Source organism: Bufo gargarizans, chromosome 1, assembly GCF_014858855.1.
Source record: "Bufo gargarizans isolate SCDJY-AF-19 chromosome 1, ASM1485885v1, whole genome shotgun sequence".
Taxonomy (NCBI): Eukaryota; Metazoa; Chordata; class Amphibia; order Anura; family Bufonidae; genus Bufo; species Bufo gargarizans.
The window spans coordinates 237087813-237231991 of record NC_058080.1 but is presented as its reverse complement, the minus strand read 5'-3'; positions in this window follow the sequence as shown (position 1 = coordinate 237231991).

Here is a 144179-nt window from a genome sequence, read left to right as displayed (position 1 = left end):
GCCAAATCATCACCTGTCTACCACCATACTGTGTATTATAGCCAAACATCTCCACTTTGGACATGTCTGTCCAAAGAACATTGTTCCAGAAGTCTTGTGGTTTGTTTATATGCAACTCTGTAAACTGAAAAGGGTTGTACAGATTTTTTAAGTGATGGCTTATCCTCATGATAGGCCATCAATAGCTGATCAGCGGGGGTCCAACACCCCGCACCCCCGTCGATCAACTGTTGTCGGTAGCTCTGTCACTGAAAGTCCCCCTATTAGCTGTTCTGTGTAGCTCCGTTGCTGGAAGTTGGCACCAACTCTACAGAGCACTGAGATGTTTGTAGTGGACAGTGCTTGTCACTGCAGTGCTTCTCCCATTGGAGCAGAATACCAAAAATAATACAGATATGAACTAAGCCTTCCCATTACTGTAAGCCACATAGACTTAAATTGTTTTGTACCTGCACGGCATAGAGTCTCCTCTTGTTAATCCACTCCTGGTTTTAGCTTAATAAACTGCTTCAAACAACCTAGACGTGAAAATGCAGCCTTAGGCCTCCTTCACATGTCAGTGAATCGCTGGCTCTACTTCTTCACCTCTCCCTCTCGCTGTTGGAGGTCCTCAGGGTTCAGGCCTAGGCTCTCTCCTTTTCTCTCTTTGCAGCCCCAATTGGACAAACCATCAGCAGATTTGGTTTCTAGTACTATCTCTATGCTGATGACACACAACTATACACAGAGGTCACAGAGGGTTCGGACGCGACCGGGCCCAGTGGGGGGAGGGGGCCCCCTGCACTCACATGTAATGGGAGCACTCTGACAGGGCCCGGCATGAACTACAGTGAGAATGCCAAGCCCCATCAGAGTGCTCTTCAAACATGAGGGGGCACAGGAGGCAGGGTGAGCGCAAAGGCAAGGAAGGGGGGGGGGGGCACAATCACCCAGCAGTTCTTGTCACTGCTGGGCTGTTCGTTTTCAGAGTTAAGCAAGGAGACCTCTCCACTGCCTGCTTCACATTTCTTCTAAGCTCCGGCGCTCCCCCTGCTGGCCGCAGATTGCGCTGCTAGCTGTGGGAGGAGCACTGAAGGCCCAGGAATTGGCCTCCAGCACAGCCAGCAGCGCGATGTGAGTGTGGGAGTGCTTTATCAGGGAAGAGGGTAAGTATGTGTGTTTTTTTTCCCATAAAGCTGCAGACTGGAGGCAAAAGAGGGGCAACAGTTAGAGTGAGGGGGCACAAAAGTGGGCATCTTTACTGAGGGGGTGGCCTAATCTGGAATAACTACAATTAGGGGTCACCTAATTTGGAATAAATACCTTGATGGGGCACATATGTGGGCATAACTACTGTGAGGGGGCACATATCTGGCATAACTGCTTAGAGGGGCCACATATCTGGCATAACTACTGTGAGGGGGCACATATCTGGCATAACTACTGTGAGGGGGCACAAAAGTGGGCATAACTACTGTTACAGGAACAAAGTTGGGCATGACTAATGTGAGGGGCCACAAGGAGGACATAACTATTTTGGAGGGACCACAAGGTGGACTTAAGTACTGTGAGGGGCCACAAGGTGAGCATTAGTACTGTGAGGGGCCACAATGTGGGCAATAGTATCATGTGGAAGCACTTAGGGGAAATGTCCTAGATTACCCTGCTATACATTGGCATGGCTCAGTCTTACAGGCCAGCACAGCACCCCCTGCTGGTGATTTCACAGGGGTAGTCACCATCCTTTCCTTATGTGATTATTATTTTTTTCTCTATCACCACAGGGACCTTGTTCTGGATCCAGTGGACATCACACTGATGCCAGCGACACCCTGGATGAGGTAGGACCAGATTTTATTAGGACTGGGTGAGTGTAGCCATGCATTGGGCTTAGGGCTCCTTAACACGAGCGGATCCTATGCAGGTAATCCGCTGAGTGAAAGACAGCCAAGCCCCATTCCGGACAGCAGAGACACAGAGCATTAACATGATTGATAATGCTCTTTGCCTCTCTGTGATCTTTTAATTACAAAATCACGGTGACAACTTAGTGTAAAGAAAATCTGCCGCCTCTTTGTAAAAATGGGGGGGGGGGGGGGGGGGCGATCCAAAGTTTGCACCGGGGCCCATGACACTCTAGTTACGCCACTGACTATCCCCTGACATACCCCTGCTGTATTGCAGAACACCAGTGACTGTCTCTCTGTCGTCTCTAACATTATGTCCTCTCTCTATCTGAAACTAAATCTTTCAAAAACTGAACTTCTTGTGTTCTATCCACCATCTACTAACCTACCCAAGCCAGATATCTCCCTCTCAGTGTGCGACACCAGCATCACTCCTAGGCAGCACGCCCGCTCTCTCAGTGTGACGTTTGACACTGATCTTTCTTTCACCCCCTATATTCAATCTCTCTTCCACTTATGTCGCCTGCACCTTAAAAACATCTCTAGAATTTACCCCTTTCTCACTATGGAAACAGCAAAAACTCTCATTGTTGCCCTGATCCATTCCCACCTCAATTACTGCAACTCACTATAAATTGGCCTCCCCCTAACCAGACTTTCCCCTCTCCAATCTATTCTTAATGCAGCAGCCAGGATCACCTATCTGTAGGGTTGAGCGAACCCGAACTGTAAAGTTCGGGTTCGTACCGAACTTTAGTATTTTTGGACCCCGGACCCGAACCCGAACATTTCAGTAAAAGTTTGAGTTCGGTGTTCGGCGATTTCTTGGTGCTTTTTGAAAGGCTGCAGAGCAGCCAATCAACAAGCGTTTAACTCTGTGTTCTTAGAAGCCATCACGTTACTAGTGTAGAGAGAGGATGTTGCTGCTGTGAGGGAGAGAATAGGAAATAAACTTTAATCAGAACAGCAATTGAACTCAGCGATCTACATAGATTTAGTTATGTGGGTGCAGTGCACAATCCTTTTACCCTGCCCTGAGCCCAGTAACAGAGAAAAATAACTTTTATCCATCAGCTAGGTGGGCGGCGGCAGCCATTTTATGCAAGCTCAGTGCAGCAGCACTGCATATGTGCTTTTGTGACATTGAAATCCAAGCTTGAAATACTGCAATAATAATCTGGGTTTAAAAAAACACCAATTTTTGGCAATATCCTACATCTGGTGCATTTGCAGCATTAGTTAGTGTGCAATTTAAGCTAGAAATACAGCTATAAATTTTTGGGTTTTAACAAACGCACTTTTTGGGCAAAGTACTCAATTTTACAGCCCTTGCTTCATCTGTACGTGTGAAATTCAAGCGTTATATACTGCTGTCATATTCTGTTAGTAAATAAAACACCCATTTTGGGCAAAGTACTTAATATTGCAGTCTTTGCTGCATCTGTTATTGTTAAAGCAAGCTTGAAAAATACTTCAATAATTTTCTGGCTTTTAACCTCTTCAGGACATAGGGCGTACAGGTACGCCCTTATGTCCTGGCACTTAAGGACACAGGGCTTACCTGTACGCCCTGTGTATTTCCGATCACCGCCACGCAGACACTTCGGCTAAATGCCCGGGGGGGTCCCGTGACCCCCCCCATGTCGCCGATCGCAATTCAATGTTGCGGTGGTGGCATGTGGCGGTGCCATCGGGTCCCCATGCGGCTGTGGGGGGGACCCGATGGCAGGGAAGGCAGCACGATGTCTAAGGAAGGCATCGCGCTGCCTTCCGGTGACAAGCCTGTGACAAGCCCCCTGGATCTCACAGGCCCCAGAATCTGTAAGAGTAATACACAGTATTACTCATACAGCCAATGCATTGGAATGCATTGCAAAGGATTAGACCCCCAAAAGTTCAAGTCCCAAAGTGGGACAAAAAAAAAAAATGTTTCCCCCCCAAATATTAAAAGTTTCAAGTAAAAATAAACAAAAATGTCATTTTCCCCAAATAAAGTAAAAAAATAAAAAAATAGGGGGGGGGGAGTATACATATTAGGTATCGCCGCGTTCGTATCAGCCGGCTCTATAAACATATCACATGACCTAACCCCTCAAATGAACACCGTAAAAAATAATAAATAAAAACTGTGCTAAAGAAATAATTTTTTTGTCACCTTAAATCACAAAAAGTACAACAGCAAGTGATCAAAAAGGAGTTTGCCCACTAAAATAGTGCCAATCTAACCGTCACTTAATCCCTCAAAAAATGAGCCTCTACCTCAGACAATCGCCCAAAAAAAAAAAAACTATGGCTCAGAATATGCAGACACTAAAACATTGTTTCAAAAATGATATTATTGTGTAAAACTTACATAAATAAAAAAAGTATACATATTAGGTATCGCCGCGTCCGTATCGACCGGCTCTATAAATATATCTCATGACCTAACCCCTCAGATGAACACTGTAAAAAATTTCAAATAAAAACTGTGCTAAATAAACAATTTTTTGTCACCTTACATCACAAAAAGTGTAATAGCAAGCGATCAAAAAGTCACACACCCCCCAAAAAAGTGCCAATAAAACCGTCATCTCATCCCGCAAAAATCATACCCTACTAAAGGTAATCGCCCAAAAACTGAAAAAATTATGGCTCTCAGACTATGGAAATCCTAAAACATGATTTTTTTTGCTTCAAAAAAGAAATCATTGTGTAAAACTTACATAAATAAAAAAAGTATACATATTAGGTATTGCCGCGTCCGTGACAACCTGGTCTATAAAAATATCACATGATCTAACCTGTCAGATAAATGTTGTAAATAACAAAAAATAAAAACGGTGCCAAAACAGCTATTTCTTGTTCTCACAAAAAGTGTAATATAGAGCAACCAAAAATCATTGTACCCTAAACTAGTGCCAAAAAAACTTCCACCCTATCCCATAGTTTCTAAAATGGGGTCACTTTTTGGGGGTTTCTACAGTCCAGCAAAATCTGCCTTTGAAAAACCGTATGGCTTTCTTTTCCTTCTGCGCCCTGCCGTGTGCCCATACAGCAGTTTACGACCACATATGGGGTGTTTCTGTAAACTACAGAATCAGGGCCATAAATAATGAGTTTTGTTTGGCTGTTAACCCTTGGTTTGTAAAAGTAAAAAAAATATTAAAATGGAAAATCTGCCAAAAAAGTGAAATTTTCAAATTGTATCTCTATTTTCCATTAATTCTTGTGGAACACCTTAAGGGTTAACGACGTTTGTAAAATCAGTTTTGAATACATTGAGGGGTGTAGTTTCTTAGATGGGGTCACTTTTATGGAGTTTTTACTCTAGGGATGCATCAGGGGGGCTTCAAATGGGACATGGTGTAAAAAAAAACTGTCCAGCAAAACCTGCCTTCCAGAAACCGTATGGCATTGCTTTCCTTCTGCGCCCTGCCGTGTGCCCGTACAGCGGTTTACCACCACATATGGGGTGTTTCTGTAAACTACAGAATCAGGGCCATAAATATTGACTTTTGTTTGACTGTTAAACCTTGCTTTGTAACTGGAAAAAAATTATTAAAATGGAAAATCTGCCAAAAAAGTGACATTTTCTAATTGTATCTCTATTTTCCATTAATTCTTGTGGAACACCTAAAGGGTTAACAACGTTTGTAAAATCAGTTTTGAATACCTTGAGGGGTGTAGTTTCTTAGATGGGGTCACTTTTATGGAGTTTCTACTCTAGGGGTGCATCAGGGGGGCTTCAAATGGGACATGGTGTCAGAAAAACCAGTCCAGCAAAACCTGCCTTCCAGAAACCGTATAGCATTGCTTTCCTTCTGCCCCCTGCCGTGTGCCCGTACAGCGGTTTACCACCACATATGGGGTGTTTTTGTAAACTACAGAATCAGGGCCATAAATATTGAGTCTGGTTTGGCTGTTAACCCTTGCTTTGTAACTGAAAAAAAATATTAAAGCGGAAAATCTGCCAAAAAAGTGAAATTTTGAAATTATATTTCTATATTCCATTAATTCTTGTGGAACACCTAAAGGGTTAACAAAGTTTGTAAAATCAGTTTTGAATATATTGAGGGGTGCAGTTTCTAGAATGGGGTCATTTTTGGGTGGTTTCTATTATATAAGCCTCACAAAGTGACTTCAGACCTGAACTGGTCCCTAAAAATTGGGTTTTTGAAAATTTCTGAAAAATTTCAAGATTTGCTTCCAAACTTCTAAGCCTTGTAACATCCCCAAAATATAAAATATCATTCCCAAAATGATGCAAACATGAAGTAGACATATGGGGAATGTAAAACAATAACTATGTTTGGAGGTATTACTATGTATTATAGAAGTAGAGAAATTGAAACTTGGAAATTAGCAATTTTTTTCACATTTTTGGTAAAATTGGTATTTTTTTATAAATAAAAAAGATTTTTTTTAACTTCATTTTACCACTGTCATGAAGTACAATATGTAAAGAAAAAACAATCTCAGAATGGCCTGGATAAGTCAAAGCGTTTTAAAGTTATCAGCACTTAAAATGACACTGGTCAGATTTGCAAAAAATGGCCTGGTCCTGAAGGTGAAATAAGTCTGTGTCCCTAAGGGGTTAAAAAACACAAATTTTTTGCAATACCCTCTATCTGGGGCCTCTGCCACATTAGTCAGTGTGCAATTTAAGCTAGAAATACAGCTATCATTTTCTGGGTTTTAAAAAACACCCTTTTTGGGCAGAATACTCAATTTTACAGCCCTTGTTGCATCTGTACGTGTGAAATTCAAGAGTTATATACTGCTGTCATATTCTGTTATTAAAAAAACACCCATTTTGGGCAAAGTACTTAATATTGCAGTCTTTGCTGCATCTGTTATTGTTAAAGCAAGCTTGAAAAATACTTCAATAATTTTCTGGCTTTTAACCTCTTCAGGACATAGGGCGTACAGGTACGCCCTTATGTCCTGGCACTTAAGGACACAGGGCCTACCTGTACGCCCTGTGTACAGGTAGGTAGTGTCTGTAGTGTAGTGTCTGCTCAAATCATTGAGCAGACACTTCGGCTAAATGCCCGGGGTGTCCCTAAGGGGTTAAAAAACACCCATTTTTTTGCAATACCCTCTATCTGGGGCCTCTGACACATTAGTCAGTGTGCAATTTAAAGGGAACCTGTCACCAGTTTTATGGTGTCCTAACTAAGGGCAACATATATAAGTGACTGATTCGCTTATCAAAATGCTGGGTCACTTTCTTTAATTGACCCAGTCAATCTGCCCACATCTTGTATTGAAAAGCTCCAGCTGATAATGATGAGTCATGAATATTCATGAGCTCCTGACTCTCCCCGCCCACCTGCTGCTGAGTGACAGTTTGTTTCCATAGGAATCAGCAGCAGGTGGGCAGGGGAGTGGCTATAGCTCTGAATTAAATATACGCTGGACTCGATGACCTCACGCCGGACTCGAAACAGCTCATTAGCATGCGATATGTGACATCTTTGTGTGTATATTATGAGGTAACCATCTGTCACACCAGTAAGTGAATACATCTAAGGTACTTTTTAGTAGTTAATGATTGTATATAATTAGTTAGATTATAATCAAATATCCACATGACAGGTTCCCTTTAAGCTAGAAATACAGCTATCATTTTCTGGGTTTTACAAAAATTTTACAGCCCTTGTTGCATCTGTACATGTGAAATTCAAGCGTTATATACTGCTGTCATATTCTGTTATTAAAAAAACACGCATTTTGGGCAAAGTACTTAATATTGCAGCCTTTGCTGCATCTGTTATTGTTAAAAACAAGCTTAAAATACTTCAATAATTTTCTGGCTTTTAAAAAAACAACACAAATTTTTTGCAATAAACTCCATTTTGGGCCTCTGCCGCATTAGTTAGTGTGCAATTTAAGCTAGAAATACAGCTATAATTTTATGGGTCTTAAAAAAACACCCATTTAGGGCAAAATACTTAATTTGCAGCCTTGTCTGCATCTGTCAGTGTGAGCTACACGCTTTAGATACTGCTGTATAATTCTGGTAATAAAAATACACCCATTTAGGGCAAAATACTTAATTTGCAGCCTTGTCTGCATCTGTACGTGTGAAATTCAAGCGTTATATCCTGCTGTCATATTCTGGTATTAAAAAAACACCCATTTAACGCAAAAAAACTTAATTTTGCAGCCTTTGCTGCATATGTCATTGTGAGATACACCCTTTAGATACTGTGGTTCTATTCTGCTATTAATAAAACACCCATTTTGGGCAAAAATCTTTAATTGTGGCCTAGTTTGCATCTGTACGTGTGAGATACACCCTTTACATACTGTGGTTCTATTCTGCTATTAATAAAACACTCATTTAAGGAAAAAATCTTTAATTGCGCCTAGTCTGCATCTGAACGTGTGAGATACACCCTTTACATACTGTTGTACTATAAATTTGAGAAATATGAGGAGAGCGTCAAATAAGGGACGTGGTCCAGGTCGTGGTGCTGCTGGTGGAGCTCTTGTTGCAGGGAGAGGAAGTGGTCAATCTGTGCCAGCTACATGCACAAGTGAAACCCCTTCCTCAGGTGCGAGTAGGCGACAGAAGCTGCAGCGGTATTTGTTCAGGCCTAATGCGGCTCTACAAACAAGTAAAGGCAATAGTAGATTGGGTTGCTGACAGTGACTCCAGTTCCTTTGCATTGTCTCCCACCCAGTCTCCTGCTGAAAGATCAGAGTTGGCACCTGCAGCTGATGTCCATCAGTCTTTCACCTCATCCCCTTGCAAATCAGCCCAAGTCATGCAGCAATCTGAGCCCCAAGTCATGCAGCAGTCTCTTCTGCTTTTTAATAACTCTGTTAGCAGGGTTTCCCAGGGCCATACACCTATTCCTTCCCCAGAAGTGGAAGAGATTGAGTGCACTGATGTCCAACCACTTATGTTTCAAGATGAGTACATAGGAGGACCATCGCCGCATGTCTCGGATGATGACGAAACACAGGTGCCAACTGCTGGAGCTTTTTAAAGTGTGCAGAACGACAAGGAGGGCATGGGTGAAGACAGGGTGGAAGATGATGTGGAGGACGATGAGGTCCTCGACCTCACATGGAATCAAGGTCATGCGAGCAACCTGTGTATTTTGGAGGAAGAGGCGGTGGTCGCACAGAGCCACCAGCACAGCAGAAGAGGGAGCAGGGTGCAAAATCTGTCCCCTATATAGTATGTCTGCTACTGCCCACCGCAGCAAGAGACTAAGCACACGAAAGGCAGCTCCAAGGAGTTCCCTGGCGTGGCAGTTCTTCAGAAAATGTGCTGACGACAAGACACGAGTGGTTTGCACGCTGTGCAATCAGAGCCTGAAGCGAGTCGTAAACGTTTTCAACCTGAGCACAACCTGCATGACCAGGCATCTAAGTGCAAAGCACGAGCTGCAGTGAAGTAGACACCTCAAAAAACAAGAAAGGTCTCTGGCTCCTCCTGCTTCCTCTTCTGCTGCAGTCTCGGCCTCTTCATCCACCTCTGGAGTGATAGTGCCACCTGCCACCCCGGAAATAGAGGATCTGCCAGCAACACCACCATCTGGGTCACCAAGCATCTCCACAATGTCCCACTGAAGCGTTCAGCTCCCCATCTCCCAAACGTTGGAGGGGAAGAGGAAGTACCCCCTTACCCACCCGCGATCCCTGGCCCTGAATGCTAGCATTTCAAAATTACTGGCCTTTGAAATGCTGTCATTCCGTCTGGTGGAGACAGAGAGTTTTAAAGGCCTTATGGCGGTGGCTGTCCACAGTACGTCGTGCCTAGTTGCCACTACTTTTCCAGGCGAGCCATCCTTTTCCTGCACAGCCAAATGGGGGACAAAATCAGGTGTGCACTGCGCAATGCCATCTGTGGCAAGGTGCACCTCACTACGGATACGTGGACCAGTAAGCATGGTCAAGGACGTTGTGTCTCCATAGCAGCACACTGGGTAAATACAGTGGCGGCTGTGCCTTAGGCGGATAGCAGTTTGGCACATGTCCTTCCACCACCGAGGATTGCAGGGTGCTTCAGTTGGCCTCCTGTTGCTTCCTCCTCCTACTCCGCTTCCTCATCCTGTACTGGCTCCTCATCCGGTCAGCATAACACATTCACCACCAACTTCAGCACAGCCAGAGGTAAACAACAGCAGGCAGTTTTAAAACTTATCTGTTTGGTGGACAAACCCCACACCGCACAGGAGCTGTGGATGGGCCTTGAACAACTGACCGATGAGTGGTTGGTGCCAGTGAGCCTCAAACCCGGCCTGGTGGTGTGCGATAATGGGCAAAATCTCGTAGCAGCTCTGGGACTAGCCGGTTTGACGCACATCCCTTGCCTGGCGCATGTGCTCAATTTGGTGATGCCGAGATTCCTTAAAAATTACCCCGATATGTCAGAGCTGCTGCTTAAAGTGCGGGCCATCTGTGCGCGCTTTCGAAGTTCTCAACCTGCTGCTGCTCGCCTGCCAGCACTGCGGTATAACTTCGGCCTTCCCACTCACCACCTCATATGCGACATTCCCACAAGGTGGAACTCCACCTTGCACATGCTGGTCAGACTGTGTGAGCAGCAGCAGGCGATAGTGGAGTTTCAGCTACAGCACGCACGGGTTTCTTTGCGGAACAGCACCACTTCACCACCAATGACTGGGCCACCAACATGGCCAGTGCCGTTAATGCAGTTCTCAGCGTTACTATCCCACTTCTATGCCTCCTTGAAAATACGCTGCTGGCGATGATGGAAGAGGATGTGGCACAGGAGGAGGAGGAAGAGGGATCATTTTGTAGGGTTTCCGGCTAGTCATTCACAAGTGGCTCCGAGGGTGGGTTCCTGCACCCACAAACGCCAGGTACACAATTGTCCAGCCAGTGCACAGTTCTGGAGGATGACTAGGTGGAGGATGAGGAGGAGTAGATGGAGGAGGAGGAACCTTGTTCACAGCAGGGTGGCACCCAGACCACCTCATGGCCATCACTGGTGCATGGCTGGGGGGATACAGAGGACACAGACAATACACCTCACACAGAGGACAGCTTTTCGTTGCCTCTGGGCAGCCTGGCACACATGAGCGATTACATGCTTCAGTGTCTCCGCAATGACCGCCGAGTTGCCCACATTCTAAGTTGTGCTGATTGCTGGGTGGCCACTCTGCTGGATCCCCATTACAAGGACAACGTACCGTCCTTAATTCCCTCACTGGAGCATGATCGTAAGATGCGCGAGTACCAGCGCATGCTGGTAGACGTGCTGCTGGTGGCAATCCCACCTGACAGCGGGGGCACAGTGGAAGCCGAAGGCGAAGGCAGAGAAGGTGGAAGAGGTCGCCAACGCAGCTGGGGCACCGCCAGCACCTCAGAAGGCAGGGTTAGCATGGCCGAAATGTGGAAAAGCTTTGTCAGCATGCCACAACAACCAGCACCACCAGCTGATATGGAACGTCTTAGCTGAAGGCAGCATTTCAGCAACATGGTGGAGCAGTATGTGTGCACACGCCTACACGTGCTGACTGATGGGTTTTCCCCCTTCAACTTATGGTTCTCCAAATTGGACACATGGCCTGAGCTTGCCCTGTCCTGCAGCCAGTGTATTATCTGAACGTGTCACGACCCTTGGCTAGGTTGTGACTCTGTGTCTGCACGTGCGATTGCCTTTGGCAACGTGGTTTGCATGTAAGGCACTTTTTCTTGGATGTGGTGTTTCCCCATTTTGGTATGCACAGGGTTAAGGTGTGTCTGCTAGGTGTGGTGGGTGTGACCTAAGGCCTCCTTATATGTTGGTGTGGTGGAGCTTGAGGTCAGTTTAATTTTGTTGTCAGTCTGTGTAGGAGCTCTGCTCCCTGGTTGAATGTCTTGGTCTTTGTGAGCCACCCTTATTTATTATATTAATTCAATTTCTTTGTCTGTGTGTCCCCTCTGGTGTGTTTCTGTTTTCCCTCCCCCTCCTGGTGTACGTTGTTATGGTGTGGGCCTTGTTTGGAGGTTTGTGTTGTGATGTGTTTGCTCCAGAAGGGGCTTGATTTCCCGGAGGGGTTTGAGCAAAATGCAAGACCTGGTGCATCTGGTAGCCGCAGGGAGGTCCGTGTTGTCGTCTGTGCCATCCATCCATCTCGGCTGCGGCAGGTAAGTGTTTATAGCATTTGTTGTGTTGCTGTGCTATTTACCTGCCGTACTGTTTTTTCCTAAAGTCTTGCACCCTGCCAGCTACTGGACCTCTGGAGACACCATTCATCCGTCGTGTTGTATGAATGGGTGGTCTCTGCCCTGTCTTCAGTCTTAGGGCATAGCAGGGATACCTAGGGACCTAGGTTGGTGAGCATAAGCCCCCTTACCTTCTGAGTTGTCTCATGCACTAGGAGTCTAGGGAGATTTTAGCATTGTGTTAGGTCTTGACCTCCTCCCTGTCCCCTGCTATCTGGCGTAACTGCCACTGACATTGTTCGGTGGGAGGTTTCCCCTACTCCCCACCGTGACAGAACGTGTGTTTAACACGGCAGGGGGCATTATCACAGACAAGCGCAGCCGCCTGTCCACAGCCAATGTGGACAAGCTTACGTTCATTAAAATGAACCAGGCATGGATCCCACAGGACTTGTCCATACCTTGTGCAGAATAGACATGCATACTGGCCCTAACCTGCCATTGTTATACTACAGCGCAATTGCTAATTCTTGTATTTTGGATATTTCAAACTCTTTTGGAGTGTAACCTAATAAAATAAAATACAAATAAACCAAAAAACTGTGTTGGCTACCTCGTCCTCCTCCACCACTGCTTCCAACTACACTGCTACATCCACCGCCTCCTCAAACTCCTACTCCATATGGACCTACACCTCATAAATCAATTTTTTTTTATTTGTATGTATTTTATTTGATGTCATTTCACTAATTTGTCTGTTACATTTTCTGGTAAAATTCACAAATTTTTGGGTGTGATGTACTACTGCTCTACCTAGTAGACAGGTAAAAAAAAATCACAAATTTGTCGGTTACATTTTCGGGTGAAATTCACAAATTTTTGGCTGTGATATACCACTGCTATACCTAGTAGATGTCACGGATGGTGTTGCAGAAAACAAGAAGTAACAAATAAAGATCCGACTGACTTGATCCCAAACTAAGGAACAAAAGGGTGAGCCCTATTAAATCCCTATAGCTCTCCCTGACTGCTCAGCCCATGCAAAGATCTCTGTGATAGAAAGTTGCATGTCCATGTACCCAGACTGGGTGACACCTGAAAACCCTATAATAGTGAGAGGACATGACCACCGACTTCATGCACCTAATACAGAGGGAGTCAGGGTCACCTAGAATCAAGCCAACAGGAAAACACAAATAAAGGGATAGACTTATCTGAGAAACCAGCAGTAGCAAACTTCTAGCAGTGAGCACAATCCAGGAAGTAGTATAAACCGCAAAGTGAGGCAGTATGGGAGGGGATATAAAGGGAGGCAATCACTGCTAATAAATGACAGCTGGAAGTGGGAGTAGAGCTGTCAAAGCAAAACCAAAACAAAAGAACATCATGCAGGAGGTACTGAAGAACATCTGTCAGAACTTCTCAGAGACCTGGCGGTGACAGTAGACTGGTAAAAAAAATTCACAAATTTGTCTGTTAAATTTTAGGGTAAAATTCACCAAATTCTGGGTTTGATATACCACTTAGTGTACTTAGTAGACTTAGTAGACGGGTAAAAAAAAAACACTAATTTGTCTGTTACATTTTTGCGTGAAATTAACCACTTTTTGTCTGTGATAGACCCCTGCTCTACCTAGTAGACAGGTTAATAAATTTCGCTAATTTTTCTGTTACATTCTTGGGTTGACATTTTACAATTTTTGACGTGGATAAACCCCTGCTCTGCATAGGTGACAGGGACAATTAAAAAAAATATATATCTGTTTCATTGGTGGGTGACATTAACCCATTTCTGGCAATTAAAAATCCCTACTCTGCATAGGTGACAGGGACTTAAATTTCTAAAATTTGTCTTTAATTTCCCTTTTATTCGATCCTTCTACTTTAAGAACTTTTCCCATATTTCCGCTCGATTAAAATAAAATTGAATCCATTTATCTCCTTTGGATGTGATCTCTCTATCTCACGCTCCCTCTCCGGCGTGGAACCCTGATTCGCGATAACCGTGATCAACATGGTAGGCTCAGAAAAGAACATCGAAAGTTGATAGAGAAGATATCCAAATGGATGGTGGACATCACGGGGGCACCTCTGCATAGATGACAGGTACATAAATTTTAAAAAATCGTCTGTTACATTGTCAGGTGACATTTTACCAATTTTGCCGGATATAAACCCCTGTTCTGCATAGGTGACAGGGAATAAAATTTCTGAAATTCTTCTTTAATTGATGCGCGCCACCTCCTTTCATTCAATGCTTAAACTTTAACAAGTTGTCCCACATTTGCGCTTAATAGTTTGTCCCATATTTATCATATTTAATTTGAAACAATTAACCTCCTTTGGATGTGGTCTCTCTTTCTCACGCTCCCTCTCCGGCGTGGAACCGTGATCTACATGGTAGGCTCCGGAAAGAACATCGAAAGTTGATAGAGAAGATATCCAAATGGATGGTGGACATCACATGGATTGCGATCAGGCAGAAGTTATCTAGAGTCCACAAAGAGGCAGCAGGGCCTCTCCTGGCTAAAGTTTCCTAATCCAAAATACTGCAGTGACATTCCCTGTAATTTTTAATCATTCAAATAACAGGGCATCTTAAGAGTCCTGCATTGTTATTTATCGTCACTACCTCCCCGAGTCGGGAGTAGGTAATTGCAGCGCGCCCCCTCCTTAACTTGGAAGCTTATGCTTCAATACTTTGTCCCTAATCGAGATCCGCTCAATTACATTTAAATTCATCCATTGACCTCCCTTGGATGTGGTATCCCTTTCTCAGGTTCCCTCTCTGGCATGGAACCCTGATTCCCCACCACCCGTGATCACCATGGTAGGCGCATAAAAGAACATTGAAAGTTGATAGAGAAGATATCCAATTGGATCGTGGACATCACGAGGACGTGCGACATGGTGGAGCAGTATGTGTGCACACGCCTACACGTACTGACTGATGGGTCTGCCTCCTTTAACTTCTGGGTCTCCAAATTGGGCACATGGCCTGAGCTTACCCTTTACGCCTTGGAGGTGCTGGCCTGCCCTGCAGCCAGTGTATTGTCTGAACGTGTGTTTAGCACGACTGGAGGGGTTATCACAGGTTATATTTCCCAATGTTTTGGGTGTACCCTAATAAAAAAAAAAAAAAAATGTAGAACCAAAAAGCAGTGTAGACTACCTCCTCCTCCTCCACCGCCGCTTCCACCTACACTGCCACATCCACCGCTTCCTCAACCACCTCCTCCATATGGACCTTGTCCTCCTAGATCAAGATTATATTTTTTTATTTTTACATATTTTATGTTATTCAAAGTCATTTCCCTATCCACATTTATTTGCAGAGCACTTGCCATGCTCTTAACCACATTTTGATGCAATTTGCAGCCCTCTAGCCCTTTCCATGACATTTTTACAGCCATTTTAGTGCTCAAAAGTTCGGGTCCCCATTGACTTCAATGGGGTTCAGGTTCTGGATCAAGTTCAGGTCAAGTTCGGGTCCCGAACTCTAACTTTTTTGTGAAATTCGACCAAACCCGTCGAACCCGAACATCCAGGTGTCCGCTCAACTCTACCTATCTGTCCAATCGCTACTCCTATGCTTCCAGTCTTTGCCAGTCATTGCACTGGTTGCATGTACAATATAGAATCCAATTTAAACTGCTCGTCCTCATTTACAAAGCTCTCCACAGTGCTGCACCCCTCTACATCTCTTCCCTCATCTCTGTCTATCATCCTACCTGTGCTATTCGTTCAGCCAATGACTTACGACTGACTTCCACCATAATCCAAACCTCTCACTCCCAGCTCCAAGACTTCTCCCGAGCCGCACCAGTTCTCTGGAATGCCCGACCCCAAGAAATCAGGTTTAATCACAACATACACAGTTTTAGGTGCTCCCTAAAAACACATCTTTTGAGGGTGACCTATCACATCCCCTGATCTAACTCCTTTCCACATAGCCCATTTATCCTTACCTGAACCTGATCCTCCATCAAACTCCTCCACCGCACCCAGAAGCACTTCATATATTGGCTGCTGACCAGCTCATGCAGCTTTATATCTACTCCCCTATTCTCCTAAAATGGCTGGACTATCGTACAAAACAAGCACTTTTTGTATCACTCCTATCTCCTCATAGATTATAAGATCTTGCGAGCAGGGCCCTCATTCCTCTTGTTGTAATTATTGACTTGTCTGTTGCTATGTTATTTATGACTGTTTATACATGAACCCCTGAACTGAAAATCGTTGCAGAATGTTTTGCCGCTATAGAAATAAAGATTATTATTATTATTATCAATGGACCACTTATTGACTTTAATGTGTACATTCACACATCAGTGGTTTTTCACGGATCGTGGCTCCGTGTTGACACCATGGAAGCATGCCCTATTTTGTCCATGATTACGCATCCCTCATAACCTATTATAGTTTTTTAGGACCGTGAAAATCATGAACACAACACAGATGTCATCTAAGTTTGGTCCATGGTTTTTACAGATCATTGCTAGGAGATGCTTTAATCACTTTCCAACCTCCCATTGACTATAAATAATCCTGGGCGGTCGGGTTTATCTCTGAATGGACGTTGTGGAACGTCCTTTCAGAGATGGCAGCTTTACACTAATCGTGCAGCTGCTGAGCAAGGGGCCCACTGTCAGTGACAGCAGGGCACCCCAGAGAGAAGGCAGGGACCATTCCTGGGTGTCCCTGCGTTCTAGATCGCTGTATACACAGCGCTCAACGAGAGCTGTGTATATAGCTGAGGAAGCGATGTGCCGCTTCCTATCCCGGCCCAGTGATCATGTTTGTAGGAGACCACGATCAGCCCTGCACTAAGGCTGTGCAGCACTGTATTATGCTGTACAAACTGGGGCTGGGGCTACTATGTAAGTTAAATGTCCCCCAGAGGTCTTGAATGACCTTATGGGGGACACAAAGTGCAAAATTAAAAATGTTAAAAATAAAAAATAAAGTGTTTTGAAAAAAAAGGTTCACATTTAAAAAAAAAAAAATATTTTCCCCCAAATCCATTATTTTAAAAATGTTAAATAGAAGAAAAAAAGACAAAATTTTTTTTTTTTGTATCATCGCATCATCAACAACCAGCTCTACAATAATATCATATGTATCAACAGAAGAGAGCTGGTACTGTTTAATACCCAATAAAATAAATCTTTATTTTGACATAAAAACATAGACAAAAATACATATATGTAGAGACCATGCATATCATATGATCTACCCCATCAGGTGAATGCCGTAAAAAATAAAAATAAATAAACATTGCGCCAAAACAGATTTTTTTGTGAGCTCCCCTCCCCAAAAACATGTTTTTACCCCAAAATGGTAGCAATAAAAATGTCACCTCATCCCGCAAAAAAATAGCCCCCACACAAGACTATAGCCAGAAAATTAAAAAAATAATATGGCTCTATAAAAATTGCAACACAAAAAATGCTCTTATTGTGTAAAATGTAAAAAAATTAAATAAAAAAATAGACATATTGGCTCTACAAAAAAATTACATTTTCTACCCCATCAAGTGAATGGTGTAAAATAAATAAATAAAATATTATGCCAAAACTGTTTTTTTTGTCACCTCACCTCACAAAAAAACATAATATCAATCAATCAAAAAGTCGTATGTACCCCAAAATAGTAGCAATAAAAACGTCACCTCGTCCCACAAAATAAAAAGCCCTCACACAAGACTATAGCCTGAAAAATGAAAAACAAAATGGCTCTAAGAAAATGGAAACACAAACATAATTTTTTTCCCTAAAAATGTTTCTGTTTAAAATGTAAAAATAAAAAAATAGATATATTTGATATCGTTGCGTCCGTATTGACCAGATCTATAAAAATTAGACATTATCTGCCCCATCAAGTAAACGGTGTAAAAAAAAATTAAAAATTACATCAAACAGCTTTTTTTGTGACTTCACCTCCCAAAAATGATATAAAAAGCAACCAGAAAGCCAAATGTACCCCAAAATGGTGCCAATAAAAACTACAGCTTGTCTTGCACAAAATAATCCCTCATGCAGCTCATTCAACAAATAAAAACAGTTATTGCTCTTAAATACCATGACAGAAAATTCCATGTTAGAAAATCCAGATGCCGCTCCTTCCCTTCTGAGCCCTGGGGTATTCCCAAATAACAGTTTACAACCACAATTGGGGTGTTAATGTATCCAGGAGAAGGTGGGTAGCAAATTGGGGTGGATATTCTCCTGTCATCTTTTGTGAAAAAGAAAGTTTGGGTCTAAAGCACCATTTTCTTGTAAAAAAAATATAATTTTTTATTTTTCAAACCCAAGTATTAAAAATTCTATGAAACAGCTGTTGAGTGAAGTGCTCGCTACACACCTTAAAAATTCCTTGGGTGGTGTAGTTTACAAAATGTGGTCACTTTTTGGGGGTTTTCACTGTGGGGTTACCTCAGGGCCTCTTCAAATGCAACATGCTGCCCAAAGACAATTCCAGCAAAATCATATGGCATTCCTTGCCTTCTGTGCCCTGTCGTGTGCCCAACAGCGATATACGACCACATATGGGGTGTTTCTGCAAACTGCAGATTGAAGGTAATAAATATTGATGTTTGTTTTGTTGTTAAAAATCTGCAAAAAAAATATGACATTTTGAAATTTCACCTCTATATTGCTTTAATTCCTGTGGAATACCTAAAAGGTTAACAACATTTTTAAAACCAGTTTGAGGGTGTCATTTCTAAAATGGGGTCATTTATGGGTTGGTTATATTATGTAAGCCCCACAAAGTGACTTCAGAATTGAACTGGTCCTTAAAAAAGTTGACTTTGGAAATTTTCTTAAAAATTTCTGAAATTGCTTCTAAAATTCTAGACCTTCTAATGTCCTAAAAAAAAAAATTACATTACTAAAATGATGTCAGCATATAGTAGACATATGGGGAATGTTAATTAATAAATATTTTATGAGGCATCACTCTCTGTCTTAAAAGCAGAGAGATTCAAATTTAGAAAACAGTAAATTTTTTCACATTTTCGTTAACTTTGGGATTTTTTTATAAATAAAGGTAAAACATATTGACTTAAGTTTACCATTAACATGAAGTACAATGTGTCACGAGAAAACAGTCTCTGAATGGCTTGGATAAGTAAAAGCGTTCCAAAGTTATTACCACATAAAGTGACACATGTCAGATTAGCAAAATTAGGCCTGGTCAGGAAGGGGGTAAATTGCCCGGTCTGGAAGTGGTTTAAAACTAATTTGAAGCCTAGCAGTGTTTGTGGAATACGAATGACACACAGGTAGGGATGAGCGAACTCGAACTGTATAGTTCGGGTTCGTACCGAATTTTGGGGTGTCCGTGACACGGACCCGAACCCGGACATTTTCGTAAAAGTCCGGGTTCGGGTTCGGTGTTCGTCGCTTTCTTCGCGCTTTTGTGACGCTTTCTTGGCGCTTTTTGAAAGGCTGCAAAGCAGCCAATCAACAAGCGTCATACTACTTGCCCCAAGAGGCCATCACAGCCATGCCTACTATTGGCATGGCTGTGATTGGCCAGAGCACCATGTGACCCAGCCTCTATTTAAGCTGGAGTCACATAGCGCCGCCCGTCACTCTGCTCTGATTAGCGTAGGGAGAGGTTGCGGCTGCGACAGTAGGGCGAGATTAGGCAGATTAACTCCTCCAAAGGACTTGATTAACTGATCGATCTGCAGCTGTGGATCATTGAGCTGCTGATCCTCAATTGCTCACTGTTTTTAGGCTGCACAGACCGTTTGTCAGTCTCATTTTTCTGGGGTGATCGGCGGCCATTTTGTGTCTTGTGGTGCGCCAGCACAAGCTGCGACCAAGTGCATTTAACCCTCAATGGTGTGGTTGTTTTTTGGCTAAAGCCTACATCAGGGTGAAGCTGTCACACCAAGTGCATTTAACCAGCAATAGTCTGTTCATTTTTTGGCCATATACAAAATCAGGGGCAAGCTGCGCCTGTCACCAAGTGCATTTAACCCTCAATGGTGTGGTTGTTTTTTGGCTAAAGCCTACATCAGGGTGAAGCTGTCACACCAAGTGCATTTAACCAGCAATAGTCTGTTCATTTTTTGGCCATATACAAAATCAGGGGCAAGCTGCGCCTGTCACCAAGTGCATTTAACCCTCAATGGTGTGGTTGTTTTTTGGCTAAAGCCTACATCAGGGTGAAGCTGTCACACCAAGTGCATTTAACCAGCAATAGTCTGTTCATTTTTTGGCCATATACAAAATCAGGGGCAAGCTGCGCCTGTCACCAAGTGCATTTAACCCTCAATGGTGTGGTTGTTTTTTGGCTAAAGCCTACATCAGGGTGAAGCTGTCACACCAAGTGCATTTAACCAGCAATAGTCTGTTCATTTTTTGGCCATATCCCAGTCTAATTCTGTCACTAAATCCATACCGGTCACCCAGCGCCTAAATACTAGGCCTCAAATTTATATCCAGCTAAATCTGTCCCTAGTGCTGTAGCTGGGCGAGTTATTTAGTGTCCGTTCAAGCACATTTCTTGTTCTGGGTTGAAATACAATTCCCAATTTAGCAATTTCATAATTTAGTGGTTCCTGCTATATCAGAGCTCTTTGAAATCTATCCCAAAAAGGGTATATAATATTGAAGGTGCACATAGGGTCATTCAGAGTAACTTCACACACACCCGCTACTGTGTATTTCCAAGTCTAATTCTGTCACTAAATCCATACCGGTGACCCAGCGCCTAAATACTAGGCCTCAAATTTAATTCCCTCTAAATCTCTCGTTACCCACCGCTGTACTGTTGTTGCTGGGCAAGATATTTAGTGTCCGTCAAAGCACATTTTTTGTTCTGGGTTGAAGTACAATTCCCAATTTAGCAATTTCATAATTTAGTGGTTTCTGCTATATCAGAGCTATTTGAAATCTATCCCAAAAAGGGTATATAATATTGAAGGTGCACATAGGGTCATTCAGAATAACTTCACACACACCCGCTACTGTGTATTTCCAAGTCTAATTCTGTCACTAAACCCATACCTGTCACCCAGCGCCTAAATACTAGGCCTCAAATTTAAATCCCTCTAAATCTCTCGTTACCGTTGTCCTGTTGTAGCTGGGAAAGTTATTTAGTGCCCGTCAAAGCACATTTTTTGTTCTGGGTTGAAGTACAATTCCCAATTTAGCAATTTCATAATTTAGTGGTTCCTGCTATATCAGAGCTATTTGAAATCTATCCCAAAAAGGGTATATAATATTGAAGGTGCACATAGGGTCATTCAGAATAACTTCACACACACCCGCTACTGTGTATTTCCAAGTCTAATTCTGTCACTAAATCCATACCGGTGACCCAGCGCCTAAATACTAGGCCTCAAATTTAATTCCCTCTAAATCTCTCGTTACCCACCGCTGTACTGTTGTTGCTGGGCAAGATATTTAGTGTCCGTCAAAGCACATTTTTTGTTCTGGGTTGAAGTACAATTCCCAATTTAGCAATTTCATAATTTAGTGGTTTCTGCTATATCAGAGCTATTTGAAATCTATCCCTAAAAGGGTATATAATATTGAAGGTGCACATAGGGTCATTCAGAATAACTTCACACACACCCGCTACTGTGTATTTCCAAGTCTAATTCTGTCACTAAACCCATACCTGTCACCCAGCGCCTAAATACTAGGCCTCAAATTTATATCCAGCTAAATCTGTCCCTAGTGCTGTAGCTGGGCGAGTTATTTAGTGTCCGTTCAAGCACATTTCTTGTTCTGGGTTGAAATACAATTCTCAATTTAGCAATTTCATAATTTAGTGGTTCCTGCTATATCAGAGCTCTTTGAAATCTATCCCAAAAAGGGTATATAATATTGAAGGTGCACATAGGGTCATTCAGAGTAACTTCACACACACCCGCTACTGTGTATTTCCAAGTCTAATTCTGTCACTAAATCCATACCGGTGACCCAGCGCCTAAATACTAGGCCTCAAATTTAATTCCCTCTAAATCTCTCGTTACCCACCGCTGTACTGTTGTTGCTGGGCAAGATATTTAGTGTCCGTCAAAGCACATTTTTTGTTCTGGGTTGAAGTACAATTCCCAATTTAGCAATTTCATAATTTAGTGGTTTCTGCTATATCAGAGCTATTTGAAATCTATCCCAAAAAGGGTATATAATATTGAAGGTGCACATAGGGTCATTCAGAATAACTTCACACACACCCGCTACTGTGTATTTCCAAGTCTAATTCTGTCACTAAACCCATACCTGTCACCCAGCGCCTAAATACTAGGCCTCAAATTTAAATCCCTCTAAATCTCTCGTTACCGTTGTCCTGTTGTAGCTGGGAAAGTTATTTAGTGCCCGTCAAAGCACATTTTTTGTTCTGGGTTGAAGTACAATTCCCAATTTAGCAATTTCATAATTTAGTGGTTCCTGCTATATCAGAGCTATTTGAAATCTATCCCAAAAAGGGTATATAATATTGAAGGTGCACATAGGGTCATTCAGAATAACTTCACACACACCCGCTACTGTGTATTTCCAAGTCTAATTCTGTCACTAAATCCATACCGGTGACCCAGCGCCTAAATACTAGGCCTCAAATTTAATTCCCTCTAAATCTCTCGTTACCCACCGCTGTACTGTTGTTGCTGGGCAAGATATTTAGTGTCCGTCAAAGCACATTTTTTGTTCTGGGTTGAAGTACAATTCCCAATTTAGCAATTTCATAATTTAGTGGTTTCTGCTATATCAGAGCTATTTGAAATCTATCCCTAAAAGGGTATATAATATTGAAGGTGCACATAGGGTCATTCAGAATAACTTCACACACACCCGCTACTGTGTATTTCCAAGTCTAATTCTGTCACTAAACCCATACCTGTCACCCAGCGCCTAAATACTAGGCCTCAAATTTAAATCCCTCTAAATCTCTCGTTACCGTTGTCCTGTTGTAGCTGGGAAAGTTATTTAGTGCCCGTCAAAGCACATTTTTTGTTCTGGGTTGAAGTACAATTCCCAATTTAGCAATTTCATAATTTAGTGGTTCCTGCTATATCAGAGCTATTTGAAATCTATCCCAAAAAGGGTATATAATATTGAAGGTGCACATAGGGTCATTCAGAATAACTTCACACACACGCTTCTGTGCATTTCCAAGTCTAATTCTGTCACTAAATCCATACCGGTGACCCAGCGCCTAAATACTAGGCCTCAAATTTAATTCCCTCTAAATCTCTCGTTACCCACCGCTGTACTGTTGTTGCTGGGCAAGATATTTAGTGTCCGTCAAAGCACATTTTTTGTTCTGGGTTGAAGTACAATTCCCAATTTAGCAATTTCATAATTTAGTGGTTTCTGCTATATCAGAGCTATTTGAAATCTATCCCTAAAAGGGTATATAATATTGAAGGTGCACATAGGGTCATTCAGAATAACTTCACACACACCCGCTACTGTGTATTTCCAAGTCTAATTCTGTCACTAAATCCATACCGGTGACCCAGCGCCTAAATACTAGGCCTCAAATTTAATTCCCTCTAAATCTCTCGTTACCCACCGGTGTACTGTTGTTGCTGGGCAAGATATTTAGTGTCCGTCAAAGCACATTTTTTGTTCTGGGTTGAAGTACAATTCCCAATTTAGCAATTTCATAATTTAGTGGTTTCTGCTATATCAGAGCTATTTGAAATCTATCCCTAAAAGGGTATATAATATTGAAGGTGCACATAGGGTCATTCAGAATAACTTCACACACACCCGCTACTGTGTATTTCCAAGTCTAATTCTGTCACTAAACCCATACCTGTCACCCAGCGCCTAAATACTAGGCCTCAAATTTAAATCCCTCTAAATCTCTCGTTACCGTTGTCCTGTTGTAGCTGGGAAAGTTATTTAGTGCCCGTCAAAGCACATTTTTTGTTCTGGGTTGAAGTACAATTCCCAATTTAGCAATTTCATAATTTAGTGGTTCCTGCTATATCAGAGCTATTTGAAATCTATCCCAAAAAGGGTATATAATATTGAAGCTGCACATAGGGTCATTCAGAATAACTTCACACACACGCTTCTGTGCATTTCCAAGTCTAATTCTGTCACTAAATCCATACCGGTGACCCAGCGCCTAAATACTAGGCCTCAAATTTAATTCCCTCTAAATCTCTCGTTACCCACCGCTGTACTGTTGTTGCTGGGCAAGATATTTAGTGTCCGTCAAAGCACATTTTTTGTTCTGGGTTGAAGTACAATTCCCAATTTAGCAATTTCATAATTTAGTGGTTTCTGCTATATCAGAGCTATTTGAAATCTATCCCTAAAAGGGTATATAATATTGAAGGTGCACATAGGGTCATTCAGAATAACTTCACACACACCCGCTACTGTGTATTTCCAAGTCTAATTCTGTCACTAAATCCATACCGGTGACCCAGCGCCTAAATACTAGGCCTCAAATTTAATTCCCTCTAAATCTCTCGTTACCCACCGGTGTACTGTTGTTGCTGGGCAAGATATTTAGTGTCCGTCAAAGCACATTTTTTGTTCTGGGTTGAAGTACAATTCCCAATTTAGCAATTTCATAATTTAGTGGTTTCTGCTATATCAGAGCTATTTGAAATCTATCCCTAAAAGGGTATATAATATTGAAGGTGCACATAGGGTCATTCAGAATAACTTCACACACACGCTTCTGTGCATTTCCAAGTCTAATTCTGTCACTAAATCCATACCGGTGACCCAGCGCCTAAATACTAGGCCTCAAATTTAAATCCCTCTAAATCTCTCGTTACCCACCACTGTACTGTTGTTGCTGGGCAAGATATTTAGTGTCCGTCAAAGCACATTTTTTGTTCTGGGTTGAAGTACAATTCCCAATTTAGCAATTTCATAATTTAGTGGTTTCTGCTATATCAGAGCTATTTGAAATCTATCCCTAAAAGGGTATATAATATTGAAGGTGCACATAGGGTCATTCAGAATAACTTCACACACACGCTTCTGTGCATTTCCAAGTCTAATTCTGTCACTAAATCCATACCGGTGACCCAGCGCCTAAATACTAGGCCTCAAATTTAAATCCCTCTAAATCTCTCGTTACCCACCGCTGTACTGTTGTTGCTGGGCAAGATATTTAGTGTCCGTCAAAGCACATTTTTTGTTCTGGGTTGAAGTACAATTCCCAATTTAGCAATTTCATAATTTAGTGGTTTCTGCTATATCAGAGCTATTTGAAATCTATCCCTAAAAGGGTATATAATATTGAAGGTGCACATAGGGTCATTCAGAATAACTTCACACACACGCTTCTGTGCATTTCCAAGTCTAATTCTGTCACTAAATCCATACCGGTGACCCAGCGCCTAAATACTAGGCCTCAAATTTAAATCCCTCTAAATCTCTCGTTACCCACCGCTGTACTGTTGTTGCTGGGCAAGATATTTAGTGTCCGTCAAAGCACATTTTTTGTTCTGGGTTGAAGTACAATTCCCAATTTAGCAATTTCATAATTTAGTGGTTCCTGCTATATCAGAGCTATTTGAAATCTATCCCAAAAAGGGTATATAATATTGAAGGTGCACATTGGGTCATTCAGAATAACTTCACACACACCCGCTACTGTGTATTTTCAAGTCTAATTCTGTCACTAAACCCATACCTGTCACCCAGCGCCTAAATACTAGGCCTCAAATTTAAATCCCTCTAAATCTCTCGTTACCCACCGCTGTACTGTTGTTGCTGGGCAAGATATTTAGTGTCCGTCAAAGCACATTTTTTGTTCTGGGTTGAAGTACAATTCCCAATTTAGCAATTTCATAATTTAGTGGTTTCTGCTATATCAGAGCTATTTGAAATCTATCCCTAAAAGGGTATATAATATTGAAGGTGCACATAGGGTCATTCAGAATAACTTCACACACACGCTTCTGTGCATTTCCAAGTCTAATTCTGTCACTAAATCCATACCGGTCACCCAGCGCCTAAATACTAGGCCTCAAATTTATATCCCGCTGAATTTGAATACAATACATTGGGCCAAATAATATATTTGTTGTTGTGGTGAACCATAACAATGAGAAAAACATCTAGTAAGGGACGCGGACGTGGACATGGTCGTGGTGGTGTTAGTGGACCCTCTGGTGCTGGGAGAGGACGTGGCCGTTCTGCCACATCCACACGTCCTAGTGTACCAACTACCTCAGGTCCCAGTAGCCGCCAGAATTTACAGCGATATATGGTGGGGCCCAATGCCGTTCTAAGGATGGTAAGGCCTGAGCAGGTACAGGCATTAGTCAATTGGGTGGCCGACAGTGGATCCAGCACGTTCACATTATCTCCCACCCAGTCTTCTGCAGAAAGCGCACAGATGGCGCCTGAAAACCAACCCCATCAGTCTGTCACATCACCCCCATGCATACCAGGGAAACTGTCTCAGCCTCAAGTTATGCAGCAGTCTCTTATGCTGTTTGAAGACTCCGCTGGCAGGGTTTCCCAAGGGCATCCACCTAGCCCTTCCCCAGCGGTGAAAGACATAGAATGCACTGACGCACAACCACTTATGTTTCCTGATGATGAGGACATGGGAATACCACCTCAGCATGTCTCTGATGATGACGAAACACAGGTGCCAACTGCTGCGTCTTTCTGCAGTGTGCAGACTGAACAGGAGGTCAGGGATCAAGACTGGGTGGAAGACGATGCAGGGGACGATGAGGTCCTAGACCCCACATGGAATGAAGGTCGTGCCACTGACTTTCACAGTTCGGAGGAAGAGGCAGTGGTGAGACCGAGCCAACAGCGTAGCAAAAGAGGGAGCAGTGGGCAAAAGCAGAACACCCGCCGCCAAGAGACTCCGCCTGCTACTGACCGCCGCCATCTGGGACCGAGCACCCCAAAGGCAGCTTCAAGGAGTTCCCTGGCATGGCACTTCTTCAAACAATGTGCTGACGACAAGACCCGAGTGGTTTGCACGCTGTGCCATCAGAGCCTGAAGCGAGGCATTAACGTTCTGAACCTGAGCACAACCTGCATGACCAGGCACCTGCATGCAAAGCATGAACTGCAGTGGAGTAAACACCTTAAAACCAAGGAAGTCACTCAGGCTCCCCCTGCTACCTCTTCTGCTGCTGCCGCCTCGGCCTATTCTGCTGCTGCCGCCTCGGCCTCTTCCTCCGCCTCTGGAGGAACGTTGGCACCTGCCGCCCAGCAAACAGGGGATGTACCACCAACACCACCACCACCACCTCCGTCACCAAGCGTCTCAACCATGTCACACGCCAGCGTTCAGCTCTCCATCTCACAAACATTTGATAGAAAGCGTAAATTCCCACCTAGCCACCCTCGATCCCTGGCCCTGAATGCCAGCATTTCTAAACTACTGGCCTATGAAATGCTGTCATTTAGGCTGGTGGACACAGACAGCTTCAAACAGCTCATGTCGCTTGCTGTCCCACAGTATGTTGTTCCCAGCCGGCACTACTTCTCCAAGAGAGCCGTGCCTTCCCTGCACAACCAAGTATCCCATAAAATCAAGTGTGCACTGCGCAACGCCATCTGTAGCAAGGTCCACCTAACCACAGATACGTGGACCAGTAAGCACGGCCAGGGACGCTATATCTCCCTAACTGCACACTGGGTAAATGTAGTGGCAGCTGGGCCCCAGGCGGAGAGCTGTTTGGCGCACGTCCTGCCGCCGCCAAGGATCGCAGGGCAACATTCTTTGCCTCCTGTTGCCACCTCCTCCTTCTCGGCTTCCTCCTCCTCTTCTTCCACCTGCTCATCCAGTCAGCCACACACCTTCACCACCAACTTCAGCACAGCCCGGGGTAAACGTCAGCAGGCCATTCTGAAACTCATATGTTTGGGGGACAGGCCCCACACCGCACAGGAGTTGTGGCGGGGTATTGAACAACAGACCGACGAGTGGTTGCTGCCGGTGAGCCTCAAGCCCGGCCTGGTGGTGTGTGATAATGGGCGAAATCTCGTTGCAGCTCTGGGACTAGCCAATTTGACGCACATCCCTTGCTTGGCGCATGTGCTGAATTTGGTGGTGCAGAAGTTCATTCACAACTACCCCGACATGTCAGAGCTGCTGCATAAAGTGCGGGCCGTCTGTTCGCGCTTCCGGCGTTCACATCCTGCCGCTGCTCGCCTGTCTGCGCTACAGCGTAACTTCGGCCTTCCCGCTCACCGCCTCATATGCGACGTGCCCACCAGGTGGAACTCCACCTTGCACATGCTGGACAGACTGTGCGAGCAGCAGCAGGCCATAGTGGAGTTTCAGCTGCAGCACGCACGGGTCAGTCGCACTACAGAACAGCACCACTTCACCACCAATGACTGGGCCTCCATGCGAGACCTGTGTGCCCTGTTGCGCTGTTTCGAGTACTCCACCAACATGGCCAGTGGCGATGACACCGTTATCAGCGTTACAATACCACTTCTATGTCTCCTTGAGAAAACACTTAGGGCGATGATGGAACAGGAGGTGGCCCAGGAGGAGGAGGAGGAGGATGAGGAAGAGGGGTCATTTTTAGCACTTTCAGGCCAGTCTCTTCGAAATGACTCAGAGGGAGGTTTTTTGCAACAGCAGAGGCCAGGTACAAATGTGGCCAGCCAGGGCCCACTACTGGAGGACGAGGAGGACGAGGATGAGGAGGAGGTGGAGGAGGATGAGGATGAAGCATGGTCACAGCGGGGTGGCACCCAACGCAGCTCGGGTCCATCACTGGTGCGTGGCTGGGGGGAAAGGCAGGACGATGACGATACGCCTCCCACAGAGGACAGCTTGTCCTTACCCCTGGGCAGCCTGGCACACATGAGCGACTACATGCTGCAGTACCTGCGCAACGACAGCAGAGTTGCCCACATTTTAACCTGTGCGGACTACTGGGTTGCCACCCTGCTGGATCCACGCTACAAAGACAATGTGCCCACCTTACTTCCTGCACTGGAGCGTGATAGGAAGATGCGCGAGTACAAGCGCACGTTGGTAGACGCGCTACTGAGAGCATTCCCAAATGTCACAGGGGAACAAGTGGAAGCCCAAGGCCAAGGCAGAGGAGGAGCAAGAGGTCGCCAAGGCAGCTGTGTCACGGCCAGCTCCTCTGAGGGCAGGGTTAGCATGGCAGAGATGTGGAAAACTTTTGTCAACACGCCACAGCTAACTGCACCACCACCTGATACGCAACGTGTTAGCAGGAGGCAACATTTCACTAACATGGTGGAACAGTACGTGTGCACACCCCTCCACGTACTGACTGATGGTTCGGCCCCATTCAACTTCTGGGTCTCTAAATTGTCCACGTGGCCAGAGCTAGCCTTTTATGCCTTGGAGGTGCTGGCCTGCCCGGCAGCCAGCGTTTTGTCTGAACGTGTATTCAGCACGGCAGGGGGCGTCATTACAGACAAACGCAGCCGCCTGTCTACAGCCAATGTGGACAAGCTGACGTTCATAAAAATGAACCAGGCATGGATCCCACAGGACCTGTCCGTCCCTTGTCCAGATTAGACATTAACTACCTCCCCATAACCATATATTATTGGACTCCAGGGCACTTCCTCATTCAATCCTATTTTTATTTTCATTTTACCATTATATTGCGATGCTACCCAAAGTTGAATGAACCTCTCCTCTGCCTGTGTGCTAGGCCTAAATATATGCCAATGGACTGTTGCAGTGGTGGCTGACATGAAGCCTGATTCTCTGCTATGACATGCAGACTAATTCTCTGCTGACATGAAGCCAGATTGTCTGTTACGGGACCTCTCTCCTCTGCCTGGGTGCTGGGCCTAAATTTATGACCATGGACTGTTGCAGTGGTGGCTGACGTGAAGCCTGATTCTCTGCTATGACATGCAGACTGATTCTCTGCTGACATGAAGCCAGATCGTCTGTTACGGGACCTCTCTGCTCTGCCTGTGTGCTAGGCCTAAATATATGCCAATGGACTGTTGCAGTGGTGGGTGACGTGAAGCCTCATTCTCTGCTATGACATGCAGACTGATTCTCTGCTGACATGAAGCCAGATTGTCTGTTACGGGACCTCTCTGCTCTGCCTGTGTGCTAGGCCTAAATATATGCCAATGGACTGTTGCAGTGGTGGGTGACGTGAAGCCTCATTCTCTGCTATGACATGCAGACTGATTCTCTGCTGTCATGAAGCCAGATTGTCTGTTACGGGACCTCTCTGCTCTGCCTGTGTGCTAGGCCTAAATATATGCCAATGGACTGTTGCAGTGGTGGGTGACGTGAAGCCTCATTCTCTGCTATGACATGCAGACTGATTCTCTGCTGACATGAAGCCAGATTGTCTGTTACGGGACCTCTCTGCTCTGCCTGTGTGCTAGGCCTAAATATATGCCAATGGACTGTTGCAGTGGTGGGTGACGTGAAGCCTCATTCTCTGCTATGACATGCAGACTGATTCTCTGCTGTCATGAAGCCAGATTGTCTGTTACGGGACCTCTCTGCTCTGCCTGTGTGCTAGGCCTAAATATATGCCAATGGACTGTTGCAGTGGTGGGTGACGTGAAGCCTCATTCTCTGCTATGACATGCAGACTGATTCTCTGCTGACATGAAGCCAGATTGTCTGTTACGGGACCTCTCTGCTCTGCCTGTGTGCTAGGCCTAAATATATGCCAATGGACTGTTGCAGTGGTGGGTGACGTGAAGCCTCATTCTCTGCTATGACATGCAGACTGATTCTCTGCTGACATGAAGCCAGATCCTCTGTTACGGGAGCTCTCTCCTCTGCCTGGGTGCTGGGCCTAAATTTATGACAATTGACTGTTGCAGTGGTGGGTGACGTGAAGCCTGATTCTCTGCTATGATATGAAGACTGATTCTCTGCTGACATGAAGCCAGATTGTCTGTTACGGGACCTTTCTCCTCTGCCTGGGTTCTGGGCCTAAATTTATGAAAATTGACTCTTACAGTGGTGGGTGACGTGAAGCCTGATTCTAGGCTATGATATGAAGACTGATTCTCTGCTGACATGAAGCCAGATTGTCTGTTACGGGACCTTTCTCCTCTGCCTGGGTTCTGGGCCTAAATTTATGAAAATTGACTCTTACAGTGGTGGGTGACGTGAAGCCTGATTCTCTGCTATGATATGAAGACTGATTCTCTGCTGACATGAAGCCAGATTCTCTGTTACGGGACCTCTCTCCTCTGCCTGGGTGCTGGGCCTAAATTTATGACAATGGACTGTTGCAGTGGTGGCTGACGTGAAGCCTGATTCTCTGCTATGACATGCAGACTGATTCTCTGCTGTCATGAAGCCAGATTGTCTGTTACGGGACCTCTCTGCTCTGCCTGTGTGCTAGGCCTAAATATATGCCAATGGACTGTTGCAGTGGTGGCTGACGTGAAGCCTCATTCTCTGCTATGACATGCAGACTAATTCTCTGCTGACATGAAGCCAGATTGTCTGTTACGGGACCTCTCTCCTCTGCCTGGGTGCTGGGCCTAAATTTATGACAATGGACTGTTGCAGTGGTGGCTGACGTGAAGCCTGATTCTCTGCTATGACATGCAGACTAATTCTCTGCTGACATGAAGCCAGATTGTCTGTTACGGGACCTCTCTCCTCTGCCTGGGTGCTGGGCCTAAATATATGCCAATGGACTGTTGCAGTGGTGGCTGACGTGAAGCCTCATTCTCTGCTATGACATGCAGACTAATTCTCTGCTGTCATGAAGCCAGATTGTCTGTTACGGGACCTCTCTGCTCTGCCTGTGTGCTAGGCCTAAATATATGCCAATGGACTGTTGCAGTGGTGGGTGACGTGAAGCCTCATTCTCTGCTATGACATGCAGACTGATTCTCTGCTGACATGAAGCCAGATTGTCTGTTACGGGACCTCTCTGCTCTGCCTGTGTGCTAGGCCTAAATATATGCCAATGGACTGTTGCAGTGGTGGGTGACGTGAAGCCTCATTCTCTGCTATGACATGCAGACTGATTCTCTGCTGACATGAAGCCAGATTCTCTGTTACGGGACCTCTCTCCTCTGCCTGTGTGTGTGCTGGGCCTAAATATATGCCAATGGACTGTTGCAGTGGTGGCTGACGTGAAGCCTCATTCTCTGCTATGACATGCAGACTAATTCTCTGCTGACATGAAGACAGATTCTCTGTTACGGGACCTCCCTCCTCTGCCTGGGTGCTGGGCCTAAATATATGCCAATGGACTGTTGCAGTGGTGGCTGACGTGAAGCCTCATTCTCTGCTATGACATGCAGACTGATTCTCTGCTGACATGAAGCCAGATTCTCTGTTACGGGACCTCTCTCCTCTGCCTGTGTGTGTGCTGGGCCTAAATATATGCCAATGGACTGTTGCAGTGGTGGCTGACGTGAAGCCTCATTCTCTGCTATGACATGCAGACTGATTCTCTGCTGACATGAAGCCAGATTCTCTGTTACGGGACCTCTCTCCTCTGCCTGTGTGTGTGCTGGGCCTAAATATATGCCAATGGACTGTTGCAGTGGTGGCTGACGTGAAGCCTCATTCTCTGCTATGACATGCAGACTAATTCTCTGCTGTCATGAAGCCAGATTGTCTGTTACGGGACCTCTCTGCTCTGCCTGTGTGCTAGGCCTAAATATATGCCAATGGACTGTTGCAGTGGTGGGTGACGTGAAGCCTCATTCTCTGCTATGACATGCAGACTGATTCTCTGCTGACATGAAGCCAGATTGTCTGTTACGGGACCTCTCTGCTCTGCCTGTGTGCTAGGCCTAAATATATGCCAATGGACTGTTGCAGTGGTGGGTGACGTGAAGCCTCATTCTCTGCTATGACATGCAGACTGATTCTCTGCTGACATGAAGCCAGATTCTCTGTTACGGGACCTCTCTCCTCTGCCTGTGTGTGTGCTGGGCCTAAATATATGCCAATGGACTGTTGCAGTGGTGGCTGACGTGAAGCCTCATTCTCTGCTATGACATGCAGACTAATTCTCTGCTGACATGAAGACAGATTCTCTGTTACGGGACCTCCCTCCTCTGCCTGGGTGCTGGGCCTAAATATATGCCAATGGACTGTTGCAGTGGTGGCTGACGTGAAGCCTCATTCTCTGCTATGACATGCAGACTGATTCTCTGCTGACATGAAGCCAGATTCTCTGTTACGGGACCTCTCTCCTCTGCCTGTGTGTGTGCTGGGCCTAAATATATGCCAATGGACTGTTGCAGTGGTGGCTGACGTGAAGCCTCATTCTCTGCTATGACATGCAGACTGATTCTCTGCTGACATGAAGCCAGATTCTCTGTTACGGGACCTCTCTCCTCTGCCTGTGTGTGTGCTGGGCCTAAATATATGCCAATGGACTGTTGCAGTGGTGGCTGACGTGAAGCCTCATTCTCTGCTATGACATGCAGACTAATTCTCTGCTGACATGAAGACAGATTCTCTGTTACGGGACCTCCCTCCTCTGCCTGGGTGCTGGGCCTAAATATATGCCAATGGACTGTTGCAGTGGTGGCTGACGTGAAGCCTCATTCTCTGCTATGACATGCAGACTAATTCTCTGCTGACATGAAGACAGATTCTCTGTTACGGGACCTCTCTCCTCTGCCTGGGTGCCGGGGCCTAAATATCTGAGAATGGACTGTTCCAGTGGTGGGTGACGGGAAGCCAGATTCTCTGCTATGGAACCTCTCTCCAATTGATTTTGGTTAATTTTTATTTATTTAATTTTTATTTTAATTCATTTCCCTATCCACATTTGTTTGCAGGGGATTTACCTACATGTTGCTGCCTTTTGCAGCCCTCTAGCTCTTTCCTGGGCTGTTTTACAGCCTTTTTAGTGCCGAAAAGTTCGGGTCCCCATTGACTTCAATGGGGTTCGGGTTCGGGACGAAGTTCGGATCGGGTTCGGATCCCGAACCCGAACATTTCCGGGATGTTCGGCCGAACTTCTCGAACCCGAACATCCAGGTGTTCGCTCAACTCTACACACAGGGGGAAATACCGGACCTACGGACCAAACATGGAATCTTCACAGACATCTAAACGGATGAACCACTGACCATCTTGTCATGGATGTCGACACAGACATGGCAATGAGGTCGTATTGTGTTGGCCAGATGTTGATTATTTCATCTTGTACCTAATAAATTGCCTTGCTCTTTCAGTCACAAGGCCATTTGTGGGTTTGTACACCCCAGCAGTCATCAAAATCTAAAATCTCAAAAGATTTTAGGGTTCACTATGAAATTACATAGAAATCAATGATATTAACCCCTTAAGGACTTAGGACATACCGGTTCGGCATGTTTGCAGAGTCCTTAAGGACCCATGACGTACCGGTACGTACTAACTACATTAATCGGAACAGGATGTCCGCTGAAATTATTCAGCGGGCAACCTGTCACAACGCCGGGGGGGTCATGTGACCCCCCCCCCCGCATCGGCGATCGCAGCAAACCGCAGGTCAGTTCAGACCTGCGGTTTGCTGCGTTTCCGGTCCATTCGGGTCTCCGGTGACCCGATGAACCGGAAAAGGACGGTGATCGGTGGTGTGATTACACACCACCAATCACAGTCTAAACATTTGTGGGCGGCGGTGCTGTCCTTGGTGCAGGCGGTGCTGTCCTTGGTGCTGATTGGTGCGGGGAGAGAGGAGGGAGATTCAAACTCCCGGCGCTCCTCTCTCCCCTCCTCTTCCTGCTGCTGCTCCTGCACCGTCCTGCGCCGTTCTGCACCAGCTCCTGCGATCCCCCCCATCGGTACCCATCACCCTCCTGCACCCATCACCCTCCAGATAGGTTAGGGTCAGTAAGGGAGAGGCACAATTAGGCAGGGATAGAAGGGAGAGTTAGTTAGGGAGAATAAAAAACTTTAGCTGATTTATTGTTTCTGGTGGTTGGGGTCCACAGCACTTAGCAGTAAGACCCTAGACCAGGCCGGAGAACCTCGTGAACTGGAGGCGCCCGGATCGTCCCTGGCCAACACTTTCCAGGTGTGGTCCCCCATACTGGAAAGAAGGGACGGACCCCAAAAAAGTGCAGAGTGTGTCAAAGGAGGGGGATACAGAAGGACACCACCACTCAATATGACACTTGCCCCGATCATCCGGGCCTCTGCATTATTGGTTGCTTCAGGGAGTACCACACTTCCATGGAGTACTACATTTTTATAATCCCCAACAGTCCCCTAGAGAACATAAAAAACTATGGCTCTCAGACTTTGGAGACACGGAAACAATTTTTTTCCCCCAAAAATATTAGTTTTAGTGCAGGCATCCTCAAACTGCGGCCCTCCAGATGTTGTAAAACTATAACTCCCAACATGCCCAGACAACCTACAGCTATCAGCAGGGCATGGTGGGAATTGTAGTTTTACAACATCTGGAGGGCCGCAGTTTGAGGATGCCTGCTTAGTGTCTCCAAAGTCTGAGAGCCATACATATTGGGCATCGCCGCGTCCGTAAAAATCTTCTCTCTAAAAATAAAATTTATACCAACCCCCCCGGATGAACAGCGTTAAAAAAAAGGAAAAAAAAGGAAAAAAAAGCAGTCACAAAAAGTGTAATAGCGAGCGATCAAAATGTCATATGCACCCCCAATTAGTGCCAATAAAACCGCCGTCTCATCCTGCAAAAAATTAGCCCCAACATTAGATAGTCGCCCAACAAAAAAAAAATAATGTAGCTCCCAGGCTATGGAGATACTAAAATAATTTTTTTTTGTTCCTAAAATAATAATATAGTGTAAAATCTGAAAAAAAATTAAAATGTAGACATATTAGGTATCGCCGCATCCGTAAGAATCTGTCCTATAAAAATAACATTTAACCCAAACCCCCCGGATGAACAGCGTTAAAAAAAAAAGTGTAAAAAAAAGCAATTTTTTGCAACCTAACATCATAAAGTGCAATAGCGAGCGATCAAAATGTCATATGCCCCCCCAATTAGTGCCAATAAAACCGCCGTCTCATCCTGCAAAAAATTAGCCCCAACATTAGATAGTCGCCCAACAAAAAAAAATATATGTAGCTCCCAGGCTATGGAGATACTAAAATAATTTTTTTTGTTCCTAAAATAATAATATAGTGTAAAATCTGAAATTTTTTTTAAAATGTAGACATATTAGGTATCGCCGCATCCGTAAGAATCTGTCCTATAAAAATAACATTTAACCCAAACCCCCCGGATGAACAGCGTTAAAAAAAAAAAACGTGTAAAAAAAAGCAATTTTTTGCCACCTAACATCATAAAGTGCAATAGCGAGCGATCAAAATGTCATATGCACTACCAATTAGTGCCAATAAAACCACCATCTCATTCCTCAAAAAATGAGCCCCTACATTAGATAGTCGCCCAACAAAAAAATAAAACTGTAGCTCCCAGGCTGGAAATACTAAAATAATATTTTTTTATTCTTAAAATAATAATATAGTGTAAAATCTAATTTTAAAATGTTGACATATTAGGTATCGTCGCGTCCATAAGAATCTTCCCTATAAAAATAACATTTGACCAAACCCCTCGGATGAACAGCGTTAAAAATATAAAATAGAAACGGTGCCAAAACACCCATTTTTGGCAAAATTTCCATTTAAATCCTTTTTTTCCGGTAATAAAGCAAGGGTTAACAGCCAAACAAAACTAAATATTTATTGCCCTGATTCTGTAGTTTGCAGAAACACTCCATATGTGGTCGTAAATGGCTATATAGCCACACGGCAGGGCATAGAAATAAGGGAATGCCATATGGTTTCTGGAAGGCAGATTTTGATGGACTGGTTTATTTACACCATGTCCCATTAGAAGGGCTTCTAATGGGACATGGTGTAAATAAACCAGTCCATCAATGTCCTGATGTACCCTAGACTTGAAACTCCAAAAAAGTGACCCCATCTAAGAAACTACACCCACCAAAGTATTAAAAAGTTACTTTACAAACTTTGTTAACCCTTTAGGTGTTCCACAAAACTAAATAGCTAATGTAGAAACTATTTTTGAATTAAAATTTTTTGTTACCTTGCCTCAAAAAAGTGTAATATAGAGCAACCAAAAATCATATTTACCCTAAAATAGTCCCAAAACAACAACCACCTTATCCCGTAGTTTCCGAGATGGGGTCACTTTTATGGAGTTCCTACTCTAGGGGTGCAGCAAGGGGCTTGAAAAGGTACATGGTGTAAATAAACCAGTACAGCAAAATCTGCCTTCCAAAAACCATATGGCATTCCCCTTCTTCTATGTCCTGCCGTTTAGCCAAATAGTAGTTTACGACCACATATGGGGTGTTTCTGCAAACTACAGAATCAGGGAAACCCATATTGAGTTTTGTTTGGCTGTTAACCCATTTTTTCCAGTAATAAAGTAAGGGTTAAAATGGAAAGTTTTCCAAAAAATAGAAATTCCAAAATTGTTTCTCCATCTGCAATTAACTCTTGTGGAACACCTAAAGGGTTAAGAAAGTTTGTAAACCCAGTTTTGAATACCTTGAAGGGTGTTCTTTCTTAGATGGAGTCATTTTTTTGGAATTTCTATTCTAGGGGTGCAACGGGGGTCTTGAAATGGGACATGGTATAAACAAAACCAGTCCTGCAAAATCTGCCTTCTTCTATGTCCTCCCGTTTGGCCAAAAAGTAGTTTAGGACCACATATGGGGTGTTTCTGCAAACTACAGAATCAGGGCAACCCATATTGAGTTTTGTTTGGCTGTTAACTCTTACTTTATTACTGGAAAAAATGGATTAAAATGGAAAATGTTAAAAAAAAAACGAAATTCTAAAATTGTTTCTCCATCTGCCATTAACTCTTGCGGAAGACCTAAAGGATTAACAAAGTTTGTAAAATCAGTTTTGAATACCTTTAGGGGTGTAGTTTCTAAAATGGGGTCATTTTGGGGTGGTTTCTATTACGTAAGCCTCAAAAAGTGACTTCAGACCTGGACTGGTCCATAAAAAGTGGGATTTGGAAAATTTCTGAAACATTTCAAAATTTGCTTCTAAAATTCTAAGCTATGTAACATCCCCAAAAAATAAAATGGCATTCCCAAAATGATATAAACATGAAGTAGACATATGGGGAATGTAAATTCATCACAATTTTGGGGGGTATTACTATGTATTACAGAAGTAGAGAAACTGAAACTTTGAAATTTGCAAATTTTTCATGAAGTGTCATGAAGTACAATATGTGACGAAAAAACAATCTCAGAACGGCCTGGGTAAGTCAAAGCGTTTTAAGGTTATCAGCACTTAAAGTGACACTGGTCAGATTTGTAAAAAAAATGGCCAAGTCCTTAAGGTGAAATAGGGCTGAGTCCTTAAGGGGTTAATAAACACTTCTTAACGTTATGGCACTTGAAAATGACTCAGTTCACCTTAGAAAATGTTCCAGTTCTGGTGACTGCTATTTCATCACAGGGGTATGAAAGTTTGATGGGACTAGCACTTTTTTTTCTTTTTTCTTTCATTTATACATGTATTGATTTTCACATATTATGAGGCACCGAGAAATTGTACAGCAAGGTGTGGTCTTTCCTATCATTTACATAGCAGTTACCAAGTCAGAATGAATGTGGGAGCTTTGCTTGAAAAGTGATATTATGGGAAAGTTAGCAGAAATTAATCAGTCCTCTTTGGAGCCATATTAATTCCAGACTCATAATTACTTCTCATTGGTGATACAGTTTCCTGTTGTGCTAAAGATCCCACACATCTTTCACCTTCAGTACTTTACTACCGTATATTATACTGCAGCCATCAACAATGCAGCTTTAATGTATGGTAATACTCTGTAGACTGCCTGCTGATGGTTCTTTTTGCTGTGAGTCATTTAAAAGCTCCACCAGTCATGGATATGTGAAAGGTAATCTGTGCTTGAGTGGTTGCAGGAATACTTGGGAGTTTCCCTGTTATGAGGTTTGTGAAAATACAGGATTAGGCCTCTTTCACACTACAGTATGTTGAATTCAGTGTTTTGCGTTCCGTTTTTCACGGATCCGTTGTTCCGTTCTTTGCTTCCGTTGTGGTTCCGTTTCCGTTCCGTTGTTCCGTTCCGTTTTTCCGTATGGCAAATACAGTATACAGTAATTTCATATAAAAAATTGGGCTGGGCATAACATTTTCAATAGATGGTTCCGCAAAAAACGGAACGGAAACGGAAGACATACGGATGCATATATAGGACATGTTCTATCTTTTCAACGGAACGGAAAAACGGAAATACGGAAACGGAATGCATACGGAACACATTCCGTTTTTTTGCGGAACCATTGAAATGAATGGTTCCGTATACGGACCGTATACGGAACGCAAAAAACGGACCGTATACGGAACGCAAAAAACTGTAGTGTGAAAGAGGCCTTATTTGTCATAAAATGGCATCACATGTACTGAGTCCAAGTCCAAAATGTTCTACTCTATGGACTGACCATATAGTCTAATTTCTAGAAGTCTGTGCCCAGGACTCAGTACGACAGCATTCAGTCACTGTAACATGGGAAAATATTTAGTACAAAAAATAGACCCAGCAGACATGCTAAATACAGAGGATTGTATCCCTGTCCTTTTTTATGTCTCTTTAAAAAAAAACTATGTTTCATCTGTCAAGATGTACATGAAGGGTTCACTTTCATAAACCCATAGACTTCAGTTGGCGTGTTTGGTCCGCAATACAAACCAAAATAGTGTGTGTGCAGCATTCTGCTCCAAGAGTCGCATTTTAATACAAGATATATATATATATATATATATATATATATCTTTTATATGCAATATCTGGGTCACGTGGCACATAGCTAAAACGTCACAGCTGAGGCAAGTCATTAGCTACGGAGGCCACATGACCAACATCAAACCAGTTGCTAACAAGGGGATACCTGAGACTAAGGCCCCTTTCACACGGGCGACTTTTCCGTGCGGGTGCGATCCGTGCGGCGAACGTATGGCACCCGCACTGAATCCTGACCCATTCATTTCTATGGGGCTGTGCACATGAGCGTTGTTTTTAACGCATCACTTGTACGTTCAGTGCAAATCGCAGCATGCTCTATAATGTCCGATTTTGACGTGACGCAGGCCCCATAGAAGTGAATGGGGTGTGTGAAAATCGGATGGCATCCGCAAGCAAGTACGGATGCCATGCGATTTGCACGCATGGTTGCTAGGAGACCATCGGGATGGAGACCCGATCATTATTATTTTCCCTTATAACATGGTTATAAGGGAAAATAATACAATCTTCAGAACATCAATCCCAAGCCCGAACTTCTATGAAGAAGTTCGGGTTTGGGTACCAAACATGCGCGATTTTTCTCACGCGAGTGCAACGCATGACAATGTTTTGCACTTGCGCAGAAAAAATCGCGCATTTTCCCGCAACGCACCCGGCTCTTAGCCGGGCCAAAAAAATGACGCCCGTGTGAAAGAGGCCTAAAAGCGGCCGAGGGGGAGTGACGGAGCTGTAATCAAGCCGCAGAGATCAGCTAAGTATAATTTCCACTGTGGTTAAGGCCACACTAGGGGGTCTGCAGAAATGGTCCCCAGAGGTGAACAACCCCTTTAAATGTATCACTTTTTTCTAGAAAAAATACTCCAGTGTTTTCTTTTTTAATCCACCGCTCTACCAGAGTGTGTTTGTGATGGTTTTTTTTGTTTGTTTTTTTAAGGTCAGAGTGATAAATCAGGAGTGAAACTAATTACCATTGCTAACCATGCCCACAAATAAGCCCAAAAGGCTGCAGAGCACTATACTGTTACTCTTTGAAGTGAGAAACCTGGAGTGCAGGGTATGATACATTCCTCCTTCCTGTTTTCATTTTTGAAATATGGATTTATCTAAGAAATAACTGAATAGAGTTTTTAACAACTTGACAGCTCAATTACTTTTTTTGCTTCTAAACGTTTGGGGAATAAATTGAACTAGTATCTACTCAGGCAATAGTAATATATTCAATACCCCAGTATATGACTATAATAATGCATGACTAACTCCTTATGTGATTCCAAGTCTTGTCTTCAATGCCACATAACAGGCCCTTTTGATTTTTTAAACTGTAGCATTTACAAGAGAATTGTTCATTCAGCTATATTAACTCATACTACGTTACTGTTGTCAATTATCATAAATACTACTTTAAAGAGAAATATGAAATTAATAAAATGTTTACTACCAAAATATAAATATGTGAAAATACAATTGAACCCCTTGTGTTTCATTATTCCATCACTTAACCTCATGGAAAGGTGGAAATTTCATTAAAACACATGCTACAGTAAGTGTCCCAAGAGCTTTGACCCAACGGAAAATGATCTAATCCACTATGGCTCCATTTAAAAGCATATTAATATTGTACCACAAGACCACAGCAAAGAATCTTGCTGTATGTTAGCTGTAATGTAATGCTGAGAATTTTTTTATTTTTTTTGTAACCTAAAAAGACAAATTGCACTTCTCTGTTTCTGGAGCTGTGAAGTCAAAGTTAAACACATTGGTAATATGAGGCTAGCCTCACATCCAGGCACATTTTGTGTAGACATAACAAGCACAATCAGTACATGTTTAAATTTTTTGTTTGCATAGTTGCCTACCTTTTTCTTCTCTAGTAGCGCATATTTGTGTGCATACTCTATCTTATATTGCACTCAACAGCACCTTGCACCAGGAGACATAGTGAGGGGAAAGGGCTACAAATCATGTTATTTTTTTCACATTTTTCCCAATGAAAAGCAAAGTTGTGGTCAAATTGAATTAAGAGTTTCTCACACATTATACAATGTTGACCACATTCTGCAAGTTCTCCAATAAAACTTCAATAAAAATACTTTTATATACCCTACAGTCTCAAATATTTTATTATTTTTGGTTAATTGTATATAAATGTTAGTGGGTAGACATATGCTATATATTAGCTATGCACAAAGGTTAATTAGGCCTAGAACTGCTTTATTTTGCTGACTTTAGTGTGTGTGTGTATATATTGTGACAGTATGTAAGGCGAGGTGGTGGATGATAGGTATGTTTCACCTCGCATGCGCTCTGTTGTCAGGGACTGAACCGGAATCCGGCCTGGGGTTTTCCAGCCTCTGTGGCAGGCTTGGTCCCGGTCCAGAGATTGTGGTCCACTGGAGTTCACCTCCAGGTGGACTTTAAATAAACAGGAAGAGAGCACAACAGGTCTCTCTCATGTGCTGAGTCTCAGGACTGTAACCTGTGTTGCTGAAGAGAGAGCTATGTTTGGATGCGAGGAAAAACAAAAGGTTTGCTTTACCATTTGTGTTGGCGGTGTCGGGGAGCAGCCCCACACCGTATAGTCAGGACACGACTGTATAGCTTAGGGTACTTTCACACTTGCGTTGTTTGATTCCGGCAGGCAGTTCCGTTGCCTGAACTGACTGCCTGATCAGGCAAAATGTATGCAAACGGATGTCATTTTTTCTGACTGATCAGGCATTTTTCAGACTGATCAGGATCCTGATCAGTCAGAAAAATGCCTGATCAGTCAGAAAAATGCATTGCAATACCGGATCCGTTTTTCCGGTGTCATCAGGCAAAACGGATCCGTTTTTTTTTTTTTTTTTCATTTTTAAAGGTCTGCGCATGCGCAGACCGGAAGGACGGATCCGGCATTCCGGTATTTTGAATGCCCTAATGGCACTAATACATTCCTATGGAAAAAAATGCCGGATCCGTCATTCAGGCAAGTCTTCAGTTTTTTTCGCCGGAGATAAAACCGTAGCATGCTACGGTTTTCTCTTTTGCCTGATCAGTCAAAACGACTGAACTGAAGACATCCTGATGCAAACTGAACGGATCACTCTCCATTCAGAATGCATGGGGATAAAACTGATCAGTTATTTTCCGGTATAGAGCCCCTGTGACGGAACTCTATGCCGGAAAATAAAAACGCAAGTGTGAAAGTACCCTTAGCGCCGGACGGCAAGGATTTACTTTATGTTTTGTTTGTTTTCTGCTGTTACAAACCTTTGTGCCTAAATAAACCTGGCAACCAGCCAGATTTTCAAAGAAACTGCCTGCTTACGGACTGTCTGTTTCAGAAAAAGGTGATCCCCACGAGCTAATCTCCCACACGTGGTGGACTCAGCGGGCATTTTCAGAAAATGGAGGAAATGTTAAAGGCCCTGCTACAGGCCAATGCCGCTCAGCGGGAATCCAACCGCAAAGTCGCAGAGGCCGCTGCAGCACAACAGGCGGCCTAACAGGAGATGAACCGGCAGTTCGCAGAGGCTCTTATGGAACTGAAAAAGGGGTTCGCACCTCCTGCGCCAGGGGAACCAAAATTGTTACGTGCCTCCTACCACCTACAGAAGATGACACCTACTGATGATGTTGAGGCCTACCTTCTGACTTTTGAGAGAGTTGCTGTCCGCGAGGAGTGGCCAAAAGAACAGTGGGCGGGTCTAGTGGCCCCGTTTTTGACCGGGGAACCTCAAAAGGCATACTTTGATCTCGAACCGGATAAGGCCCAGGACTATGAGACACTGAAGACGGAGATACTTGCACGCTTGGGTGTCACCATGGCAGTCCAAGCCCAGCGTGTGCATCAGTGGAGTTACTCCAGCGGCAAGCCACCCCGTTTTTAAATGTTTTACCTGATCCATCTCACCAGGAAGTAGTTACAGCCAGAGACCTTGACCGGCCCTCAGATCGTGGAGCGGGTAGTAATGGACCGGTACCTACGTGCGCTCCCTGCGACACTGAAGAAGTGGGTCGGACAGGGGGACCCCAACACTGCAACCCAGTTGGTGGACCTAGTGGAGAGGTACCTTGCTTCTGAGGACTTGCTGAATCCGTCTATGCCCCACCGTGGAGCGTCTTGGGACGCAAGATCACCCCCAGAATCTGGTAAGACTGTTCCAGGGTTCAAAAGCAGGGGTAATGTTAAGACTGATTTTGCAGCTAATGAGACTGTGGGTCCTAGACCTGGAGACTGGCCAAAGAAGCCAGGAAGGTCTTTGGGACCCTTCAAAGGACTGGGGGTAGAGCACATACAGTGTTATCGGTGCCATGCATTTGGGCTTATTGCTGCAAACTGTCCTTTAAGTGATGAACCTATGCAGTGTGACTATGCTTACAGGAAAAGACACATTTCTCTTTTTGCACAGGTCGCGTGTACTGCAGCATGTTCGAGTCACACCGAGAGACAAATATGTGCTATTTCTGTGGATGGAAAACCACTCACAGCCCTGCTAGACTCGGGTAGTGTGGTGGCACTAATCAGGAAGGATTGTGTAAACCCCGCCAAACTACACCCCAGTACTATCGGGGTCATTTGCATTCATGGGGACACACGGGACTACCAGACAGCAGTGGTTGAGGTTGATATCCCTTGGGGCAGTGTGACACATTCAGTCGGGGTGGTGCCGTCACTGCTTTATGAAGCGTTAGTGGGGAGAGATTTTCCCCATTTTTGGAGCTTTTGGGAAGGCAAGGGGAGACTGGTAGATAGAACTCCCCCTGCTGGGAAGGCACGGGAGCTCTCGCCAGATCCTTTTTTCCAAAGGGAAGGGGACGTTGTTGAAGAAGCAGAAGATCCTCTTCCTTTCCCTGTCCTGGCTGGGGAACTGGAGGACTGGGAAGCCAGCCCTCAGTTCGAGGGTAATGAACAGGAGAACGTCTCTGACCCTGACAGTTAGAGTAGCTGACCCTGACAGTTAGAGTAGTCCAAATGTTATGCCAGATTTAGAAGTCAGGAGAGAGGATTTCTGTACCGAACAACTGAGAGATGTCACCCTCATTAGAGCTAGGGAAAATGTTAAGATGGTGGATGGGGAACCGGTGGTCCCTAACTGGGGGGTGTCCTTCCCCTACATGGCCCTCAACAACAATTTACTGTATCAGGTGATAAAACGTGGAGAAGACGAGGTCGAACAGCTACTGGTTCCCAAACCCTTCCGCAGGGTCGTACTAGACCTGGCACATAGTCACATCTCAGCGTTGAAAAGACCAGGGAGAGAATCGCCCTGACATTTTTCTGGCCTGGGTTGCATGCAGATGTCAGGCAGTACTGTGGGTCGTACCCCGAGTGCCAATTATCAGCACCTGTGCCCCATTTTCGCAGTCCCCTGGTCTCTCTACCAATAATTGAGGTCCCTAAGTGAAAATGGCCAAATTGTGCCCAATTAGCCATTTTTACTCCCCGGTGTCATGTGACTCGTTAGTGTTACAAGGTCTCATGTGTGAATAGGGAGCAGGTGTGATAAATTTGCTGTTATCGCTCTCACACTCTCTAATACTGCTCAATGGAAGTTTAACATGGCAGCTCATGGCAAATAACTCTCTGAGGATCTGAGAGAAATAATTTTTGCTCTATAGAAAGACTGTGAAAGTAAACTGCAGCACGGGGGCCAAGACCATACAGCGGTTTAACAAGACAGGTTCCACTCAGAACAGGCCTCGCCATGGTCGACCAAAGAAGTTGAGAGCATATTCAGCGTCATATCCAGAGGTTGTCTTTTCAAAATAGACGTATTACTGCTGCCAGCATTGCAACAGCCTGTCGGTGCTCAGACCATACGCCGCACACTGCATCAAATTGGTCTGCAGGGCTGTCATTTACGAAGAAAGTCTGTTCTAAAGATGATGCACAAGTAACCCCATTAACAGTTTGCTGAAGACAAGCAAACTAAGGAACATGGATTGCTGAAACCATGTTCTGTGGTCTGATGAAACTAAGATAAACTTATTTGCTTTAGCTGTGTTTTGCCTAAAGTCAAGCATGGTGGTTGGAGTGTCATGGTTTGGGGCTGCATGAATGCTGCCAGCTGTGGGGAGCTACAGTTCATTGAGGTAACCATGAATGCCAACATATACTGTGATATATTGAAGCAGAGCATGATGTCCTATCTTCGGAAACTGGGCCGCAGAGCAGTATTCCTGCATGATAACGAAACAAAAACAAAAAAACACCTCCAAGATGACCACTGCCTTGCTAAAGAAATTGAGGGTAAAGGTGCTGGACTGGCCAAGCCCTATTGAGCATCTGTGGGGCATCCTTAAACGGAAGGTGGAGAAGCGCAAGGTCTCTAACATCCACCAGCTCTGTGATGTCATCATAGAGGAGAGGAAGAGGATTCCAGTGGCAACCTGTGAAGCTCTAATGAACTCCATGCCCAAGAGAGTTAATGCTGGAAAATAATGGTGGCCACTTTGGGCACAATTTGTCAATTTTTCACTTAGGGATGTACTCACTTTTGAACCCAGTGGTTTAGAAATGAATGGCTGTGTGTTGAGTTATTTTGAGGGCACATCAAATTTACAATCTTATACAAGCTGTACACTGACTACTTTACATTGTATCAAAGTGTCATATCTTCAGTGTTGTCCCATGAAAAGATATAATTAAATATTTACTAAAATATGAGGGGTGTACTCATTTTTGTTAGATTATATATATATATATATATATATATATATATATAAAAATAACCTGTGATGTCTCCTCTATTCACCTGCACTAAATATCAAACAGAACAAGTACAGGCAGGTACAGTGTATTTCAATGCAGGAGGCATCAGGTGATTTGCCTGGTAACAGGACCCTCCTTCAGCGGCTATCTTATGGACAGGACCTCGGTGTAGACAGCACAATAGACTTTGCAAACAAAGGAGTATACCTTTTAAAATATAGAAAATGGTGCAGAATTTCAACAAAGGCTATATTGCTAAGTGTCACTCAATCATCTCACAAACCCATTGGTCAACAGTAACCAGAAAGTGGCCAACCCCTTTGAGACATGCTGAGACATGCTGATTCTGAGTAATTGAATCATTAATTGACAGGGACGTTCTCAAAATAATAGCAGTGTGTAAAATTGGTAAAGTCATTTATTCTGTGGAATAACAGGTCGTCCTTATTTAAAGTAGGAGGGTGGCAAATGTTGCATATGTTGGTTATAGTTTATTTCATTCTGAAATGCTGGGGAAAATGAGTCATTCTAGACATTGTTCTGATTGGGAACATACTTTAATTAATAGGTTGATGGGAGGGTGGAAAACATATAGAGAAGTGCAGCAAATTATAGGCTGCTCAGCTAAAATGACCTTGAATGCCTTGACGTAGCAACCAAAACCTCTGAAGTTGCCAGTGGGTACTGCTACAATCAGAAGAATATTGTGAAGCCAAGTCACCAGCAAGAAGTCCCCGCAAAGTCCTGTTGTTGAAAACATTGACTGGCTCAAAGATAAATTGTGCAACATTTTGTGGACTGATGAAAGATAAATTGTTCTTTTTGGGTTTAGGGGCACAGACAGAATGCCACGACCATCAAGCACTGAATTCAAGCCACAGTACACTGTGAATGCAGAAAGCATGGTGGTGCAAAAATAATGATATGGGGATGTTTCTCATACAGTGACATTGGGTCTATTTATCTAATACAAGGGATCATGGATCAGTTTGAATATATCAAAATACTTGAGAAGATCATGTTGCCCTATGCTGAAGAAGAGAATGACCCAAACACACCAGTAAGCGAGTAATATCTTAGTTACAGAAAAACAGGATTGCTGTAATGGAGTGGCCAGCCCGGTCCACTGACCTCAATTCCATAGAAAACTTGTGGAGTGACATGAAAAATGTGGTTTATGAAACAAAACACAAAAATGCAAAAGAACTGTGGAATGTAGTCCAATATTTCTGGACTGGAATACAGGTTTAGAGGCGCCAGAAGTTGGTCGACTCCATGCAACACAGATGTCAAGCAGTTCTCAGAAACAATGGTTATACCATTAGCTCAGTAATTCAGAGTAAAGTGAAATCTCATTTTTTTCTGTTTCTACATGAAATTTGTTTTGATTTGGAATTGAATGTGTAGGATTTCTAGGGCATTTACATTTATGGAAATACAAGTTATTATAATTATTTTGCGATTTATTAGTTTTTTTTTAACTCACTGCAATTTTTTCAACACTACTCTATGCCATAAATGCCAATCAATTAGGATCCACCTGTTCTGTGTATTGTAGCCCTTTTAAAGACCCCCAGTACACAAAAGAGTGTGTTGGCCCAGCTAACAAAATTAATGTGAAAATTCCACAATGTGAACATGTCCTTAGACAATATTTTTCTAACATGAGTTTGATGAAACTTAGCTGATCATAGCTGATCACAGTAATTCGTTTTAAACTGTGGGGGAAACTGTCAGCAAGTGAGTAATACCACTGCAGCACCACGGGAGAAATTAAGACTTCTACAGACCAAAATGGTGCTCTTTGTACATGCTCTATGAGTTCTATTAATCTTATCTTGTCTGTGTAACGCTTGTAGATAGGGACAGACACAGACAGTGAGCCTTGACCTGAAACCTAGCCCACTTTCCCTACCTACTTGCAGGCAAACCCCAAGAGACAAAAAAAACACAAAGGGATAGTCATAAATAAATTGGTCAGAAACAGGCGGAAAATGCAGTACAAAAATGAGAGACACAGAGTAGTAAAAAAAAAAAAGCCAAGATCAAATACCAGATAGGATGAAGAGTACAAATCACATGAGACAGAGAGTGGTCAAAAGCACAAACAAATCCAAATAAATCCAAGGACCAGGAACTTAGCTAGTGAGCTCAAACCAGACTATCACTGGCACTGGTATATAGCCAGGAAGGGTTTGAGATCTCACCATTAAAGCCCGAACAATAAGTTTGTGACATTATTCCCCCCCCCCCCCCCTTTAACCCTCAACATGGGGAGCAGGCTTCAATGGAAATTTGAGGTGAAACTTTCTTATTAATCAAAGAGTATGAACATCCCCAACCCATGTTCTCTCCTCAGCACCATATCCCTCCCAATGAATTAGGTACTGCAGAGAGCCCTGAACTCTCCAAGAAGAATTTTCTCCACCTCATGCTCAACCTCGCCTAGAATTCCTAGAATTACCACTGGATCAGGAGGTTTAGGTGGAGGAATCACAGGAGGAATGTACTTCTTAAGCAATGATTTATGAAAAATGTCATGTATCTTAAAATGAAGATGGTAATTGAAGGCAAAAACATTCAACGTTTATAACAGACATGATCCTATATGGTCCAATAAACAAAGGAGCAAGTTTGCCAGATAGCATTCTGAGATGAAATTTTTTTGTAGAAAGCCAGATGAATTCTCCCAAGAGAAAGTTCAGACCAAAAGAGCGCTTGTATATTAGCTTGCTTACATTGAATATTTTTCTAGGCTCTTGCGAGCCTGGGCCTAAACTGTGCACAGATCATTTATGATAGCATCCACCACAGTATTCACAGAGTTTGACCCACAGTCTCAAGACAAGTACAGATTAAAGCCATAATTATAATAAAAAAGGTGAGATGCCACTAGAGGAACTGTTATGGTTAATAGGTTAGGGGCAAAAATGTCTCCCACTCATTCTGACAGTCTGAAACAAAGCATAATAAAAGCGACTTCAAAACCTGGTTGACCCTTTCAGGTTGTCTATTAGTCTCAGGATGGACCGCAGATTAGAAGGAGATTTTGATCCCTAACCTGTCACTAAATTCTCTCCAAAATCTCGAGACAAACTGGACACCTCTATCTGAGACAATGGACGTGTATCCCATGTAATCTAAGGCAGCCAATTCTTTGGCGTCAGGAATTCTTTTTAATGGAATCAGATGACACATCTTAGAGAACCTATCAATGACCACTCAGACAACCATCTTTCCAGGGAGGGTGGATTGTCCATAATGAAATCCATTGAGATGCGGATCCAAGGTCTCTGTGGAATGGGAATGGGGCAAAGTAAACCCTCAGGGTATCTCCTGGATACATTGGCCCTAGCACACATATCACATACAGAGAGAAAGGCAACCACATCTCGTGGCCAAGTAGGTCACCAGAAAGCTCTGGAGAACAGATGGTTAGTCCCAACAATACCCGAATGACCTGCCAGTATACAGAGCAATGAGATTCCTCCAAAACCTTAAGGTGAAGATTTGGAGGAACAAACACTTACTAGGAGCCAAGTTTACTAAGAGCAAGGGGAGCATCAACATATAGTTTAGCAATCCAGAGTCAGGGGCAGCACTACTATGCATGTAGTCTTACACTTAAAGGGCATTTCTCTGCAGATTTTTACCTATGAAACTGGCTGACCTGTTGCATGTTCACTTAAGGCATCTGTGTTGGTTCCATATGTGCACTTTGACAGGGCTGGGCAATGTAAATGTGATCATGCCTGGCCCTATCAAAGTGCAGAGAGAGCAGAGCCACTAGGTATAAAAGAAGCACCCCCGTTGCCCCTAGAGTCTCATTTGCATATATCAAAACTAAATTTTTATCAGTAGTGCGGGCACCTATGAACATGGGACCAACACAGATGCTGTCAGCTGCCAAGTACACCTGCAACAGGTCATCCTGTTTCATAAGTACAAATCTGCTGACAGATGTCCTTTAAGGCCTCTTTCAGATGGGCGTTGCGGGAAAATGTGCGGGTGCGTTGCGGGAACACCCGCGATTTTTCAGCGCGAGTGCAAAACATTGTAATGCGTTTTCCACTCACGTGAGAAAAATCATGCATGTTTGGTACCCAAGCCCGAACTTCTTCACAGAAGTTTGGGTCTGGGATCGGTGTTCTGTAGATTGTATTATTTTCCTTTATAACCATGAATACAGAATGCATAGTAAAATAGCGCTGGAGGGGTTAAAAAAAATTAAAAATAATTTAACTCACCTTAGTCCACTTGATCGCATAGCCCGGCATCTCCTTCTGTCTCCTTTGCTGAACAGGACTTGTGGTAAGCATTCATTTCAGGAACAGGACCTGTGGTGACGTCACTCCGGTCATCACATGATCCATCACCATGGTAAAAGATCATGTGATGGAACATGTGATGACCGGAGTGACATCACCACAGGTCCTGTTCAGCAAAGGAGACAGACGAGATGCCGGGCAGCGCGATCAAGTGGACTAAGGTGAGTTAAATTATTATTATTATTTTTTTAACCCCTCCAGCACTATTGTACTATGCATTCTATATTCAGAATGCTATTATTTTCCCTTATAACCATGTTATAAGGGAAAATAATAATGATCTGGTCTCCATCCCGATCGTCTCCTAGCAACCGTGCGTGAAAATCGCACTGCACCCGCACTTGCTTGCGGATGTTTACGATTTTCACGCAACCCCATTCATTTCTATGGGGCCTGCGTTACGTGAAAAACGCACAAAATAGAGCATGCTGCGATTTTCACGCAACGCATAAGTGATGCGTGAAAATCACCGCTCATGTGAACAGCCCCATAGAAATAAATGGGTCGGTATTCAGTGCGGGTGCAATGCGTTCAACTCACGCATCACATCCGCGTGGAATACTCGCCCGTATGAAAGGGGCCTAATACTTGTGATGTAACATACATAGTAACATAGTACATAAGGCCAAAAAAAGACATTTGTCCATCCAGTTCGGCCTGTCATCCTGCAAGTTGATCCAGAGGAAGGGAAAAAAAAACTGTGTAGAAGCCAATTTTCCTCACTTTAGGGGAATAAAAAATTCCTTCCCGACTCCAATCAGGCAATCAGAATAACTCCCTGGATCAACGACCCCTCTCTAGGGCAGGTTCTTATGAATTGTCTTCCCTGAGTTTTTAGTGAAGAAGACAGCACAATCATCTTTTGCAAATTTATAAAGAATACAACAGTGCGCTGGACTCCCATGAAAAAATATATATTGTGGTGAATTTATCAGATTGGCGTTGCTTAAACCAGTCTTAACTAAAACAAATATACTGCTGTAAAATGCCCCAAAGTGATTAAGAGGCATATGTAGCAGAAATTTAAATCTGTGCTAACAAGGAGCTGGCATAGATTTGGAAAGTAATTAATGCCAGGTTTTGTACTTTTAAATTTGTCATGCCCCATCCGCTCTGGCTCATGTCCCCCCCACTTGTTAGAAAAGTGGCAAATGCAGCTTAAAAGAGAAAAATGTCACAATTTTTGCACAAAATGATACTTGCGACAAAATTTACAACTTTCTTATGCCTTAAAACTGGTTTAGAGCATAAATAAGTTCCCCTCATTAAAGTTCATAAACTTATCCTGGAAATACTGAAATTGCATTTGGAAACGATGCAGGATCCCCAATTTCACTGTTATCTGACTGTCAGTTTAAGGGCTCATGAACACGGCCGTAACCTTTTTTGCAGTCCCCAAATTGCGGTGTGCTGGCTGTATATTTTGCGGCCCCGTTGGAATGAATAGGACCAATACTACAGTTGAAAGCATGAGGCCTTAGAGCATGTTTATACATAGAAACATCCACCATGGAAAGCATCGCTGACCCTCATATTACTGCTGTTCATTTGTCGCTTCACATGCCACGGATCTGTATGCAGAGTTAGCCCCATTCAATTGTGCAAAACCTTTACCATCTGCTGTACCTTCAGTATGGAATCCTTGGCAAAAGTTGACTTATCAATTCAATTATTTTTTAGCAGAACAAATTTCAAAAATTCTGTGAGCATGTGAACTACCATGCAGAAATGCCTTTGAAATTAAAGTGGTGTCGGTTGTGGGTAGATTTCACACATATTTTGATGTGGAATACAGAACAAAATGTGTGTGAATATTCCACAATGTGAACATGTCCTTATCCAATATTTTCTCAAATTCAATGAGTTCAATGAGACTTATGCCTAGTTCATATTTCAGTTATTTGGTCATAAATTACAATCAGTAATTATGAGCCAAAACCAGGTGTTGGTCAAAAACACAGAACAGGAGACAATCTTTCTATTATACCTAGGGATGAGCGAGGCAAGCTTTTGATCTTAGATCCGAAGTCCCTTCACTCAAAATTTCGGTTTAATGCTGTAAGTATATCCATCTCCATACAGTATTAAAATGTAAGGCCTCCGACGAGGCACAGTCAGTTATTCACAAAGTCTTGCGAGACAAACACGTGTGTGCAACTGACTGCTAGTTATTTAGTAACATAGTACATAAGGCCGAAAAAAGACATTTGTCCATCCAGTTTGGCCTGTTATCCCGCAAGTTGATCCAGAGGAAGACCCCTCTCTAGTAGCTATAGCCTGTAATATTATTAAGCTCCAGAAATACGTCCAGGCCCCTCTTGAATTCCTTTATTGTACTCACCATCACCACCTCCTCAGGCAGAGAGTTCCATAGTCTCACTGCTCTTACCGTAAAGAATCCTCTTCTATGTTTGTGTACAAACCTTCTTTCCTCCAGACGCAGAGGATGTCCCCTCGTCACAGTCACAGTCCTGGGGATAAATAGCTGATGGGATAGATCTCTGTACTGACCCTTGATATATTTATACATATTAATTAGATCTCCCCTCAGTCGTCTTTTTTCTAAAGTGAATAACTCTAATTTTGATAATCTTTCAGGGTACTGTAGTTGCCCCATTCCAGTTATTACTTTAGTTGCCCTCCTCTGGACCTTCTCCAGCTCTGCTATGTCTGCCTTGTTTACAGGAGCCCAGAACTGTACACAGTACTCCATGTGTGGTCTGACTAGCGATTTGTAAAGTGGTAGGACTATGTTCTTATCACGGGAATCTATGCCCCTTCTGATGCAACCCATTATCTTGTTGGCCTTGGCAGCAGCTGCCTGACACTGGTTTTTGCAGCTTAGTTTGCTGTTTATTAAAATTCCTAGATCCTTTTCCATGTCAGTGTTACCGAGTGTTTTACCATTTAGTATGTACGGTTGACTTGCATTTTTCCTTCCCATGTGCATAACTTTACATTTATCAGTGTTAAACCCCACCTGCCACTTATCTGCCCAAGCCTCCAGTCTATCCAGATCCCTCTGTAGTAGTATACTGTCCTCATCAGTGTAAATTACTTTACACAGTTTAGTGTCATCTGCGAAAATTGATACTTTACTATGCAAGCCTTCTACAAGATCATTAATAAATATATTGAAGAGAATAGGGCCCAATACTGACCCCTGAGGTACCCCACTAGTGACAGTGACCCAATCTGAGTATTTACCATTAATAACCACCCTCTGTTTTCTATCACTGTCAAAATTTAGTCAAAATTGTTGTTTTTCTTTAAATAGAATCGAATGTGACACCAAATATGAGTTGTGCTGGTGACGCTATGCACTTGCAGGGCTATGAGCCTGACACACACGCTGGCAACTGCAATTTGATTACACAGGAAAAACAAAACAAAAAAAAACAGACTGATGTTCTAGCCCTAATAAGGTCTTTTTGGGGTGCTGACCTTACAGCAGAGATCAGATGAGTCCTTCAGGACTGCAGTGGACACTGAATACACTTGCCTAGCTATCGATTTCCCTTTTAAATCAGCAGCAGCTACACTGTCCCTCCTCTCACTAAGACTGCAGCTTCCGAATGAATTTAAAATGGATGCTGTCCAGGAGGTGGGAGGGTCTGGGAGGGAGAGTCTGCTGCTGATTGGCTGGAATGTGTCTGCTGACTGTGAGGTACAGGGTCAAAGTTTATTCAATGATGATGCATAGGGGGCGGACCGAACATCGCATATGTTCGCCCGCTGCGGCGAACGCGAACAAGCTATGTTCGCCGGCGAATAGTTCGGGACATCTCTAACGAAGAGTTATGGACATTGTTGAGATGCCACTGTTTCTGTAACTCTCTAAGCAGTGAATAGGGGCTATGCTCGCAAGATACTCTGTTTCCATAAGTTCAGAGTAGTATTGAGCAAACCCGAACTGTAAAGTTCGGGTCTGTATCGAACTGTTCGATTTTTGGTACCTGGACCCGAACCCGAACTTTGCCGTAACAGTTCGGATTCAAACTCTGTGTTCGGGTATTTAATAAAGCTTGTTGAAAAGCTTGTGAAGTACACCTGCACTGCATACAGCTGCAAGAAAATAAATGGAATGATATGGATTTCTGCACAAATTGGCCATAAAATGTTATCTGATCTTCATCTAAGTCACAACAATAGACAATCACAGTCTGCTTAAACTAATAACACAAAAATAATTAACTGTTACCATGTTTTTATTGAACACACCATGTAAACATTCACAGTGCAGGTAGAAAAAGTATGTGCTGATGACAAAACGCGAGTGGTTTGCACGCTGTGCAATCAGAGGCATAAATATTCTAAACCTGAGCACCACCTGCATGACCAGGCATCTAAATGCAAAGCACGAGTTGCAGTGGAGTAAACACCTCAAAAACTACAAAAGATCTCAGGCTCCTCCTGGTCCCTCTTCTGCTGCAGTCTCGGCCTCTTCCTCCCCCTCTGGAATGACAGTGGCACCTGCCACCCCGCAAACAGATGATGTGGCAGCGTGGCCACCACGTCCGTCACCATCAGCAAGCATCTCCACAATGTCTCATGGAAGCATTCAGCTGTCCATCTCTCAAACACTGGAGAGAAAGAGGAAGTACCCCCTACCCACCCGCAATCGCTGGCCCTGAATGCCAGCATTTCCAAACTCCTGGCGTTTGAAATGCTGTCATTCCGTCTGGTGGAGACAGAGACTTTAAAAAAAACTTATGGCGGTGGCTGTCCCACAGTACGTGGTTCCCAGCCGCCATTACTTTTCCAGGTGAGCCATCCCCACTCTGCACAACCAAGTGGTGGACAAAATTAGGTGTGCACTGCGCAACGACATCTGTGGCAAGGTCCACATAACCACCGATAAGGGGGCCAGTAAGCACGGGCAGGGACGTTATATCTTCCTAAATGCACACTGGGTAAATGCAGTGGCGGCTGGGCCTGGCCTGAAGCGGATAGCAGTTTGGCACACATCCTTCCACCACCGAGGATTGTAGGACGTTTCTTGTTGCCTCCTGCTTCTACTCCGCTTCCTCCTCTTCTACCGCCTCCTCATCTGGTCAGCATAACACCTTCACCACCAACTTCAGCACATCTAGTGGTAAACGACAGCAGGCTGTTTTGAAACTCATCTGTTTGGGGGGAGAAAACCCACACCACGCAGGAGCTGTGGACGGGCATGGAACAACAGACAGATGAGTGGTTGGTGCCACTAAGCCTCAAGCCCGGCCTAGTGGTGTGTGATAAGGGGCGGAATCTCTTAGCAGCTCTGGGTATAGCCGGTTTGACGCACATCCTTTGCCAGGCACATGTGCTGAATTAGCTAGTGTAGAGGTTCCTGAAAAATTACCCCGATGTCAGGGCTGCTGCAGAAAGTGTGATATGTCTGTGTGTGCATTCGGCGTTCACATCCTGCTGCCACTCGCCTGTCTGCGCTGCAGCGTAACTTCGGCCTTCCCGCTCACCGCCTTTTATGCGACTTACCCACAAGGTGGAACTCCACGTTGCACATGCTGGAGACTGTGCGAGCAGCAGCAGGCGATAGTGGAGTTTCAGCTACAGTTGCTCTGCGGAACAGCACCAATTCACCACCGAGTGGGCCTCCATGCTCGACGTGTGGCTCGGAGGGTGGGTTCCTGACAGAGGCCAGGTACACAATTGTCCAGCCACGGCATAGTTCTGGAGGATGAGGTGGATGAGGATGATGAGGAGGAGGAACTGTGTTCACAGCAGGGTGGCACCCAAAGCAGCTCATGGGCATCACTGGAGCGTGGCTGGGGGCATACAGAGGACACAGATGATACACCTCCCTCAAAGGACATTGTCGTTGCCTCAGGGAAGCCTGGCACACATGAGCAACTACATGCTGCAGTGCCTGCGCAATGACCGCTGAGTTGCCCACATTCTAACTAGTGCTGATTACTGGGTGGCCACCCTCCTGGATCCCTGCTACAAGGACAACGTGCCGTCCTTAATTCCGTCACTGGAGCGTGATTGGAAGATGCGCAAGTACAAGCGCATACTGGTAGTCACGCTGCTGATGGCATTTCGGGGACTCAGTGGAAGCACACCGGGGGCTCAGTGGAAGCACAAGGCGAAGCCAGAGGAGGAGAAATAAGTCGTCAACGCAAATGGGGCACCGCCAGCACCTCAGAAGGGAGGGTTAGCATGGCCGAAATGTGGAAAAGATTTGTCAGCACGCTACAACAACCAGCACCACCAGCTGATATGGAACATCTTAGCAGGAGACAGCATTTCAGCAACATGGTAGAACAGTATGTGTGCATACGCCTACACGTACTGACTGATGGGTCTGCCCCATTTAACTTCTGGGTCTCCAAGCTGGGCACATGGCCTGAGCTTACCCTTTACGCCTTGGAGGTGCTGGCCTGCTCTGCGGCCAGTGTATTGTGATCACAGACACACAAAGCCGCCTGTCCACAGCCAATGTGGACAATATCACGTTCATTAAAATTAACCAGGCAAGGGTCCTACAGGACTTGTCCGTACCTTGCGCAGAATAGACAAGTATTCCGGCCACACCCAGCTATTGTTATACTCCACTGCACTTTCTTTTTGTTTTCTTTTTTATATTTCCCAATGTTTTGGGGTCTTCCCAAATTTATAAAAAAAAAAAAAAAAATACTAAAATAGTGTTGGCTACCTTCCCCTCCACCACCACCGCTTCCACCTACACCGCCACGTCCACCGCCTCCACAACGTCCTACTCTACTTTGACCTCCGCCTCCTAGTTCAAGATCATAATTTTTTACTTCTATGTTATTTTAATTCATTTCCCTATCCACATTTGTTTGCAGGGCAATTGTCCTGCTCTTACCCCTATTTTTCTTCCTTTTGCAGCTCTGCAGCCCTTTCTATGACTTTTTTAGAGGCATTTTAGTGCCATAAAGTTCGAGTCCCCATTGACTTCAATGGGGTTCGGGGTTGTTGAGGGAAGTGTCATATTTAAATATATATGTATATATGCCGTGACATATATACATATATATTAGCCCTTGTCTATGGGCTCCTCCAGGTGATTAATGGAAGATATGTGCCCCCTTGTAAGATATGTGCCCCCTTGTTAGATATGTGCCCCCTTGTTATATGTGCCCCCCTGATAATATATATGCCCCCATATGTAATGGCCGTTCATATATGCTTATAGATGTGCCCCAAGCATCTATAAGCATGTATGGCCGGAATCATGCCGCTTGCTGGAGAGGTGGAGGAGACCGACAGTTGGACAATCATGTCCAGCGTCGGCCTCTACAAAGGACAGAGGATCAATAAGATCCTCTGCCCTTTGTCACCATCTCCGGCCGCGCCGGAGATGATGCTCCTAACAGAGACATGGGAACAAGGAGTTCCCATGCCCCTGTGAGTGGCTGACCTCCGGCGCCGGAGGTAAGCGCCGGAGGTAAGCGTCCGCTTCACAGGCTGGAGGATCAAAGGATCCCCCCCCCCCTGGAAGCGCGCTCCAAGATCCTCGGGCCGGCGCGGTGACGTCATATCACCGCGCCGGCCCACATATTGAGGCCGGCGGTGCACATGCGCAGGGCGCGAAGAGTGAGACTGCGAGCGGGCGCCGCCAAGTTTAAATAGACCGGCGGCGCTCCGCTCAGCAGTCCAGAAGGCCGAACCACCACCCGCAGGAGAGAGAATCATCCCTGGACGAAACGAGCCCCCCTGGATAACGAGCAGAGGATAACATAAGTATAACCCCCTATACCACCAACGCTAATATTACCCTCCTATACCCTATCTACCCCCCTATACCACCAACGACCCTCCTATACACTATCTACCCCCCTATACCACCAACGACCCTCCTATACCCTATCTACCCCCCTATACCACCAACGCACCCTCCTATACCCTATCTACCCCCCTATACACCCTCCTAACCCTATAGTATTCTCCTATCTACGCTGCCCTATCTCCCTTATTTCCCCCCATACCCTTACTGTCCCCTATAATATACCCTCATCCCCTGTACCCCTGGTGACCCTCATCTTCCCCTATCCCAGGTCCTGATATTCCCCGGCGTTAATATCCCCTGTTCCCCGGTGTCTCTACCCCCGCAGCCGTCGTGCTTACCCCAGCAGTACAGTTTATGAAATAACCCCTGATTTTACCCCGTAGGGATAGCATATAGTCAGGCTTGGGTGGGCGACTGTTAAAGTATATGAATGTGTATTGTCATTAATACTAGTTAGATCTTGGGGTGGATTTGGGACTGTGTTAGTGTAGATAGTACTGTGTTAGTGTAGTTAGTACCGTGTTAGTGTATTGTATTAGTGTGTGTATCTATATTATAGTGTATTGTTATAACAATATATATCTATCCATTTGTTTATAGATATATATAGTTATAAACATAATAATTCCTTTATAATTGCAAGGAATCGCTGCCGTAGAGGTAGTATATTGTTGGCACTGTATTACTTGTGTATTCTGTAAGGATTAATAAATACTGTGTTATTTGTACCTATTGTGTAACGTGTGATTACTAGCGGTAGTCAGTAAGGCGCATGCAGTAAGTGTAATGGGTGATTAGAGTAAGGCAATCAGCCGTAATTTGTTGTTCATTAAGGCTTAAATAGGCAGAGTCATCATAAGACGATTACGCCTATTTATGAATATTAATTATCGAGATTTGCATAAAGATCAATAATTTATATCCCCTTTAACAGGGGTCAAGGGTTCTAGGTGTTCGCTCAACCCTACTCCTGAGTCATAGAAACAACATAGCTTACTGTGGTTATTCATATCTTAGCCACGAAAGGCCAAGATGGGACGACCCTTTTAAAGGGCATCGGTCAGCATGATCAAACCTATTAGACCAGGCATACTGCCTGTTAAGTTTAATCATGCTGAGTTGAGTGATCCCTCTGTATTTGAAATTGGTGGCCCAGTCTAGAGAAATATACACTTTACTGCATATGATAATAAACAGTTTTGAGCACCCAGCAGCAGGCCTTGCCTCTCGGAACACTGCTTCCCCACTGCCATTCCCCCATAGACACTTTTGTCTCTCTTTGAGTCACAAGGACAGGACTCACTGTCTTTGCGTTAGCTCTCAAAAACAATGCAATGTTGAATACTTTTGCGTAATAAATACAAAGGTATTAAGGGAGTGATACCTTTATAGGCTAAACAGAAAAAAACATATTGAAAGCTTTCAGAGCACAAAGGCTCCTTCTTCAGACAAGATTACAAAGGAAATACCGTGAAATAGGCACAATACTTATAGGATGTTACAGCAAACAATGTACATGGGGGGATGCAGGGCCATCATTAATATTGATTGGACCCTGGGCAAGAATTAACTTGGGCCCCCTGGATCCCGTCTTCCCACATAAAACAAGATTATATATATATATATATATATATATATATATTATAGCTTACAGTGAATTACTGTAAATACTTACAGTTCTGAAGACTCCAGCAGGCTCAGGATCAGTCCTCTGGGCAGCTGGGCTCAGGGCTGGAGGTGGGCAGTTCAGGAAGGAGACCGGGGCTCACCCTAGCGTTGCAGTGCCTCCGCGCAACGTCACGGCACACGGTATATGCAAAGGGAAGTGGAGTTTGAGCGGAGAAGCAAGCAAGTACCGTATTTTTTGCTTTATAAGATGCACCTGATGATGACACACCTAGGTTTTTGAGAAGGAAAATAAGAGAAAAAAAATTTGGGGAACCAAAAGGTGTGCTTTTGGTGGGTTTTGAACTAATGGTGGTCTTTGAATGACACTATTATGGGGGATCTGTGGATGACGCACTGTTAAGTGGCATCTGTGGATGACACTGTTAGGGGGATATCTGTGGATGACACTGTTATGGTGGCATCTGTGAATGACACACTGTTATGGGGGACTTGTGGATGACACTGTTATTGGGATCTGTGGATGGCACTGTTATGGGGGCATCTGTGGAAGACACTGTTATGGGGATAACTGTGGATGACACTGTTATGGGGCATCTGTGGATGATGCACTGTTATGGGGGCAACTGTGGATGACACTGTTATGGGGCATCTGTGGATGATGCACTGTTATGGGGGCATCTGTGGATGACGCACTGTTGTGGGGGCATCTGTGGATGACACTGTTATGGGGGCATCTGTGGATGACACTGTTATGGGGATATCTGTGGATGACACTGTTATGGGGATATTTGTGGATGACGCACTGTTATGGGGGTATCTGTGTGGATGGCACTGTTATGGGGGATCCGTGGATGACACTGTTATGGGAGGATCTTTGGATGGCACTGTTATGGGGGATCTTTGGATGGCACTGTTATGGGGGATCTGTGGATGACACTGTTATGGCGGAATCTGTGGATGACACATATATGGCATCTTATGCTATATATGTGTCATCCACAGATCGCCCCCCAATAACAGTGTCCCAATACAGGGGATGGAGGCCAGCAGCTAATCGCGGTGGGGTCTTTATATGTAAAGTGTAGTCAACTAATCATGACTGGGAGGCTAGTACTCACTATAAAACATTCAAACTAGCGTAGCAGGCAGGCCAGCCAGCTGTCAGCATAAAGTGACGTCATTCACTCTGTCACGCCGCACGCGTCTGCTCCTCCCACTTTATTAATGAAGCAGGCGGAGCAGGTGCGTGATGGAGTGAGTGGCGTTATGCGGCCACCCGGCCTGCCTACTACGGTAGTTTTTGCCAGGACACGGAGTCGGCGGAGCAGATCATGTCATTGTGGCTATGGGCAGTGGCCAGCGGGGCTCAAGAGGCAGCTGCCTTGGGCCCCCCAGGAGCAACTGGGCTTGGGGCAGCTGCCCCTTTTGCCCCGCGTTGAAGACGGCCCTGGGGGGATGCATAATTAAGATAAGGCTAATCAACAAGTAGACATGGTCAGCGGAGACAATGAAGATGAGGGATTGTAGGGATTGGTAGTCAAACTGAGGGAGGAGTGGATTTTGTGTAGATAGTGGGTCATAAAACCAGGGGTGAGATTCAATCCATCACTTAATGACTGGATTGTAGTCATCATTTTGAATTCACAAGTTTTTCTGTCTCTATCATTCTTAAAGTTCCCTTTGAGAATTAACCTAATGAAGGAATTTATATTGAGGAGACTGTACAGAAACTATGATCCAGAATGAACCTGCACAAATTTAGGATAAACCACAAAGACAATACAACAGTAGGAATCCATTTCTCTGGACCAGGACACTCCATAAATGACTGACTTAACCAGGAAGACAGTGAGGATGCCTGCCCCTGTCACTCAAGGGAGGGGGTTCCTAAGGGGGAAAAGTGGCGCTGAAGCACTTCTCTGAGCGGTGTGGCCCACCCCTGTGTGCACTGTGCTCCAAACAATGCATCAGCATATGCAATAAAGTGCATATTTTCCTACATTTTCAAATACAGAAGGACCATTTAACTCAGCATGACCAACCCTAACATTCACTATGCCTGGTTAATTAGGGTTCTCCACGTTGACAGCTGCTCTTTAAAAGTGACATGGTTTTGTGAATTATACACAACTGTCTCAGTTCAAGTATATTGCAGTAGTTAAAATGTTGGCACAAGTTGCCCTGTTTAAATTTATTGTCATCAGGCTCTTGATGCCTGGACAACAGGCACCATAAAATCCCAATAGGGCTCTTCATGACAGAGAGCTATGTTTTATTCAGAAATTTTTTAACAAGTCAAAAAAAACTGTGAATTTGCAATGTTTTAAATGGCCTTTTAATGCCACCCTTGCCCCATTTCTGAAAATAGAGTGTGGTGAGGGCTGTGACATCGGCTGACATAGATTTCATTCTGCCGAAGGCTACATGCTCCTCCTCATGCACACGACCCTATGTATTTTCTGTCAGCAAAAAGCAGATCCGCAAACAATACGGATGACATCCGTGTGCGTTCCGGATTTTGCAGAACGTAACAGCTGGCCCCTAATAGAACAGTATTATCCATACAATAATAGGACAATAATAGGACATGTTCTATTTTTTAGCAGAATGGAAATATGGACATACAGAAAGGGAATGCACATGGAATAACCAAATATTTTTTTTGCGGACCTATTGAAATTAATGGTTCCGCGTACGGTCTGCAAGAAAAAGGAATGGACACGGAAAGAAAATACGTTTGTGTGCATGATCCCTAAAGCATAGCTCCCTGTCATGAGGGAATCTTTCAGGATTTCATGCTGCCCAAACCATGACATGTCCCCTTTAAAATGCTAGATAAATTGCTATCATAACAAATATAAGCTCACATTTCAAAAAGTAAAAACATTCTCATAAGATATTTTAAATGGTTTCTCTGGGCAATTTCTACACTTTTTTAAAATATAACACAGAACAAGTGAACACTGTAATATAGAAGAAGAGGTAGCAGAGCTGAAACTGCCAATCACGGAGACTGTGAAGTGGGTACATACAGTATTATAAAGCAGGTTGTGTTATTTTGTAATGTCGTGGGTTGCATAAAGGAGATATTATAACTTAAAACAGATTTTAACACAAACAGGTATTTTTTTCCATGTGAAACAAGTCTTGGAAATAAAAAATCCTTCCTGAACATCATATTGCAGGACAGATGTATGACTTTTCCCATTAGACAGAAAGAATACCCATTTGTCTTGAGAAACTTTGCAATGAGCGACATATTTTCTTAAGGCCAAATATCTGATCATGTTCCTTGTTTATTTGGTATGTCTATGTTTGCGCTCCATGAGATCATCTTTGGAGACAAGTAAAGTGGAATATTCATTGTCTGCTATGAATAGATTTTCATTTTTTCAATTAGTCCCTATAAAATTGTAGATGTTCATCTTGTCCTGGAACACGATTTATTTGTATGATGCGGACGTTTTCTGTTTAGCTCCAGCATAATTCATTATGTCAGCTAAAATAATACAGTATTCTCCCTGTGTTTATAACTCTCAGTTTACTTATTAAAACTTTACTGAATGAAATATGATGTGAAATAGACAACGCTAATGTAAAAACCTAAAGTCGTGCTTTTAATTGCTCTGTTCAGATGTTTATGCCTGTATCACTCCAAAAATAAAATAAAAAAAACAACTTATCTTAGTCGTATATTCTGAAGTCAAAAGACAGTAACATATACCAAAGCATAGTCATAATAAGATGGTAGCACATCAATGGGTCTAAGGGCAAGTACCATAAAGCTAAAATAAATGGGGCTTGGAAGTAGATAGATGTACAGTATATACCGTTTAACCTTTGAAAACAGGAAGAAGGAGATGTGTCTGTTTTATATAGTGATTTATACCACTAGCCACATGCAATAAGGCAAGCTAACCTGTCACCATTATAGTGGCAACCCCAGTAGTTTATAATACACTTTACCTTCTGAAGGTGAATTAACCATTTGAATGTTAGGCCAATACCCAAAGCCTATGGACAGAGTTTGTAATATACAGCCAACATGATGCTGACATGTCCTGGTTGCTTTAACCACCCAATTGTTTTGCCCCAGTCCATTTGGGGCAGTGGGAAAAGTAGTTAACTGTTCTGCCAGAGCTGGGCTCTGGCAGAAAGTGGAGGGGATAGGGCTGCTTTAAATGGTGCTATCTGGTCTTGTTTGAAAGCTGACATTCAAGGCTTTCATACAAGACCAGATTGATAGCTAAAGTCCAAGCAACAGACGAGAAATCACTGTTAGAAATCAAGTTGGGAATAATCAAGTGTAAAACCTGCTGTCAGTGTGGAGGAGAATGAGGAAGCAGCTGCAGAGCTGACAGGAGGATAGAAAAAACTGTAAAAACAGTAAAATATATAGAAACTGTGGTATTATTATCAGTGTAGTGACCTAGATAATAAAATTATATTATTTTTACCACACACTAAACATCCTAAAAAAATTCCACAAAAAATGTCAAAATTGCTGTTTTTACATCATTCCCCCTAAAAACAAAATATTAAAAATTATTTAATGCACAATATATTCCCCAAAATGGTTCCTAAAAAAAACTACAACTTATTCCGCAAAATAAAAATAACATTTAGAAGAGAAAATTTAAAAGGTATGACTGCTGAAAATATTATTGGTCCTTAAGGTTCAAATTAATGATGTGACTAAGGGGTTAAACATGCAATAGTGTCCCTTGAGTTGTATGCTAAAAAGATTTACTGCAGACACACATTAAAAATCTACAATAAAAAAGTAAAATTTTTGGGAGGGATTTCCCAATTTTAACATGACTGTTAATGGGGTTGTCTCACTTCAGCAAATAGTATATACAGTATATGTAGATAAAGTTAATACAAGCAGGGGCGTAGCTATAGGGGAAGCAGCTGCTTTGGGGCCTAAACTCAGAAGGGGCCCACCCAGGAGGAGAACTAAAAGATGTTATCGTCGGGCCCCCTCAACAGTATTATACAATGACATCATATACAGTATATACATGTAGGAAACCGATAGAGCGCCTGCCATACTTCACCTAGGAGAATGATCCAGACTAGTCATAGGAGTTGGGGTTGCACAGGGTTCAAAAATTTGCTGTGGGGCCCAGTCATTTCTAGTTACGCCACTGAATACAAGGCACTTACTAATGTATTGTTATTATCTATATTGCTTTATTTGCTGACTGTATTAATTCTTTCATCACATTTCACACTGCTCGTTTCCATTATGACCACCATGCAATCCCTCAGAGGTGGTCGAGCTTGAATACTATAGGAAAAAGCATCGGCCTCTCATGTGGCCGGGACCATGGCTCCAAACATACGATGGTGCTTTTTCCTATAGTGTGCAAGCACGGCCACCACTAATGGATTGCAGGGTGGTCATATCAGTGTAGAATCTGATAGAAAAATTAATCCAGTCAGCAAATAAAGCAACATGCATATATACATATACGGCACTGGTGACTGTGTTTAAAATGTCAGCGCCGTAGTACTATGATGCACTGATCGAGGAGGTGCAGCAACTGTGCCTGCCCAATCAGCTGCAGGGGTCCGGCAGTCACTTATAGCAAGACCCCTGCTGTATGCATCGGCATCAGTGAAAACACATGCCGGCGCATTAACCCTAGATGTGCCGCAGTCAGCGCTGACCATGGCACGTGAGATGGCCGTGCAGGGAGGGAGGTCCCGTCGGGTCCCTGCGCTGCTGTGATGGGGACCCGATGACTGGAACAGCAGCCTTCCCTATAAGGCCTCATGCACACGACCTTAGTTATGGTCCGCATCCGATGTGGACCCATTCACTTCAATGGGGTCGCAAAAGATGCGGACATGTCCTATTCTTTTCCATTTGAGGACAAGAATAGATATGTCTACAATAGGGCGTCCGTTTGGTTACGCAAATTGCGAAAAGGCACAGGGACGGCTTCCGTTTTTTGCAGATCCGCGGTTTATGGACCGCAAAAAACGGCACGGTCGTGTGCATGAGGCCTAAGTCTGTGAGATACAGCCCCCTGGATCTCACAGGCAAGCAGGCTGAAGTGAATTACAGTGTGTAATACACTTATAGCCAACGCATTACAATACAGATGTATTGAAATGCATTGTATAGGGGATCACACCCCAAAAGTTGAAGTCCCAAAGTAGGATAAAAAATAAAGTAATAAAATAAGTTTATACAATAGAAAAATTAAAAGTTAAAAGTAGGGGGCGGAGCTAGCTGCAGAGCCGACCAGAAGTAGCATGTAGGAGCTCTGCAGAAAGAATTGATATAAACCGATATAACTCGGCAAATTAAGGCTTAGCTACGCCTGAAGCAACAGATCCTTACTCAGATCATCGCCCGGATCAAGGAGATATAATCTTTTCCTATATCTGAGGCGGCGGGGAGTTGCGGCCTACAAGAACTTCGTGAGCACCGGACTTTATTGGTGCGCTCACCCGGGCCACAGAAGCCGTGCCCCGCGGCTTTTTCACCACCTGCCGCTGGATTTAATAGAGGCCCTCAGCGGACGTGAGGTCTGCCTTAGGTGTGAGGCCACAGTATCTGGGACCCGCCGGATAGGCGGTGAATCTGCAGCGTCGCTTGAAGCCGATCAGACAGAGCTTTGAACCGGAGAAAGTAGATCCGGCCGTTTTGAAATTAGAAAACCACCGAAGACCACCCAGGACATCCCTGCCCGAGCGATCATAGATGTGGTGAGTGCCCTGAGCTGTCCTTACCAAGCGGCAGTAAAATATAGAACCTTGGCAGCTATACTCCCTGCCACATGAGATCGGCATTGTTACTTTGCAGGACCTGGCAGCCGAATCACTAAACGGATCAATCCGCCGGCTCTGAGAGGAGCGAAATTTGAACTGTCTGTTGTGCTAGCATTAAGTACAGAGCTCGGCTACAGCCAGAAAAGCTGCTAAAGCTACCAACTGGAGACACACTCCTGTTGTTAATGTTACAAGCTGCATTGCAAGGAAGATTACATCATTGAACTTTAAATATAAGGATATCTTCTAGGTGAAATCGGCAGATTTAAAGAGACGGTATCCTAAAATTACAACAGTAATCCCCCACATTCATAAAATGTTTTAAAAGTCTGAACCTGGCAGGAGAAGGGGCGGAGCTTACGCCGGATGAAGATGGTCGCATAGCTCCGTGATATGTGAAGAGACTCGTCCCTAACGCCAGCTATAATTAGCCTACATTAGCGGAGATGGTGAAGATCGGGAACGCTAAGCATGCTGACACCCCAGCTCCCTCCAAAACTCAGATTGCTGGAGGAGAAAATGAGAAATTCTTAAAGAAAGCTGCCGCAACGATGGCTGCCAGGGAGCCTAAGATGGCGCCGACTCCACAGGCTAAAGCTCCGAAGCGCGCTCCTGCACAGTCAGAGGGTGAAAGCGACTCAGATGAAGCACAGGCCGGCTCTGACCTTCCGGTTACAAGAAAATACCTGGACCGTGCTTTGAACAGGATTATGGAGCCGATCCTCTCAGAATTGTCTGCCTGCAGAAACGAGGTGAGACATATTGGCGACCGTGTGGAGAAACTTGAGCAGCACCAAGCAGAGATAATAAATCACCAGACTGCGGTAACGGACTCTTTTCGCCGCTGTGCCCTATACTTAAACGACCTCCACTGCTCGTTAGAAGATCAAGAAAACAGGGGGCGCCGAAATAACCTGAGATTCCGTGGAGTGCCAGAATCAGTCTCAACAGGAGACGTTTCAGCGTCCATCATGGATATCTGCGGATCACTCCTGGGCCCTAACTTCTCCCAAGAAGTAATTATAGAACGGGTGCACAGAGCCCTCAGGCCCAAACCTAAGCCAGCCGAACCTCCTAGGGACATAATATGTAGGTTCCTGAATTTTCAAGTGAAAACCGCCGTTCTGGAAGCCGCACGTGATCACCCTGACTTGATATACAAGGATTCCAAGATTGACATATTCCAGGACTTAGCCCCTTCAACGCTGAAGAAGCGCAGATCCCTTAAACCTCTGACAGATTGGTTGCGCTCCAAAAAGGTTTTATACCGTTGGTCCTACCCGTTTGGCATATCCTTCACATACGCGGGCAAGAGAGTAAACATCTCGTCATATACAGACCTCACTTCTGCCTTTGAGGTCCTAAATGTGCCACCCATGCAGATTGAAAATTGGGAACTCTTCCAGGACCTCGGTGCCCTGCCTGATATACCCAAGGTGGTTCCTTTTGAGGTACTACGTACGCCGAAGTCTTCTCGCTCCAAGAGGAGGGGTCTGCAATTCACCCCGAGAAGTCTCTCACAAGAGCATTAGGAAAACTCTCTTGCCTATAGTATAGTATGGTAATTTTCAGGCAATATTGTCATGCTGAAATTCTCGTATATTACTGTCTAGAGTTTGGGATTCCACTGTTTGCATGAGACTAGATGGTTTTCCGTATACCTGTACGTGTTTCCCCCATCTCTCTGCTCTGCTTCTACCCCCTCTCAGGGCGTTATACGGTCTCTCTTAAACGGTCCATAGACCAAACAACCCCCTCCAGATTATGACATATTACATTATGTCTTTGACATATTACATTATGTCTTTGTTCATGTTTCTTGTTTGTTTAACAAATTGTGTTCTATTTCCCCTACTTACCCCTAACTCAAGGTTCTCGCCTATTATATTGATCTGGATTGTCTCCCATACAAGCACAGCTGCAATGGTACCAGAGGTAGAAGACCACAAAAGATCCGATACACTTCTTAGACAGGGACCACAACAGCTACAAGGTAAACCCACACACATAACAAATAATGGCTGACCTGTCAGTGGCCTCTTATAATGTCAAAGGTTTTCACTCTCCTTCCAAAAGGAGCCAAATCTTTGCCATTCTAAGAAAAGCTGGAGCTGGAGTGATATTCCTTCAGGAGACGCATTTCCGCTTTAACCACTACCCAGACATGCGATTCTCCCACTTCTCCAACTGGTACCATTGTGGGAGTAGCTCCTCAGCTTCCAGTGGGGTCAGCATAGGGCTACAGAGGAGGATCCCCTTTAAATTTGCTAGCCAAAGCCTAGATCCAGAAGGCAGGTATATCCTACTTAAGGGCACCATAGGGCCGCAGACGTACACTTTTATAAATCTATACGCCCCAAACTCTAACCAAGCCCGTTGGTTTTCTGACATTTTTCCCATTATAGAGTCCTTTAAAGAGGGTATAGTAATTGTTGGGGGCGACTTCAATGTCGCCTTATATCCTCAACTGGATGTCTCCTCCCATAAATCGTCCCATTCCAAGAGGTTTCTAAAAAAGGTCAGAAATACCCTCTGGGATCTCCATTTGATCGATGTATGGCGATCTTTCCACCCGAGTGTCCAGGATTTCACGTTCTATTCCCAAGTACATAAAACTTACCACCGGCTTGATTACCTCTTTATCTCTAAAGAACACATACACCTATGCAGAGAGGCGACCATTGGTGCTATACACATCTCAGACCACTCCCCAATATATATTTCAGTGTTGGCCCCTAGTGAAACGCCCTCGTGCTTCAACTGGCGCTTAAATGAAACCCTCCTGGGGTATCAGGACTCGGTTGATCGGATATCTAAACACATAACAGAATATTTCTCCCTAAATAAAAATCCAGATACAACGGCCAATACTCTTTGGGATGCTCATAAACCTGTAGTGAGGGGACAATTTATTAGCATTGGCACACACCTAAAGAGAAAGAGGGAAAGTGAAATAGAGGACACTCTGAAAAATATTCAGACTTTAGAATCACATCATAAAGCTAAACCCACTGACGCCCATCTCCAAAAATTGTCAGAATGCAGAGCCAAATTCAGATCTCTACTGGCCAATAGAGCAGCCAAATACCACATGAGCTCACAGCACAAATTCTTTGCACATGGGGACAAGGCCACCAAGTTTGTAATGAACAGGATTAAAGGGAGGAGGTCTGCAAACTACGTCCATCAGCTAACATCACAAGATGGGTCCCCCATCTTTTCGGTCAACCAGATTGCGTCTCAATTCCGTTCATTTTACAATGATCTCTACAACCTTCCCTCAACAACTGAACCAGAATCCCATGCCACTGTCATATCTTCCTTCCTGGAAGCGACCAAACTCCCTACCATTGACACAGACCAGAAATCGACTCTTTCAGCTCCCTTCTCCATAACTGAGCTAAGGACAGCAATGAACCAAATGCCGACAGGAAAGAGTCCAGGCCCTGATGGCCTTTCGTTAGCATATTACAAAATGTTCCAAGACCTTCTTCTTCCTCACTTGTTGGAAGTTTGCAATCAGACTCTTGCGGGAATTCCACTCTCGAGAGACATGACGGCAGCCCACATCACTCTCATCCCTAAAGAAGGGAAAGACGCCAGTTTATGTTCCAACTACAGACCCATATCCCTCCTAAACATAGACCTTAAGCTCCTGGCCAAGATGCTAGCTAACAGGTTAGCCATTCTCCTTCCCCAACTTGTCCATAGAGATCAGGTAGGCTTTGTCCGCAACAGGGAAGGGAAGGACAATACCACGAGGGTGATTAATACCCTCTGTCATGCTAAACGCGTGTCCTCCCCTCTGCTTTTACTCAGCACAGATGCTGAGAAAGCATTTGATAGGGTCAATTGGTCATACCTAAAACAAACACTTTCAGGATTTGGCCTACCTGACTCTTTTACCAAAGCAGTCTTCTCGATGTATGAACAAGCAACAGCTGCAGTCCTAGTAAATGGCACTGTATCACCTTCCTTCCCTATTAGAAACGGGACCCGACAGGGCTGTCCCTTATCACCCCTCCTATTCGTCTTGGCTTTGGAGACTCTTCTAGCAAAAATAAGGTTGGACCAGGAGATAAAGGGTCTATGTTTGGGAGGCAGGGAGCAGAAAATCGCTGCTTTTGCGGACGATGTGCTCATAATGACGATTAATCCAAAAACGGCCCTACCCCGAATTCAATCCCACCTGAATACATATAGCACAATGTCAGATTTTAAAATTAATGCTAATAAGTCATTAGTCCTTTGCTCAGGGGTTTCACAGGCAACAAAATGCCTTCTAATGAAGGACTCCCCATTTAATTGGTCCTCCCCCAACATCACGTATTTAGGGGTCAAAATTAGCCCAGAAATTACGGAACTTTTTTCTCTTAACTATATCCCCTTAAAGAAATCTATCATTGATTCCATCGACAATTTGGCCAGATCTAACCCAATGCTCTCCTGGTTTGGTAGGAAGAATCTAATATCTTCATTAATACTGCCCAGACTCACATATTTACAACAGGTTCTCCCCATTTCTATCCCTAAACACTATTACACTTCGATTATGAAAAAATTCAGCTCCTTCATCTGGAATGGGAAGAGAGCGAGACTCTCCTCGGCACTTCTTATTAAGCCTAGGCATGCTGGGGGAATAGGTTTGCCGAGCCCCGAGCTATATGGGAGGGCTATCCTCCTCTCCCGAGCACTAGCTTGGCTGAGCACTTCCCCAGCTTCCACAGTGGTCCAGATGGAACTGGAAATCTTGAACAGACCGGCTAGAGCACATCTGTTGGGTCGAGAGACGGTTTTTTCTGGCCACATGTCTCATTACCCAATCATCAGAGCCACATTGGAAGCTTGGAAATGGCTATCCTCCACACACTGTTCCATTCCATTCCCTTCACCCACACTGACTGTAGCAGATGTACTGAATACGGCCCCTCCCACTTTAAGGCAAACCACCTCAATAAGGCTGATGTCCTCTTCAATTCCATTAATTTCTCTAGCCCTACCAACTGGAGTATGGATGGACTCAGGAGACATAAATGCCCTGCTTAACCCTCACCCTCGTGACTTTATTTCAATTGCTTATCTTAGAGCCTACTTAAAGCAGCATGTCAACGTAGGGGATCTTCATCGCCCTCTGGTATGGTTAGAGGCTCTAACTGCCTTACAGACATTACCCAAGAAACTTACCTCACGGATATATAGCAAACTGCGACTACCTCCTATGCTTGCTAAGCCATCCTTTGTCACACAATGGGAATTGGATTTAAATATCACACTTCCTTTTGAGTCTTTACCTAAGTTTCTAGACGCTCCCCATGGAGCCTCCCGCTGTGTCAGAATCCAGGAAAATAGCTACAAGATTCTTACAAGATGGTATAACACGCCTGATAAATTATCGAGGTTTGCTGGGGCGGCTTCTGACACGTGCTGGAGGTGCCTTGGGGAGAGGGGAACTTTCCTGCATATCTGGTGGTCATGCCCCCTGGTTCAGATATGGTGGTGTGAAGTCTTCGCTACCTCAAACAGGGTTTGTGGCACATCGTTTAAACCCTCTCCACAAATTGCTCTCCTCTCACTCCCTCAAGAACAGGGGAAAGCAGGACCACCATTTGTGTTTACACAGATGATATTGGCGGCCCGCTTACAACTCCCCAAATATTGGCTTCAGACTACTGTCCCAACCTTGGACCAATGGACTCAAAAAATTGATCAGATCTTCAGGTTTGAGGAACTATCCTCCTGGGAATCTCGTACGCATCTGTCTTTTCTCAAAAAATGGTCTCTGTGGGCTAAATACAGATCCCCCAAACCATAACTAGTCAATTGGAACCTGATTTAGTTGATATACCTTAGTAACCATGATACACAAACGCACGGCAGGTCATAGGCACTACCATGTTTAACTTCACCTCCCAAAAAATGGAATGCAACGCCTCTTACCTGGTCTTATGGCTCTTCTGAGCGTCTGTTTCTCTGATCTCATGAATGTCTCATATATTGGAAATCCCTCCTATGGGGGATAGGATTGACGTATGTCTTTAAAGTGTGTACTGTACATTGTACCGATTTTAATCCATTTCTGATTTGTACCTAACACATTGGCGAGGCCTGCGAGCCTAAACCTTGATACTATGTTCCTCCCTGTTGTATAGTAAAACTTACAATAAAAATATAAATAAAAAAAAAAAATAAAAAAAAAGTTAAAAGTAAAAATAAAGTGTCCTTTTCACAAAATTAATTTTACAAAAATTGTAGATATATTAGGTATCACCACATCCGTATCGACCGCCTCTATAAAAATATCACATGATCCACCCCGTCAGGTGAATGCCGTAAAAAAAATAAAAATTTGAATAGTGCCAAAACAGCCATTCTCTGGTCACCTTGCCTCACAAAAAGTGTGATACCAAGTGATCAAAAAGGCATAGGTAGCTTAAAATGGAACCAAGCAAACCACCATCTCATCCCGCAAAAAAATTTGCCCCTACATAAGTCAATCGCCAAAAAAAAAATAAAAAATATGGCTCTCAGAAAATGGCAACACAAAAACAATATTTTATTCTGTTTAACAAGGCTTTCACTGTGTAAAACTTAACAAAAATAATAGACACATTGGGTATCCGTAACAACCTGCTCTATAATAATATCAGATAAGATTCTGCCTCAGGTGAATGCTGTAAAAAATATATAAAAAACCTATGCCAAAACAGCTATTTTTTGTCACCTTACCTCACAAAAAGCGATCAAAAAGTCTTATGTACCCGAAAATGGTACCAATGAAAACTTGACCTCATCCCACAAAAAATGAACCCTCAAAAGATAATCACTCAAAAAATTAAAACCAATGGCACCCATGAACCAATTCATCAAAATCTGCGCTGCAAAAGCCATATGGCGCTCATTCCGCTCTGTGCCCCTACATCAGTTTACCGCTACATATGGGGTGTTGTCGTATTCAAGAGAAAATGGGTAACAAATTTATGGGTACCTTTTCTCCTGTTACCGGTTGTGAAAATGAAAAATTTGGGGCTAAAGCATCATTTTATTGGAAGAAATTAAACTTTTAATTTTCACAACCAAGAGTTTTCATATTCGGTACACAGTTTAGGGGGTTGAAGTGCTCAGTACCCCCCTTAATATTTTCTTCAAGGGATGTAGTTTCCAAAATGGTGTCACTTTTTGAGGGTTTCCACTGTAGGGGTACGTCAGGGTCTCTTCAAATACACAATGGTGCCTAAAAACCATGCTAGCAAAATCTGCCTCCAAAATCCATATGATGCTCCTTTCCTTCTGATCACTGTCACGTGCCCATAGAGCAGTTTACCACCACATATGGGGTATTTATGTAAACTTCAGAATCAGAGTAATGTATATTGAGGTTTATTTTGCTGTTACCCCTTGCTGTGTTGAAAGAAAAAATTGATTAACATAAAAAATCTACCCAAAAAATTACATTTTGAATTTTCACCTCAATTTTCCTTTAATGGAACACCTCAAGGGTTAACATAGTTTGTAACATCAGTTTTAAATAGAGGGGTGTAGTTTCTAAAATGGGTTCATTTATGGTTGGCTTCCATCACGTAAGCCTCTCAAAATCACTTTATAACTGAATTGGTGCTTAAAAAAAATATGGTTTTGGAAATTTTGTAGAAAATTTAATAAATGGCTTAAAAAAAATTTGAAGTCTTCTAACATCCTAAAAAAATAAAATGACATTTATATAATTATGCCAATACAAAGCAGACATATGGGCAATCTTCATTGATAACTATTTTATGAGGTATTGTATCTGTCTTAAAAGTAGAGAAATTCAAATTTAGAAAATTGTGAATATTTTAATTTTTTTGTACATTTTGGATTCTTTTATAAATAAATCTATATCGACTCAATTTTCCCACTGTCATGAAGTACAATGTGTCATAGGAACACAATCTCAGAATGGTTTGAATAAGTAAAAGCGTTCCAAAGTTATTGGCACGTAAAGTGACGCATGTCAGATGGCCTGGTATTCAAGGTGAAAAGTGGCTCGGTAGTGAAGGGGGACAACCCTTTTAACAACATATAACTATTTAATTTAATTCCTATGAAATGTGCTATTATGCAAGAGTAGCAAAAAGAATAAAGCTATACATATTTGTTACTGTATAATTATACCTCACGGAATAGCGATAACACATTATTTATGCCACATGACAAAAGCTGTAAATAAAAAAAAACAAAAAAAAGAGAGGTGAGTATATCTAGAAGGGACTATATTGTTAGCTGCCAAAGGGTGAAGAAAACGGATTCTGTCCAGAGCATGCCGCAGCAATACAGTACAGCAGCACCAAGGAGAACAGGAAAGCAAAAATAATGAAAATGCATTTTTTTTATATTAGGAACACTGTAAAATACATTAAAACTGCTAAGTTCTCCTCACATTTAGGTCTAAATCTATTCTGTTAACTATTACCGTATATTTAACTTTTATTTAGGATATTATTCACACTTCGGGATGTCTTGGTGTAGACTACATTTATGTGCAAACCAAAATACTTTAGTAGTGCATGGCAATTGCAACTGCACTTGGAAAAGCAGCCCTCATGTAAAGCGTTATTATAGGTCTAGTCTTAATGATCTTTTTTTTTTAAAGCCTCAGAGTAGCATAAGAAGAAAAAAAGGAAGTCCTATGCAGCACCAGTTGATCGGTTCAGGGGAATATGACTCCTTATGTTCTAATATGCTAAACTGAGCCTTTTAAAAAAAAGTTAATGGGACAACCTCCTTTAATCTATTAGTGGTCGCTAATACCCTCTTTATGTACGTCATTAATGGGCCTTAGACTACTTTCACACTAGCGTTCGGGGCTCCGCTTGTGAGTTCCGTTTGAAGGCTCTCACAGGCGGCCCCGAACGCATCCGTACTGCCCTAATGCATTCTGAGTGGATGCGGATCCGCTCAGAATGCATCAGTCTGGCACCGTTTGGCTGCTTGCAGCGTTCGGGTGTCCGCCTGGCCGTGCGGAGCCAAACGGATCCGTCCAGACTTACAATGTAAGTCAATGGGGACGGATCCGTTTGAAGTTGACACAATATGGCTCAATTTTCAAACGGATCCGTCCTCCATTGACTTTCAATGTAAAGTCTGGACGGATCTGTCTGACTAACTTTCACACTTAGAATTTTTTCTGAAATATAATGCAGACGTATCCGTTCTGAACGGATCCCATCGTCTGCATCATAGGAGCGGATCCGTCTGTGCAGACACCAGACGGATCCGCTCCAAACACAAGTGTGAAAGTAGCCTTAAAGGGAATCTGTCAGCATCAAATCACCCACCAAACTGGAATAAGCGGTGTATAGTGTAAGTGATGCTGAGTCCGGTTATGGAATTTTTATTTTCATGCTTACTTGAATTCTGACACTGTGCTTCCACAAACCAGCAGTAAAATGCGTTGAGTCCTCTCCATTATGTATGTGAGTCCTCTCAATGCATTTAACTGCTGGTTTGTCAGAGCACAGCGTCAGACTACAAGTCAGTACGAAGAAGAAAATTGCACAACTGGACTTTGTGTCACTTATACTATACATGTCTTACTCTAGTTTGAGGGTTGTTTCAGAGCTGACAGGTTCCCTTTAAGCTAGGCCACTTCCTTTTTAAGAGACCTAGCCTAAATGCTGCACCAGTACGGCCCTCACATGAGAGCAGGGCTTCTGCTCTAACGGCCCAGACTGGAATAAGCTAATCTGTCCTATTTAACCCCTTAGATGCCGTGGACAATAGCGTTTGTGGCATCTAATCAGTTTAGAGGGAACACCCTCTGCAAGTCATCTGCATCCCACAAATGAGATTGCAGGGTGCCGATGTCTTAGTATGACAGTCGAAAGGCCTAATGAAGGCCCCCAGGCCTGTCGGCAGTATATGCCCTATCAGGCTGCCTGAGAGTACTAATAGTATAATACACTGTAATTAAAAAAATGTTTCTAGTCCTAGACAACCCAATAACTTGCTCAAAGTCATAAATTTTCTTATAGAATGACATATTCAAGATGTTTAGAGATACAGATGAACATGTTTTTGGCAACATCAACATGTTTTAAAGGTCAGTTATCAGGAGACACATAACTAAACTGTGATTTATAGCTGACGACAGAGAACATAGTTAGGGCTGTGACCTTAGTGCAATTTTTGATCACTCATAAAGTGCATGTCTTAAACATTATATTACTCTATGTCTTTTCTATTTAAATAAATGTGATGTAAGCACATTAGACGCTCTAGATCTCATATTGAAAAGCTGCAGAAGGAAGACATAAATGATTGTTATACTGGATATATAGCAATAATCATTTTGTATACTATAAAAATTCAGAGCATTTACTATATAGATACTCATTTATATCCATGATTAGGTTTAATTTGTATTTAAAGGGTTATTGTCCACTCAGATATTTATGATATATCCAAGGAATATGCCACAACTCTAATACATGCAGGTACCACTTCTGGAACCAAAAAACACCTCCAAAATAGGGGTTTTCTGACCTCTGTTATATCTGGTCAGTTGATCTGCACCTTCTGGTGGACAATTAATTATTTGTTGTGCAAGTGCATTCCATTTTCTTTCTGCTTTTATGGGAGTTAGTTTCAGTCACTTCTACAGAAGTGAATGGAGAGAGCGGCATACAGTACATGTGCGGCCACCTCTCCATTTATTGTCCATCTGTAGGTTGTGGACAATGACCATATAATACAGCAGACAACTGCCAGCAGTGGCCAGGATCAGAGACAAAGCTGACTGTAGCATCTGAGGGATTAGATAGATGGAGGGGACTCTGGTTGGTTGCTATGGAATACTGGGATTTTATCAAAGTTCTCAGGTCTGCTATACTAAGATGCCTGTCAAGCTGTGCCTGAGTAAAGGCTTGACAGGCAGCCAGTAAAATCCCATGCACTTCAATATTATTATAATACAGTCTATGGTACACGCAATCAGAAAGTCTTACATTCAAGCCTCCTAAGTGGACTAAAAATTACAATGAAAAAAATAAATTGAAAATGATAGTTCACTACAGTTTTCAATACAATAGTATATAAAACAGGTATGCCACATACAGTAGTATCCATTTAGCTTTTTTTGTAATGACAACAGAAGTATGCAACTGAACAGACATAAGGATGCATATGGCCATATGTTTTACACTGTACTGCCAGACGTCAAACCTGAATGTGATGTGACTTTTAGTTGCAAATGACAAATTGTGCTTCCTTATTATGTTAAGTTAACATATACAATCTGACTTCCAACATCTGTGCATAACAGCTTTCATTTAAAAAATACATTTGATGGAAAATATCGAATTTTCTAAATAAAATTGATGGCCCCATGGTAAGGTTGCATCTATGTGTCTGATCAAAATGAACTTCCATTTTAATATGACGACAGAGGACAGATTTAACAGAAATAGCGGTTGAAAAGAAATTTATATTGCAAGTTTATAGAATGACACACACTCTCCCCCTGAAGAAGCTTGCGTGAAACGTACGTTGGGGCGTTCTGGTGCACGACTCAGGTATTTACTTCATGGCTCCCTAGTGGGCAGTTTAGTATAATTGATCTATGTACTTTGTTATATTTGCACTATGCACTTTATACCTTTTTGTGTACTGTATTAGATCTCCACCCTGTCCTGATAGCTCTGGTTGGCTATATGTACTTGACATCCTGTTTGGGCTATATGTATAATTTATGATATTTTTACGATTTGACTTACCTTAACAGGATGAGTCATTAGTGGTGTTCCATGTAATCTTGTGTGTCCTCTATCCACCATTACATTGTTTTTTATGTGTATTTCATTGTATTTTGTCTCGTATAGAGACCATAATAAGGTTTATATCCATTACCATTGTGTGCTAGCCCCGTTTTCTCTTTTGGTGTTTAAGTTTATAGAATGGCAGCTATAATGTCCTGTAGTATTTATCAGCCCTCAACATTGTTTTGTAAGATGGTTGAGTCATCCAGAAGCAGTTGAAGCAAAATATTTCAGATTATGAAAATACAGTTTCCTGTAGCAAATTCTAATTACAGGAAACAAGAGTACAGAAATTAGGAGATGCAGCAAATGCTGCAGACGTACCAAGAGACCAGTCCAGGAACTGTCTGATGAAGGGGAGACAGACTCTTAAATATCCCTTAAAAGCCACAATTAACTATAATTACAGGTATCTATCTACCATGGATTGACTTAAATGAAATAGTCTCCATACATATAGTACATGTCTGATAGAATTACTCCTGTGCTAATTTGAAGAAACAGTAAAATTAGAGCTAAAACTAATTCTTTTATATTATGGTCTATGGTCCCTATAATAACTATAACAAATAAAGCAATTCTGAAAGTCATATCTGCTATATTGTTCTCATGCTCATGCAGGTTGTAAAATGTTCTTTTAGAAAGTTGGGGGGGGGGGATTTTTTTCCCTAGTTTTTTTGGCCCATGTCAAATTTACATTATAATTTGTGATTTTCGACTCCTCTGGCCACTTTTGAAACATGTGAGAAAACTGACCTAGATTTAATGGGCATGGCAACAGTCTAATAAATTTATTAAGTTTAAAGCCATAAAACGGCATAAAAAGGTGGTGCAAATCTACATCTGCTTATGGCCGAAATTAGTGATGAGCAAATTTTTCAAACGATTCAGCTGCTTTGCCAAATTTGACCCCAAAAAATATGCTTTGTGATTAATTACTTTGTCACAAAGTGCATTTCTTTGTAAGTAGCGCGGTGCAATGACAGGGAGCGGCGAATGCGCTGCCCCCCGCCATTGTACCCCTCAGATATTCATACATGATCGTGGCATCTGATATAAATAAGAGTGTCAAATAAAAAAAAAATTGAATCCTACTAACCTGACACATTTGCTTGTGACGGGCCGGCTGCCGACATCTTGTTTGAAGATCTGTTGCGAAATCTCATGCAGCCTGTTACCACGTCATCAAACTGGCCGGCCATGCATGGGATATCATTTGTGGACTTTGATTCGTTCAACACTAGCATATTTGATTTTCTGGCTTTAAAGGGGTTGTGCAGCACTAGTATATCAGTGGGGGTCCAAATCCTGACAATCACACCGGTCAGCTGTTTGAAGAGGCAGTAGCTCTTTGTTGCGAGTGCTGCAGCCGCTTCACTGTTTAACTGCATGACATCTAGCTTAAAACAACAGTGCAGTGTAACTGCTTGTCCCAATTTCTTGAATACGAAAAGCTTTTTTAGTTAAACTTTACCGCTGCTACAATTTAAACCACATGCAGTTAAAAAGTGAACAGATTGCAGCGCTCACAACGAGCATAAATGCCTCCTTCAAACAGCTGATCGGTGAGGTTTCCAGGGGTCGGATCCCCGCCGATCTGGTATTGAAGTCCTTTCTTGAAGTTAAGTCATTAATATACTAGCACTGCACAAACCCTTTAAGGGAGCTCAAGATGCCCAGGGTATGAAATGCCAGCCTTAAGAAATCTCTTGATCAAAAGGCTTGAGGGAAGTCTAACGAAGTCAGGAGAAAGTACATAAATTAGCACGAAAGCTGTTGATGTCCAGAGAGGGAGAATTTCTGTGAAGAAAAGTTGGGTCAGAAGGAAGGAGAAAAATCCTTCAAATCGACCACAGAATTAAGTCAAGCCGTCAGAAACAAAAGTGGAAGACAAAGCTATTTGGCGCATGGTTTTATGGACATTTGTTAATGCTGTAAAGTCTGTAGAATCTCTTATCTTTGGGAATGTAATGAGATGTTGCCTTGCCTAATTGATGGAAATAATGTGGATGCATTTTTATTGTAGTGGAAGTATAAAAAGACATCTGTTATATGGAAAATTCTAATGTAAGCTAAGCATATGAAAATCAATTATCCCAAACTAAACTTATTTTATTTAAGACTGTGAATCACATCTAAATGTGTAATAGAGACAACAGAATCAAATTGCCTCTCTTCCTGTATTATACCTATTAATGATATTTTCTAATAAATATTCAATTTAACATCATGTATGGAGGCCATTTGATCCTGTTGGTTGTTGCTTTCAGCTGATTTTATGAATGAAAGTTGTGCTGCAGAAATGTTAGTTGGAGGATAACTACATTAGTGGCAATATTTACCACCCCATGTGATCCTCCCCTTTTTAGGTAGAATATTTTCGTGATGGGAATACAGTAATTTGTAATCCATAGAAAATGTGATAACTCAAATATTGCCTAATAGTCGTTACAACTTAATATAAATAGCACTCAGTATATCTTTATGTTTTAAAGTCAATTGAAAAAATAGGGCTAAAGTACAGAGCAATTTTCATTTTTTTTCATTATCATTCTTTATTCACTGTCTTCCTGGATCCATGACTTTTTTGATAACTTTTTAGTTCACATAGATGTTTGAAGGCTTTTTTTCTTGCTAGACAAGTTGTATTTTCTAAGATAACCATTTATTTAATGTATAGGGAAATGTAAAGAATTCCACAAATTTCAAATGTGGTGGAAAAAAATGCAATTCTGCCAAAGGTTTATGTTTTTGTTTATTTTATGGCATTCCCTAAGTGGTAAAATGGACATATTACCTTTATTCACACTTTGTTTTATAGTTTTTCATGTGTTTTAATACTTAAAAATAAATTAAAACTTTGGGAAATAGTTTTTTTTCTTTGCAGTGCCATATTGTGACCCCACAACTTTTTTATATTTGTGTCTATGGAGTTGAGTGAGGGCTAATTTTTGTGGGGCAATCCTTAGAAGAGGATTCTTTACGGTAAGAGCAGTGAGACTGTGGAACTCTCTGCCTGAGGAGGTGGTGATGGTGAGTTCACTAAAATAGTTCAAGAGGGGCCTAGATGTATTTCTGGAGTGTAATAATATTACAGGCTATAGCTACTAGAGAGGGGTCGTTGATCCAGGGAGTTATTCTGATTAATTGCCTGATTGGAGTCTGGAATGAATTTTTTTCCCCTTCAGTGGGGAAAATTGGCTTCTACCTCACAGGAGTGTTTTTTGCCTTCCTCTGGATCATCTTGCAGGATAACAGGCCAAACTGGATGGACAGATGTCTTTTTTTCGGCCTTATAAACTGTTACTTTTTACTGTATGGGAAAAATACATTTACATTTTAATAATTCCATCATTTTGGGATGCAGGGATGTCTACAATATTTTTTTTGTTTTTTACTTTTATTTTAATGCAGGTAAATGGGGGGAAATTAGAATGTTTTTTGAATTTTTAAAAACTTTTTTTTTTAGTCACCCTAGGGGACCTGCAATTGTCTGATTGATTTTCCCATAGAACACAATGATTTAATATTGTAGCAGATGAGAGATTCACTATGTTCCTATGGGGCTTCCTATGGGGATAATTGCTGTGGGAGGCCATGGATCCTTCAAAGGCCCCAAGGCTACATTAGCAACCAAACAGCTACCTCAATCTCAATGTGGGGGAGCCTTTCTGGACCCAGGATTGCAGTGATCCTGGGAAAAACCTGTCAGATTGCAATTGAACACTGCATCTGAGGGTCCATGATGGCTTTGATTACAGACTTTTCCCCAGCATCATATTTAAAAAAGACCTTTACCAACTTCTGACATGTCTGTTTAACCCCTTAAGGACTCAGCCCTATTTCACCTTAAGGACTTGGCCATTTTTTGCAAATCTGACCAGTGTCACTTTAAGTGCTGATAACTTTAAAACGCTTTGACTTATCCAGGCCATTCTGAGGCTTAGAAGTTTAGAAACAATTCTTGAAATTTTTCAGAAATTTTCAAAAACCCAATTTTTAGGGACCAGTTCTGGTCTGAAGTCACTTTGCGAGGCTTACATAATAGAAACCACCCTAAAATGACCCCATTCTAGAAACTACACCTCTCAAGGTATTCAAAACTGATTTTACAAACGTTGTTTACCCTTTAGGTGTTCCACAAGAATTAATGGAAAATAGAGCTACAATTTCAAAATTTCACTTTTTTGGAAAATTTTCCATTTTAATAATTTTTTTTCCAGTTACAAAGCAAGGGTTAACAGCCAAACCAAACTCAATATTTATGGCCCTGATTCTGTAGTTTACAGAAACACCCCATATGTGGTTGTACACCGCTGTACGGGCACACGGCAGGGCGCAGAAGGAAAGGAATGCCATACGGTTTTTGGAAGGCATTTTGCTGGACTGTTTTTTTTGACACCATGTCTCATTTGAAGCCCCCCTGATGCACCCCTAGAGTAGAAACTCCATAAAAGTGACCCCATCTAAGAAACTACACCCCTCAAGGTATTTAAAACTAATTTTACAAACGTCGTTAACCCTTTAGGTGTTCCACAAGACTTAATGGAAAATAGAGATACAATTTCAAAATTTCACATTTGTGGCAGATTTTCCATTTTAATAATTTTTTTCCAGTTACAAAGCAAGGGTTAATAGCCAAACAAAACTCAATATTTATGGCCCTGATTCTGTAGTTTACATAAACACCCCATATGTGGTCGTAAACAGCTGTACGGGCACACGGTAGGGCGCAGAAGGAAAGGAATGCCATACGGTTTTTAGAAGGCAGATTTTGCTGGGCTGGTTTTTTTGACACCATGTCCCATTTGAAGCCCCCCTGATGCACCCCTAGAGTAGAAACTCCAAAAAAGTGACCCCATTTTAGAAACTACGGGATAGGGTGGCAGTTTTGTTGGTACAAGTTTAGGGTACATATGATTTTTGGTTGCTCTATATTACACTTCTTGTGAGGCAAGGTAACAAGAAATAGCTGTTTTGGCACCGTTTTTATTTTTTGTTATTTACAACATTCATCTGACAGGTTAGATCATAAGATATCTTTATAGATACCTAATATGTATACTTTTTTTTATTTATGTAAGTTTTACACAATAATTTCATTTTTGAAGCAAAAAAAAATCATGTTTTAGTGTTTCCATAGTCTGAGAGCCATAATTTTTTCAATTTTTGGGCGATTACTTTGGGTAGGGTATGATTTTTGCGGGATGAGATGATGGTTTTATTGGCACTATTTTGGGGTGCATATGACTTTTTGATCGCTTGCTATTACACTTTTTGTGATGTAAGGTGACAAAAAATTGTTTATTTAGCACAGTTTTTATTTTTAATTATTTTACGGTGTTCATCTGAGGGGTTAGGTCATGTGATATTTTTATAGAGCCGGTCGATACAGACGCGGCGATACCTAATATGTATACTTTTTATTTATTTATGTAAGTTTTACACAATAATATCATTTTTGAAACAAAAAAAATCATGTTTTAGTGTCTCCATATTCTGAGGGCCATAGTTTTTTCAGTTTTTGGGCAATTATCTTAGCTAGGGTCTCATTTTTTGCGGGATGAGATTACGGTTTGATTGGCACTATTTTGGAGTACATATGACTTTTTGATCGCTTGCTATTACACTTTTTGTGATGTAAGGTGACAAAAAATTGTTTATTTAGCACAGTTTTTATTTTTTATGGTGTTTATCTGAGGGGTTAGGTCATGTGATATTTTTATAGAGCCGGTTGATATAGATGCGGCGATACCCAATATGTATACTTTTTTTATTTATGTAAGTTTTACACAATAATATCATTTAAAAAAAAATATATGATGTTTTAGTGTCTCCATATTCTGAGCCATATTTTTTTTATTTTTGGGGCGATTGTTTCAGCTAGGGGCTCATTTTTTGCGGGTTGAGGTGACCGTTAGATTGGTACTATTTGGTGGGCAAACACCTTTTTGATCCCTTGCTGTTGTACTTTTTGTGATGTAAGGTGACAAAAAAATTGTTTATTTAGCACAGTTTTTATTTTTTATTTTTTACAGTGTTCATCTGAGGGGTTAGGTCATGTGATATGTGTATAGCGCCAGTTGATATGGACGCGGCGATACATAATATGTTTACAATTGTATTTAACTTTATTTGGGGAAAATTACATTTTTGTTTATTTTTACTTGAAACGTTTAATTTTTGGGGGGAAAACTTTATTTTTTCAACTTTTTTTTTTTCTTTTATTTTTTTGTCCCACTTTGGGACTTGAACTTTTGGGGGTATATTCCTTTACAATGCATTCCAATACTTCTGCATTGGAATGCATTGGCTGTATGAGTAATACTGTGTGTATTACTCATACAGCTTCCGGGGCCTGTGAGATCTAGGGGGCTGGATCTCACGGGCTCTTCACCGGAAGGCAGCGCGATGCCTTCCTTAGACATCGTGCTGCCTTCCATGCCATCCGGTCCCCCCTACAGCCTGCATGGGGCCCGATGGCACCCCCGCCCTCTGCCCGCCGGATAAGGTAAAAGCCGCAAACCGCAGGTCTGAATTGACCTGCGGTTTGCGGCGATCGCCGACACGGGGGGCCACCCCGATGTTGTGACAGGATGCCCTCTGACTGTACCGGTACGCCATAAGTCCTTAAGGGGTTAATATCTTCATGCTATAGTCTCAGCTGTGACATGTCCTCACGTGGCACACCACTGCTTTGTCACATGCTGCTTGGGAACTTATCACCAATGAGGTCTGTCATTAGCTGCATTATCACACATGCCCGCATATGTGCAATAGTTCACAAACGGTTACTGGAAGTCCAATGAAGAGAGCCCGGGAGCCAAGAAGCCAGAATAGCGGGGGGGTGGAGCAGGTAAGTGGATCTCTTCACAGGTCAGGTACCACTAACTGAGGAGGGAAGAAACCTGAAAAAACCCTTTCACAAGTTCTTTCACAAAAACGTGTCCCTTGCGGGAATCACACTCCTTGTGACAGAGGGATTGTGCGTTCTGGACTTAGGAAGCACACAGCATTATCATGATTGATAATGCTGTGTGCCTCTGCCTGACCTTTCTGTAACAGAATCATACTGACATAAAGCTGTCAGTATGATTCTGTTGCAGAAAGGTCACGCAGAGGCACACAACATTATCAATCATGATAATGCGTGCACTTCTGCAGTCCAAACCATACAATACCTTTATCACACGGAGCGTGATTCCCACAAGGCTCCATTCAGATGTCCGTATAAATGGTCCGGATTATGCGGAACGGGTGCGGACCTATTCATTTTCAGTGTGCTGTCCGCACTTCCGCACTTTCATTCCGCGGCCCAGAACTACCAGTGAGAGGCTCCACAAAAAAATAGAACATGTCTTATTCTTGTCTGCAATAGCGGTGGCCGGTGTCAGTGTTTTGCGGATCCGCAAAACACTTACGGACGTGTGAATGGACCCCAAGGGACAAGTTTGTGTGAAAGGGCCCTTAAAAGCACAGACTGAACAAAATGTTGAATACATAATTTTTAACATATAAAAGGGTGTGCACTTTTATCACTTGGTCGGTTTCCACAGCTAAGTAAGAAAATTATCTTATACAGTGTTTTTCTATCCAGCTCAGGGGAGATCTCAGGATGATACACTGATGCTAGCAAATACAAAACTAACTCTATAGGTAATTATAGGATTAGCTCTGATATCAGTTTCCCTCTGCAGATTTTCTACTGTTGTTGAAGGTAAAAGAGATGGGACTTCATCTATCCTTGATTAGTCCTATTCGGATGGTTTCTGGGTCCCTGAGGTTCTCGGCTTCATGATCCCTCTTGACACACAGGACATGTCCACTCGGCTAATGACTGAACCTTTATTGGCCAAGCATCTTCTTGAACTACATGCACACACTATAACTTTTCAATGAAGCACTTTTTTCCCAGCTGCCCATAATATTCCATGCCATCTGAGGGCAGCAATATTTAGCACTCACAAAGTTCCCCCTATTCTGAATATTTATTATTTTTGTCATTGCGGAACAAAGACGAATTTTATAATGGGTTCTTCTGTAATTTGTCAGAGCCTATATTTGCATTGCTTAAGAATTAGCTCACTTTAAAACTAATGCATATAATTGAGCGTCTTATTTTTATTAGACTACATGGAAAGACATAGTAAATTTCGCTATGACACATAATGGGTACTGATTTTGGTGAATTATACTACTTTACTGTGTAATGTAGAAAAAAAAATTCCCATGACAAGGGATATACACAAATGAATGGCTCATTTCCTTCAGAGCAAAAACAGTCAGATCAATTGCAGTTCTGCGTGAATAGATCAGTGTTATAGTATAGATGTGTTCGTAATTTAAGTCAAAATTATATCACTAACAGCAACCCTTTTGGTGATATGTATATATTGCAGACTTAAAGTTGAATTTTAAATACAGTTCCTACATTTTTACCAGAATTACTTGGTTTATAAATTATTGTATGATTTAAATAAATCTCTAAAATATGGTATCCATAAAATACACAAAGGAAAACAGTGAATGTTCTTGCTTTTATAACCATCTGCAATTGAACTGTGTGAAGTAGCAAAATTAGACTTTGTGAAATCTCCCTTAGGCATAATACTTGTTTGGCAAACAGAAAATGCTATGGTACTATGCTGCAGCAGCCAATCATAGTCTTTTCCTAGAAAAAAATGTGAGCTTTTTACAACTTTGTCTTGTATAAAATCTTAATCCTGGTCCATTGATGCATATCATTTTTATTCGGTTAAATCCAATTAGATATTGTGACTCTTATGCAAAAAATGTCGAAATTGGAATTCAGCAGGAAAGAAGACTAGAAAATTGAACAAAAACATTCACACACCAATCTTAGTAAAACACCCCCTGGAGGAAGATCTAACCCTGTATTGAGAGGCACATACATCTTCTGGTGTCTCCCTGCACTAGAAGCTGAAATCTGCTCCAGCCAGGATCTGGAGTTCATATTGGTTATAATTAGATATGAACAAATCAAAGCTGACGAAGTGGAATTAGATGCGAATTTCAGGAAAAATTTGATTCGCAACGAATGCAAATTTCCTCACGCTTCATGGTAACGAATCACAATTTATCCAAAAATTGTGGCTACAATGGCGGCGGCTAAAAAATGGTTTATAAGTGCAGGGAAAGGATAGGAGGGATCATTTCACAGCATCTTAGTGCAGAAAGAGATGTCAGAAAGCGTTAGGAACAGTGCCATAAAAGTGATTTACAAGTGCAGGGAAAGGATAGGGAGGAATCATTTCACAGCATCTTAGTGCAGGGAGAAACGTCAGAAGGTGCTAGGGACAGTGCTAGAAAAGCGATTTACAAGTGCAGGGAAAGCTAATTTGGGGATTCAAATAGCCATTATACAGCTCTGTCATTCCAGCAATTTGTTCTTGGGGTGCAAGTGCTATGTTGAAAAGCCTTTAGTGGCTCATATCTTTTCAAATAAGAAAAATATATTCTCAGTTCACATGGGCGGTTATATGTGTTGAAAGCGTACAGAAAGAAAAAAATATATGCACTTCACTGGTGCACTTATTTGTGTCAAAAGCATTTAGTGGCCTATTTCATTATAGAATAAAAAAGATATACACACTTCACTGGTGCAGTTATTTCTGGCAAAAGCGTTTAGTGGCCTATTTTATTATAGAAAGAAAAAATATTCGCACTTCACTGGTGCAGTTTTTTGTGGCAAAAGCATTTAGTGGCCTATTTCATTATAGAATAAAAAAGATATACACACTTCACTGGTGCAGTTATTTCTGGCAAAAGCGTTTAGTGGCCTATTTTATTATAGAAAGAAAAAATATTCGCACTTCACTGGTGCAGTTTTTTGTGGCAAAAACGTTTAGCGGCCTATTTCATTATAGAAAGAAAAAAAATATTCGCACTTCACTGGTGCAGTTATTTGTGGCAAAAGGGTTTAGTGGCCTATTTCATTATAGAAAGAAAAATATATACGCACTTCACTGGTGCACTTATTAGAGATGAGTAAATCAAAGCTGAAGAAGTGGAATTCGATCCGAAATTTAGGAAAAATTTGATTCGCATAAATGCACATGACCTGGATAAATGAGAACCTTCACAGACAAAAAGAAACATATTCTCAGTTCACGTCGGTGACGGTTATATTTTTTTGATAGCGTTTAGTGGCCTATTTCAGTGCATAAAGGAAGAATATATATGCATTTCACTTCTGCTATTACAGTCAGGTCCATAAATATTGGGACATTGACACAATTCTAACATTTTTGGCTCTATACACCACCACTACAATGGATTTGAAATGAAACAAACAAAGATGTGCTTTAACTGCAGACTGTCAGCTTTAATTTGAGGGTATTTACATCCAAATCAGGTGAATGGTGTAGGAATTACAACAGTTTGCATATGTGCCTCCCACTTGTTAAGGGTCCAAAAGTAATGGGATATAATAATAATAATCATAAATCAAACTTTCACTTTTTAACCCCTTAGGGACCCATGACGTACCGGTACGGCATGGATCCCGAGTCCTTAAGGACCCATGACGTACCGGTACGTCATGAGTTTAAATTGAGATTGTGGCGCCCCAGGGGTTAATCCGCACAGGATGCCGGCTGAAATCATTCAGCAGGCATCCTGTCACAACGCCTGGGGGGGTCATATGACCCCCCCCGTATAGGCAATCGCAGCAAACCGCAGGTCAATTCAGACCTGCGGTTTGTTGCGATTTCTGCTGTTTCTGATCGCCGCGGTCCCTGACCGCGGCGATCAGAAACTTTAGTGTGGCTCAAATATATAGTTAACACCCCCCCCCTGCACCCTTGCATGATTTTAGCCTGGTGGGAGGTGCAGGGAGGGTGTTGCCGGCGGTGTGGGCGGTGCGGGAGGCGGGCGGTGTGGCAGGCGCGATCGCGATCCCCCGCCTGCCTCCCGCCTAATAATCGTTGGCTTATAGTGGGTATACCAGGGTGCCAGCACATTGCTGACACCCTGGTATAAACGGCTAACATCTGTGAATGGATGTCAGCCGTTCAACCCTTTCCATACAGCGGTCCGTACGGACCGCTGTATGGAAAGAGTTAACAGTAAGATGCGGCTCCATCCCTCTCCCATCGGGGGGCTGCTGTGCCTTTGCAGCCCCCCGATGGGAGAGGGAGAGAGCCCCCAGACAGCCCCCCGAAGCCCCAGTCCTTATCCTTCCCCGTCTGCGAAGTTGTGGCAGACGGGGAAGGTTCCCATGGCAACAGGATGCCTGCTCATGCGTCCTGCTGTCCATGGTGCTGAACAGATCTATGCTAAAAGCATAGATCTGTTCAGTGTAAGTAAAATACAGTACAGAGCCCTATAGGGTTATGTACTGTATTATGCAGACATCAGACCCACTGGATCTTCAAGAACCAAGTGGGTCTGGTTAAAAAAAAAAGTAAGAAAAAGTGAAAAAAAAGTGAAAATCAAAAAACACATTTATCACTAATTAAAAAAATAAAATTCCCTACGCATGTTTGGTATTGCGGCGTCCGTAACGACCTGATATATAAAGCGGTCATGTTACTTTCCCCGCACGGTGAACGCCACATAAAAATGAAAAAATAAAAACTATGAGAAAATTGAAATTTTGCCCACCTTACTTCCCAAAAAAGGTAATAAAAGTGATCAAAAATGTTGCATGTACGCCAAAATAGTGCCAATCAAACATTATTTCATCTCATCCCGCAAAAAATCAGACCCTACCCAAGATAATCGCCCAAAAACTGAAAAAACTATGGCTCTTAGACTATGGAAACACTAAAACATGATTTTTTTTGTTTCACAAATGAAATCATTGTGTAAAACTTACATAAATAAAAAAATGTATACATATTAGGTATCGCTGTGTCCGTATCGACCGGCTCTATAAAAATATCACATGAGTTAACCCCTCAGATGACCACCGTAAAAAAATAAAAATAAAAACGGTTTAAAAAAAGCATCTTACGTCACAAAAAGTGCAATAGCAAGCGATCAAAAAGTCATATGCACCCCAAAATAGTGCCAATAAAACAGCCATCTCATCCCGCAAAAAATGAGACCCTACATAAGATAATCGCCAAAAAACTGAAAAAACTATGGCTCTTAGACTATGGAGACACAAAAACTTTTTTTGTTTTAAAAATCAAATCATTGTGTAAAACTTACATAAAAAAAAATATACATATTAGGTATCGCCGCGTCCGTGACAACCTGCTCTATAAAATTACTACATGATCTAACCTTTCAGATGAATGTTGTAAATAACAAAATAAAAACGGTGCCAAAAAAAGCCATTTCTTGTTACCTTGCCGCACAAAAAGTGTAATATAGAGCAACCAAAAATCATATGTACCCTAAACTAGTACCAACAAAACTGCCACCTTATCCCGTAGTTTCTAAAATGGGGTCACTTTTTTAGAGTTTCTACTCTAGGGATGCATCGGGGGGCTTCAAATGGGACATGGTGTCAAAAAAACCAGCCCAGCAAAATCTGCCTTCCAAAAACCGTATGGCATTCCTTTCCTTCTGCGCACTGCCGTGTGCCCGTACAGTGGTTTACGACCACATATGGGGTGTTTATGTAAACTACAGAATCAGGGCCATAAATAATGAGTTTTGTTTGGCTGTTAACCCTTGCTTTGTTACTTGAAAAAAGATATTAAAATGGAAAATCTGCCAAAAAAGTGAAATTTTGAAATTGTATCTCTATTTTCCATTAAATCTTGTGCAATACCTAAAGGGTTAACAAAGTTTGTAAAATCAGTTTTGAATACCTTGAGGGGTGTAGTTTCTTAGATGGGGTCACTTTTATGGAGTTTCTACTCTAGGGGTGCATCAGGGGGCTTCAAATGGGACATGGTGTCAAAAAACAGTCCAGCAAAATCTGGCTTCCAAAAACCATACGGCGCACCTTTCCCTCTACACCCTACTGTGTGGCCGTACAGTAGTTTACTGCTACATATGGGGTGTTTCTGTAAACGGCAGAGTCAGGGCAATAAAGATACAGTCTTGTTTGGCTGATAACCCTTGCTTTGTTAGTGGAAAAAATGGGTTAAAATGGAAAATTAGGCAAAAAAATGAAATTCTCAAATTTCATCCCCATTTGCCAATAACTCTTGTGCAACACCTAAAGGGTTAACAAAGTTTGTAAAATAAGTTTTGAATACCTTGAGGGATGTAGTTTATAGAATGGAGTCATTTTTGGGTGGTTTCTATTATGTAAGCCTCGCAAAGTGACTTCAGAGCTGTAGTGGTCCCTAAAAATTGGGTTTTTGTAAATTTCTGAAAAATTACAATATTTGCTTCTAAAGTTCTAAACCTTGTAACATCCCCCAAAAATAAAATATCATTCCCAAAATAATTCAAACCTGAAGTAGACATATGGGGAATGTAACGTCATCACAATTTTGGGGGGTATTACTATGTATTACAGAAGTAGAGAAATTGAAACTTTAAAATTTGCAAATTTTTCCAAATTTTTTGTAAATTAGGTATTTTTTTATGCCCCCAAAATTTTTTGGGGACTTCATTTTACCAGTGTCATGAAGTACAATATGTGACGAAAAAACAATCTCAGAATGGCCTGGATAAGTCAAAGCGTTTTAAAGTTATGAGCACTTAAAGTGACACTGGTCAGATTTGCAAAAAATGGCCAAGTCCTTAAGGTGAAATAGGGCTGAGTCCTTAAGGGGTTAATACTTGGTTGCAAATCCTTTGCAGTCAATTACATCTTGAAGTCTGGAACGCATAGACATCACCAGACGTTGGGTTTCATCCCTGGTGATGCTCTGCCAGGAACTCTGGACCTTTTATCTGCTCATTTTAATTGGGATAATGAGGGAATAACACACATCTGGCTATGGAACAGCGAATTCTCCCATTACTTTTGCGCCCAAAACATTTTCCTGTCCTGTCTTACGATGGTCAATGGACAGACATAGTTGCAGATGGGGTTAAATGCGCAGCTAGAAGGGCGCCCACAATTGAAAACTATGTCAGCCCTAGCCTATATCAAGAAGAGAAAAAGACGCAACCTGTGTGGCTTAGGACCAAGGGGAGTTATAAGTGCGGACACCACAGATGCATTTGCTGCACACACATGATAAAATCCAAAACCTTTTCCTCAACAGTAAATAATAGAGTTTTTCCAATGAAAGCGTACCTTAATTGTAATACAACCCACGCTGTTTATTTGATCACTTGCACAAAATGTAAACTGCAATACATGGGCTGCACTATTAATGCTATAAAATCCAGAATACGCAAACACATCTCTGATGTGCCCCATCATGGCAGTCGCAATGTGTCTGCAGCTAGTCTGCACTTTGCTGTCTGCCATGGTGGGGACACATCCGATATGGTAGTACATGGCATAGAAAAAGTTTTTTTGCCCAAGCGTGGAGGAGACTATAGAAGAAAACTATTAAACAGAGAATCTTTCTGGATTTTTTCGCTGAACACACGTCAACCTGAGGGGCTCAACAAACGCCTAGATCAGATCATGCAGCAATAATTCACATACTAATGACTTGATATGTGAATTTCTCTTTTTTTCTGGAAATATCATAGTACTTAAGTTTCTGATGATCTGATTTCCATTACATTCCACCATACTCTGCATAAATACTGTCACATATCCAGCTTATATCTCATGTATCCTCTATATATGTATATCCTTGTATGACATAGTTTTTGCATAGCTATTAGCCATATATTTTTTCTATGCATGCATATGGTTATATATTTTTGTTTTTTCTTTCATTTAATTTTCATGTGAAGAGTTAACTGAAGGTGTGGTACCTTTTCCTGGGGGCGGTTACAGGCCTGTGGGAACAATCAGTGAACACAGGTGCACCCTCCCCTATAAAAGGTCTCACTTTCAATGTCTTTCTGTGTCATGAAGAAGGGCTGGAATTGTCTCTGGTAGCCCGAAACGCGTAGACAAGACTGCTAATTTTGTAATCCCTGGATGAGTTTTTAACCGCAAGCTGAATAAACGCATATTCCTTTATCCAAGTGGAGCTGGATTTTCTCAACTTCTTTTTTCTATTGCTGCCCGCACCTGACACGGGCTGTCCGTGCTCACAATCAAAGGAAGGGCAGGTAAGAGCTGCTACACTCCTCTTTTCCTTAACAAGTGGGAGGCACATATGCAAACTGTTGTAATTCCTACACTGTTCACCATTTGGATGTAAATACCCTCAAATTTAAGCTGACAGTCTGCAGTTAAAGCACATCTTGTTCGTTTTAATTTCAAATCCATTGTGGTGGTGTATAGAGCCAAAAATGTTAGAATTGTGTCGATGTCCCAATATTTATGGACCTGACTGTATATGTGGTGAAAGCGTTCAGTGTCCTATTTCAGTACAAAAAATATACGCACTTCACTGATACATTTATTTCTGCTAAAAGCGTTTACTAGCCTTTTTCCGTACAAAAAGAAAAATATATACGCATTGCACTTCTGCAGTTATTATTTCAGTACAAAACCAAAATATATTCAGCGTTCACTTTAGCAATTATATGTGGTAAAACCTTTAGTGACGTAATTCGGTCGAGAAACAAAAAATATTCAGTGTTCAGCGCTGCGGTTATATGTGGCAAGTTCAGCTCTGCAATAATATTTGTGGTAAAATCTTTATGGACGTATTTCGGTCGAAAAACTAATTTTATTCAGCGTTCAGCACTGCGGGTATATACGGTAAAATCTTTATTGAAGTATTTTGATGGAAAAACTAAGTTTATTCAGCAGTCAGCGCTGCTGTTAAATGCGGTAAAATCTCCATGACGTCTCCATGATAAATCTGCAGCGTAGGGCCCCTAGTGTGGTTTCTTCTCACACTTTCAAAATAATTCTTCAGCGGAGCGAATAGTTGCTGGATGACCGGGACGCTCCATGACCTTCCCAGGAGTTGCTGTCGAGAGCAGCGGTTCATTTCTGAGACGTCCTTATAGTGCGGGGGGAATTCGAAGACCCTCTCCATCTCCGTGCTCCGTTATATGTGGTAAAATCTTTATTCACGCATTTCAGTCAAAGTTTTATGTGGTAAAACCTTTTGGGACGTATTTCAGTGGAAAAACAAATTGTATTCAGCATTCAGCGCTGCAGTTATATGTGTTAAAATCTTTTGTGACGTATTTCGGTGGAAAAACTAATCTTATTCAGCGAACAGCGCTGTAGATATATGCGGTAATATCTTTACAGATGTATTTCAGTGGAAAAACTAATTTTATTCAGCATTTAGCCCTGTAGTTATATGCAGTAAAATATTTTGCGACTTATTTAGTTGGAAAAATAAATTGTATTCAGCGTTCAGCTCTGCAGTTAGATGCGGTAAAATCTTTTGTGACTTATTTCTCTGGAAAAACAAATTTTATTCAGCGTTCAGCGCTGTAGTAATATGTGGTAAAATTTTGTTTGAAGTATGCCGGTCGAAAAACAAAATTAATTCGGTGGTCAGCGCTGCGGTTATATACAGTAAAATCTTTATTGAAGTTTTTCGGTTGAAAAACTAAATTTATTCTGCGGTCAGCCCTGAGGTTATATGCAATAAAATCTTTTGTGATGTATCTTAATGAACTTCGCGACTCAGTTGGGCTCTAAGCTATCTTGACGCTTTGTCTTCTCATTGTCTGTAGCTACTAGAGGCCTGTTCATGCCAGGCAGGTTCCCCCAGGCTTCCTCATGCTGCTGCCACCTCCGCACTCGGTCATTGTGCCACTCTGTGGCCTACTCATGCTGCTGCCACCTCCGCACTCGGTCATTGTGCCACTCTGTGGCCTACTCATGCTGCTGCCACCTCCACACACGTTCATTGTGCCACTCTGTGGCCTACTCATGCTGCTGCCACCTCCACAGTTGGTCATTGTGCCACTCTGTGGCTTCCTCATGCTGCTGCCAACTCCAGACTCTGTCATTGTGCCACTCTGTGGCCTACTCATGCTGCTGCCACCTCCACACACGTTCATTGTGCCACTATGTGGCCTCTTGATTCTGCCGCCACCTCCAGACTCTGTCATTGTGCCGCTCTGTGGCCTCCTCCTGATGTTGTTGCTGCCGCCAAATCCACACTCTGTCATTGTGCTACTCGGTGGCCTCCTCATACTGCCGCCACCTCTAGACCTTGTCATTGTGCCACTCGGTGGTCTCCTCATGCTGCTTCCATCTCCAGACCCTGTCATTGGGACACTCTGTGGTCTCCTCATTCTGCTTCCATCTCACAAATATGTCATAGGTCCACTCTGTGGACTTCTCATGCTATTACCACCCTCCCCACTTCATGACTAGTCCACTATTTTGAATTTCGGCCTGGCTGACATAATCATTTATTTGACACTTCTTCTGATCTGTCAGAAGGAAGGAAAAATTAGACGCACAACGGATCCTGTCTGTCTAGCAGCTGTAAGGCCTGTATGATCCCATCCGAATTAGCTTATGATTTGGTAGCCAAAAGCAGGAGTGGGTAGAAAACACAGAAGACATACAAATATTCGGTTCACGTGTCATCTCTATTTTAGATCTACTCCTGTATTTTTTTTGGCATTAGCAATACTGATGGATTACTTACCAAATGCTGACCGAGTGAATGCTCAACAGACAGGATCCAATTTTTGAGGGGGTTATTGTTCTGATGGATCAGAGGAAGGGCAAAATAATGAGTGACATCAACACAAACTTACTGCTGACACCCTCTCCACTCTGTCAGGGGGGCTCTACTTTTATAAGCGTTTAATAGAACAGGTTTTGTAGACATCTATGTGGAATCAGCTGATGAGGCTGTAAAAGGAGTGCGCTTCTTCATTATTTATTTATTTTTTTTTAAACTTTGCATCATACAACTTTCATAACAACATTTATATCCAACATATGAGTTAACACGTGAGTACAGTGAATGTTTCACATTAGATTGATATATATAAATAACTAATTCCTAAATTCCTAAATTGTTCCCAATTTTTCCAGTGAGCTCTAAATTTAGGATAAGTGCATTTTTCACAAGCTGCTATTTCTTCAAATCTGTATATAGTATCTACCTTCCCTATCCACTGCTCCATGGAAGGGAGCTCCGATGTAAGCCAGTATCTAGGTACCAAAAGACATGCACTGATTAAAAGTCTCTTAAAGAGAAGGCGCTCCTCTACCTTGGTGCATCGATGAGAGAGGCCTAACAGAGCCAGTTGAGGAGAAAGAGGGATTTTCATTTTGCACACTTCATTGCTTCTTTTTAATCTCACTCCACCACTTCTGTATCAGCGGTGTCTACCACATCTAACACATCTTGAGGCGGTGTAAGGTTCCATAAATAATTTAGAACATTCCTTGGATGTAAAAGAGTGCCCCAAATCTCGCTCACATAGACCTACAAAAAGCCAATTTTGGTTTAGAAATGGGGGCGTTAAGCTTCTTATAAAGATGTGAGATTGGTTTTGCTAGCGGGGCAGGTCTACCTATCAAGCTTTCGAACCAGGTGAGAGGTCTAAGGAGGGCTTGTTTTGGAATATATTTAGCTATAAATGCTCAGAGATAGGATATCAATGGTTGATGAAACTTCAGATCTGGTATCATGGATATAAGGGTTTCTCCATCTAACACCATTCCCCTCTCATTAAAGAGAGAAAGTACAGGGGTCTCCAGCTTGTGAATGCCTATGGGGAGAGATTGTCTCAATTCGAGTGGGGCAGCGCTAATCGAATCTCCCATCTGTATCAGCGGAGAGAGGGCAGAGGGACCCCCCATGTGGTTGCCTGCAACCAGTTCCATGTATCTAGGGTGGCCCTGACCACTGAATTGGTTTGGGCTAGGGGAACCTTAAGGTCTGTAGGCCCTATTAAAAGTCTTCTAAGAGATGTCAAAACATTTTTAGCTTCCATGTCTACCCAGGACCTATGTTGAGGTTGTCTAAACCAAACGATTATTCTGGACAAAAAGATGGCTCTCCCATACAGCAACGGATTAGGAAGACCCATCCCTTCCAAGGATCTAGGTCTCTGAAGGAGCGAGGTAGCCAAGCGAGATTTTTTTACCCCCCCCCCCCCCCCAAATTAAGGAGTGTATGCTTTTGGTTAGAGTTTTATAGAATGATCTCGGTACCAGGATTGGAGGAACTTGTTGAAGGTAGTTTAATCTAGAATTTACTAATTGCAAAGAAAAAGGGGGTCAGTCAGCACATCCCAATGCGCAGGGGCACGTTGCTATGGCTGAAAACAACACTGTAAAACATGCAATGCAACAGCTCTCTGCATAATAATTGCTAGTGCTATACTTATAAATTAGAGATGCTTGGCAAATCATTTTGTACAAAATTATTTGAGCCCGTCTGCTGCACGTCAAGGCAATCTCTGTAAGACAGGTTCCTAACACTAAATTCTATACAATTCAGGGAGTGTAGGTTCCACATGCACGCTGGGCCTGCTTTGATTTCTGTCATCTTTGGTGCCTAAATGGCCTCCACTATATCTAAGGAATGCAGGTACCAACATGCATGCTGAGCCCATTCCACACCACTCCTGGTGCCAAATGGCCACCAAAGAATGCAATGAGAGTCCACACTATACCTCTCCTGGTGCCAAATGGCTTCCAGTGAATGAGGGAGAGCAGGCTAAGCTATATACTCACACTAATTAAAATCAGCCTATGGGGAGACGAGCTGGTCAGGAGTGCACGACTGAGGTGTCAGCCACACCTCCAGTACAAACTGCAAAGAAAAAGGGGGTCAATCAGCTCATCCCAATGCGCAGGGGCACGTTGCTATGGCTGAAAACAACACTGTAAAACAAAACATGCAATGCAACAGCTCTCTGCAAACCAAATAAAGTACAAAAATGCATAATAATTTCTAGTGCTATACTTATAAATTAGAGATGCTTTGTAAATCATTTTGTACAAAATTATTTGAGCCCGTCTGCCGCACGTCAAGGTAATCTTTGTAAGACGGGTTCCTAACACTAAATTCTACCTGTTATGTGCCATGACGTCTACCATACAATTCAGGCAGTGTAGGAATTACTAATGATGTTACCAGGTTTTTGCAACCAAACCATGATAGTGTTGGGAATTGCAGTGATGAAAACTGTTCCTGTATGGATTTCAACAATGGAAGGTAAGTAAGTTGAAACAGGCTCTGAGGGTCAGATCTTATCTTTACTCCTAGATAAGTCAGGAATGGGGCATTCCAATTAAATGGGGATTTCATCTCCAGATCTTTCCTAACAGAGGGTTTAAGGCCCAGGCTTAAGACCTGTGATTTTTTCATTTTAATCTTAAAATTGGGTAAGGGGCTAAACGTCTCCAGCAAGTCATAGATAATGGATAAGAAGGTCTCAGGGTTTGAGGTTATAACCAAAAGAAATTCCGCAAAAGCAGCTACTTTATGCTCCTGGGAGCCCAACCTGAAACCCCTTATCCATTCATCCTGTCTAATGGCTTGGCGCATCGGTTCCATGATTAGAACAAACACTAGGGGAGAGGGGGCAGCCCTATCTAGTACCATTCCTGATAGGGAACGTGGAGGATAGAGTATAATTCACTATTATGGCGGCTGAGGCATTATTATACATAGAGAAGATCGCCTTTACAAAATGGTTCGGGAGGCCAAATTTATCTAGGGTAAGTTGCATAAATTCCCAATTTACCCTGTCGAAAGCCTTCTCGGCATCAGTGTTCAAGGAGGCTAGGGGATGGGAATATTTTTTGGCATAAAATAACACACATAGTATTCTTGCTGTGTTATCTCGTCCCTCCCTCCCTTTTATAAATCCTGTCTGATCCCTATGTATCGGGGAAGGTAAATAGGTAGATAAACGAATAGCTAACATTTTTTCTAGCAGTTTTAAATCCAGGTTTAATAATGAGATGGGGCGATAATTTACACATTGCCCTGGATCTTTTCCTTCTTTTGGTAGGATTGTTATGTGTACTCTAGTCATATCTGTAGTAAGAGGGGATCCCTGTAGCGACTGATTACAAATCACCAATAAGTAAGGAAGTATAAATTTGCTGAAGGAGTGATAATATAGAGCTAGAAGGCCATCAGGCCATGGAGCCTTCCCATTGGGAAGACTTTTTATGGCAGCCAAGAGTTCCTCCTCAGTGAAAGGGGATTGCAGAGAGTCCCTCTGGATATTATCTAATTTAGGGAGTGTTAAGGACTGAAGAAAGGTATTAATGGGACTCGAGGGTGAGGTTGGATCTATCTCTGGATCATGGTGGGGGATGTTATATAGCTCTAGATAAAAAAAATAGAATTGATGGGCTATCTCTTTCATTGTTACTACTATATCTCTGCATGGTTTATGGATTTTACAAATGTAATTATGGGCTTTCCTCTGTTTAATATGGCCAATCGTAAACTTAGCTGCCTTATCACTGTGGTCAAAGTACTTGTATTGATAATGTAAATAATATTTAGCAGAGGCTGTGTTTAGGAGATTTTTAAGCTCTGTCCTAAGTTCTGTCAATTGGGCTAAATGGGAGGCAGATAGGGAATGTTTGTGGAGGAGTTCTAGTTCATGTATCTCATCTAAGAGAGCATCTACCCGAGCCGCACTTCCCTTCTTAAGTATAGCTCCTATACCAGGGCTGGCCAACCTGCGGCTCTCCAGCTGTTGTAAAACTACAATTCCCACCATGCCCTGCTGTAGGCTGATAGCTGTAGGCTGTCTGGGTATGCTGGGAGTTGTAGTTTTGCAACAGCTGGAGAGCCGCAGGTTGGCCACCCATGTCCTATACTAATGAATTGGCATCTTATGAAGACTTTGTGGGCATCCCACAGCACATGGGGGGAGGTCTCTGGGAAGGAGGTTTAGTAAAAAGTATTAGTCAAGCAGTTTTTTTGCCTGCTCTTTGAAGGCCTCGGTGGATATTAATTGTTCATTGAGCCACCACTTAAAAGCTAGTGGAGCCCGTTTGGGTGTGGATACCTTCCACACCATGGCAAATGGTCTTATAGGTGAATAGAACCAATTTGAGTTTCCTGGCACAGTTGTAAATGTTCCTTTGAAATGAACAGATAGTCTAACCTTTGGTAGGATCTATGCACATTGGAAAAGAAGGTGTAGTTGCGGCTGGAGGGATTCAACATCCTCCAAGCATCTACCAGGTGGATGCTTTGTAACTTTCTGCATGTGAATTTGAGGGCTTTATGAGACAAACCTGATTTTTGAGAGGATGAATCCAATTGAGGTCTTATCGTAATATTAAAATCTCCTCCCATGACTACTACACCTTCACTAAAAGACTCTATAATTTGGAAGAGAACATTGAACCAAGCAATTTGATTCACATTAGGGGCATAGATGTTAATAAACGTGCATGTCTGATTGGCTAATTTGCCCTTCAAAAGCATGTATCTTCCTTCTGTGCCGTGGATATGATTACAGTATTGGAAAGGTGTATCTTTGCTAAAGCCCACACTTACACCCCTGGAGGCTGATGAATCTGATCCACAATGGAACCATGAAGGCAACCGTGAATGGGAGAGGTTTGGGTAATTATTACATCTAAAGTGAGTTTCCTGCAAGAGGAGGACAGAGCATCCCATTTTCTTCAAATGTGAAAAGACCTGGCACCGCTTGGAGGGTGAATTAAATCCCTTCACATTGTAAAAAAAATATCTGGAGATTAGCCATAATAAAGTGGTTGGTCAAATGAATGGTTCTCTTGTTCTATGTGATATGCCTTAAAACATTGAAAATGAAATAGAATATGTATACTCAGCCTCCCTAGGTGAAGCGGTAGGATCCAGCAAGAGTCCCACTGTGTGACTCACATGTTAAGAAGCATTCACTACAATGAAAAACAATATAAAAATAAAATAACTAAAAACTGGTTATAAGGCATGAAGCCATACTAAATATATATGGCTTTCTAAACTTAACTTGTACCATTGAAGAGTAAATGGTAGAAGAGGAAGAGAAGGGGGAAGTGTGAACAATAGTGTGTTTTTACACCCTTAGGCAAAAATGAGGATCAAGTCAGAAGCTCAGATGAGCCAGACAAGTGGAGTAGGAGAGAGATGTATAGTTGGAGTAGGCAAAGCCAGGCAAACCCAGTGAGGGAAAAGATGATAGCATACTGTAGGTGCATTATCAGATATAGAATTTAGATTGGGATGATTGTACCCGGTGCATAAAACTTAGTTAACTCAGTCTCCTAGTAGTACTCCTTTTATTCCTTGTGGGTTTGGGGGTACGTTGTCTTTCTCATGGTTCTTGCATTGGCAATTAAGGCAGATAGTTACTGCTAGTTCCTGGACGGGGTCCCAGTTGGAAATGTCCAATGGATTAATCTGTAATTGGTTATAGACAGAATTCGAGTCACAGAAAGGGGATATCAGAATTCTGCGACCCTCGTGTCCAAAGGATAGACCAAATGGAAAGGACCATCTGTACCGAATTTTGTGTGATCTAAGCCAGTCAGTAAAGGGTTTTAGAGCTCTTCATTTTTCAGCGTGGATTGTGCTAGGTCTTGAAAAATTAAAATTTTGTGGCCATGCCAATAGTGTAGGAGAACAGAAGAACAAAAAAAAAACACATCATATTTGTTATCCCACATGGTAAACAGTACAACAATAGAAAAGAATCCAAAATTGCTGTATTTTATTCATCCACTTCCTAAAAAGCGCTAAAAAAATTGTATGTGCCCAATTATTATACCTATGGAAACTGCAAATAAAGAAGCCAACATATTGCCCCCATTGTCAAAAATAAATAAAAGATATACTAAGCTTGTAGATGGTGTAAGCTTAGACAGGTTGTTCAGACCTTTATCATATTTATCACAGTGGGTCAGACTGGATGAGAAATGTGGTGCAGGGTTAGACACTTTTGTCTAACTGTATATCAACTATTGGTTAGCTTACTTTGAGACAGAATTGTATGTCAGATTGTAGTACAAAACAGCACCTTGTATGTATTTATACCCCTGGCAAATTTCGACTTAAAGTTACTTTTATTCAACCAGCAAGTAATTTTTGGAACGGAAATGACATAGGTGTCTCCCAAAAGATAATAAGACGATGTACAAGAGGCATTATTGTGGGGAAAAAAAAAACTTTTTTTATTTACATTTTAGCAAAAAAATATGTTCCGCACTGTGGAAAATCTCAGAGGACGTGGTCGGAAGCCAAAAGTGACACCTGTGCTGGCCAGGAGGATAGTTAGAGAGGTGAAAAAGAAGCCAAGGATCACCACCAAGGCCATCCTGATGGCAATGTCTCAAGGCAGACAATCCAACGGACACTGCACACTGCCACGGAAGTGCTCCATCATGCTTGCATTTTTGTCCGCCGTGCCTCTACACCGCAAAAAAAAATAGAGCATGCTCTATTTTTTGCGGTGCGGATGGATCACGCAACCATTCAAGTTGAATGGGTCTGTATCCGTCAGCGCAGGCCACGTGGACGGTGCCTGTGCATTGTAAAACTAGGCCAGTCATTATTAGACCATCACTAGGCCAGGGTTATTAGACCATCACTGATTTGTAGGATTCAATCTCTTCCAGTACTTGCTTTACATACAGTCATGTGAAAAAATTAGGACACCCTTTGAAAGCATGTGGTTTTTTGTAACATTTTTAATAAAAGGTTATTTCATCTCCGTTTCAACAATACAGAGAGATTAAAGTAATCCAACTAAACAAAGAAAACTGAAGAAAAGTCTTTTCAAGATCTTCTGTAAATGTCATTCTACAAAAATGCCTATTCTAACTGAGGAAAAAGATAGGACACCCTTGCCCCTAATAGCGAGTGTTACCTCCTTTGGCTGAAATAACTGCAGTGAGACGGTTCTTGTAGCCATCTACCAGTCTTCGACATCGGTCTGAGGAAATTTTACCCCACTCCTCAATGCAGAACTTTTTCAGCTGTGAGATGTTTGAGGGGTTTCTTGCACGTACAGCCCTTTTCAAGTCACCCCACAGCATCTCAATGGGATTCAAATCTGGACTTTGACTTGGCCATTCCAGGACTCTCCATTTCTTCTTTTTCAGCCAATCTTTGGTTGATTTACTAGTATGTTTTGGGTCATTGTCATGTTGCATGGTCCAGTTCCGCTTCAGCTTTAATTTTCTAACTGATAGTCTCACATGTTCTTCAAGCACCTTCTGATACACAGTAGAATTCATCGTGGATTCTATGATGGTGAGCTGACCAGGTCCTGCTGCAGCAAAGCAGCCCCAAACCATGACACTTCCACCTCCATGCTTCACAGTTGGTATGAGGTTCTTTTCTTGGAATGCTGTGTTTGGTTTACGCCAAACATGTCCTCTGCTGTTGTGTCCAAATAATTCAATTTTGGACTCATCTGTCCAAAGAACATTATTCCAGAAGTCCTGGTCTTTGTCAACTTTATCTCTGGCAAATGTCAGTCTGGCCTCGATGTTTCTCTTGGAAAGCAAAGGTTTCCTCCTTGCACACCTCCCATGCAAGTTAAACTTGTACAGTCTCTTTCTGATTGTAGAGGCATGTACTTCTACATCAACAGTAGCCAGAGCCTGCTGTAGTTCTCGAGATGACACTTTAGGGTTTTTGGAGACCTCTTTTAGCATCTTGCGGTCTGCTCTTGGGGTGAACTTGCTGGGGCGACCAGTCCTGGGCATGTTGGCAGTTGTTTTGAAAGCCCTCCACTTGTAGACTATCTTCCGGACAGTGGAATGGCTGATTTCAAAATCTTTTGAGATCTTTTTAAATCCCTTCCCAGACTCATAGGCTGCTACAATCTTTTTTCTGAAGTCCTCTGACAGCTCTTTTGCTCTCACCATGGTGCTCACTCTCACTTCAACAGTCAGTAGCACACCAAACTAAATGTCTGAGGTTTAAATAGGGCAAGCCTCATTCAACATGCAGAGTAACGATCTACTAATTATGTGCACCTGGTGTGATATACCTGTGTGAGATCTGAGCCAATTTAAGAGGGAATACATGTGAGGGTGTCCTATCTTTTTCCTCAGTTAGAATAGGCATTTTTGTAGAATGACATTTACAGAAGATCTTGAAAAGACTTTTCTTCAGTTTTCTTTGTTTAGTTGGATTACTTTAATCTCTCTGTATTGTTGAAACGGAGATGAAATAACCTTTTATTAAAAATGTTACAAAAAACCACATGCTTTCAAAGGGTGTCCTAATTTTTTCACATGACTGTATATTACATTATTATTGGCCAGCTACTCTATGTCATGATCCCAATTACTAGTCATGTTGTGTCTGATAAGGAACCCATATGTAGTAAATGTTACAAGTCATTAGCTAAATGTATTGAATTAATCTTGGTACATTAACATGACATTTAGCAGGCCACCCTTAAAAATATAATGTGTGTGTTTTCTTTCTGTAATCCATGGCCCATTTAACATGCAATTTTGGTTGTTATTTTGTGTTAACAAGTATTGTAACACCTGCTCAATGCATATCAGCATAAATCTTGAGTGAAATTACAACAAGATGACTTCAGACATCTGTCTTCTCCTTGGGTCTTGCCTCCTTCAGTCGCTACTTGGCTAATGTCCAAATTCAGACAGCACTGGAGTTATCACATTCTGAAGGCTGGCTGCGGTGTTGTATCCGCAGGTAGTCTAAATAACATTTTACTCTTCAATAATGCAATTTTCATAAACTGATGATTCACATATGATTGTGTTACACTAAATAGTTTTTTTGTTTTTTTCACATATTTTGTTGATTTTCAAAACAAATAATTATATAACAGAGCTCCACTTTACATCTTCAATAAAGACAAATATATTTGCTATATAGTTCTTGTTAAAGGATTTCATTTTATCTCGAAAATGTATATAAATCATATTTACAGAGGCATGGTCATCTAGCAATCTAAAACCTTGTTCCAAATGTGAACCATTTTTTATCTTAAAATATAAAATTATAAAATGTAAACATCTAAACTTTATGCCTGTTTTACAATACTCATTCATAGTTCTCTATGCTCGCCTCTGTATCTACTGGAACAGCCTGCCAGAGTTCCCTGTCACAAGTGTGAAACTAGCCTTACTAACATTAGTGATACCTAAATTAACTATATAAAATTTATTTTTAAAAGCAATTTAATTGAATTTTGATAAATAATGTAAAATTTCTTGGTGATTCCAAAGATGAATAGAAAAATAAATTGCATGAACGATAGATAGATAGATAGATAGATAGATAGATAGATAGATAAATAGATAGATAAACAAATAGATTTGAGAGAGGGATAAAAATGTATAGAACCAGTGATTTTAAATATATAAATTAGTTATGTTACTTTTAGTCTGAGAAATATATATATTATTATATATGCATAACATTTTCATTTTCCACTCCTGTGAGCTAGTAATAAAAAGTAATCAAAAAGGTTTCTTTAATTTTATTACACAAACTAATCACTTATACATACACCTGTAAGTGTCCAAGTTTAGAATATTAAAAAGTCGGCATACAGGAACTGTGTCAGTGTCTGTTCTTCATGATCCGTTTTTTTGTGTATTTTTTTTTGGGGGGGGGGGTGCTACCTTGAAAAAATGGCATTCATTTTTTTATTTTATTTTTACAAATGTTTCATCCATTTTCTATATAATAAAACTGTAAAAAAGAAACCAAACATAGATGTCATCTGAGTGAAGTCTGTGGTTTTCATGAACCCAACTGATTCGGATGGGCTCATTCTGTCCACAAAACGAACCAAGCTAGTGCACGCTCCAACATTTTTCCTGTGGAATAACAGCCTACATGCAAACGTCTGAAACACATTCAGAAAGCAATGGATATGTACCAGTCCATGGAGAACATGGACAGCACGTGGATATGATTCACTTACCTGTGTAAAAGCCCTTATACAGTATGAGCACAGTATTTTAAATACAGGAAGGATATTATTGGAAGTGTATAATTTTAAAGTGTATTAATTGTAAAAAAAAAAATGAAAAACTATCCTATGAAGCATTGCTGACCTCAGCTAACTTCTCTAAAAGTATAAATGTAATCAGATGCTGATTATTAGTACTATAATATCTTTTGTGGGAAATAAACCAGATTATAACGTGCTGTACTGTTCACAAAAATTCATACTCACTTGCCTAAACATCTTGATAATTTATGTTCTTTAATGGTTCAAAACAGATGGGACTTTATTTTTTTCTTTACTTCTTTTTTTTTCCTCTCTTAGTTATGACTTTTTTGATAGATGAGGAAGCATTCAAAAATCATATTATGGCACACTGAATGTCTTATTCTACTTAGTAAAATTCAATGTGATGTTAATGCAGTGCCACGAAGGGCCACTTCAAGGATTAATTATTGCTAGGGTTTAAGTCATTTATTTCATGTCTATCCCACATGGCTGAATAGAGGGAAGGAAATAGTTAATCTGGCAGCCTCTTGGGATAGTTGCCAGGGTGATGTGCCAGCTAAGCCCCTGTCTAGTTAGTTTGTGACTAGTTTAGAGTCAGTCTGGCTCTGCCTGTGTTGATGGCAAAAGCTTTTGAATATGGCTGAAGCCTGTGTGAAGGAAGAATCTGTTATCCAGGAAAAAGTAATTTATGTGGAGTCTAGATTCTGTCAGAGATAAAGCAACCTAGCCAGGTTACTAACCCTGATAGGAAGCATGAAAGATGGCCACTTACTGCTTAGGGCAGGGTGAGTGCATGTGCAGGTAAAGTAAAGATAACTTGGACTTTGTTGCATGTGAAATGGGTTGTAGCCTCCAGCCCCTACCACATTATTTAGAGAATCGCACACCCATTGTCAATACAGGAATATTGCAAAGTGTTTAGAGAGAGACTCAGAAGTTATTACTACAGTGCCTATACACAGCCTTTAGGAAAAGTAAGTTCTATGTTATACTTGAGAACTGTGCTTACTGCTGATATCTGTACTGCAGCTCCCATCATCCTCAGAAAAGAGACAGTTCTTTGCTATCATTAAACGGGGGCTAGTCATTGCCTCCATCCTTTTGCTGGCCCTGCATCTGCCCTACTGCCTTGCATCCTGCCTAGAGTACACCATCAAGGGCATCCCAACTACCACCAGACAGGAGTCCCCAAATGTACTGAAGCAACTCTGCAGATGGCATACAAAGGTACTTACAAAAGTGGGCTCAGTCTTTACAGGTTACATAGACAGTTTTCTCAAGGCTGTATATAGGGATATAAGCTGTACCTCTCTGAGTCTCATTCTAGTTAATCCAAGCAAAATTCCCACTTCGGCCAAGGGGGTGCAAATTATCATTCTCACAATCAATTCTCAATCTCAATATGGCTCTACAATGCTCCGCTGAGGGTATAGTGTTTTAACAGATGGCCAGCCTGTCTCTGAAGTATGGAAGGCTACTTGAAGCTTCTTCCCAACCAAATGCAGTGAAGTCCACAGCCATCATTCATGAGTTACCTCCACTGGTGTTTTTTTCCATGCACTGTTACTTAAAATGGCCCTCAACCTTGTGTTAAGTTCAGTGCTTCTCTCCCTTGATAGGCAGCTACCTTTAACAGACTCCCCACTACTCCCAAATCAGAGTGCTGGGACCAGCCCACACCTAACAACTTTATGATATGTTTACCCTTTCTCCCATATACAGCTATTGAGATTACAGAATGCACAGTTAAAGCACATCAACCATTTTAGCAGTGAACCATCAGGCACTGCACACACTTAAAGGGAACTTGTCACCGAGACTTTGTGCATAGAGTTGAGGAAACCTATTTGATACATATGCAAATTAACCTGAGATGAGTCCTGTACATGAAATGAGTCAGGGACAGGACTCATCTCAGGTTAATTTGCATATGTATCAAATCAGTTTTTTTACACAATAAAAGCACACAGAGCTATGGGGACTGGGTATTGCGGATGTGCTAGCGGCCATCTAGCAGCCCATGTCAGCTCTACACACAAAATCCCAGTGATAGGTTCCCTTTAATGGAATGTGACTGATATCCATGTCAGTTTAGCCTCACAGGTATGCAACTTTAACAGATGGCAAGATCACAATCGCTAGAGTAGATTGTTAGGCAGATATACAAAAGCAGTTCTCTTTTTTTGCAACATCAAATTCCATCTCCATAATGGAACATGAATTTTTTCTGCTATAATATTAATCAATCACATTACAGAGTAATAAAGTAATTATAGCTTATCTATGAAATTGTACTAACCTTCAAGCCCTGAACAAGGCTATCCACTGAAAGCCAAGGTTCCATCTGTAAAGACTGTTCCATGTCACTTGCACTTGATAAGAGCTTCTACGCTAACAGAAGTACCTTTTTTTTGTCTTTGTCTATTTAACCCAGCTGATCTGAAATCTATTCCTCAGTAGTCAGTACTGACCATAAAAGAAAGCTTCCTTAAGTTCACTGTGCTGAATTTATACCATATTTGTGGTAGCATGTTAGGCATGATACAGATTTGATAGCTAAAGTATTCAGACCACATAGTTGCTATGGGACCCATGGCCACAACACTGTAAAGAGTTCCTGCACTTCGCTAAAAAGTCATGGTCCAGCCATTCCCTTTTTGGAGGCTGCTCTAAACTGTGCTCTTAGGAGTTTCTGTTTTTTTCTAAGGAGTTGGGACATTCTAATAGTGGATGAAGATTCCTCTGTGTATTTCAAAGTTTTATTGTTGTGTTTTATAGATCATCCACTGTCAGGTCTTGAACCCAGCATCTGCTATATGAAAGACAGAAACCTTAGCAGTTAAAGGGGTTGTCTGTTTTTTCCATATTGATAACCTATCCCCAGCATTCTACAATTATCTACTGAGGAAGGAACTTGTTTCCGAAACGCGTCTAGTGTGTACAAAGACCTGGCTACCGGTGCGGTTTTTACTAATACGCAAGAAGAGGATTTATCTTCAATTTTTCTTCAATCTTTTTTCAAGCATTGTAAGACGTCCTATACCGCTTTAAAAATACTCCATCTACTAACTACAGACAAAGTGGACTAAATCTGTGTTGATACATTCAACGTTGCCGTAAATACAAGGCAAACTCTGCTGTGTCCACTTCCGCTGGTCTGACAAGTTCAGGCAATTACCAGCTCAGCTCAGCTTCACCAGCTTCCGTCAGCCCGACGGCTTCAAGCGTCTACGTCACTAACCAGCGATTAACTATCCAGCTGGACACGTGGGACACTGAGTGAACGGGTCGGAAGTTTTGCTCCGCAAGTAACAAGTGGAGCACTGCTGATCGGAGGAAGTGCGGTCACTATTTGTCAGACTACACTTGAACACAGAGCTTCCCTTGTGGGAAATTACAGCAAGGACGCTTTTGAACCTTTCTGGTTCCAACTACCCGGTAAATCGGCATTTAATGTCATGGACATCTGAGCGGTATAATTGAATAACTCTTGCAGCCTCACTCTAGCCATTAGGTCTTATTCTTAGGAGTACTCCAACCATCTAGGTTTGTGCGTGAGCTCCGCACTTATATACCTATTTCACACATTTATTTATGTATGTATGCTGATATGCTGACAATAAGTCAGTTTGTTTTGATTTAGTGCATTAATAAAAATTTTATGCAAAAATACTGTGAGCCAGCCTATATTACTATTGATTTATCCCCAGGATAGGTCTTCAATATCAGTGAAAAGGTTGAAATCCCAGCACTCCTACTGATCAGCAGTTTAAAAAAGAGACTGCAGCACATGTATGAGCACTACAGTCTCTTCATGTTTACCTGCCCGCATCGATATTGCAGCGGAGGGACTGAGCAGTTGTAGTTATCCTGCATCTCCTCTGCAAGGTCAATGGAGTGCAGGAAAACAATTATGAGAATGCAGTGCTTGCATGAGACAAAGACCTGACCGAGACTCCAACGCAGATGTAAACATGCCTTTAGAATGATGAAGGCCCATCCTTAACTATATGTAGCGGGGCAGGCAAAAATTTGCTATTGGGCCCCATGATTTCTGTATACACCCCTATACTATAAAAATACTAATCTCAAACTTTGAAAACAATTTAACTTAACACACATTATTGTCAATTTTACTAATATTTGTTTTTCAATGAACCCCCTTTACCTTATAATTATACCTTTGAGAAAACTGAGCCACCAACAGAATTTTCAAACACTTTATACAGTACAATTTTATTCTGTATGGCACACTGTGATCACTGCTTATTCAGTGAATAGATTCTACTTGATATGTCCAAAAATATATCACACGCAAAATGACTATGTCCATTTTAAAGCTCCAACACAAACATTTCATTTCCAGTTGAGAAAACCTACGTATTGACAATCTGTCACTTTGATGAAAGTTAAAGGTGCAATAAATACAACTGCATTTACAGCTATAAAAGCCAACGTTTGATTATGGTTGACAGAATGATGATCCACTATAAATATTTAAACACTTGAAAGAAAAATGACATTACAGCTTATATTGCTCTTCTTTTAAAAGAAAAACAGTTGTAGTGTGAAGAAGCCTGCAGTTGCCCTGGAACGGTCTATCTCTTACACTTAAAAGGGTTGTCTCACTTCAGTAAGTGGCATTTATCATGTAGAGAAAGTTAATACAAGCCACTTAGTCAAAAGAAAAAGAAAAAAATCGGGTACCGTGTTAGCCAATAGAAAACTAGTTTAGGGCTCTCATTAAGAGAAACAGAATAAGAGTATTGCAGGTTTAATACATTTTAATGGCTAACAAAAATAGAAGTAATGATGTTACATATGGAGCTTTCGAGACATCACCAGTCCCTTCATCAGGCATATTACAGCAATATATGAAATAACAGCAATATATATACAATAAGAACAGAGACATGGTGGAATGAATGGACATTTTAAAAAATAACAGAACAACATATCAAAGATCTTGATAATGAATCCTTAATAGGGTTGAGCGAACACCTCTAAGTTCGGGTTTGCCGGGTGGGGCCGAACTAAGCCGCAAAGTTTGAGTTCGGGACCCGAACTTGACCTCGAACCTGAACCTCATTGGGGATCTGAACTTTACTGCACTAAAATAACTCTGAAAAAGTCATAGAAAGGGCTAGAGGGCTGCAAAAGAAAGCAAAATAGGTATAATAGCAGAACAATTTCCCTGCAAACAAATATGGATAGGGAAATGAATTAAAAAATAGAATTTTTAAAAAAAAGTAAAAAAAATAATGATCTTGAACTAGGAGGCGGAGGTCAAAGTAGAGTAGGAGGTTGAGGAGGTGGTGGACGTGGCGGTGTAGGTGGAAGCCGTGGTGGAGGAGGTAGCCAACACAATTTTTGTATATATTTTTTTTTTTTTTTTATAGATTTGGGAAGACCTCAAAATATAAATAAGAAAACAAAGGGAAAGTGCGGTGGAGTATAACAATGGCTGGGTGCGGCCGGTATACTTGTCTATTCTGCACAAGGTAAAGACAAGTCCTGTGGGATCCATGCCTGGTTCATTTTAATGAACGTGAGCTTGTCCACATTGGTTGTGGACAGGCGGCTGCGCTTGTCTGTGATTACCCCCCCTGCCATGCTAAACACACGTTCAGATAATACACTGGCTGCAGGGCAGGCCAGCACCTCCAAGGCATAAAGGGCAAGCTCAGGCCATGTGCCCAATTTGGAGACCCAGAAGTTGAAGGGGGCAGACACATCAGTCAGTACGTGTAGGCGTGTGCACACATACTGTTCCACCATGTTGCCGAAATGGTGCCACCTGCTAACACCTGCTAATGTCAGGTGGGAATGCCATCAGCAGAGTGTCTACCAGTGTGCGCTTGTACTCGTGCATCTTCCGATCACGCTCCAGTGACGTAATAAGGACGGCACATTGTCCTTGCAGGGGGGACAGGGCTCCAGATGACTACCAAAATGGTTGCCAATGCGACTTAGAATTTACAAATGGCGACAAGACTTTTTAGTCTTGTCGCCATTTGCGACTAGACCCGCCGCCGCAGCTTTGAATACAGCGGCGGGGCATAGGAGCTGATAGTTCTCTGCCCCGCCGCCGATGTTCTTCTCAGCAGCACAGTGGAGGAGTCTCTCCCTCCCCCCTGTGCTGCCGCCAATAGGAAGAGAGACGGGAGGAGAAGGAGGAGGGGCTGTGGCCACTGCACCACCAATGATAATAACTGTCAGGACTGGAGTAGTGGGCCAGGTGTGGAACCCCTTGGCAGGGATGAAATAAGTCCAGAAATAGCATAGTACAAAAGGATAATCCAATCGGGTAGTTAGGTCCAGTTCCGGGTCGAGGCGGGCAGCAGGAATCGTAGTCGAAGGGTCAAGCAAAGGGTCGGTAGCCGGGAAGTCAGATTAAACAACAGGTTCACAGGAAGGAGCTGGGTGTTCACCATAAGGTAGAATAACTCAGCAATGAGTCAAGGCTCTGACCAGCTTTAAATACACAGGGAACCCAGGACCGCCCCCTGGATGCTAGGGCAACCAGGAAGCTTCCTTAGTCAGAGGCTAATCATAAGGCTGAGGGTAAGTGGTGAAGGCTGAAGTCCTACCCCAGCCTGAGTAGCACCTGTGGCTTGGAATGACGCGTGCGCACTACGCTCTCGCATCTCCGCCGTGCGGCTTGCGTACCGCGCACCCTGCGCTCGACCCACGCACGCGCACTGGCCACACCAGCGCCAGATGCCCTGCCAGGAGGAGGAGCTACCTGCACCCAATGCCCGCGCCTGCGAACCCGAGGAGGAGCGGCCCCCCTGGGTGCTTGACAGAGCCCCCCCACCACGGAGCGGCCGCCGGACGCGAACCTGGGATGGCCGATCAGGATGAGCCCGGTGGAATGCGCGGACTTTGGCGTCTGCATGAAGGTTACTTGCTGGCTCCCAGGAACGCTCCTCTGGCCCATACCCCTTCCAGTGGACAAGGTATTCCAAGACTCCACGGTGCCTGTGGGAGTCCAGGATTCCCTGAACTTCGTATTCATCATCGTTATCCATCTGAATGTGAGCAGGAGGCACCGGCACTCTGCCCGCAAGGGTGTTGGCACGGTAGGGTTTCAGTAGTGATACATGGAACACCGTATGGATATTAAATGAGGCAGGCAGGCTTAGTCTCGCCGCAACGTAGTTGACCATTGAGGAGATGGTAAATGGTCCCAAATAGCGAGGGCCAAATTTCCTTGACGGGCAGGTCAGTTTGAGATGCTAAGAGGATAACCATACCCTATCCCCGCTTTTGTACTTGGGGCTCTCGGTGTGTCTCCGATCAGCCTGAGCTTTTTGCTGTTGCTGGGTAGTGCGGAATTTCCGCACTAGGGTACGTAGCAAACCCCGGAGGCGACGGAGGCACTGGGCTACCTCAAGTACGGGAATGTCCACAGGGAGGTCCGGAAGCGTCAACAGATGGTACCCGTAATTTGCGTAAAAGGGAGAGAGTCCCGTAGAGGCATTCTGCTGTTGGTTGTACGCATATTCTGCCAGAGGGAGAAGGTCCACCCAGTCGTCCTGCAGGTATGACGAATAGCAGCGGAGGTACTGCTCCAAAATCTGGTTCATCCTCTCCGTCTGGCCGTTGGACTGGTGATGGTAAGCAGAGGACAGGTTGCGGGTGATGTGGAGGCAGCGGCAAAATTGGCTCCAAAAACGGGAGGTGAACTGCGAACCTCGATCAGACACAATAGAGGAGGGGAGCCCATGTAGGCGGAACACGTGCTGTAGGAATAACTTTGAGGTGAGTTGGGCCGTTGGAAGGCCGGTAGTCGGGATAAAGTGGGCCATCTTGGTGCATCTATCTACTACGACCAAGATCGTAGTGTGGCCCTGTGAAGGAGGTAAGTCCACCACGAAGTCCATGGCGATATCCCTCCAGGGCACCATTGCCACGGGTAGAGGTTGTAGCAGGCCGACTGGCTGGGCATGGGGTCTTTTGTGCATGGCGCAGACAGTACATGAGACACAATGGACCATACGTCCGCCCCTAGGGAAGGCCACCAGAACTGCCTATGCACGCTCTCCAAAGTGTTGCGTACTCCCAGGTGACCTGCTGTTGGGTGGTCGTGATGATGCTGCAGGATCGGTACCCGATGGGAGGTAGGCACGTAGATCTTTCCCTGATGGTAACGTAAGCCCTGCCTTTGTGGCAGGTGTGCTGCTTCCGACGGCACGGTCATGCTGGCTTGTCGGATCTCTTCGAGTAACGAGTGTTGTGTAGCCAGAAAATAGGTACTTGGAAGGATGGTTTCTGGAGGCGTAAGGACGGCATTGGAGTCGTGAAGACAGAGAAGCGCATCGGCCTTTCCGTTCTTTGATCCAGGACGATATGTTATCTGGAGGATGAAACGGGAAAAGAAGAGGGCCCACCTGGCTTGCCAGGGCTGTAACCTCTTAGCAGTACGAAGGTATTCCAGGTTACGGTGATCGGTATACACGGTTACCGGGTGCTTGGCTCCCTCCAGCAGATGCCACCATTCCTCCAGCGCGCTCTTAATGGCCAGTAGTTACCTCTCGCCCACATCGTAGTTGCGTTCCGCCTTGGTTAACTTGTGGGAGTAGAACACCACTGGGTGTAGGAGTTGCTTCTCCACTTGTCTTTGGGAGATAACTGCCCCGACGGCTTTCTCTGATGCATCCGTCTCCAAGTAGAAAGGGAGAGCAGCGTCAGGTTGCGCCAGCACCGGAGCTTGTGTGAATAGTCTTTGGAGGTTTTGGAAGGCCTTGTGAGCGGCAGGGGTCCATGCAAACGGAACGTTGTTACCGGTTAGGACCATAATAGTAGCGCATATGGCCGAGAAATTCCGGATGAAGCGACGGTAGAAATTTGCAAAACCGATGAACTGTTGGACCATTCATCGATTCCGTGGGATAGGCCATTCCAGGATGGCCTGAACCTTCTTGGGGTCCATCTCCACCTTTCCAAGGGACAGTATGTATCCCAAGAATTCGATAGAGGGGACCTCAAAGATGCTCTTCTCCAGCTTCCCATAGAGCCGATGCGTCCAAAGGCGCTGGAGGACTACTTTCACATGTCTCTCATGCTGCTGGAGTGTGTGGGAAAAGATAAGGATGTCATCCAGATACACCACCACGTATGTGTCCAGAAGATCCCGGAAGACATCATTGATGAAGCTTTGGAATGAAGCTGGGGCGTTGCAAAGCCCGAAGGGCATCACCAGATACTCATAATGGCCGAATCTGGAACGAAAAGCCGTCTTCCATTCGTCGCCCTCACGGATCCGCACAAGATTGTAGGCCCCCCGGAGGTCGATCTTGGAGAACACTCTGGCATCCTTCACTCAGTGCAGGAGATCAGGGATGAGAGGGAGAAGGTATTTATTCTTCCTGGTGATGTTGTTAATGCCCCGGTAGTCCACACAGGGCCGAAGACCCCCGTCTTTCTTCCCCACAAAAAAGATACCTGCACCGACTGGGGAGGTGGACGGGCGGATGAAGCCCTTCGCCAGACTCTCCTCTATATAATCCCTCAGCGCCCGGGTCTCGGGCTCAGACAAGTTGTATAACTGTCCGTGCAGCAGCGGGGCCCCGGGGAGTAGATCAATGGGGCAGTCATAGGGTCTGTGGGGAGGTAAGGTGTCTGCCCCCGCCTTCTCGAACACATCCGCATATTCCTGTACTTGGCGGGCCACTCCCGAGAAGATGAGGTCAGGGCCAGCAGAGGGCCAGGAGCAGAGGATATGCAGTGGGAGACACAGTAGGAGGACTGAAATGTTTACAGCTATTGACATGTCGCTGAGGTTAACACGTGCGGAGCGGATAGAAATTGTGTTGTTGTCTGGTGAACGCAGTAACCGGGTCATTGCAGCAGATTTCAATGCAAGACAGCCTGCGAGACCACCCATCTCCCATGCTACAGTTAGCAAACTGCTTGCTAAGTTTCGTGAAACTGGTTCAGTGTTGGATTTGCCAAAATGTGGACGCATGAAATCTGTCACTAATGAAGAAACATCAGTGGCTGTCCTAGCTTCATTCAGCAAGAGCCCACAGCGTAGCACTCGCCGCATGTCACTGGAGAGTGGCATTAGTCGAACATCCCTTCGGCGGATATTAGCTACTCACAAATGGCACCCTTACAAACTCCAGCTACTGCAGCATCTCAACGAGGATGACCCAGATCGGCGCACTGAATTTGCAGAATGGGCAAAACAAAAATTGTAACAGGACCCCTTACACAGAAGATTTTGTTCAGTGATGAGGCAAACTTTTATGTGAATGGTGAAGTTAACAAACAAAACCACCGCTATTGGTCTGACACTAACCCACATTGGATAGATCCCTCCAAGACTGTTGGAACCAAAAAATTGATGGTATGGTGTGGTATATGGGGTACAAAGATAGTGGGGCCATTCTTCATCAATGGAAACCTCAAGGCCACTGGATATGCGAAATTGCTACATGATGATGTGTTTCCCTCTTTATGCACTGAAGCTGGCATGTTCCCTGAGTTTTTCCAGCAAGATGGTGAACCACCACATTATGGGTGTCAGGTACGAGCATTCCTAGATGAACAGTTTCCTGGAAAGTGGATTGGTCGTCGTGGGCCAGTTGAATGGCCCCCAAGGTCTCTCAATCTGACCCCCTTAGACTTTTATCTTTGGGTTCATCTGAAGGCAATTGTCTATGCTGTGAAGATACGAGATGTGCAGCACCTGAAACTAAGGATACTGGAAGCCTGTGCTAGCATTTCTCCTGTGGTGTTGCTATCAGTGTGTGAAGAGAGGGTTACATTGACAATCCAACACAATGGGCAGCACATTGAACACATTTTATAAGTGGTCAGAAACTTGTAAATAACTCATGAAAGAATAAAGTTATGTTAAAACCAAGCACACCATTGTTTTTCTTGTGAAATTCCCAATAAGTTTGATGTGTCACACGACCCTCTTCCTATTGAAAAAACAAAAGTTGGATTCAAAATGGCCAACTTCAAAAAGGCCGCCATAGTCACCACCCATCTTGAAAAGTTTCCCCCCTCACATATACTAATGTGCCACAAACAGGAAGTTAATATCACCAACCATTCCCATTTTATTAAGGTGTATCCATATAAATGGCCCACCCTGTACATACACGGCTCACAGCTTTTTTTCTACCTCACAGTGCATTGGTGATACCACTATGGAGGCATGTGAGAGTCTGGCTGTGAGTTGGTTTCTAGCACTGTTCAGACCCTGTAGTTGAGTGGTAGGACCCCATGCTTGCTGAGACACCATGACGTGGTGCATGAGGGGCTCCGATATGTTCCTGAATAGAAGATATTGGCAAAGTTCTCAGCTTTTAACATTGGTTTGAGGAATTAGCTAGTATTGTCAGTTGCCTATCATTTTGGTACATTTTTTGCAGTGATTTGTGTATGTATATATTTTCTCATCTGCACAATGTATCATTTTGTGTAAGATGTCCTTGTGGTGCAGGCAGTCCGCCCGACATCCTCCATTGTACGCATTTTTTGCTGGGGATTGTCGTTATCTGCGGACCGCATGCAGAGGAATTGCTCCCCCAGTAATAGACACGCTACAGTGTCTGGGTTTGGAGGATTTCCACCTGTTTAGGCCACTTTTTTCAGTAAGTTTTTGTCTTTATGTGTATGGAATGTGCCACTTCATTGTGTTGGTAACGTTCTTCTGCACCTGGTAGCTTCTGTGTCACATGGTCTGTTGTAGGTGCAGCTCACAGCTTTATTCTACCTCACAGTGCATTGGTGATACCACTATGGAGGCATGTGAGAGTCTGGCTGTGAGTTGTTTTCTAGCACTGTTCAGACCCTGTTTACACACCACGGGTAGTTGAGTGGTAGGACTCCATGCTTGCTGAGACACCGTGACGTGGTGCATGAGGGGCTCCGATAGGTTCCTGAATGGAAGATAATAGCAAAGTTCTCAGCTTTTAACATCGGCTTGAGGAATTAGCTAGTATTGTCAGTTGCCTATCATTTTGGTGCATTTTTTTAAGTGATTTGTGTTGGATGGAGGTTCACCTTCCAGCAGGACAATGACCCCAAAACACTGCTAAAGCAACACTTGAATGGTTTAAGGGGAAACATGTCAATGTGTTGGAATGGCCTAGTCAAAGCCCAGATCTCAATCCAATAGAAAATTTGTTGTCAGACTTAAAGATTGCTGTTCACAAGCGCAAACCATCCAACTTGAAGGAGCTGGAGCAGTTTTGCAAGGAGGAATGGCATCCCAGTGCTAAGATGTGGCAACTGCTCATAGAGACTTATCCAAAGCGACTTGGAGCTGTGATTGCTGCAAAAGGTGGCTCTACAATGTGTTGACTTTAGGGGGGTGAATAGTTATGCACATTGACTTTTTCTGTTATTTTGTCCTATTTGTTGTTTGCTTCACAATAAAAAATAAATAACAGAACATCTTCAAAGTTGTGGGTATGTTCTGTAAATCAAATGATGCAAATCCCTAAACAATCCATATTATTTCCAGGTTGGGAGGCACCAAAATACGAAAAAAGTCAAGGGGGTGAATACTTTTGCAAGGCACTGTGTATTGCAGCAGCAGTATATGTTTTTGCGATGTAAGGAGGCTTGCCATTAGTGAGAAAGTTAAAACCTCCATTTGGCTCAAATAGAAAAAGTCATTTAGGTCTCCAATAGCCTAAACAGAAGGTAATGCATTAGATACAGTGAAAGGGGTAACTGTAACGGAAATAAACTGTAACTGTCGCTTTCTGAGCATTGCTCATAAACCCTAACTCTTTTACAGCTGTACATTTTAAGATTCTTTATAGACTATGCATGTGACTTCTGTGCACTCCATTTACTGTAACACATTCTTATGTTTGGAGGATTTAGTTACAAGGTACCTCATTTTCAGCTTGCAATTCGTTTCATTGGTATCTTACTAAGCAGTTTTATTTGAAATATATAACTTTTCAAAGAGAGATTTTACCAAATGACTAAGGCAAATAGAATACAAAGAAATAAGTTCAAATAAAAACAGAATGCACAAAATGAAATATTAGGCATGAGGAATTACAGTAAAACTGATACAGTATGTGTCAACAATGTAGGTAAAGCCATATGAGCAGAATATACACAGTCACTTAAACGCTATTATGATATGTTGATTGTAAATAAGTTGTAAATTTGTGACACCATATAGGAATGTTTAAAGGCTATGTTTTTTTATTGTTCCATCGTACTCATTTTGAGCTAAAAATATATATTTTTTAAATGGTCATGACGACATAATCGTTCACAGCTTTCCACTGCTCGTACAGCATACTCGGCCCACGTTGTCTGCCATGTAAGGGCTTTTTCTAAAACAATAACGCTGGCTAGGTATCTTCCAGCCAGGCAGAGCGCATTACATTTGTTCCTTAAAGGCAGCAGACTCTACTAAATGGTACAGCAGCAACTACACCATCAGCAACTTGGCCAGGTGGGAATAAAACTTGTGAACCATCGGATTGCTGGGCATGTACAGTTGTTTCCAGGCCACACATTCTATTTTTGATGGCTAATGATGATGAGGAGGTGGAGTCTGAGCGGGAGATGCGGAAAGGGATAATGATGATGCACTGCGGCCTGGCTATCTCAAGGGGGACCGGGAGAAGGAGGGAACTCCTGTTGCGCTAGATGGCTGCCACATTTGCTTGCCCACGGGATGAGGGATGCCGCTCATGTGGTTCCTACGTTTGTGTTTGCCTTTGCCTGACCACATCTTGTTTTTACTCTTGCACAGCTTGCACAAGGCAATGCTTTTATCTTCTGGCAGCGTGGAGAAAAAAAATGTCAGACGGGAGAACTTGTGCAAAGCTAGAGACAGCCGAGCTTGGATTTGCTCTGGCACACTTTGGACCTAACCCACCCACAGCGTCAATGGAATCACCAGATCCCGAAGCAAACGTGGCTGTTCTTTTGGAGGTACATGGCCTCTTCTCTTTATTGCTGCCACCATTACCGCTTTTTCTCTTGTTGCCTCATCCTCAGCACCCTAATCCGGCTTCTAGGTCCTGTTCAGCACACAATCGTCATTACCCTCCCTGCTACTTCTATCAGGGTCATCATGGTGGGTTCTTTGTCCCCCCTCCCCTGCTCTGCATTTGCCCCCGACTACCACTGTTGCTGCTCCCAATGCCAATACCACAGCTACGTGTGTCACTACTACCATCAACAACACTGCCATGTGTGGGGTCTCCTCCTCAAGGCAGGACAAACGCTGACTGCTCTCACAAAAGTCATCAACATGGAGACTCTCTTCACTATCTACCTTAGGGCATGGTGAGGTTTTCTTGCCACTTCTTAGGAAAAAAGAAGGTGCCACACTCAGGGAAGATTGAGACAACTCCACTGAAAGCCTTCTCTTGGGCTGCAAGGAGGGGGAGCAAGAGGAACGTTGTGACCCCTGGCTTCATGGCACAGTGTCAGATTCCAAAGTCACCTCCATATCATCATGCTGCGACTGAGAGGAGGAGTGAGCCATCCAATCCACAATCTTATCTCCTTTCTCCTCGACAATAATTTTGCGCCTTTCCTACTACTACTAATACTAATTCTGGACGGATAGCTGGTGCTACAACAACCCACATTCTGGCTCCTGTTTTTTCATTTGGAACACTTCCGTAGTTCTAATATATTTGAGCCTCTCAGATTATTTTGTACGCTTCCCTGTGTAGTGGTGTAGTAATCATGTATATTCTAGTTTGAATTTCAACAACCCCCCCAAAAAAATTAGATTGGATACAAATAGATTTAGGCCTAAATTAGTTATCACTCAATGATAATTTTGCACACTACTCTGTGTATTGGTGTATTAATCACGTATATGCTGGTTTAAATATATTCAAACCCCCACCAAAAAAAAAAAAAGTGTGTGGTTATAGGAATTAAGGGAAACAGATTTAGGCCTAAATTCCTTATCACTCACAGATAATTTGGTGGACTACCCTGTGTATTGGTGTACAGATCACCTGTATGCTGGTTTGAAATTAAAGAAGTAAAAAAAAAATGAAATTCCAACCCTGTGTAAACAGACAATTGAGACCAGATGCTTATTTTCACGTTAACACTCATCGGTAAATTGTTGCCCTACCCTATGCATTAGTACGATCAACTATATGCTGGTTTAATAAATCAAACTCACCCCCCAAAAAATTGTGACATCTACATAATAAAGCACAACCAAAAAAGACTATTTTGACATAATTATAAAAAAAACACAACCTATAAAGAAAAAGAAAAAAGCTAATGTGACATGATTGTAAAACACAGTTCACATATGAAACTAAATATAAAACTTCAATAAAAATTATTTTTCAACCCAACAGCAGATAAATCCTTTATTAGGTTCAAGGTAAATTGCAATAAATGATACCATATTTTTTCCCCATAATATGCACTACCCCCCTCCCCCAAAGTTGGGGGAAAATGTCAGTGCATCTTATAGGATGAACACTAATAAGTCAGGAGGAGTGGGGAGCAGTGAATGTGGCCCCCTCTGTGCTTTGTGACCTCACTCGACATCGGGTTATAGCACAGTGCAGCAGGAAGAGCACTGGATCTCAAGAGTGGCAGCAGCATCCAGAGCTGGAGAGGTGAGTAGATTTATGTACTCTGATCTGAGGTCTGATTAACATGGGGTTCTTATTAACGTGGGGGTCTGATCTGAGCTCTTATTGGGGAATCTTATAAACATTGGTGGTCTAATCTGAGGTCTGATTTGGGGTCTTATAAACAGTGGGTGTATGAGCTCAGAGGTGATTAACATTGGGGGTCTGATTGGGTCTCTGAGCTGAGGTATGATTAACATTGAGGGTCTGAGCTGAGGAAAGATCAAAATACATTTTTTCTTATTTTCCTCCTCTAAAAAAAATGTGTGTCTTATGGGGAGCTCCATCTTATAAGGCGGTATTTGTATTCCATGTGGCAGTAGACCACAAGAAAGATTGCAAGTATAAGTGTAAATCCTATCACTGTAAGGTGAGATTAGAAACTAACTTAAGACCTGGTGTGAGTGGGGAAAAAAACCAGATTGCGGCACAACTAACTATTGCACCACAATATTTCTGGTTAATAAATGACCCCTAAACTCTTTTGTAACAATTTTAAAATAAAAAATATATTATTGTGGCATCATGTAGCTATACATGTTTTATTTATTGGGCTAGCAATGTCATTTTTATGCCATTTTTTTCATGAAAAATGAAAGTTGTATTCATATTTTTATGCACAAAATGTATCCCTTTTAGAATTTTTAGGTTTGTAGTTTGAAAAAAACGTTTTATGCACATTTTTTTGCTGAAATCCTGTATATATAGTGCTAGTCTAAAATAGTCATTTTATTAGCATTCATTATTGTCTACCATAAATTTTGAAATACAGTACTTTTATTGAATGTCCCTTTTAGGGTCTTGACTAGTGATTGGTAGGGGTGGATGTTTTTTCAGTGGTTCTTTATTTATGTATTAATTGACTTAATTTTTCTTAAATTTTTCTTTAGATTTTTTTAATCTTAAATGTCTGCCCCCAGAGGTCACAAAAGGTTATATATTTTTTACAGTGCTTTTCTGCTCTGTTGTCAATGCTAGGATCGTGCAATGGCTCACTTCTACTCTATGATCATCACTGTGATTCTATGATCAATCACATACCGTAGCCTCCAGGACCAAAGGAAACAGTGGCAGAGCAGCTGCCACTATTCTATGTGCGGCGCTCACTGAGCTCTCTGTAGTTGAGAAGAGAGAAGCCAGAAGCAGTGAAAACCACTTATGATTGCTGTCCAAGGGCCCATTCAGATTTTGACAGGAAGGAACCCAACATACAGGTGGACTGTATATACTATGAGATTTAGAGCTCTGGACAGCCTGCATGTATCTCAAGAATCAGGCAGAAGGGAGAGGCATCTGTGTATGAGTACCACTCTGTATTCACCACTGTGGGTCTTCCGAGCCGAGCATTAATTAGCTAAGCATGCTTGCTCGGCCATTTTTCGAAATTCCTTAACATGGCCTTAACCGCCTATCTTGATAAATTAGGGCCGCAGAATTTTACTGCAACCATCTCTAGGCATCTTACACAGTACTATTAGCTTATTCTTTCATTCATTGGGTCAGATTCATCCTAACTGCAAAAATTATACTACTAAATAAAAATCAGCCTTTCCATTATAAAGTTACACAATACAATACTAAAATAAAATCCATTTACTGTTGCATTTGGTAAATACACATTTAGGCCTCATGCACACGACCGTTTTTCGCTGTCAGCATCCGTTGCTCCGTTCCGAGACCCCGCCAAAAAATTATAGCGTGTCCTATTCTTGTCTGTTTTGTGGACAAGAATAGTCATGTCTACAATGGGGCGCCCGTTCCGAAAATTGCGGAAGGCACACGGGCGGCTTCCGTTTTTTGCGGATCCGCGGTTTTTGGACCGCAAAAAACTGAACGGTCGTGTGCATGTAGCCTTGTTTACATAACCTTTAAGACATAAAAGTACAACAGGTTAAATTGTACATATTGAAATATTCCCTAAGAAAGGATTTATGTCAAATGATATGCATTTATTACAATCATAACATTTCCTGTTGCGTCTATGGAGAATTACGAGCTGTAAATATTTTAATAAATAAAATTAAAGGCTTAAGAAAATGTCTGCATATCTAATTTATTCAGTTCTTGAATGATATAAATGAGAAACTGATCCCATGTTGCCTATTGTGGTGAATGAGCACATGGTGGAAAGCGTTGCTTCCTGTCTGCTGGATACCTTGCCAACTCTAGCCATTGTCATTGAATACTTATTGCAGTTCCCAAGGCAGCCCAGCATTGATTGCTATGAACAACAGCCAGTCTTATTTGCATTCTTATTTTATTTCCAACTCAGCATACAACAGTAATATTCAATTTATGAGCCTGCCATGTTAATACATTATTTCCTTAGGCAAATAGTAAATACACAAACCCTTAACTCCAATTTCTTAACTCATTGTGATATCCCTAAACAAAAGCTATTGAAAAGCAATTGAAGATGTTGGCTTAACACAAGTAGTTTAGTTAACACGTCTAGTTAAGCATGTGTGTTAACTCTACTACATCTGTATATATACTGTATACTGCGTAAATTCAGACTATGGCCAGGATTGCAAGGATTATGACTGAATCTGATAGAAAAAGACATTGTATTGGTTTATTTTGCTCTGAAAAGTTCCATTTTCTTCCAATATTGTAATTACTCTAATACAGGCATGCTCAACCTGAGGCCCTCCAGCTGTTGTAAAACTACAACTCCCACAATGCCCTGCTGTAGGCTGTTCGGGCTTGCTGGGAGTTGTAGTTTTGCAACAGCTGCAGGGCCGTAGGTTGAGCATGCCTGCTCTAATTGAAGGCCAAAATCAAGATACTCCTTTGCAGCTTGCTGTGAGTTTAGCTTTTAGACTGTACAAGAAGACATTTTTCATTGTCATTGTGCTGGAGCTTCAGGACAGGGATGACATCATAATCAATATGGCTGACAAGGGGGCGCAGTGGTGGTGTTGGACAAGTCCTTATACAAGATGCAAATGTTGGAAGTGTTGTCTGATGACTCAACTTATAGTGCATTGAAAGGAAATCCACTCAGTGATTATATGCGATCATATACCGCAATCATTGAGAAAGGGAAAGCCCTAGGCATTTTTGCACATCAGGAGTTTTCCTACCTGTCGGTTGGGTCACCTGTCACGCCAATATTGCATGCTTTGCCCAAAATCCATAAAGGGCTGGACCTGCCACCACCACGCCCCATTGTCTCGGGGATTGACTCCCTCACTGAGAGGTTGGGGGAGTGGTTGGACTCCATATTACAGTCACTGGTCATGAGGGTTCCAGGTTCTCTCAGGGATACAGGGGAGGTTTTAAGGAGTTTTTTCAACAAAGAGTGGGACACCAGATATACCTGGGTGTCGCTAGATGTGATATCCCTCTATCCTGCAATACCACACTCCATTGCCCTCCTCTTTCTGGAATATCACTTGCATCGGTATAGTCGTCATAGGGAAGAATTTATTAATTATATTTTGTGTGTCACTGAATTTTTATTAACACACAATTATTTTTCCTTTGACGACAAATACTACTTGCAAACCAGAGGAGTTTCAATGGGAGCCAAGTTCTCCCCCTCCCTTGCTAATTCAGCAATGTCATTTTGGGAGGAACGGGAACGTTAAATATCTTTACATCAGATAATCCTTTCGCAGAGCAGATCGAGTGGTATGGCAGGTACATTGATGACCTGCTCATTATGGAGAAATTGTAGCAATATGGCGAATTATGCCAAGGAGTGCTCAATCATTAAAGCTCGTTTTCTCACCCGAGGGTATCCGCATTGGATGGTGGCCAGAGCACTTGGAATCTCGACAAACAAAAAACTAGAAGATCTGCTATTTAGAAGTAGGAGGAGCTCTTCCAATACACCAGTACCCACCCTTATACTCACCTATAGCACACAGTTTGATGCGATCAAACAAATCATCTCAATTGTTTGCCGATTTTATATGAGGATGAGAAGACACTTGCCATTCTGGAACAAGGTTACAGAGTGATTTCTAGACGCTCTCCTACCCTGGCTTCAGTACTTTCGCAGTCTATGTTTTCATCCACTGCACAAAAGAGAAATTGCACTTGGTTACATCATAAAGGTTTTTTTCGCTGCGGCAGTCATCCCTGCAAAACTTGCGGTTATGTTGCCCCAGCGAAGAAATTTCATGATTCAGAAAATACTATGGAATTCAATATTAATTCATATATGAATTGCAACAGCTCCTATTTAATATATATTATTTCTTGCACACATTGCAACCTATTGTATATAGGTAGTACGTCCAGGAAATTCAAACAACGGATACTGGAACATCTAAAGTGCATCACGAATCCCTCCTATACTAACATATCAGGGGCTGCCAGGCACTTCATAAGTGAACATAATAGAAACATCAGTTTTTTCAAAGCATATGGAATAGAGAAAATTCTTCCTTTGTCCAGAGGTGGTGATTTAAAACATAAATTACTGTTGAGGGAGGCTTTTTGGATTTTTAAATTGAATACACGTTTTCCCAAAGGATTAAATTATAGAAAAGAAATGCTCCATTTTTATTAGTGTTATAATGTTGCCTTTCCACTGTTTTTCCTTTTCTAATCAGCACCATGAATATGCAACTATATGCCACTGTTCACATTGAAGAGCAGGGCTGGTTGCGGTTTGAGCTTGACTTTCTGTCTCAACACGGCAGTGGTTGACCACAGTTCACATTGACATATGTCAGTCAATGCGGTTTTCAGTATTTACTTGGAACCTTTCTCTGCTTTTTGATGGACAGCCTGTCCACTGTTAAGACAGATTAGTGGTGCGTCTAGCCATAGTGTGAACTTGCTTTTATATTTTCTGTAGTGTTTTTCTTTTTGCATTTGTTGTGTTTAATGAATAAAGATTGAATATATTATTGCAACAGAATCTATTCAGGCAGTCATGGGCATCTTCCTCTGCAATGTAATTACAACACCTGCCCTTTCTCTCCACCCCTGTGGGAGGGAGGTTGCTATTTCAATGGGGTATAAATCCATTCTCTGCTGAGGAGACCCTCATGAAGTAATGAAAAAAAACTGCTAAGTTTGAAACACGTCGACTGACACAAGACCGCATGTTTTTACGGCATGTGATGTGAACGGCTGTAATATTTGTATCACCGGAATAAAGAAGTTACGGCTTGAAATCTACATTGAAAGTGCTGGAATTTTCTTTTCTTTTGGTATATGCTGGTACAGTAGTTGTGGGGTTTCTACACTAGAGATGGCCTTGTGGTTCGCTGTTCGACGAACAGGTGAACATATGGCGATAGTCGCGCTAGCCATATTCTTTATATTATCAAGAACTATGAGCCATGACACATCCATCAGGTGGGACAGGACAGCCAATTGAGACATTTCAGCACATGGACATACCCCCTACCTTATAAATAAACCCGATCTGGCCGCCATTTTACTTTCAGTCTTTTTCCAGTGTAGGGAGAGGTTGCTGTGTGGAGCAGACACAGACTGTTAGGGGCACCAAACGCAAGCTAATAGGGCCACAAAAGTCCTTTTAAGGACTGGTATAGGTGTGCTATCGATAGGTGTGACTTACTGAGGGGTGTGATATACTTATAATATATTTTCTAACATAGAAAGTATATTATAGTGCATTTGTATTGTGCAGCAGTTGTGTGCGGTTCTGCTGCGATACCGCAGCTACACAGATTGGCAAACGCTAATTTCTACTGGTGTGATTAACCAGTTGCCCCCCCAAAAAAATGATTGAAGCAGGGGTGTTATATACCAATATTATACTTTCTATATACTGCATTTAGGTAGTGCAGCATTTGTCTGCGGTTTTGCTGCATTACCGCATCTACACAGAGTAAAAACACTATTAGAAGCAATAATTTCTACTGGTGGGATTAAACAGTTGCGCCCCCAAAAAACTGATTGAAACAGGGGTGCTATAAACCAATAATATACTTTCTATATAGTGCATTTAGGTAGTGCAGCATTTGTTTGCGGTTTTGCTGCGTTACGCTTCTACACAGAGTGAAAAACACTATTCGAAGAAATAATTTCTACTAGTATGATTTACCAGTTGCCCCCCCCCCCCAAAAAAAAATGTCAGTGGTGGTGAAGGTGACGAATCCGATAATGACGTGTCAATGGACGTCACATGGGTGCCCACAAGAGAGGAAGAGGAGGGGAGTTCAGAGGGAGAGATGGAGAAGCAGATAGGGAGGAGAAGCAGGCAGAACTTACAGTGCACAGGAGGAAAAAAGCAGACTGCTAATGTATCTGGAACGAGCCATCCACCATGCACGGTCAGATCTGGCACTCCCAGGACGCTGCCACACTGCTCCGCTTTTTTTCAACGTGTCCGTTGCTGACAATAGTGTTGCCATCTGCAGCCTATGATGTCAACGCATAAGTCGCGGTAAGCCCAACACTCACCTAGGGACGACCGCCTTAAAAAGGCACCTGTCCTCCCATCACCGAGCTCAGTGGTAGCAACACCGTCAGAACCCACAAAACCACACTCCTGGCGCTCCCCTTCCAGCCTCTTCTCCTTCTCCTCTCTCCTCCCAGGTGTCCTCCACTCCACCTTCCACCGTGCAATCGTCGCATTCATGTGCCTTTAGAAAATTTGTGGTTATAGGAACACTGCAATGGAAGGTCCACTGCAATGGATGGCCACGTTCAGCGGCAAGTGAATGTATCTCTGGCACACAGTGTCTGTGCCAAGATACATCTGACCACAGACACGTGGTCTAGCAAACACGGGCAAGGAAGGTACATAACTTTTAATGCCCACTGGGTGAACCTTCTGACGGCCGTCAATCATGCAACCCGTGGCACCCGTGTACTGTAGATTTGGTGTTACTGCCACAGATTGCATGCAAGCCTGCCTCTTCTTCTCCTCCTCCTACTCCATCCTCCGTCTCTTCTTCAGCTGAATCCTCCTTTTCCGCTGATATCGTCTCTTCTGCTGCGCCCCCAAGCTCCCCAGGACCTATTTGACGTGCCAGTTGAGACGTTGCCATGCTGTGCTGTGTCTGTTGTGCCTGGAAGCACAACAGACACAGCTTTGCGGTCACATGCTGATCAGTGGCTAACCCCTCTCAATTTGACAGTTGGTAAAGTTGTGTGCAACAATGGTGCCAATCTGCTGAGCGCACTGAAGCAGGGCAAAATGACACACGTGTCGTGCATGGCACACGTCCTGAACTTAGTCGTGCAGCAATTCGTTGCCAAATACCCCGGGGTCCAGGACGTCTTGCGGCAGGCCAGGAAAATCTCTGGCCATTTTAGAAGATCTTACATGGTCATGGCTGTTGTGTCTGATTTGTGACTGCCCGACACAATGGAACTCCACCTTATATATGCTTGATAGGCTGCTCCAGCAGAAATGTGCAGTTAACGACCTCCTGTACGAACTCTGCGGTAGGACAGGTTCTGGGGAGATTGTTTTTTTTTCACCGTGCCAGTGGCTGCTCATGCGCGACGCATGCAGACTTCTGCGGCCATTTGATGAGATCACCAAACTGGTCAATCGCAGCCAGGGCGCCATCAGTGACATCATACCTTACGCCTTCTTTCTGGAGCGTGCATTGCATCCTGTCATTGATCAAGCCATCTAAGAGCAGGAGCAGGAAGATGAGATGAGATGAGGAAGTTGCAATGCTGGAGGAATTCCGAGGGGGGGCTACTCCATCTGAGACAAGTCAACAACAGGAGTCTGAAGAGGATTCAGAGGAGGATGGTGCCGGGGCGGAGGAGGAGCAAGAAGAGCATGCTTTAAGCGTTTCTGGGATCCCTGATGTTGTCCGTGGCTGGGAGGAGGAGAACGAAGACGACATTATCCTGGATGATGAGCAGGAGTCAGGCCACGCCACCGCTTCCAGTTTAGTGCAAATGGGGGCCTTCATGCTCTAGTGTTTGAAGACGGACCCCCGTATAAAAAGCATAAAGGGAAATGTTATCACCATCACAGAGGGCTGTCAGAATGCATCACTTCCAGGCCTTGCTTCGAGTAATGCTGCATTCTGCTTTTGAGGGCGCTGGCAGAGGAATTTCCACTCACAGAGAAACAGTTGCCGGTACCAATACAACAGCGCATGCAAGAACAGGGCGTTTTGAAGATGTGTTGGTCACTTCTGATATGAGATCATTCTTGCAGCCAACCCATCAACAGCCGTCCTCCGGATCCAGCCTCAGGGAACACCTAGACTGACAGGTGTCCGACTACATCGGGTTAACAGCCGATGTGGACTCTCTGAGAAGCGATGAACCCCTGGACTACTGGGTGTGCAGGCTTGACCTGTGGCCAGAGCTGGCATAATTTTCCATGGAACTGTTGGCTTGCCCCTCATCCAGTGTCCTGTCCGAAAGGATGTTCAGCGCAGCAGGGGTGTGACCAATAAGCACACTCGCCTAGCTCACGACAGTGTGAACTACCTCACATTTCTAAAAATAAATGAGGCATGGATCTCGGAGGAATTCAACACATGTGACGAGTCGACCACATTTGATAGAATTTCCTCATGACAGCCAACAAATATCCGCCACCACCCAGAACAAATCATGGTCCCTGTCTTAGGTAAATACAGCTGCATAAAAGGCCTTTTATGTCCGTTAAATACCTAATTTTTGTGGCCTGTACTGGCTGACAGTTACATATTTATCCTGTGACCGCCTAATGTACCCTCGGCTATAGAATCTAAAGTTCTTTGCTGTCAGGTTAATGCCTATTGCCTATTTTTTGGGGGCCTGTACTGGCCTACAGTTACATATTTCTCCTGTGACCGCCTAATGTACCTCCAGACACAAAATCCAAAGTTCTTTGCTGTCAGTTAAATTTTTTATTTCTAGCCACATAATCACACCCTTGTCTCATTCCTCTGCTTCTCAATATAGTGGCGTATGAACCGCATTCACCATAAGGACCTTCTAATATCACAGGGTCATGTGACTGTGCCCCCAACCCTGTACTGTGCCCCTCACCCTGTACTGTGCCCCCTTATACCCTGCATTGTGCCCTCTTACCACGCCCTGTGCAGTGCCCCTAGTCATTCCCTGTACTGTGCCCTCTTATACTCTTTTATCCAGTCACGGTATGGCGGTGTTATCCGGTCACTGTACAGAGGTGTTTTCTGGTCAATGTATGGCGGTGGTATCCAATATCTGGATGGCCATAACTTTATCCCTTTCCCTGCCGACGCCATCCTTTAGACCTGGCATGAGCGGGAAAAATATGCAGAGTGCGGTGCTAAGGACCTTTGCGCCACAATCTGTGTCAGAAATACGCCTAACATAGATGTATTTCTATATAATAAATGACCACCTAATTGTATTATTATTCGGGGGTAGGGCTAATATCTAAATATTATATCGATTTTAGTGTAGTATACCGTGTCCTGTATTTCCCAGTAGAAAATGATCCTCACACAGTCCTCATCCCTGACCACCAGAGCTCTGTCTGTACATGGCGGCCTCTGCTCTCCGCCACGCTGCTCCAATTTGTACTAGTGCTTATTCTGAAACTAGGTTCACATCCTATTTTTGCCATTCATCTAATGCATACCAAAAATGTATGCGTTAACAGATGCATCAGACTGATGCTGTACAGTGGCATCCGTTCACCATACAGTTCCATGGTAGAAATAAAATTTACGTTAACGTATGGATTTTTTTTTTTTATAGACTCTGCAGGATACAAAAACATGGAGTGCTGCACATTTGTATACATCAAGCCAATAGGAAATACAATATTTCTAGGCTCCAGCAGGGCACATTTTTGAGAATTTCCCTTTAAGATGCATAAAAATGGCCCTTGATCAAAATACATATTTTTTGTGGTAATTTTTGCCAATGATCCCCCTCTGGTATATCACTGTCCATGTTGTGGGATTATTTGTGTACTTCTAGTAAGTGTTTGCTGGCTGTAAATATGAGCTGAAGGTTTTTTAGGTTCGCCAGCCATTAACCTCTTACTGACACAGGGCGTACCTGTACGTCCTGATGTCCTGGTACTTAAGGACACAGGGCGTACAGGTACGCCCTGTGTAGTTCCGATCAGCGGCGGGCGGTGATCGGAAGAAAGGTGCCTGCTCAAATCATTACAATCAATTACAATGTCGGCGATCGTAGAAAACCGCAGGTCAATTCAAACCTTCGGTTTGCTGCGTTTCCTGGTTATTCAGGTCTCTGGTGACCCGATAACCCGGAATAGAATGGTGATCGGTGGTGTGACAATACCGTCCTGCGATCCTAAGATCCTCTCAGGATCGTTTCTGATTGGCTGGCTGGGCAGGTGGGCGGGCGGAGCGGCAAATTTGAATTGCCGGAGCTCCTCTCCCTGCTCATACACGTCCGTGTAAGTTTATTGTGCCATCAGGCACAAATCGGCATTATTTGGGAGAGGTAGGGAGAGGTAAATTAGGCAGGGATAGTGAGGCAGAGTTAGGGGGAAAAAAAAGTTTTTTTTATTGTGTTGTGACCCTAGACCCCCCAGGGGTGCTGCAGCTTGCCCCCCTGCCCCCACACACACAGTGTTTTATTTATTTTTTTGCATGTGCTGACTGTGGCCCACCCCACCGCTGATCAGCTTCGAATCTTTTAATTAAATTTTTTTTTACACTTTTTGGGAATTTCAATTTTTGTATTATTATTTAAAAAAAATTCTGTTAGATGTAGGGCAAAGTATGTGAGCACCAGTCCCCCACACACACGCACACTGAATAAAGTTTTCCATTCACGCACACACACACACTCCCCTATGGCTTGCCGGACGTTCTCGGCCGAGGAGGGGCATACGCCCTGCTTGCTTCCGAATCCGAGAGCCCCAGTGAGGACGAGGATGACCCCACTTTCCTCTTGTCATCCACGTCCTCCTCATCATCTAGCGATGATGATGAGCCCGGTCCATAAGGGGTTAAATTGGGGGCCCGCTGTGAACTTGCAGTTCCCGAACATCTGATCGCGTTTGCGCGATCACGTTTGCAAACCATCCCGGCCGATGTTCGTCCATAACTAACCGACATTTGCAGAAACACTTCCAATTCACCTATAAATAATGTCCACAAATTAGAATGCTTTAGATTTGTGAATTTATTTCAATAAAAATTGCACTACTTAAAAAAATTTTTTTACATCAACTTTCTCTTCTGCATTTACTGTGTGTTTTCCTGCCCAATATGCTGAAGATATCTATAGTATCCCATTGACTCAAAGTATGCCAAAAAAGTGTTTGCTTGGCATATGCCAACGACAAATCCATGAAGATAATTTTTTTATTGTATAGAATAATGTAGTCAACTATGCTGTTCTTTAAAAAGGTATTCTATAAAAAAACATGGTATACTTTTTTGTAGGTTTACAAGGTGATATATGTCACTGCATGCCTAAAACAGTGTCATATCTCAGAGGGTTTATTTGGAAGTAATTGGAAGTATAACTCAGGAAATTAGACATAAATGTCAAAATAAAGCCTCTAGTACGATATGAAGATTGTCTTACCTGGATAAAAAGAACGGAGGATACATTACTCAGTGGATACATGCTTTGTCTCGGGTAAAGACTAAGGGGGTCTTTTATTATTCTTGAAATACACCTATATTGGGCATATTTCAGGTGTAGGTGGCAGCGCTGTTAGTTAGTTAGTTAGCAGCGTAAGTATCTGCGACTTCACCCTGCTCACGCCAGGTCTAAAACTTTGGGCGTGGCGTGGGCGGGGAAGGGGATGGGTTGGTTGCCAGTACCATTTTCTATACCTGTTTCAGGTGTAGAAAAAGGTCTAAATGTAAGAAAGCTAGGAAGCTGTCTTACACTTAGAACTGCTTCTTCATATCTTCAGTGGCTCCCTCACCAGCTTAGGGCTTTATTAACTACTTAAGGACCACAGGTTTATTCTCCCCCCCCCCCCCCCCCCCCAACTAGTGACCAGGCCCTTTTTTACAAATCGGCACTTCACAACTTTAACTGTTTATTGCTCGGTCATGCAACTTGGCACCCAAATAAATTTTACCTCCTTTTCTTCTTACAAATACAGCTTTCTTTTGGTGGTATTTGATTGCAGCTGAGATTTTTAGTTTTTCTGATATTAATCAAAATAGACTGCAATTTTCTAAAAAAAAGTGTATTTTTAAACTTTTTCTGGTAAAATTGTTCAAATATAATTACATTTCTATACAAGTTTGTGTCAGAATTTATTGTGCTACATGTCTTTGATTTAAAAAAATCCAATAAGTGTATATTTATTAGTTTGCGCAAAAGTTATAGCGTTTACAAACTATGGTACAAAAATGTGAATTTCCGCATTTTGAAGCAGCTCTGACTTTCTGAGCACCTGTCATGTTTCTTGAGGTGCTAGAATGGCAGGATAGTATAAATACCCCCCAAATGACCCCATTTTAGAAAGAAGACACCCCAAAGTATACGCGGAGGGGCATGGTGAGTTCATGTATGATTTAATTTTTTTAAAGTTAAAATTAAAGTTAGGTGAAAATGACACTTTCTGAGGAAAAAAAATAAATAATAAAGTTTCCATTTCTGCTAACTTCTGTCAAAAAAAATAAAAAATCCCCAACGTACTCACTATGCCCCTCAGTGAATACCTTGGGGTGTCTACTTTCCGAAATGGGGTAAACATAGAAACATAGAAACATAGAATGTGTCGGCAGATAAGAACCATTTGGCCCATCTAGTCTGCCCAATATATCTGAATCCTATGAATAGCCCCGGCCCTATCTTATATGAAGGATGGCCTTATGCCTATCCCATGCATGCTTAAACTCCTTCACTGTATTTGCAGCTACCACTTCTGCAGGAAGGCTATTCCATGCATCCACTACCCTCTCAGTAAAGTAATACTTCCTTATATTACTTTTAAACCTTTGCCCCTCTAATTTAAAACTGTGTCCTCTTGTGGTAGTTTTTCTTCTTTTAAATATGCTCTCCTCCTTTACCGAGTTGATTCCCTTTATGTATTTAAAAGTTTCTATCATATCCCCTCGGTCTCTTCTTTCTTCCAAGCTATACATATTAAGGTCTTTTAACCTTTCCTGGTAAGTTTTATCCTGCAATCCATGGACCAGTTTAGTAGCTCTTCTCTGAACTCTCTCTAGAGTATCTATATCCTTCTGGAGATATGGCCTCCAGTACTGCGCACAATACTCCAAGTGAGGTCTCACCAGTGTTCTGTACAGCGGCATAAGCACTTCACTCTTTCTACTGCTTATACCTCTCCCTATACATCCAAGCATTCTGCTTGCATTTCGTGCTGCTTTATTACATTGTCTTCCCACCTTTAAGTCTTCTGAAATAATTACTCCTAAATCCCTTTCCTCAGATACTGAGGTCAGGACTGTGTCGAATATTCTATATTCTGCCCTTGGGTTTTTACGCCCCAGGTGCATTATCTTGCACTTATCCACATTAAATTTCAGTTGCCAGAGTTCTGACCATTCTTCTAGTTTTCCTAAGTCCTTTTCCATTTGGCGTTTCCCTCCAGGAACATCAACCCTGTTACATATCTTTGTGTCATCAGCAAAAAGACAAACCTTACCATCGAGGCCTTTTGCAATATCACTTATGAAGATATTAAACAAAATTGGTCCCAGTACAGATCCCTGTGGAACCCCACTGGTAACATGACCTTGTTTTGAATGTTCTCCATTGACTACAACCCTCTGTTGCCTGTCACTCAGCCACTGCCTAATCCACTCAACAATATGGGAGTCCATGCTCAATGACTGCAGTTTATTGATAAGTCTTCTATGTGGGACAGTGTCAAAAGCCTTACTAAAATCTAGATATGCGATGTCTACTGCACCTCCACCGTCTATTATTTTAGTCACCCAGTCAAAAAAATCTATAAGATTTGTTTGACATGATCTCCCTGAAGTAAACCCATGCTGTTTTTCATCTTGCAATCCATGGGATTTTAGATGTTCCACAATCCTATCCTTTAATAGGGTTTCCATTAATTTGCCTACTATTGATGTCAGACTCACTGGTCTATAGTTGCTCGATTCCTCCCTACTACCTTTCTTGTGAATGGGCACGACATTTGCCAATTTCCAATCTTCCGGGATGACTCCTGTTACTAATGATTGGTTAAATAAATCTGTTAACGGTTTTGCCAGCTCACCACTAAGCTCTTTTAATAATTTTGGGTGTATCTCATCAGGCCCCTGTGATTTATTTGTCTTCACTTTAGACAGCAAACTTAGAACATCTTCCTCTGTAAAGACACATGCATCAAACGATTTATTAGTCATCCTTTCTAGTGGAGGTCCTTCTCCTTCTTTTTCTTTTGTAAAAACTGAACAGAAGTATTCATTAAGGCAGTCGGCTAGCCCTTTATTCTCTTCTACATACCTTCCGTCCTTTGTTTTTAATTTAGTTATTCCTTGTTTTAATTTCCTTTTTTCATTTATATATCTGAAGAATGTCTTATCCCCTTTTTTCATAGACTGAGCTAGTTTTTCTTCTGCCTGCGCTCTAGAAGTTCTTATAACTTGCTTGGCCTCTTTCTGCCTAATCTTGTAGATTTCCTTATCTTCATTGCTCTGGTTTTTTTTATAATTACAAAATGCTAGCTTTTTATTTTTAATGATTTGGGCCACTTCTGCCGAGTACCACAGTGGTCTCTTCCTTTTTTTGCTTTTACTGACAAGTCTAATTGAATTTTCTGTTGCCTTCAATAATGCACCTTTTAAGTAGTCCCATTTCTCCTGGACTCCATGTAATCCGTTCCAGTCTGATAAGGACTCATTTATGACTAATTTCATTTTTGAAAAGTCTGTTTTTCTAAAATCTAAAACTTTTGTTTTTGTGTGGTGGGACTCTTTCACAGTTCTTATATTAAACCACACTGACTGGTGATCACTAGATCCCAAGGTTTCGCCTACAATGACATCATATACCGAATCCCCATTTGTGAATATCAAATCCAAAATGGCCTCCCTCCGGGTTGGCTCCTCAACCATTTGTTGTAGGGATAACCCCAGTAGGGAATTTAGAATATCTGTACTCCTGGTAGAACTTGCTATTTTGGTTTTCCAGTTTATATCTGGAAGATTGAAATCTCCCATAATGATAACTTCTCCTTTCATTGTCATTTTAGCTATTTCTTCAACTAGTAGATCATCTAGTTCTTTAACTTGATCAGGTGGTCTATATATCACACCTACACGAGTTACTGCATGATTAGCAAACTGCAACGTAACCCAAACTGACTCTATGTTGGCCTCACCAACTTGTATTAGGTTAGATTTAATGCTATCTTTCACATACAGGGCCACTCCTCCTCCTTTCTTGCCTTCTCTGTCTCTTCTGTATAAAGAGTACCCTGGTATGGTTATGTCCCAGTCATTTCTTTCATTAAACCATGTCTCCGTAACAGCCACTAAATCTACATTCTCAGATGCCATTATTGACCCAAGTTCATTGATTTTTTTACCTAAACTGCGAGCATTTGTAGAGAGGACTCTGAGCTTATCATTTCTTAACCTCTGTGCATCTGACCTGTTCTGGCATTGTTTCGGGGGGCAATTGGACTCTTTTATTTTCACTCTTGTGAAATTGTGTGAGTAATTTGTGGGGTGTGTTTACTGTTCTGGCATTTTGGGCAGGCCTAAATTATGTTCAACCCCTTTGTGCACCTAGGCTGCTAAAAAGTGTCACACATGTGGTATCGCCGTACTCAGAAGAAGTAGGGCAATGTGTTTTGGGGTGTATTTTTACATACACCCATGCTGGGTGAGAGAAATATCTCTGTAAATTGACAACTTTGTATACATATTTTTTTTTTTTCAAGGTATTAAGTGAGGGGCATGGCGACTTCATAGAAGATTATTTTTTTTGGCACAAGTTAGCAGAAAATGTTTTTTTTTCTTACAAAGTCTCATATGCCACTAACTTGTGACAAAAAATAAAATTTTACATGAATTCGCCATGCCCCTCACAGAATACCTTGGGGTGTCTTCTTTCCAAAATGGGGTCACTTGTGGGGTATTTATACTGCCCTGGCATTTTAGGGGCCCTAAAGTTTTATAAGTAGTTTGGAATTCAAATGCGTAAAAATGCCCTGTGAAATCCTAAAGGTACTCATTGGAATTTGGGCCCCTTTGCTCACCTAGACTGCAAAAAGGTGTCACACATGTGGTATCGCCGTACTCAGGAGAAGTAGGGCAATGTGTTTTGGGGTATATTTTTACATATACCCATACTGTGTGTGAGAAATATCTCTGTAAATGACAACTTTTTCCTTTTTTTTATACAAAGTTGTCATTTTACAGAGATATTTCTCTCACCCAGCATGGGTATATGTAAAAATACACCCCAAAACACATTGCCCTACTTCTCCTGAGTACGAAGATACCATATGAGTGACACTTTTTTGCAGCCAAGATGTGCAAAGGTGCCAATGAGTACCTTTTAGGAGGGCATTTTTAGGCATTTGTATTCCAGACTTCTCACGCTTTAGGGCCCCTAAAATGCCAGGGCAGTATAAATACCCCACATGTGACCCCATTTTGGAAAGAAGACACCCCAGGTATTCCGTGAGGGGCATAGCGAGTTCATAGAATATGTTTTATTTTTGGCACAAGTTAGCGGAAATTTATTTTTAATTTTTTTTTCTCACAAAGTCTCCCTTTCCGCTAACTTGTGACAAAAAGTTCAATCTTTCATGGACTCAATATGCCCCTCAGCGAATGCCTTGGGTGTCTTCTTTCTAAAATGGGGTAATTTGTGGGGTGTTTGTACTGCCCTGGCATTTGAGGGTCTCCGCAATCATTACATGTATGGCCAGCATTAGGAGTTTCTGCTATTCTCCTTATATTGAGTATACGGGTATTGAGATTTTTTTTTTCCGTTCAGCTTCTGGGCTGAAAGAAAAAATGAATGGCACAGATTTCTTCATTCACATCGATCAATGTGGATGAAAAAATCTCTGCCAAAAAATTTGCAAAAAAAAAAAAAGAGGGGAAAGGACATAGGAGTGCTTGCGAAGTAAAGCTGCGATCGCTAATAAAGATCCAAAAAGCTCAAAAGAGATCTTTATAGCGCCTCAGCGATTTTACTGTGTTTTTGCAGTGATCAGAAAAAAATAATTCTGTCACTGCGGTGGAGCGGACTGAACGCAAGTGTGCGCACAAGATCAGGCCTGATTGGGCGAACACTGCGTTTTTTGTAGAGCCAAATTGCCTGATAGAGATCTGATTGCGATCAGTCTTGATCACTTACAGATACTATATAGTACTAGTGCTGATTAGCGACAGCGATGACGCTAATCAGCGACTAATCAGTGACTGCGGTGCGGTGCGGTGGGCTGGGCGCTAACTACTAGGGATGAGCGAACTCGAACTGTATAGTTCGGGTTCGTACCGAATTTTGGGGTGTCCGTGACACGGACCCGAACCCGGACATTTTCGTAAAAGTCCGGGTTCGGGTTCGGTGTTCGTCGCTTTCTTCGCGCTTTTGTGACGCTTTCTTGGCGCTTTTTGAAAGGCTGCAAAGCAGCCAATCAACAAGCGTCATACTACTTGCCCCAAGAGGCCATCACAGCCATGCCTACTATTGGCATGGCTGTGATTGGCCAGAGCACCATGTGACCCAGCCTCTATTTAAGCTGGAGTCACATAGCGCCGCCCGTCACTCTGCTCTGATTAGCGTAGGGAGAGGTTGCGGCTGCGACAGTAGGGCGAGATTAGGCAGATTAACTCCTCCAAAGGACTTGATTAACTGATCGATCTGCAGCTGTGGATCATTGAGCTGCTGATCCTCAATTGCTCACTGTTTTTAGGCTGCACAGACCGTTTGTCAGTCTCATTTTTCTGGGGTGATCGGCGGCCATTTTGTGTCTTGTGGTGCGCCAGCACAAGCTGCGACCAAGTGCATTTAACCCTCAATGGTGTGGTTGTTTTTTGGCTAAAGCCTACATCAGGGTGAAGCTGTCACACCAAGTGCATTTAACCAGCAATAGTCTGTTCATTTTTTGGCCATATACAAAATCAGGGGCAAGCTGCGCCTGTCACCAAGTGCATTTAACCCTCAATGGTGTGGTTGTTTTTTGGCTAAAGCCTACATCAGGGTGAAGCTGTCACACCAAGTGCATTTAACCAGCAATAGTCTGTTCATTTTTTGGCCATATACAAAATCAGGGGCAAGCTGCGCCTGTCACCAAGTGCATTTAACCCTCAATGGTGTGGTTGTTTTTTGGCTAAAGCCTACATCAGGGTGAAGCTGTCACACCAAGTGCATTTAACCAGCAATAGTCTGTTCATTTTTTGGCCATATACAAAATCAGGGGCAAGCTGCGCCTGTCACCAAGTGCATTTAACCCTCAATGGTGTGGTTGTTTTTTGGCTAAAGCCTACATCAGGGTGAAGCTGTCACACCAAGTGCATTTAACCAGCAATAGTCTGTTCATTTTTTGGCCATATCCCAGTCTAATTCTGTCACTAAATCCATACCGGTCACCCAGCGCCTAAATACTAGGCCTCAAATTTATATCCAGCTAAATCTGTCCCTAGTGCTGTAGCTGGGCGAGTTATTTAGTGTCCGTTCAAGCACATTTCTTGTTCTGGGTTGAAATACAATTCCCAATTTAGCAATTTCATAATTTAGTGGTTCCTGCTATATCAGAGCTCTTTGAAATCTATCCCAAAAAGGGTATATAATATTGAAGGTGCACATAGGGTCATTCAGAGTAACTTCACACACACCCGCTACTGTGTATTTCCAAGTCTAATTCTGTCACTAAATCCATACCGGTGACCCAGCGCCTAAATACTAGGCCTCAAATTTAATTCCCTCTAAATCTCTCGTTACCCACCGCTGTACTGTTGTTGCTGGGCAAGATATTTAGTGTCCGTCAAAGCACATTTTTTGTTCTGGGTTGAAGTACAATTCCCAATTTAGCAATTTCATAATTTAGTGGTTTCTGCTATATCAGAGCTATTTGAAATCTATCCCAAAAAGGGTATATAATATTGAAGGTGCACATAGGGTCATTCAGAATAACTTCACACACACCCGCTACTGTGTATTTCCAAGTCTAATTCTGTCACTAAACCCATACCTGTCACCCAGCGCCTAAATACTAGGCCTCAAATTTAAATCCCTCTAAATCTCTCGTTACCGTTGTCCTGTTGTAGCTGGGAAAGTTATTTAGTGCCCGTCAAAGCACATTTTTTGTTCTGGGTTGAAGTACAATTCCCAATTTAGCAATTTCATAATTTAGTGGTTCCTGCTATATCAGAGCTATTTGAAATCTATCCCAAAAAGGGTATATAATATTGAAGGTGCACATAGGGTCATTCAGAATAACTTCACACACACCCGCTACTGTGTATTTCCAAGTCTAATTCTGTCACTAAATCCATACCGGTGACCCAGCGCCTAAATACTAGGCCTCAAATTTAATTCCCTCTAAATCTCTCGTTACCCACCGGTGTACTGTTGTTGCTGGGCAAGATATTTAGTGTCCGTCAAAGCACATTTTTTGTTCTGGGTTGAAGTACAATTCCCAATTTAGCAATTTCATAATTTAGTGGTTTCTGCTATATCAGAGCTATTTGAAATCTATCCCTAAAAGGGTATATAATATTGAAGGTGCACATAGGGTCATTCAGAATAACTTCACACACACCCGCTACTGTGTATTTCCAAGTCTAATTCTGTCACTAAACCCATACCTGTCACCCAGCGCCTAAATACTAGGCCTCAAATTTAAATCCCTCTAAATCTCTCGTTACCGTTGTCCTGTTGTAGCTGGGAAAGTTATTTAGTGCCCGTCAAAGCACATTTTTTGTTCTGGGTTGAAGTACAATTCCCAATTTAGCAATTTCATAATTTAGTGGTTCCTGCTATATCAGAGCTATTTGAAATCTATCCCAAAAAGGGTATATAATATTGAAGGTGCACATAGGGTCATTCAGAATAACTTCACACACACGCTTCTGTGCATTTCCAAGTCTAATTCTGTCACTAAATCCATACCGGTGACCCAGCGCCTAAATACTAGGCCTCAAATTTAATTCCCTCTAAATCTCTCGTTACCCACCGCTGTACTGTTGTTGCTGGGCAAGATATTTAGTGTCCGTCAAAGCACATTTTTTGTTCTGGGTTGAAGTACAATTCCCAATTTAGCAATTTCATAATTTAGTGGTTTCTGCTATATCAGAGCTATTTGAAATCTATCCCTAAAAGGGTATATAATATTGAAGGTGCACATAGGGTCATTCAGAATAACTTCACACACACCCGCTACTGTGTATTTCCAAGTCTAATTCTGTCACTAAATCCATACCGGTGACCCAGCGCCTAAATACTAGGCCTCAAATTTAATTCCCTCTAAATCTCTCGTTACCCACCGGTGTACTGTTGTTGCTGGGCAAGATATTTAGTGTCCGTCAAAGCACATTTTTTGTTCTGGGTTGAAGTACAATTCCCAATTTAGCAATTTCATAATTTAGTGGTTTCTGCTATATCAGAGCTATTTGAAATCTATCCCTAAAAGGGTATATAATATTGAAGGTGCACATAGGGTCATTCAGAATAACTTCACACACACACGCTTCTGTGCATTTCCAAGTCTAATTCTGTCACTAAATCCATACCGGTCACCCAGCGCCTAAATACTAGGCCTCAAATTTATATCCCGCTGAATTTGAATACAATACATTGGGCCAAATAATATATTTGTTGTTGTGGTGAACCATAACAATGAGAAAAACATCTAGTAAGGGACGCGGACGTGGACATGGTCGTGGTGGTGTTAGTGGACCCTCTGGTGCTGGGAGAGGACGTGGCCGTTCTGCCACATCCACACGTCCTAGTGTACCAACTACCTCAGGTCCCAGTAGCCGCCAGAATTTACAGCGATATATGGTGGGGCCCAATGCCGTTCTAAGGATGGTAAGGCCTGAGCAGGTACAGGCATTAGTCAATTGGGTGGCCGACAGTGGATCCAGCACGTTCACATTATCTCCCACCCAGTCTTCTGCAGAAAGCGCACAGATGGCGCCTGAAAACCAACCCCATCAGTCTGTCACATCACCCCCATGCATACCAGGGAAACTGTCTCAGCCTCAAGTTATGCAGCAGTCTCTTATGCTGTTTGAAGACTCCGCTGGCAGGGTTTCCCAAGGGCATCCACCTAGCCCTTCCCCAGCGGTGAAAGACATAGAATGCACTGACGCACAACCACTTATGTTTCCTGATGATGAGGACATGGGAATACCACCTCAGCATGTCTCTGATGATGACGAAACACAGGTGCCAACTGCTGCGTCTTTCTGCAGTGTGCAGACTGAACAGGAGGTCAGGGATCAAGACTGGGTGGAAGACGATGCAGGGGACGATGAGGTCCTAGACCCCACATGGAATGAAGGTCGTGCCACTGACTTTCACAGTTCGGAGGAAGAGGCAGTGGTGAGACCGAGCCAACAGCGTAGCAAAAGAGGGAGCAGTGGGCAAAAGCAGAACACCCGCCGCCAAGAGACTCCGCCTGCTACTGACCGCCGCCATCTGGGACCGAGCACCCCAAAGGCAGCTTCAAGGAGTTCCCTGGCATGGCACTTCTTCAAACAATGTGCTGACGACAAGACCCGAGTGGTTTGCACGCTGTGCCATCAGAGCCTGAAGCGAGGCATTAACGTTCTGAACCTGAGCACAACCTGCATGACCAGGCACCTGCATGCAAAGCATGAACTGCAGTGGAGTAAACACCTTAAAACCAAGGAAGTCACTCAGGCTCCCCCTGCTACCTCTTCTGCTGCTGCCGCCTCGGCCTATTCTGCTGCTGCCGCCTCGGCCTCTTCCTCCGCCTCTGGAGGAACGTTGGCACCTGCCGCCCAGCAAACAGGGGATGTACCACCAACACCACCACCACCACCTCCGTCACCAAGCGTCTCAACCATGTCACACGCCAGCGTTCAGCTCTCCATCTCACAAACATTTGATAGAAAGCGTAAATTCCCACCTAGCCACCCTCGATCCCTGGCCCTGAATGCCAGCATTTCTAAACTACTGGCCTATGAAATGCTGTCATTTAGGCTGGTGGACACAGACAGCTTCAAACAGCTCATGTCGCTTGCTGTCCCA